Below are 144,179 nucleotides of genomic sequence, written 5' to 3'. Positions count from 1 at the left end.
GCCACATACCCCATTTACAAGCCCATCCATCACATCCACATTCTTAGTTAACATCACATGTGCATTTACCCCAAGTAGCAGTCTTTCAGGTAAAGATGTATTATACACTTTATTGTGATGTCAAACCATTAACTCAAGTTTGCCTGTCCTCTTATTATGTCCAAAATCTTGAGCATTAATTTCAACATAATCTGGACATGATTTAAATAATTGCTCAAGATTATGAGCACTAACTTGAACATTGGTGGGAAAAGTGTAAAGACATGAACTTTCTTCACCTGTTTCGCAACTCTTTAATAATTGCAAGTCACTTTCCAACAGTAGTGTTCCTTTTCAGCGTGACCTTATTCTATTCAATAACTGTGCAAACACATGATCTTTCTGCCTAACAATTGTATTCAATTGAACCACTTCAAAAAGGTTAGACCATAGATTGACACCTACATCCTCAACATACAATGGTTTGCCTTTGACAGGAGGCAGTTGAACGAAATGACCAACAGCAACCACACTGACATTACCAAATGGGGAAAAGTCACCAAATTGTTTGATCTGCCTTAATCTGCCATGAATATATGCCATCAGTTTATGGTCAACCATGGATATTTAATTAATGAGGAGAAGCTGCAGATGAGAGTATTTACTGCACAAACTATTTATCTTTTCCTCACCCAGTGGTGTGTATGATAATTTTACATCAATGCCAATATTGAAAGTATTGTGTGTGGTGGAAGCTTGGAGATTGTATGCTGCTATACCTGTAGGAGCTGTTAACAGCACATAAATGTCATCTGGATGATAACACACAGTTAATAGTAACCTCGTAGCTTCATACTGTATAGCCCTAATTAAATGTCTCTTTCCTGTACCTGCACCACCTGTGATAAAAACATGGAGTGGTTGTGGATTTGTCCCCTGAATCTTCTGTAAACACCACTTTCTAATTTGATAAAAAAAAAAAAACACTGACATCTGAGTGTCATTTAAGGAATGGAGTAATTGCAACCCTTCATTTCTCCTCAACAAGTTATTTGTCTTTTCTAAATGGTCAACTTCTTAATGACAAAGGCTCAAATCTGGGATTATATCTGTGTGTTCTTCCTCTGGCTTCTTTGCGTTCTTGTTTGCATTGCAGATGTTCTAACTCCTGTTCTGGACACAGCTCACACCATGCCTCTTCTACTCCACCATGATGGTCAATGGAGTCTTGTGCAGTATCTAGTGCTTCAGCATCATGTTCAAATCTACTGCGATTCATGTCAACAACATCTTTTACCAACGCCCTTGTTCCATTATAACAAGTTACATGCCCTGACATGTAAAAGTCTTCATAAGACTGGCAGGTTGGTGGTTTTAACTGTGCATTGTTTTGATATGGAAGAAAGAGTTGCAAAATATTTTTATAATATTGTTCAGGATCTTTGGTTACAGAGAAACGGGTATACCGCTCAACTGCAGGTTGCGTACGTGTTCTTCTAACTACAAAGCCCAAATTATTTTGCAGTTGTATGCTATTTTTTTTTGTGTATGTATTGCATCTTTGACATGCTTAAGTACTCTACAGCAAATGAGTAGTCACGTCTTAAAGTGTTTCTATAATGTGTAGCATTATTTTTCAGGTGTTTAACAATTGCGTGTCTAATTTTTAAGTGTTTTTTTTGTACACTACTTACAGCATGAGAGATAGCTTTAAAAAAAACAGTTGCCATCCGCAGCAATACGTTCATATTTGCATGGTATCCCTATCACACCACTTGTAGATGCTGGTGCCTCTATATACTCTCTGTACATCAGCACACCAACAGTTATACTCCATTGGCTGTCAAACACATTGTGTTGCTCAATCATCCGACACAAATTCAGTTTAGCATGGCTGGACTGTTTTACCTTTGCTAAATACTGGAGCAATGCTTTTCCTTCGGCTCGTATGTCATCCACATCACCGTCTTGCCATTCACACACAGGAAGAATCTTGTGTTTAATTGCTGCTGCAACGCTACACACTACAGATTCATTCCTATCAGTGATCACTGAATGCATTCTAACTTTGTGCCAACAACAACAGATGGTCTTGGGAGTTGCACAAGCAGAATCCTCATCACTGCTCTTTCTTTTACTGGTCTTGGGCGTGTGACACATACAGAAAACCTTTCTTCCTTGGCATCTACAAAAAACACAAAAAACAGACATAATTTTTTCTGAGGACATCTTTCTTAATATTCTAAACCAACATCCTATCCCACCCAAACTGTGTCTACCATAAAGTACTGACATTTATTTCAACTACACACATCTGTACACACAGACCTCACCATAATTTTGTTTCAACAATGACAGAAACATAAATCAAAGTCTTGTCTTTCATAACACCGAGACACATTTTGTGATAAACTTCAATCACTGGCTGGTTACCCCATAACATCGTATAATACTCTGCAAACATACATATCTAAGTCATTTTCATACCTTTATACACAGAGAAACCAAATTTCATCCAATATTGTAACTACTGTCAGCATTTACTTACACAACACTTTTTCATTCAAAACATTTACATTTACCAAAACTCACCTTGGTTTCTCACCAAACACTGTAGTATTTGTAAAGATGTGATGGAAAACAGGACCTTTCTTTTCCTTACACCGATCTTCAAAGGACCTTCAAGAAAAAAGTACTCATTGAAATCTGTTCCTTTCCCAGCATGAAATACATTTTCATGCACATACTGTTGCCTGAATAACATGCATGCAACACACCTAAACATATACTTATATATACATATATATGTGTGCGTGTGTGTGTGAATTGTAGCTGATATACCAGTTATTCCACTCCATTCACATAGCACTACAAATAACCACTAACTACAACACCAGCTTCACAGTTACTTCTACACAACTCAACATATACACCTACCTTGTTTTCCTGCAATGCAACTTTTCTGACACGTAGTGCTGACTTGGTAGCAAGTCTCCTCTTGATGTAGTCAATGTCAAATCCAAAACTCCTTGGAGCTGAAGTATGTGAGTCTCTCCTGCAAATTCTCTGAAAATATACTGCTCAAGAGGTGCATCTAACTTTTTTGCTGATTTCTTTGGGCGTCACCAAAATCTGTGACCCAACGATTTCCTCTGCAATCTGTGATTGGTTCACACTAACAAACAAATAAAAAAAAACAACATCTATCTGTCATGGACCTGCTGTCTGTTTCCTCCTACCTGCTGTCAGTAATTTTCCACACACACACACACACCCTCCCTCTGCTCCGCTCTACCTGCTGACCACGCCCACTGCTGCAGCCTGCTCTCCCCTCAGCTGCAGCTCATCATCAATCAGTGCAGTATATAAGACACTCCAGGACACACACACACTGCCAGATTGTTCCTCTGCGTTATGCATGTCTTTCCAGCGTTTCTCCGTCAGATCACCCGTTGCCGACTCTGCCTGTTCCTGACCTGCCCTCCTCGCCTGACTCCCCCCGGACCTACCTGCTCTTTGTTCTCGACCACGTTTCCAGTTTCGGCGTTCCGGAAAACTGACGGCTCCACTGGTAAAGACTCCTTCGCTCGGCTAAGACGATCCTCCTGCCTGACCCCTGTCGGTACTGTTGTTCCCGCGGACGGACTTCCCGGTTACCGAATCCCTGCTTGTCCCAGACCATCCCTCTGCTCGATCCCAGTCGGCGTTCCAGCACGTGGAGACGGCTCGTGGAGCTACGGGGTTTCCTCCCCGCCAGCCACTGTGGGTACAAGCTTCGTTTCTTCACTCAGTGACAAACCCAGAGACACTGCTAGTGCTCCCTGCACGAAGAACGAACTCTTTGTCTGTAAGCTGAGCCATTTCTGTGTTGGTTACAATAAAAGTTATTACCAACTTCAAGAGCCTATTGTTGTACTGCATCTGGGTCCTACCACCACCCGTTTCACAAATTAAACGTCAATAAATTGAATCAGAACAAAATCTGTAAGTTAAAACAATAAAATCTGTGATGGAGGTCAGTTTGTATGATCAACACGACACAAACCGCATAAACCAATCAAGTCTACCGAGTTAAACAGAGTTAAACAGAGTTAAACTGAGTTACACTCAATTAAACTGAGTTAAACTGAATTACACTCAGTTAAACTGAGTTAAATCGAGTTAAACTGAGTTAAACTGACTTCCGGTCTGGGCGGAGCCATGTGAAGACGTGTCTGAGTCAAGCTCTTCGGTAAACCATTAAAATTTCAAGAATAACGCTTTAACTTCAGTGCACATCTGACCTGGACTGAGGCAATTTGTATCTCTGTCTGACGGAGAGTGTAAATAGCGGTGTATCAGCGAACTACTTCCAAGAATGCCTAAACACGCTAAGAACGTCGAAGCCCAAGAAGCTAACGACAATGCTAATGCTAGCGCGCAACAAGCAATACTAGCAGCCATCAGTGAACTTCGAGAAGAAGTTATGGGAAAAATTTCAAGTACGGCGGCAGTACCTTATCTACCACTGTATTTCTTTACTCCACCACCCATATAATACATTCCTTTCAAAACTCTGTCAATCATAACAATTGCTGATATCCAGGACACACCAAAACAGCAGTACTTTAACATCATTATATGTTCTATGATATGGAACACATGCAAATAACACATCAACATGCTCATTTGAAAACTACTGTGACACATATATAACGCTATTTCACTAGCAAGGACCACACCTCAATCGGAATTAATTTTAACAATTTATTGACGTGAATGTAGATTTGGTATAAACATTGATGTTGGATTATTGGAATGGATGGTTGAGTGCGGTGTGGGGAAGCTTCGGTGGGAATCCGCCGTGGCTCCCGGGCACGACAGATCCCCTAGGACCCTACGGACAGACGGAGGAAAAGGAAAGAGATTGAGGGAGGGAGGGAGGGGTGCAGAATAACGAGAACGAAAGGGGGAGATCGGGTTAGGAGGATATTTAAGCCGGAAGAGGCGCGGTTGAGGTGCGGTAGAGGTGTGGTCCCCCTCCTGAAACTCTGCTATAAGCTTCACTTCACTAGCAAGGACCACACCTCAATCGGAATTAATTTTAACAATTTATTGACGTGAATGTAGATTTGGTATAAACATTGATGTTGGATTATTGGAATGGATGGTTGAGTGCAGTGTGGGGAAGCTTCGGTGGGAATCCGCCGTGGCTCCCGGGCACGACAGATCCCCAAAAGCGTGCATTATATGAGAGAGGAAAAAGCCGATTTGAGATCTCTTAGGTCGGAACGGACGTAACGGTGATAAGCTTGGGAGGACCATCTGCCCATGATCTGAATAAAGTGTTCCGGTATACCGCTGCAGGAAGCCGAGGTGGCAGCGCCGATTCTGAAAGAATGTCCGGAGTAATTCATGGGAGAGATGCCTGACAATGACGGGACCTGACGGAAGTGTTGGCCGGTAACCACCTGGCCGGATTCAGATGCAAACAGAGGGTCATCTTGGGATTTGCTTTGTGATGTCCGGAAATGTAAATAATTGGAGAGAATAAGGAAGGCATTTAGAACTGATTGAATGTAGTAGAAGTAGAAGACGGGAGTGGGTTGGCTAGATTAGTTGGTTTTGGTTCTTTTTAAAAATAACTATGGTGTTGTTAGAGAAAAAAGGTCCGAGAGGCAGGCGTGCCGACGTGGATCGTATCGAAGGGTCGAAGCAGTGAATTCTGAGCATCTGAGGAAACGGAAGAAGGCGAGAATGAACATTGCTTCTTGAGTTTGGTTGACGTGAGGTATGCTATATCTGGAGCAGATGGTGTGGATACAGCCTGACAGCAGATCCGTGGTTAATGGGAGTCTACGAGGATTTTGGGCTGGTTCTTAGCGTGAGAGGCCTCTGAGTAGTGAGGTGATCTGGGGATGACCATTAGCTGGCCATGACTACTGGTTAGGAGTTTAGAGATGAACGAAATGCCGCTGAGGTAGACTTTGATTGTCTGGGTTTTAATTTCCCAAGACAGAATGGCCGTGGGTGATGAAGCAGGTTAAGGTGATGAGATCAAATGACGGAAAAGTGATGTTATGCATGTCGTGAAAGTTGTGGAAACAATTCCAAGCCGACCGATATGGAGAGAAAGTTGCATGGGGACAGGCTATTGATGATGGTGTTCTGAGATTCCAGATCAGGGGCATGAAAGCTGGGTTTAGATGTTGAAAGACAAGGTCGAATATGGAGGAACTGGAGTCGGGTGTGCATCTACATGAGGAGCCAAGCTTCTGAACTTCTTTATTTATGATGTCAAACTACTGCGAGATTGTCTGAGTAGATGAGGACAGAGATAGGCGACTCCATTCACGGCCCCATAAGGTGGTGGCGACGATGATGGGGTAGATCTCAAAGAGAGCAGATAAAGTGACCTGGCAGTCTCCTTCCAACTCTTGGGGCCATTTGCCTACGAACCAACTTTCATCGTAAAAAAAAACCCAAAACCGGCAGACAGAGCCGCGTCATCGAAAAAGTTGACGTCCTGAGGATGAGACAGGTGATCGTCATAAAGAAGGAGAATCGTTCCAATCGCCGAGCAGACGGAGCCAGAACTCTGGTTCCGAGCTCTCCGAGCTCTGGTTCTCTAGAACCAGAGCTCTCCGAGCTCTGGTTCTAGAGCTCGGCGCGGCTGGGCGCAACGAGAGAGACGGAGGCCATGAGCGACGGGACGGAAGAAGCGACAGACAACGGATGAGAAAGGAAGCGTCCCCCGGGGAACAATGCGGATGCAGGCTTCGAGGGTAAGCAGTAGAGGGCACTGGCAGCCCGGTGCCAAAAGCCCCAAGGAGAGTGAACCGTTGCAGTAGCCGATGTCGTACGTCTGGGGGCCCCCGACATCTCGGTGCCAGATGCCCCAAGGAGAGCGAACTGTCAAAGTCACTGGACGTAGAACTGGGGGCAGCACACCCCGGTGCCAGATGCCCCAGCGAGAGTTAAGTGGTACGGTTGCCGGGCGTGCACGGCCAGGGGCAATGGCATCCCAATGCTAGACTCCCCAGCAAAAGCGAACCGCTGCAGGCGTCGATGTTAAGCAGCAGAGGGCACCGGCAGCCCGGTGCCAGATGCCTCAAGAAGAGTGAAACGGCGCAGTAGGAGAGGTCATACGTCCGGGGCACAGCATCTCGGTGCCAGAAGCTCCAACGAGAGCGAACTGTCGAAGTCACTGTGAACGTACGACTGGGGGCAGCGGCACCCCGGTGCCAGATGCCCCAGCGAGAGCGAAGTGGTTTGGTTGCCAGACGTGCACAGCCGGAGGCAATAGTATCCCAATGCCAGACTCCCCAGCAAAAGCGAACCGCTGCAAGCATCGATGTTAAGCAGTGGAGGGCACTGGCAGCCTGGTGCCAGATGCCTCAAGAAGAGGGAAACGGTGCAGTGAGCGAGGTCGTACGACCGGGGGCGCGGCATCTCGGTGCCAGAAGCTCCAACGAGAGCGAACTGTCAAAGTCACTGTGAACGTACAACTGGGGGCAGCGGCACCCCGGTGTCAGAAGCCCCAGCGAGAGCGAAGTGGATTGGTTGCCAGGCGTGCACAGCTGGGGGCAATGGCATCCCAAAGCCAGACTCCCAAGCAAAAGCGAACCGCTGCACCGGCAGCCCGGTGCCAGATGCCTCAAGAAGAGAGAAAAGGTGCAGTAGGCGAGGTCGGACGGCCAGGGGCACGGCCTCTCGATGCCAGGAGCTCCAACAAGAGCGAACTGTCGAAGTCACTGTGGATGTACGACTGGGGGCAGTGGCACCCCGGTGCCAGATGGAACCAGCAAAAGCGAACTGCTGCAGGCGTCGATGTCAAGCAGTAGAGGGCACTGGTAGCGCGGTACCAGATGCCTCAAGAAGAGAGAAACGGTGCAGCAGGTGAGGTCGTACGGCCAGGGGCACGGCATCTGGTGCCAGAAGCTCCAACGAGAGCGAACTGTCGAAGTCACTGTGAACGTACAACTGGGGGCAGCGCGGCACCCCGGTGCCAGATGCCCCAGCGAGAGCGAAGTGGTGCGGCTGCCAAGCGTGTACAGCCGGGGGCAATGGCATCCCAATGCCGGACTCCCCAGCAAACCAATCCGCTGCAGGCGTCGATGTTAAGCAGTAGAGGGCACTGGCGGCCCGGTGCCAGTGCCTTCTACTACGGGGTCAGCATCTCGGTGCCAGATGAGCCAACACGAGTGGGCCACTCAAATGGAGGTGGGAGAGCGGTCGAGGGCGCGGGCATCCTGGTGCCGAGGTTGCAGGGTGATGCAAGCTGGTGGGAGTGGGAGGGCGCCGCAACATCACTGGCAACCCCGGGCAAACCTGACGACCGTGGCTGACGGGACCTAGGAGAAATGGCCGCCGGAAACATGGTGCAGTCAAGAATCTGGGTACGAAGATCGGAGGGAACCGGAGATGGACAAGAGACGAAAGCGCCAGGAGGACGGAAGGGAGGATCGGCTGTGGCCAGGGTGAAAGTAGGCAAAGGCCCGCCGCAACGGAAAATGATTGGAAAGGAGACCAGAACCGTGGACGAAACGACATGGTGCACAGGATGAGAGGGAAAATTTGGTGGTAGCCCGGTGCCAACAACCCCGGCCCAGACAGGTTGGGAGGCGTAGGCGGGAGTCTCAACCAAGGCCGGCTGCTGCGGGTCGTGTGGAGGCACGGTGAGGGGCACTGACAACCCGGTGCCAGATGCCCCAGCAAGAGCGAACTGGTGCCGTGGCTGGGATTGCACGGCTGGGGGCGCCGACAACAACAGACCAGGAAGCTGTGGGTGTATGACTGGGGACAACAGCATCCCGGTGCAGGGTGCCCCAGCAAGAGCGAAGTGGTGCGATTGTCGAGTATATGCGGCCAAGGGCACCGATACCCCGGTGCCAGAAATTCCATCAAGAAACAAATGCTGCAATTGCTGAGGTTGAGCAGTAGAGGGCACCGGCAGCCCGGTGCCAGGAGCCCCAAGGGGACAGAGCTGCTGTGGATGGCCAGGAAGAGCAGGAAGTGGCGCTGACATCCCAGTGCCAGGCGGTCCAACATGAGCGGGCTGCTCAAATTGAGGATGGAGAACAGTCAAGGCAGCACAGCGTCGAGAATCCCAGGTCAGGTGAGCTGGCGGGAGTGGGAGGGCGCCACGACACATCAGACGCCTCAGGCAAACTGACCTCCGCGGCCGGTGGGACCGAGGTAAAGCGACTTTTTTTTTTTTTTTTTTTTTTTTTTGTTTGTTTGTTTTCGGGTTATTCCTTGGGTGATGTGAGGGTCTAAGGGCAGAGGGATGTCGTAAACTGTACAGCCCACTGAGGCGAACCATGTTTTGTAATAATGGGCTCAACAAATAAAGTTTACTTGACTAGACTTGACTTGACTCGCCCGAGGCAGCATGTCCCCACTTCCTATTCGGCACGGGCCGCCGGAAGTGGTTGAAGACGAACCGGCCCTTTCACCGAGGTGCTGACATCATGGCGCACGAAGGGAGCCGCCGCGATGAGGTCACCCGGAAGAGCGCCGATGTTGACAGAGCAGCACTCAGATGTCAGGATATCGAAAAGCTTGTTTGTCAGTTCTGCGAAACGGTATTCCCCGGTCTGCAAAGGCGGCCGGCAATCGGGACCTCGCTGGAGCGTGGTGACGCCGCGCTCCACACGGCGCTCCAGCGCTCGTCGCTCGACATCGGGCCGCCGAGCCGGCAGAGTCGAGACAACGGCGGGAGGCCATCACCATCCTCCGCTGCAATGGAGTAGGAGAACCGCAGCGGCGCAGGGCTGCACGGGGGCGACCACGTCCTCTTCTTTCCACTGAGGGTGGCGGACCAGGAGATGCAGAGGAACCATTGGCCGAGCCGTACATCTGGATGGTGAGCAGAGAGGAGCCGGGTGGAACATGGACCATGGAGGCAACCGAGGGACCGGCGGCCGGTTGCACTGCCGAAGTCGGCGTCTCCGGCACGGATGCTACAGAGAAGTTGTCGGCGTCGGACCCTGAGGACGCCTCCAGCCTTAGCACTACATAGAGGAAGTACTAATTCATTGCTGCACCCAGGTGGAATTCTGACACCTGCAGTGCAATTTTGAATCACAGTCATAGCGCCACCTAGAGGTCACAGGGGAACTTTGATGTTTCCCCGAGAGCAGGTTAACCCCAGCGACCTCATATTCAGTCATAATACTGCAAAGTCTTTTTGATGATACACCGAAAAAAATACTTTTGTGATTTCATCACACACTGTTGCCATGGTAACACACCATTCGCCATAAAACAGATAGCACTTTTTGAGGGGCAAGGCATGCACAAAAACGCACCGAAAGTTTTTATTTACATCAGAAATTTTAAATTGTGATATCTGATATGATTTTTTTGCATTCATGTGCCAAAATGGCTCTTGAGCGCCCCAGAGAAAATTTCAACAAAGCAGCCCCCGTGGACCGTTTAACCTAGAGCTATGAAACTTGTGAAATGTGAAAAATTGAAAGCACTTTTTGAGGGGCAAGGCATGCAGGAATACTTACCAAATCGAAAACAGACATCAAAAGTCCTAAATTGTGATATCTGATATGAATTTTTTGAATTGATGTACCAAAATGGCTCTCCAGCGCCCCCTACAAAAATTTCAACGAAGCCGTCCCTGCGGACTGTTAAACCACAAAAACCATTAGACCACTTAGAAATGGATTTCATTGACCTGACACCTAGCGAGGAAAAGAAATACTGTTTGGTTCTTGTTGACATGTTTTCAAAGTGGGTGGAGTATTTCCCCACCTCTAAATAAGATGCAGCAGCAGTAGCAAAAGCTTTAGGTAAGATCTCATCTGACAATGGCACACCTTTTATAAGCACAGCCTTAAAGAGTGTGGGTGAGTATTTTGGCAATGAGATGAGACAACATTGTGCCTACCACCCAGCCAGTGGGAGGGCAGTTTAAAGAGCAAATGGTACACTGAAAAAAGTTGGCTAAATGTTGTGAGGAAACTGGTTTGACTTGGACAAAAGTACTGCCGATTGTTTTGATGCACGTGAGAGCTAGGGTCAGAAGCCGAAATGGCCTTAGCCCATTAGAGATCCTCTTCGCACAGCCAATGAATACGAAAATTTGACCTGTTAAAAGGCAACTCCCCAGTGTGAAGATGAAATGTTGTGTTATTGTGCAAACCTGTCCTCTGTGCTTTTTGATATCCACAAACAGGCAAAAGACGCCCTGCCAAAAGCCACAGAGCGATAACTGCACGACATGGAATCAGGCGATTGGGTTGTGGTAAAGGATCTAAGAAGGAAGAATTGGAAAGCATGCAGCTGGAACGGACCCTTACAGCTCCTTCTCAGCACAGAGACAGCAGTGACGATTGCAGAAAGGGCAACCTGGGTACACGCCAGTCACTGCAAACAAGTTTCTGAGCCCGCCAAGGACATCCCATCAAGCGTGCATTAGCATCAGTAGGTGAGCCGACGCTCTCCCCCGCCTCGTGTTTGCGAGGGAGAGAGGGGTGTGAATAATGCTAGGACCACACGTTTCTCAAACTCACAAACTGGCAGCACATTGAATATGAGGGTAGGCTGAGGTGATCCTGCTGATACAATGACGCAGACGACCATACAGTAGTGCTGGAGGGGTGGCACTTGCAGAGGAGTTTGCAGCATGCTCCTGCTCACTGCTATCATTGTCCTGCTACTGCTCTGGCAACAAGACACACCTCAGCCAGATAAACCACAAGGTCATAAGAACTCAAGCAGCAACTGCAGAGCATCTAACAACAGAATGAGAAGATAACTGCTGCCTGAGTTTACTCGCACCCCATTGAAGCCTGAGGAAAATTCCTGGTACACTTTAGTACTGTCCACGACCAGAAGGATTACAAATGTGACAGCTGCCATGTCTGCACACAACTTCCCCACGGGGTGGGGGCCGCAATACCCGTGACGCCCTACAGAACAGAACTGTTACAGACATGACCGAGAATATCAATATGTGCAACATCAGCATAATCAGTTACAGGGGTTCAAATGCTAGATTCTGGAACATGACACACGTGACACAACCAGGAGTTCACCAATCTGTCATGACAACAAACCCCACCCAACAACGAGGAACTATCCTGGCACTACAAAATAGGTTGGCGATGGATATGATGTTTGCCAGCCAGGGAGGAGTTTGCCATATTATTTGAACTGAGTGCTGCACTACATTCCAGATATTGTGGACAATAGGACTCATGTTTTCTCACACCTCAATGACCTGTTTCATGAGAAGAGGACCAAAGACTCTGACTCTGGAAGCTGGAGTCCGTGGTCCTGGCTAACTGAGGGGGATTGGAGAGTGACTTGAAAGTGCTGACACCTTTGTTAGGTTTCCTGATGGTGATTGTGATCTGTTGTGCAATACCTTCCATTAAAGCTTTGATCACTTCACTAGTCAGATCTTCTGTGGGGCAATTCACCATTCAGTCTGAAGATCATTTCTCCCATGAGCCTCTTGACTGGGCTCTGCCCACAATGTCATTTAATCTAGAGGTTATGTTCTTTTCTTTGATCAGTTGGGAAAAAAAAGAATAAAACGTATGTATTAGTAGTTTTAATCATCAGCCTTGATTTTCACAGTCATGATTGAAAATTGATTTTGCAGATGATTCTGCATTTCTGTAAATTTCTTTTTCTCCCCAATGATTAATGTTAAAATTATTAGCATAAAATGCTCAAATGGGGGAATGTAATGGGAGTTCCCATTTCTCATCATCATCTCTCTCTCTTTATCATATCATAATGAGTAGCTCTCTTGGTTTAATCATATTGTTAGCCTCTTGTGACGAACCACTGTGTGTTGATGATGACGTATACTGTATGATAAATCATGTCATTGTTTGTCTTTGTCCTGTTTGAAGGACAAACTGTAACCAGGTCAAGATAATGCATTTTATTTTATTCCTGCATCTCCTCTGCTTTGGGCCCTTCCTTTTTGCGTCGTATCATGCTGGGGAGAGCAGGGGTCCGTTTGCAAACACTGGAATTAAACTATCAGAACTGTTGGCTCAGTGTTGTACTTGACAACAAATTTCCAGAAAAGATGCTAACTAACATCAGATAACCCTAGCTTTGTGTGCTTAGCTAACACTAGCTTTGTGTGCTAGAGTTAGATAACTTCGGCAAACATAGATGGCTGAATAATAATATCAATAGTCAGCTGTCTTTACGACAGAGATGCACTTATCAACATTGGGAAAAGTTGTGTGGGGTTTGGACTGAATGCAGCAGACCAGAGGATCTCCACCAATGGCATACGCTGAGTGGCCAGTCAGACAGAGGGGAGAAACAAAACTGAAAGCACTAGACAAAGAGAGGGAGGAGAGCCAGTATCGGGGCAAGGATGACCCTACTTGGACCGGAAGATACTCCTCTACCAGGCCATCCTCTGGCTGGTGTCCGGTCATGGCTGGCCCCTGGCATTCTGGATCAAGCTATTGCACTTGTAGTCTATGAGCCAGACCACCAATTGCAATTGAAAAGGTGGGCAATTTATTGCTATTTTCTTCCTCCTATATATGACCACATTATTTACTGGTATGACAACCTTTGAGGAGTAGCTTATCGATACTTATCATGCGCCCACTGTTTGGTTGGTTGCTTCTCTGCAGAGGTTACATATGTGAACATATGTAAGGAAAAGAAAATAGCAACAAGAATTTGCCCACCCTTTCAATAGAAATCGGTGGTCTGGCTCATGGACTCAGTATGTTGTGATTTACATCAAATTTGGAAATACGCATATCATATTCCAAACTGTTAACTAGAGATGTCTCGCAAGTCAATAAAACAAACTAGAAATTGCCCACCTGTTTGATTGTCGTAGGTCAATTTTGGGGTTTTTGACTCATGGACTATGGATGGGCAGACCTTGTTAGGAGCAATAAGAACACAAAACTGATGCAAATTCAAAAAATGCACTGCAAGAATTGAATTTTTTTTTTGAATTTATAGGAATCTACAAAAAAAAATCGCCTGGCAGAGATCAACCAATCAGAGCTGCGGGGAGGCTCTATGCGGTGTCATTCATTGCCGTACACTCACTGCGCAGTCACCCTCCCTCGTGCACGCTCAGCCAAGCTCACAAATGTCAGCTCATGGCCTCGTGGAATAATTACGGATACTATGGCTGAGTAAACCACCACCAGCAATGAAAAACAGCTCATTCTGCTGACAGCCACATGCACGGTAAAGACAGAGTCACAGAAGCAGACCGAAGACGAAAAATGAGTTTAAAGGAAAGAATTCCATCGAGCCCAAGATAAAACAACAGTGAACACCGGAGCTGCTTTTCCGGAGTGGCAACAGCTAACTGGAGCTGAAAGCTCTCTAAACTGGTGAGTGAGCCTCATTTCTGCTTTACAGCTAAAAAATGTTTTTAATGAATGTACTGTAACACTTTAGACTGTATGTTACTGTGATGTTGCTGTGGAGCTAACGTTAGGTTGTTTCCAATGCTAAGACTGGTTAGTATTTATTTACTGCAGAGTGAATAAAAATATCTTCATGAAGTTACCAAACAGTCTTGTCAGATTGGGTTTATTGCTGATATTTATGTATGCTGTTACATTATAATATTGTCATCACCACTGATCTACCACATAGTTAGCTCTCTGTTTACCACAGTTTCTGTTATCAACACCTATATTGCTAAAACCACATGCTGACATGTTTTTGTTTTGCAAAATAGAAAAGCAAAATGTCCTCCTGTATCTGGAGGGTCGGCTACAGACCCCCCAGTCAGGCGCGAGGCTCCCTCCAGCAAAGGCCAAGGTCCTCGGTGTTTGGTCCACAGGACGTCCCGGCTCCCTCCTCTCCCCGCCTGTCTGCTCGTAGTATCAGTTGTGGGGGTGATTTCTTCAGTGGAGACATGTGTCGCGCTCTCAAAATACCTGAATCATCACAGACAACATGTCAGTGAGCTTACATAGTGACAAATGTAAATAAGCTGCTGATTTACGAGCGATCCTTCTACCTGACTGTAGAAGCTAATGTGCTAACTAACGTTAGCTAAACAGTTCACTGTAGCGCTAATGCTAACATAGAAACACTGTAATGTTACCAGCATCACACAGACTGTTTATAAATACACAAGTAACGGAATGAAGATCACCTCTCAGTACTCGGGCCCTAATAAAAAAGTTACGAAAATATACATACATTGCACATTTTAAATAAAATAAACATCCAAGATATACCTCAAAGTCTATGAAATGCAAATCCAATACGTCTTTGTCATATGTGCAGCAGCACAATGAAAAAAATATATAAAAGAAAAAAGATACCTCACTAACTAATGTCCCAGTCATGAGCCCTCCAAAAAAGTTAAGTATCTGCCACACTTTCTTAAATATACTTTTAATCTTCCCATCTGCTTATAGGACATCTTTTCAAATGCTGCTACTCGGGCCATTCCAACAATCCATTCTTGGAATGAGGGCACCAACCCAGTCTTCCAGCCTCTAAGAAAAAGGCCCAAGTTCAATTCTTGGGCCTATCCTCTTTCCTGTTTACTTGGCCCCCTTAGGGGCAATTATAAAAAAATATGGCATTTCCTTCCATTTTTATGTCGACGACTCCCAACATCTACCTGCCCCCAAATCCAAACAATCCAAATTGCCTACACCCCTTACTAGAGTGTCTAAAGGACATCAAGGCTTGGATGACTCTGAACCTCTTAAACTTCAGTGACAGCAAAACTGAAGTTATCATGTTTGGACCCAGTGGTAGGGCCCCAATGCTCCCCTGGACCTGGGTTCCCGTGCTCCCTATGTCAATCCTGTTGTAATTAATCTGGGGGTAAAAATTTACAATGGTCTTAAATTGGTTCAACAGATTAATTCTGTTGTTAAATCCAGCCTTTTTCAGTTAAGGATTTTACCTAGAGTGAAGCCTTTCCTTTCTTTCCTTCTTCCTGACCTCCTCTTATTTTATATCTGAATCAAGAAATTCCCTTTGTTCTTCAGACAGCTTAGGCAGCCCTAGTGGCTCTATAAAAGAACATATTTCCTTATCAGTAGAGATAGATACTGAGCAGGTCCTGTTAATATCTACAGTTGCAGTAAGAACTTCACCAGACAGGGACCTTACTGCAGGGATGGCAGAAGCCAATTCTTTCTATTACAAATGGCAAAAAGCTTTCCTGCCTTGTCCCTCTATCCCTTGTCATTCATTTATGTATATGGCTTTGCAATCCCCCCTTTTATAATATTATTATTTGGATTGTATTATATGGAGAACTACATTTTCCACCTATCATTTATCAAGAATAGTCACCCATATATATCCTCCAGTTAACATGTCAAAGTATTCTTGGGCAAGATACTGAACTGAGTCATTGGAGTGTGAGTGTGTATGAATGGTTAATGAGTAGCAGGGGCGCCATGTACCCTTGGCCACAAGTATGTGTAAATGGGTGAATGTGACATGTCCAAGAATCCCACCATTCTCTATCCTCATTTGTTTGTTTGTCCGCTGCCTGTCATCTGGGCCAGTCCCCCTGTGGCTTCTTCATCTATGCCCACACACACACACACACACACACACACACACACCCACACACAAACACAAGCACACGTACGAAGCAACCCTATGCAACTGACTCTCCCTGCTAAATCGATTCCCTCTGTTTTATATCTTCCTTTTCCTTTCTTCCTATGTTGCTCTTGTTTGTTTATCTGTTCGCCCATTTACAAACCTGTGAATGGGTGTGTATGGGTGAATGTGACATGTAGTGTCAAAGTGCTTTGAGTGGTCAAAAAGACTAGAAAAGTGCCATACAAGTACAGTCTACTTATCCCACCATTGTCTATCCTTATTTGTTTGTTTGTCCGCTTCCTTTCATCTGGGCCAGTCCCCCTTTGTCTTCTTCATCTATGTATGTATGTCGATGTGATATCTGTGGAATAGGATGGCAAACTGTCCTCTTACCTAATGCATGCTGGGATATACTCCAGTCCACTGTGACTGTGAACTTTGGATAGATATAAAATGATCTGACACTTCAAAACCAATTTGGTTTTAATATATGTTTATAATACATGGTGAATAAAACATCCTGGATTTTGTACACAATTAAAAAAAGACTGACATTAGTCTAGCCAACACTGGAATCTGTACTAAATAATGACATGTTCATTTAAACAAACTAATACTGTACATCACATTATAGTGTGTTGCAGGATATTTTATGTTGACACTTTAGGATCGGTGTTGTTGTTCCTTTCAGTGCTTATTTTGGTGTGATATTTCTACCTCACTTTCCTAAAAATCTCACGTTAATACTAAGAAGTTCAAATCATCAGAAGTGGTTTGTTTTCATCTCCCTGGGTTAAATACATTTTTTAAATTATTATAACTATTATCACTGCTGCTAAGACAAACATGAGCAGAAAATACCTTGTATGTGTGTGTGTGTGTGTGTGTGGGGGGGGAAGTGAGGAGGGGTATGAGGCCAATACAATTATGGAATCTTTAAAAAAAAAAAAAATTACTAAGACTTAAGCAGACTTAAGGAGTTTTTTTTGTCATGTGCTCCACCCCCTTCAGACAGGGATTTGTGGGGTGTCTACCCATGCTAATATTGGATTAACTAAACACACTGTCAATTTAAGAGGACCATGGGATTCATCATTATAAAGAATACAGATGCAACCAATTCTGTGGTTTAGAACTTGTCATTAATCAGATGTAGACTCATTTTAAGTTGCTGTACATTTCCTGGTTAGTTAGGTGCATTTTTGTGACAGAACTGCTCCAAACATTGGATTGTCAGTGGCAAATACTGCTTTTAGTAGGGAGATGATTTAATAATTGAGGCCAATCTATATGACATATTTTTAGCCTGGATTTTCCCCCAGCTGTCATTTTTGTTGGAGCCTCAGTCTGCTTTCACATCACAGAAGTACAAAATTGTGCATAGCAATGTGTTACGGGCGCTGGCATTGTTTTTGGTCGTTGTGTGTATTGGGGTTGTGGCAGTCTCATTTCTCAGGCAACGTGACTGATGACATCCTCGGAGGTTTACCACATCATCGGGGAGTCCCTCCTTCTGTATCCTGGGGTGTTCCTCTGCCTGTGGCTCATTTCTCCTCCTCCTGCTCTATTTAAGTCCGCCGTACCTTTACCAGGGGGCGGCTGTGCTTACCCATGAGCAGTTCGCCTCGGTATTGTGCTGGCCTGATTGATGTAAACTCGTGATTGTTAACTCGGAGCTTCATGTTAACTGGTGTATGAGGGAGTTCGACTCTAGATAAGCTTTTGTTGTATTTCATGTTTAACACATGTTGTCATTGTCACACCGATGACAACATGTAGTAAGCTGTGGGGTGGGTTCGGCAGGCATAAGGTGTTTTATTTGGTTTATTGATTTGCCGCCACCCGCCGTCCTCTCCCTTTGTTTGTTTGTTTGTGTGTGGGCTGCTCGCTTGGTGCTGGGCCAGTTCAGTCATTCATACATGTGTTGAACAATAAACGGCTTCCCGCCTGTTTAACACCACATCGCTGTGTTGCTTCCCTTTGTCCCTAGACTTAACATCTGTGGGTTATAACACAAGGGCATTATTGTCAGTAGAGAGCTGTGCTCATATCTAACTAGGGTTTGAAGAGACAAAATTCAGCTAAATTGAACACTGAACAAGATGTGCATCCAATGGCATTCCAGCATTGACAGAAGGCATTATTTAAATTTGAACATAAAGGGTTCATTGATGACAAACAGATGGCAGAGCTAATTCTGCAGTTATCAAACATTTGCTATAGAAGTGGGCATAACAGGATGATGATAATAAATTAAGAGATCTTCAGTTAAATTTCAAACTAAAAACCACACAGAAAACTGATACAGGAAGGTTACGGTCTCATTGCCCCGTCCTGATGTGATGGTTTCATCTCCTCAGTTGAAGCTTCCATGGCATTCAAGTTTTTTGTTTTTTGTGCACAAATTAAATCTATGTACCTCTATTTAAACTGCCATATCTTGTCATAATAACCACTGAGATCTTCATTATAAGTAAAACTGGAAACAATACTTTTCTGATCACTCCAGTTAAGTCAGAGTTTGCTTGAGGGTAGCATTTTGTGGTCAATACAGCAATTGCAGCAACAGCCCTGTGTATTGGCTGGAGTGTGCTGGATGCTGCTAGGGCCCCTAACATGTAATGAGGATGCTTCTTAAGAATGCAGTCCAGTACCCAGCAGCATCACAGGTGTACCATGATCCTTATACAATGAAAAAAATTAAATGAAAATAGCATATTCCACAGTTTGTGTGCTTGTGGCGGTTGACTTTCATGATCCCAAGATTTTCGAAACAAAGTCCTTCAGTGCACTAGTTAGGTATTTAAAAAAAGGTCAAGGCCCTGCCACTGACAAATTACTATGTGCAAAATTACACAGTACTAGGACATGGGGCTATTTCCTCAGATGTTTTTAATAAATGACATAACTTACAGCGCAATAGCACAGGGTCAGGACCAGATCACAACCACAAGGGGTTGTTTCCTACACCATATGCAACTCAGTATAGCCCAAGTATTCAGATAATCCATGAGTCTCACAGTGAGCCCTGTGCACCTGCCTGTGAGTCTCTCTCATCTTGAACACCCTTCTTTCCTCATCCTTTGTGTTAGATGAGTCTTTCCTCAGGTGGGACCTTGAGCATGCTGTCCATCTCCAGCCGAGCTCCAGCCACCTCCTGAGCACTTGGGCTGTATGCGCCCTCTGACTGGCGTTTCTTCCTTGCCATGAGCACCATGAAGGTCAAGCTGATGATCAGTATCAACACACATAAGCAGAGGAGCGGGATGGCTACCACCAGCCAGGGGATTCCTTGTTTCTGGGCTTGTTTCTGCAAAGGTACAGAGGGCGGAGACTGTGAAAATGTCATGCTTTAGTTTTCTGAAAACAGGTGGAGATTTGTCGACCATTCTTATCTGCTTCAGTATTTCATAAATACAAAATAAAATATATGTTTTAATGGTTTCTGAACTTCTATAAGCCATTGGATGTTTACTTGATACTGCTTGGCAAAAATCTAAAAGTCAACATTTTGACCTGTATTTATAAAACCAACAAAGAAAAATGTAACAAACATACGTTAGTGTCACAGATTGGACCACTGTAGCCAGGTGGGCATTCACAAACAAACATGTTGAATCGATCCAAACAGGAACCACCATTTCGACAGGGGTTGGACTCACACTCATCTATCTCCAATTCACACCTACAAGACACAAATGAATGTGCTTGAAAAGAGAGAACATTTTAGACCACTCTGAACATTTCCAAAAACATTTATGTGAGAATAAATATTTTATTACCATCGATGTCAACTTTGCAACAGATAGTATTGTTGTCATTGGTATTTGTGTGTGTGTGTGTGTGTGTGTGTGTGTGTCATCATTGTAAAATGCACCCCTGGGGACACCTATTGAAAACACCCCATCATTGTGATGTATCCTGGTCACAAAATCTGTCCATACAGATTTTGAGACCAGGATACATCACAATGATGCAAGATGCTGTTACGAAAAATGTACAGTTCTGTAGGAAAAGTCACAGTGAAGGCTTAATTGGTGTGGTCTAAAAAACAAGGGGGTAGGAACTATATTCCCTGGCCCACATTAGTTCTATGTTGTGGATTGCTTGTAACGGGTGGTTGTAGGACCCAGATGCAGTACGCCAAAACGCTCGTTCAGTTGGTAATAACTTTTATTTAAACCAACACAGTCAAAGCTCAGCTTACAGGTAAAGAGTTCGTTCTTTCGGGCAGGAAGCCCTAGCAAAGTCTCTGGGTATCACACGAAGTGAAGAAACGAAGCTTCTACCCACAGTGGCTGGCGAGGAGGAAACCCCGTAGCTCCGCGAGCCTTCTCCACGTGCTGGAACGCCGACAGGGATCGAGCAGAGGAATGGTCTGGGACAGGCAGGGGTTCGATAACCAGGAAGTCCGTCCGCGGAGGTAACAGCACCGACAGGGATCAGGCAGAAGGAGCGTCTTAGCCGTGCGAAGGAGTCTTTACCAGGAGAGCCGTCGTGGTCGAGGACAAAGAGCAGGTAGGTTCACGGGGAGTCAGGCGAGTAGAGCAGGTCAGGAACAGGCAGAGTCGGCAACGGGAGATCTGATAGAGAAACGCTGGAAAGACATGCATAGTGCAGAGGAACAATCTGGCAATGAGTGAGTGAACTGGAGTGTCTTATATACTGCACTGATTGGAGATGAGCTGCAGTTGAGGGGAGAGCAGGCTGCAGCAGTAGGCGTGGCTAGCAGGTAGAGCAGAGCAGAGGGAGGGTGAGTGGAAAAGTACTGGCAGCAGGTAAGGAGGAGAAACAGCAGGTCCATGACAGAACCCCCCCCTCAAGGGACGGCCCATGACGTCCCAACACAGGGCCACAGAAGCCGGGCAGGCGGAGGGGGCCAGGAGGAGGGTCAGAATTCCTCCGACACGCCGGAACCCGTGTCGTCATCACCAGAGGGAGGACCATCCACCAGCTGCGACGCAGAAGCCTCCAAGCAGGAACCCAGGCCGGATGTCCCAGGAACAGGAGAAGGGGGAGCCGGGACAGAGGCGGAGGAACACCGTCTCCGGACCGCACGGGAGGGCTGATCAGGATTCAGGCGGTGGAACTACGGTGGAAGCCATAACCCTCCCAGTCCACCAGATACTGCAGACCCCTACCTCGTCGACGGGAGCGAAGCAAGCGACACACCGTGTAAGCCGGAGCCCCATCAATGAGACGGGGAGGCGGCGGTGGTCGAGAGGTGGGCTGCAGAGGACACTCCCTGGCCGGCTTGACCTTGGAGACGTGGAACATGGGATGGATGCGCATGGAGCGGGGCAGTTTGAGGCGGACCGCCACCGGGTTGACGACCTGTTCCACAGGAAACGGACCAACATACTTGGGAGCCAGCTTGCGGGATTCCACCCTCTCAGGGGAAGGTCCTTGGTGGACAGCCAAACTCTTTGTCCGACCCGGTACGGAGGAGCCTGGGAGCGGCGACGGTTGGCTGAGGAGGCGTAGCGAGCGGCGGTCCGCAGGAGTGCAGACCGAGCTCGGGACCAGGTGCGCTTACAGCGGCGGATGAAAGTCTCTACCGACGGATAAGCAGTCTCTTTTTCCTGGTCAGGAAACAGGGGAGGCTGGAAGCCGTATGCACACTGAAATGGTGAGAGCCCGGTGGCAGAACTGACCAGGGTGTTGTGTGCGTATTCCACCCACAAAAGCTGTGGTGACCAGGAGGCGGGCTGATTGGAGGCCATACACCGCAGCGCCGTCTCCATCTCCTGGTTAAGCCGCTCCGACTGACCGTTCGACTGTGGGTGGTATCCAGAAGACAGACTGGTGGATGCCCCCAAGAGCCGACAGAATTCTTTCCAGAACGCCGAGGTAAACTGAGGACCCCGGTCGGAAACCACATCCGTAGGGAAGCCGTGTAGTTGGAAGACATGCAGGAGCATTAGTTCAGCAGTTTCTTTGGCAGAGGGCAGCTTCGGTAATGGCACAAAGTGCGCCATCTTGCTGAACCGGTCTACCACTGTCAGGATGGTAGTGTTTCCTTCCGACAGTGGCAGACCGGTAACAAAGTCCAGAGAAATGTGAGACCAGGGACGATGGACAGTGTGTTTAGTTAATCCATTATTAGCGTAAGGGGGGTATGGGGGCAATTCAATTATGGAGGTCTTTAAATCTTTAAAAAAAAAAATTACTAAGACTTAAGCAGACTTAAGGAGTTTTTTTTGTCATGTGCTCCACCCCCTTCAGACAGGGGATTTGTGGGGTGTCTACCCATGCTAATATTGGATTAACTAAACACACTGTCAATTTAAGAGGACCATGGGATTCATCATTATAAGAATACAGATGCAACCAATTCTGTGGTTTAGAACTTGTCATTAATCAGATGTAGACTCATTTTAAGTTGCTGTACATTTCCTGGTTAGTTAGGTGCATTTTTGTGACAGAACTGCTCCAAACATTGGATTGTCAGTGGCAAATACTGCTTTTAGTAGGGAGATGATTTAATAATTGAGGCCAATCTATATGACATATTTTTAGCCTGGATTTTCCCCCAGCTGTCATTTTTGTTGGAGCCTCAGTCTGCTTTCACATCACAGAAGTACAAAATTGTGCATAGCAATGTGTTACGGGCGCTGGCATTGTTTTTGGTCGTTGTGTGTATTGGGGTTGTGGCAGTCTCATTTCTCAGGCAACGTGACTGATGACATCCTCGGAGGTTTACCACATCATCGGGGAGTCCCTCCTTCTGTATCCTGGGGTGTTCCTCTGCCTGTGGCTCATTTCTCCTCCTCCTGCTCTATTTAAGTCCGCCGTACCTTTACCAGGGGGCGGCTGTGCTTACCCATGAGCAGTTCGCCTCGGTATTGTGCTGGCCTGATTGATGTAAACTCGTGATTGTTAACTCGGAGCTTCATGTTAACTGGTGTATGAGGGAGTTCGACTCTAGATAAGCTTTTGTTGTATTTCATGTTTAACACATGTTGTCATTGTCACACCGATGACAACATGTAGTAAGCTGTGGGGTGGGTTCGGCAGGCATAAGGTGTTTTATTTGGTTTATTGATTTGCCGCCACCCGCCGTCCTCTCCCTTTGTTTGTTTGTTTGTGTGTGGGCTGCTCGCTTGGTGCTGGGCCAGTTCAGTCATTCATACATGTGTTGAACAATAAACGGCTTTCCCGCCTGTTTAACACCACATCGCTGTGTTGCTTCCCTTTGTCCCTAGACTTAACATCTGTGGGTTATAACACAAGGGCATTATTGTCAGTAGAGAGCTGTGCTCATATCTAACTAGGGTTTGAAGAGACAAAATTCAGCTAAATTGAACACTGAACAAGATGTGCATCCAATGGCATTCCAGCATTGACAGAAGGCATTATTTAAATTTGAACATAAAGGGTTCATTGATGACAAACAGATGGCAGAGCTAATTCTGCAGTTATCAAACATTTGCTATAGAAGTGGGCATAACAGGATGATGATAATAAATTAAGAGATCTTCAGTTAAATTTCAAACTAAAAACCACACAGAAAACTGATACAGGAAGGTTACGGTCTCATTGCCCCGTCCTGATGTGATGGTTTCATCTCCTCAGTTGAAGCTTCCATGGCATTCAAGTTTTTTGTTTTTTGTGCACAAATTAAATCTATGTACCTCTATTTAAACTGCCATATCTTGTCATAATAACCACTGAGATCTTCATTATAAGTAAAACTGGAAACAATACTTTTCTGATCACTCCAGTTAAGTCAGAGTTTGCTTGAGGGTAGCATTTTGTGGTCAATACAGCAATTGCAGCAACAGCCCTGTGTATTGGCTGGAGTGTGCTGGATGCTGCTAGGGCCCCTAACATGTAATGAGGATGCTTCTTAAGAATGCAGTCCAGTACCCAGCAGCATCACAGGTGTACCATGATCCTTATACAATGAAAAAAATTAAATGAAAATAGCATATTCCACAGTTTGTGTGCTTGTGGCGGTTGACTTTCATGATCCCAAGATTTTCGAAACAAAGTCCTTCAGTGCACTAGTTAGGTATTTAAAAAAAGGTCAAGGCCCTGCCACTGACAAATTACTATGTGCAAAATTACACAGTACTAGGACATGGGGCTATTTCCTCAGATGTTTTTAATAAATGACATAACTTACAGCGCAATAGCACAGGGTCAGGACCAGATCACAACCACAAGGGGGTTGTTTCCTACACCATATGCAACTCAGTATAGCCCAAGTATTCAGATAATCCATGAGTCTCACAGTGAGCCCTGTGCACCTGCCTGTGAGTCTCTCTCATCTTGAACACCCTTCTTTCCTCATCCTTTGTGTTAGATGAGTCTTTCCTCAGGTGGGACCTTGAGCATGCTGTCCATCTCCAGCCGAGCTCCAGCCACCTCCTGAGCACTTGGGCTGTATGCGCCCTCTGACTGGCGTTTCTTCCTTGCCATGAGCACCATGAAGGTCAAGCTGATGATCAGTATCAACACACATAAGCAGAGGAGCGGGATGGCTACCACCAGCCAGGGGATTCCTTGTTTCTGGGCTTGTTTCTGCAAAGGTACAGAGGGCGGAGACTGTGAAAATGTCATGCTTTAGTTTTCTGAAAACAGGTGGAGATTTGTCGACCATTCTTATCTGCTTCAGTATTTCATAAATACAAAATAAAATATGTTTTAATGGTTTCTGAACTTCTATAAGCCATTGGATGTTTACTTGATACTGCTTGGCAAAAATCTAAAAGTCAACATTTTGACCTGTATTTATAAAACCAACAAAGAAAAATGTAACAAACATACGTTAGTGTCACAGATTGGACCACTGTAGCCAGGTGGGCATTCACAAACAAACATGTTGAATCGATCCAAACAGGAACCACCATTTCGACAGGGGTTGGACTCACACTCATCTATCTCCAATTCACACCTACAAGACACAAATGAATGTGCTTGAAAAGAGAGAACATTTTAGACCACTCTGAACATTTCCAAAAACATTTATGTGAGAATAAATATTTTATTACCATCGATGTCAACTTTGCAACAGATAGTATTGTTGTCATTGGTATTTGTGTGTGTGTGTGTGTGTGTGTGTGTGTGTGTGTCATCATTGTAAAATGCACCCCTGGGGACACCTATTGAAAACACCCCATCATTGTGATGTATCCTGGTCACAAAATCTGTCCATACAGATTTTGAGACCAGGATACATCACAATGATGCAAGATGCTGTTACGAAAAATGTACAGTTCTGTAGGAAAAGTCACAGTGAAGGCTTAATTGGTGTGGTCTAAAAAACAAGGGGGTAGGAACTATATTCCCTGGCCCACATTAGTTCTATGTTGTGGATTGCTTGTAACGGGTGGTTGTAGGACCCAGATGCAGTACGCCAAAACGCTCGTTCAGTTGGTAATAACTTTTATTTAAACCAACACAGTCAAAGCTCAGCTTACAGGTAAAGAGTTCGTTCTTCGGGCAGGAAGCCCTAGCAAAGTCTCTGGGTATCACACGAAGTGAAGAAACGAAGCTTCTACCCACAGTGGCTGGCGAGGAGGAAACCCCGTAGCTCCGCGAGCCTTCTCCACGTGCTGGAACGCCGACAGGGATCGAGCAGAGGAATGGTCTGGGACAGGCAGGGGTTCGATAACCAGGAAGTCCGTCCGCGGAGGTAACAGCACCGACAGGGATCAGGCAGAAGGAGCGTCTTAGCCGTGCGAAGGAGTCTTTACCAGGAGAGCCGTCGTGGTCGAGGACAAAGAGCAGGTAGGTTCACGGGGAGTCAGGCGAGTAGAGCAGGTCAGGAACAGGCAGAGTCGGCAACGGGAGATCTGATAGAGAAACGCTGGAAAGACATGCATAGTGCAGAGGAACAATCTGGCAATGAGTGAGTGAACTGGAGTGTCTTATATACTGCACTGATTGGAGATGAGCTGCAGTTGAGGGGAGAGCAGGCTGCAGCAGTAGGCGTGGCTAGCAGGTAGAGCAGAGCAGAGGGAGGGTGAGTGGAAAAGTACTGGCAGCAGGTAAGGAGGAGAAACAGCAGGTCCATGACATTGCTGTGTTGTGGTTGGAGAGGTCCCATTGTGAGATTATCTCTATAGTTGGTATTGAAACAATGCAGGTAAATGTAAAATGTCCAAAAGCAACATATCAGTCTAAAAGCAGTGTCCATCTGCAGACCTCTCTGTGAGCAGTTTTCACAGTGACTAAATTTCCAAAAATTAAAATGGAAATCCTGGTTGTAGTACCTGTGGGGAAAGATAATTCAAATGTGTCTTTGTGTGTGTGTGCTTAATAATTTGGGTGTTAAAAATCCGTAATTAGTGTAAGAGTGAAAGTGGGATATGTTTATAGTATAGTGTAAGCATAGGTTAATACAGCTAGTTGGTGCTGTTCACGTAATTGTCAGTTGGTCAGGTTGAGGGCGGAGAGAAGAGAGAGGAGAGAGAGAGGAGTGGGTGGTGAGCAAGAAAGGACGGGAATTTTGAAGTGTGGCTTGAGCTAACTGTACATGCAATGGAGTTACTAAAAGTTTTGAGGAAGTCCAGGAGGGGGTAGCTGTGATGGACAGGTTTTGGTAAAACCTGAGATCACGTAGTGGACACACGCTGGAGTGACAAACTGATCAAAGTAACTAATCTGAATCTTACAGTCCGAAAAAGTGTCTGATAACAGACTCTTATTTCACTGAAAACACAGAGATAAATGTTCATGATACTAAGCAGCTGGTCTGTACATAACATGAAGACCAAGCTTTCACAGATTAGCAAGCAGCGTGCACGAAAATGTTTATGCATTGCCAGGCAACAGCTGTCACTTCCAGCGGTTGCAGACCTAGTTGTGTCGGAGGAGCCTGAAAATCATTAATTAAACAAACAAATCATAATTTGTTGTCATTTATGACTGTGAACTAATAAAAGATGCATGTATGACTGTTGTACAACAGCAATATCACACCGGAGGTCATGATGTTGTACTGTATATCATCACAGCTGTGATTATCTTGCGACTTAATCACGGCCGTGATACAGTACAACATCACTCCCTCTTGTGTGATATTGCTTAAATATATAACTAATAACCTATATAATCTAGGTTTCTTTCACACCTGTAGTTTGTTTGCTTTGTTCCAATTCAGGTCAAAGCACACACCAGCAATTTGGACTTTTGAATATTAGATCCCTATCATCTAAGGCTCTTTTAGTCACTGATTTAATATTGGATAACTATATTGATTTATTTTGCCTCACAGTGACCTGGCTGTGGGGGCCAGAGGAGGGAGAGTCGCTGCTATTTTTGATTCAAGCTTAGCAATTCACCCTAAAGCTAAGCTAAATTATAGTTCATTTGAAAACCTTTTTCTTAGTCTTTCTCACCCATCATGGAAAACTCTACAGCCCATTCTATTTGTTTTAGTTTACTGCAACTCAGCCCATACTCTGAATCTTTATCCAAATTCTCTGAGTTTATATCAGGTTTAGTGGTTAAATCAAACAAAGAAATTATTGTAGAGGATTTTAACATTCATGTGGATAATAATAATGATAGCCTTAGTGCTGCATTCTCCACACTTTTGGATTCAATTGGCTTCAGTCAGTGTGTTCATAGATCCACCCACCGCTACAACCACAACTTGAATCTTCTTCTTGCATACGGCACCAAAACTGAAGATTTAATAGTCTTCCCCGAGAATCCTGCTCTGTCAGACCATTATTTAATAACCTCTGATTTTTCATTACTTGATTACACACCTCTCAGCAAAAGTTACTATTCTAGATGTCTGTCTGATAGTGTAGTAGCTAAATTTAAGGAATTGATTACCTCTGCATTGACCTCATTACCATTTCTCACAGTGACTGAGAAAGCTACTTCTAATTTAAGTAATTTGCTAAATTGAATGTCTTGTTGATAGTGCTACTTGCTCATTGCAATCAGCTCTCGACTGTGTTGCACCTCTCAAGAAGAAAATAATGAAACAAAAAAAATTAGCTCCATGGTTTAACCCCGAGATCCACAAATTAAAACAAAGATTGCAAAAATTTGAAAGAAATTGGCATTAAACCAACGTGGAAGAGTCCCGTTTAGTCTGGCAGGACAATCTTAAAACGTATAGAAAGGCCCCCCGCCATGCCAAAGCAAACTATTACTCATCATTAATTGAGGAAAATAAAAATAATCCCAGGTTTCTTTTCAACACCATAGATAGGTAGACTCAGAGTCACAGCTCTATAGAGCCTTGTATTCCTTTGGCTTTTAGCAGTGATGAATTATGAGTTACATGAGAAACAAATGCATGTCATATTACAATAATGATAGGTTTAAAATTACTAAATGCACACACTATGATAATATTGTGGGTGTCTATAAGAGTCCTATCTGTATATTGATATTGGAGGCATGGCTCATAATAATGGCAGTAAAAGGTTGCATCAAGCACGATCATGGCATTGGCGCAACCAGGACCCACAACACAGGCGTAGCTTCAGACAGGATCACAGAAATGGCAAAACCAAGACCACATTCAGGGCGAACCGGAGGTACGATATCAGTGCAGCCACAGCACAAGCACGACCAAAGGCAGGGTCACAGAACCAGCATCAGGTATCACCACAATCAGGCGCAGCCAAGATTGCAGCCAAGATTGCAGCCAAGATCCGAGAAACTAGGAAACAAGGGAGCAGGAATACTCCGGAGAGGCAACAGAGTTAGCATAATGCAGTAACCAGACATGAGATTTGGAGGGAGCAAGAGAAAGAAAAAGGAGCTCAGTGTATCTTAGACAGTCACCCAGCAGATTAAACCTATGTCATCCTATCTAGGGGCTGGTCCAGGCAACCTAAGTCAGCCCTAATTATAAGCTTTTTCAAAGAGGAAGGTCTTAAGTCTACCCTTAAAAGTGGAAATGTTGTGTGCCTCCCTGACCGAAACTGGAAGATGGTTCCATAAAAGAGGAGCGTGGTAGCTGAAGGCTCTGGCTCCCATCCTACTTTTGGAGACTTTGGGAACCACAAGTAATCCTGCGTTTTGAGAGTGCAGTGATCTTGAGGGTTGGTAAGGAACTATGAGCTGTGACAGATAGGATGGAGCCTGACCATTTAGAACCTTGTAAGTAAGGAAGAGGATTTTAAATTCAACCCTGGATTTTACAGGGAGCCAGTGCAAAGAAGCTAAAACAGGAGAAATGTGGTTCCTTTTCTTGGTTCCCCTTAGAACACGTGCAGCAGACCTAAGAGATTTGTTGGGACAACCAAATAATAGGGAGTTACTGTAATCCAGCCTAGAAGTAACAAATGCGTGTACTAATTTTTCAGCATCTGTTTAGGACAGGATATGCCTAATTTTTGCAATGTTACATAAGTGAAAGAAAGCCCAAAGTCCTAGAAGTTTGTTTTATATAGGAGGCAAAAGATAGATCTTGATCGAATAAAACTCTGAGGTTCCTTACAGTTGTGCTGGAGATCCACGTAATGCCACCTAGAGAAATTACATTCTTAGAAAAGAAGTTTCTGAGGTGTTTGGGGCCAAGAAAAATAACTTCAGTTTTGTCTGAATTCAACATAATGAAATTATGGCTCATCCAGGCTTTTATGTCCTTAAGACGTCTTGAAGTCTAGACAACTGATTAGTTTCATCTGGTTTCATAGATAGATACAGTTGTGTATCATGAGCATAACAATGAAAATTTACAAAGTGATTTCTAATTATGTTGCCTAGCAGAAGCATATATAAAGTATAAAGGATTGGTCCAAGCACAGAAACTTGTGGCACTCCGAAGCAGACCTTAGTATGCACAGATTGATTGATTGATTGATCATTGATGTGAACAAACTGGGTGAACGATCTGATAAGTATGATTTAAACCAGCTTAGTGCTGTTCCTTAAAGACCCATTAAGTGTTCTAGTCTGTGCAATAAGATTCAATGGTCAGTGGTGTCAAATGGGGCACTGAGATCTAATTAGATTAAGACAGAGACCAGACCTTTATCAGAGGCAATCCATAAGTCATTAGTAATATTTACTAGTGCCGTCTCTACTACTACTTCGTACTATGATGAACTCTGAAACCTGACTGAAAGTCCTCGAATAAACTATTATCTTGGAGAAAGTCACAAAGTTGATGAGCAACCACTTTCTCAAGGATTTTAGAAATGAAGGGGAGATTAGATATTGGTCTATAGTTAGCTAAAACCTCTGGATCGAGAGTGGGCTTTTTTAGAAGGGGTTTAATGACAACTACTTTAAAGGACTGTGGTACATAGCCCATTAATAAAGACACAATAATTATATCTAATAAATAATTGTCTATTAAGGGTAAAACTTCCTTAAGTAGCCTAGTTGGGATTGGGTCTAACAGGCATGTTGATGGCTTGGATCAAATTAGAGAGTCGGTGAAGGTCAGTCCTGGAAAACCTAATAAATTCCAGGCCATGTTGCCTTATCCAAGCTACCTGTATCCGAGGTCAGGTCAGTTAAGGGCAAGATGTGATGGATTTTATCTCGAATAGTTACAATTTTATCATTAAAGAAACTCATAAAGTCATCACAGCTGAGGGCCAAAGAAATACAAGGCTCTATAGAGCTGTGACTCTGAGTCAGCCTAGCTGCAGTGTTGAAAAGAAACCTGAGTTTGATTTTATTTTCCTCAATTTTCCTCAAATGATGAGTAATAGTTTGATCTTGCATTATGAAGGGCCTTTCTATACATTTCAAGACTGTCCTGCCAGACTAAACAGGACTCTTCCAGGTTGGTTGAACGCCAATTTCTTTCAAATTTTAATGATGTTTGTTTAAATTTGCGTATCTCGGGGTTAAACCATGGTGCTAATTTTCTTTGTGTCATTATTTTCTTCTTGAAAGGTGCAACGGAGTCGAGAGCTGATTGCAGTAAACCAGTAGCACTATCAATGAGACAATCAGGATAGGACTGCTTTCTTTCACTTGCATAACATTGCAAAAATTAAACATATCCTATCCCAAACAGATGCCATGCCGAAAAATTAGTACATGCATTTCTTACTTCCTTTGTTACTTTCCATTTGTAACTGCCAGTGGACTTTCTATGATACATTAAGCTCCTTTTTCATTCTCTTGCTCCCTCCATCTGCAAATGCTCATGTCTGTTTAATGCATTCCACTAACTCCGTTTCTTTCTGGAGCATTCCTGCTCCCTTGTTTCCTGGATTCTGCCTGCAATCTTGGCTGCACCTGATCACGGGGATAGCTGTGCTGGTGCTATACGCCCCGCTTACCCTGATCATGGTCTTAGTTTTGCCCTTGCTGTGGTCCTGTCTGAAGCTATGCCTGTGTTGTGTGTCCTGGTTGTGCCGATGCAGTGATCCTGCTTGATGCACCCTTCGACTGCTATTAGTATGAGTCACGCCTCCACTGTCAATATACGCATGGGACTTTTATCGACACCCAAAATATTTGCACATAACATAACATGATATCATAGAATACATTTAGTAATTTTACAACAATCATTATTGTAATAAGACATGCGTTTGTTACCATTAGTGCTGTGCATCTCTCCCTCTCTCTTCCCCTCTTTCTTTCTCTTTCCTTTTAGTCATTATTGTAATTCAACTGTTATTTACAACATCTATTGCATGTCTGTCCGTCCTGGAAGAGGGATCCCTCATCATCCTCTGCCGCTCTTCGTGAGGTTTCTTCCATTTTTTCCCCATTTCAGGGGTTCTTTTTGGGGCCTTTATCCTTGGGCGATGTGAGGGTCTAAGGGCAGAGGGATGTCCTATGCAATGTCCTAAGCAAATCTGAAAATTAAAATGCATTAACAAAATTCAATCTTCAAGAATCATATTCTTTGACATAATTGAAATGAAGAAGTAATGGACATTTGCTTTTTAATTTTCAAAAAAAGCCCTTAGAAATTGTTATCATTATTGAAATGATAAGTCAAATTTTAAAATTAAAATGCATGTACTTATTTTTCATAATAAACACGCATTGTTTGACTCAAAAATAATATTAAAATATGAGTTTATCATATAATATGCATTTTAATTTCATCTTTAAGTTGTATATTCTATGACACAATTAAAAAGAAAACAAAAAGGACATGGATTTTTTTTCATTTTCAAATCTGACAACTCAAACCAACTCAAAAATGAAATGGCAAAGTAGATGGTGCAGGAAGGTGATATTACACCTTAGGGTAACAGCAGCAAAAGTATGTCCAAGTCCATTGTGGAGTTGCTTAGCGAAAAAACAATTAAACTGATTTTCTATAATTTGCTTATAAATGAAAATCTGGAATTGAAATGTGTGCATGGAAAACTTAATTATTATATTTAAGCTGCTACCCAGTGGTTCCTCTCTGCCTCACTCCTGGCTTGTGAGACAACTTTTACTGTGAGAGTGGCCTGCACCTCTGGAGAGGAGATGCTGTGGCAGCCGGAATTCTGCCAGAGCAAACCCACTAACCCAGCGAGGGCTGTCACTGCAGCGCTGGGCCTAACCTGAGGAATTGCGCTAGCTGTATTCGAGCTATTCCTGCTGTTAACTGAGGGAATGTCTCAACAGCTGCTGTCTCCTCTCCTCCTAGCTGAGGAGTCTCACAGTGAGGCAACGGGAGCACAGGCTGCAGTACAGGAGATGCACTAGAGCAAAGCCTGGGTCACTGTGGCTTGTATGGAGCTGCTGACGGTGACTGTCCCCCAGTGTCCACACACGTGGAGCCTGTTGTGTTAAAGACTGTTTTCCCGTTGATGTGTTATCCCTGCCTAAACATCACCCAAACCCTCAAACTGACTGACTTTATTTATCAGAGGAGGATGGTTGCTGGGGTATGAATTGTTTCCCCAGCTTTCATCAGACAAGGTTTTTATAGTGGGAAATGAGAACTAACTTGGCAGTCTCTTTGGCTGAGGAGAGTTTGGGCAGGGGCACAACAACAGTAAGGATGGTTGTGTTGCTGTCAGATGGGGGAAGGCCTGTGACAAAGTCCAAAGAGATGTGTGACTAAGGGCAATGAGGCACAGGGAGGTGTGCAGGAAGCCAGCGGAAGCCTGGTGCGATGGCTTGTGCTGGTTGCAGAAAGGGCAGGTGTTGACAAACTCCCATATGTCTTCTTCAAGTGAGCTTGCAGGCATAGACCCACTGAAGCACATCAGACCTCAGAGGTGGAGGGACAAACAGGCGGTCTGGGGGGCAAGCAGTGGGCCCAGGCTGACCCTTGGTAGCGGACTTCACCCTCTCCTCAATTTTCCAGGTCAAGGTAGCGACCATGCAGGGGGCAAGGAGGATGGAGTTGGACCCTTATTTGGTACACTTATTTGTCATTTTTCTAAAATGTGGTCTAAGAAGAAATGAAATAAAAGTTGATCGTAAACCCTACTACATCTTTTTGGCGTCGAAGGAGGGGTTGAGGAGTCCGCAGCCTAGTTGAGGAGACTCACAGGTTTGATGTTTAAGAACCCAGGGCGGTAGTGGAGGGCAAAGTTGAAGCGGGTGAAGGACAGGGACCACTGGGACTGCCGTCAGTTCAGTCTCTTAGCTGTTTGGATTTATTTTAGGTTCTTGTGGTCAGTCTATACCAAAAAGGGTTGTTTGGTCCCCTAAAGCCAGTGCCGCTACTCCTCCAGTGCCAGACCAGCTTCTGGCCTGTGGCCGCACTTTGGAACAAGACAGCCCCCTCTCCCACATCGGAGGCATCCACCTCCACGGTGAACTGACGATCAGGATCTGGTACTTGGAGGATGGGAGCAGAGGTGGACCGGGCCCTGAAAGGGGCAGCAATGGAGCTGTCAGTGCAGTCAGTGCAGGGCCTCAAAGTCTTATCCTTCTTCTCCACAAAGAAAAATATTGCCCCTACAGAAGAGGAGGAAGGGCGGATGATCCTGTCCAAAGAGTCCTTCATGTAGGTCTCCATGGCCTCTCTCTCTGGGGTGGACTAGGAGTGCAGGTGTCCGTTGGGGAGGGACGTTCCGGGCTGCAGGTCGATGGCAGCCCGGACGATGAAGACGATGAGGGGCCAAACAAGAAAGTAGCAACACAGTTCAGTGTGTCTGTAGCCTTGAGAGGAGATTGGAGACCAGGACTGGGGAGGCCTGACTGATGCGTTGGTAAGTGGAGTAAGGTTGGCTGAGGCATTTACTGAGAGAACGACAAGGCAGGTTTGTGAGAAGCAGGCAGGGTCGGCAATGGGTGATCAATCTAACGAAGAGTGCTGGAGAGTCTTGCATGTGAGAGCAAAGAACAATCTGGTAATGTGTGCTCAGGCAGGGGATGTTTAAATACTGGTTAGATTACAGATGAGTTACAGCCGAGTGTCCAGGTGAAAGAGATGAGCTCATGAGGTGGGAGTGGTACTGGCAGAGTGGAGCAGGGGTGAGTTGAAAACATGGAGTGGAGCAGACTGTGACACAGTCAGCAGCAGTCTCTAGATGACAGCACCATGGACCTATGTCTGAAGCTGGACACCCCAGACCCACCCTCTGCTCAGTGTTGGCATCAGAATCTGCAAATGACCAAGTGTGACCAAGTGTTCAAGGCTTGTCTCAAAGTGCACTAAATCCAGAATCAGAATCAGAATCAGAATGCTCTTTATTGTCATTATACAGTGTATAACGAGATGCTGATGCTGAGCAGGTATGAGTGTGCCTTATCATAACTTTGCATGCATTTGATATAGCCCCAATTTCAAAAAAAAAGTTGGGATGCTATGTAAAACATAAATAAAAACAGAAAGTAATGATCTGCAAATCTTTTTTTATATTATATTATATTATATTCATTTGCATAAAGTACAAGGCAAGATATTTAATGTTCAAACTAATGAACTTCTTTGTTTTTTGTACAGTATCAGTATGCTATATGCATCAGTATCAGTATGTATATACTGATTACGAATTTGATGCCCGCAACAAATTACTGGGAAAGTTGTGGAATGCTCATAAAACACCTGTTTGGAACATTCCACAGGTAAACAGATGACAGGATCATGATATGGTGTAAAATGGGCATTCTTGAAAGGCTCAGTCGTTCACAAGCAATGATGGCACAAGACTCACCACTCTGTGAAAAAGCACATTTGCAAGGAGTTTAGGAATTTCACCATTTATAATCCACATATCATCAACAAATTCAGAGCATTTTGAGAAATCCCTGCACATAGGGGGTAAGGCCTAAAAAGCAATATTGAACACCCATGACCTTTGATCCTCAGGCTGCCAAAAACTGCAAATGACTGACTGTCCATTTGATGCTGGCTCTGAGAATAAGTCAATCCCCATGGATATCCACTTTAAAATACCCAGTTTTACAGCAGAAACAAACATGTTTCAAGCCTGGTACAAAAACAGTTTTGGTCTCTATTTCAGCATTCATGACAACTATACAAGGGGCCAGTTTCGTTATAACTCACCTATTTACATTTTATTAACACCCAAAGTTATGCATATTTAAGGGTGTGGCTGCATTAGAGACAGACTGTGTGCAAGTCATTGTTACAGTCTATGAGACAGATCCACACCTTGCTCCTCCACAGCTCACAGACCAAATATGGTCACATCTGGCTCCAAAACATCAAGATGGCAACAGTAATTTGAGCTAATTTGAGCTAATTCTACTGAAAGATCAATTAATTCCCCCTATAATTAACCACTCAGCCTCTTGGCTGTAATTTTACTGTGTAATTTACCAGTAATTCCCAAGTTAATCTACTCCTATGACGTGTCAATATAGGTATTTTACTGTAAATTACTGTTACTCAATATTTTTTATATTTTATATTTCTTATATTTATTACTATGTAATAACCGCTTAATTATGGGCCTGGAAAATAAAGTGTTACCCAATATGCTAACATACAGCTGTGGAAGAAATGCTCAGACCTATCATTCAAATAAAAGTACAAAAGTATTAGAATTAAAGTATACTTGAGATAGCCTACCAGATGTAAAAGTATTTATTATGCAAAACTGCCCATTTTAGAAAGCCTACTATATATTAGAATTATTGATGCATTAATGTGTCCATCACTTTAATATAGCAGCTGGTAAAGGTGGAACTCATTTTAAATAAGGGCCTACTGCTGAGTAGAATAATCTATAATAATACATCTTAATTTATTAGTTGATTTATGTTTTGTATTTATAATCTGAATTTTTAAAGTTACTAAAGCTGGTGAACATTATGTAGCGCAGTAAAAAGTACAAGCTTTACCTCTGAAATGTAGAGGAGTAGAATTAGCCCACATATTTGCATAAAATGAAAATGCTCAAGTAAATGAACCTTAAAACTGTACTTAGATACTTGAGTAAGCCTCATTCCCACTGCACAAAAAAGTCTGTTAACACCCGCTAACATCTAGCTTTTCAATACAATGGGAATGTGTACAATCGGCATTCACACCCGTGTGAAATGACTCCTCAGTAGACACAGTTTTTATCACCTACGATCAATATTGATGGGAATACAATAAATAAGAGATAAGAGAGAAGAGAGAGGAAACCACTGATAAGTTTTCACAGACCTCTGTTACTGCTGCCGTCTAGTGTTTACCTGCTCTTCTGCCTGTCTGTGACATCACATGGACACACCATCAAAAAACCCACACACACGTACACACAACAGCTGACAGAAAGTAAAACTAGTGCAGTGTTCACTGGCAGTGGGAATGGAGACTTAAAAGGGTTTACCTGTGTTTGAAAAACCCCTGTGCAAGCACTAATTTTGGTGGGAAAGCGGTATGAGTTACATTCAAACCCTGTTAATATAAATACAACTCTAGTTAATACATATTTAATAAAAGCAGTTTTTAAGTACCTCCAGTTTTGACACTCTTTGAGGAACACATTTCAACTTTCCAGTGATTAAGATGTGTATTTTGAATGTAAATAAGATGCCAGAGTGCATAAAAAAGCACCAAATGAGAGCTGGTTTATCAATTTTTTTTCCCTGTTGGGGATCCCCCCAGACCTCACTACTGAGGTTAGGTCTAAGCCTTAAATATCCTTAAACCCTAAAAAAACAATGCCCATTAGTTTTGAATAAAAAAAGCATCAATAGTAGGTCATAGCAATAAGTCCTAAAGATTAACTCATGTTACTCACCAACATTTCTCACTAGCCCCTCAACCCCCCGCCCCATTCAAAGCTGTCTTTGAACCAGGCTTGGCAACAAGGCAAAATCTTTACTAGACACCATTAGGGCCCTAAAAAAACAGTAAAAGAAAAAAAAAACAGTTCAGTACATGCAAATCTATTTCTCCTGCAAGACTAGAGAAACACTCCCTAGTTCAGGACAACTGCTCTAAATGATCCAGGTGTGAAAGCACCCTTATTTTGCCATTGAGGCCAATTAATGACCATGGTGAACTTATATTGGACAATACTTGGGTCCAAATGCTGACACGCGTAAATAATAGGAAGCCATTATCTTATGCTCTTACAGCTGTTACATGTCAAATAGCCTTCTATGAAAAGGTCTCAAGTAAGTAGTAGGTACTTATGTACTGCAATCCATGTCACAGGTGTTTCTCTGCAAAAAAATTCCAGTAAGCGCATTGTACTGAGTCAGAAATTGCAGAGAGATTAATAAAAACCTGGAAAACCACAGCTGAAAGTCATGCAATAATTGATATTCCCTGAGACATCAGCATGAGGATTGCCAGACACCACTAAATTAAAGTTAAACAATTTAGTTATTTAGGACAAAGTATAAGACGTTTTTGTCGAGGCATTATGAGAATCAAAACTATCATAAGTGAGCTCACCTGCTGCCTGTAAATCCTGGTACACATGTACAGTTAGCTCCCCACAGCCCATCATTGCAGATACCATCATTTTCACACTGGACATCTTCACCGCACTGTACAGGAGGATAGTCCCACCTGGTAAAAAAGATTTGAAACTCTGCTTTAGTTAATGGAGTGTGGGCACTGTCTGCTAAAGCTACAGATACCACTACCTATTCAAACCAATAAACAGATGGATGAGTGAGTACTCACTGGCAGAGAGGGCCAATATAGCCCTTGGGACACATACAGGTGTACATGTTGGGTCCATCTTGGCAGGTGCCTCCATGTTCACAGGCATGATGCTCACACTCATCAAGATCGTCATCACAGAGTGTGCCAGAATATCCAGGATGACAATGGCACTCAAAACCAGCTAGATAATCCTGACAACTTCCATGAACACAGGACTGAGACACACAGTCATCAGTGTCTGTCTCACACAGTTCTCCTTCCCAACCAATGTCACAGACACAAATGAATTTATTAAAGAGGTCTTCACAAGTGGCTCCATTTAGACAAGGATCTGAATTACAAACAGGGGCGCTGGTACAACCCAGGTGAATTTTTGGTTTTCCAACTAAGTGGAACTGAGATGGCTGTGGGGCTTTATAGTCATCTACAAAAGGAAGATAGACTTTGCCGACTCTCACTGCACCCAAGCAGCCAGTGAAGCTCTCTGCGATAGCCAACACAGCCCCCTTTTCATTTAGAAAGTGAAGGCTTGTTGTTAGCTCTGGCAAGCTGCTGGCATCTGTGATTCCATCCACAGTGATAACCCATGGAGAGGCTTTGCGCTCCTTCTCAGCCATTGAGATGTTTACACGATGCCAGTTCCCATCAGCCACCCGACGAATTCCTGTAAAGGTCAGTGCCTCAACACTGTTGCCAATGTGGATCTCCACCTGCACTGAGGAGTCCAGTAGACCCACCATCAGCAGGTCAGAGCCTCTTGAGGCCCTCAGGATCACAGCATTCTCTGAACGAGTGCGCAGCTCCATGTATATGCTAGAGACAGGTTCAGCCAGGGAGCCTCCAGCACTGTAGTGCACAGGGTTGTTCTCAAAGGTGGCATTGTACACACCTAATGGTAAACATAGAGAAATATTTGTGTTATTATTTTGTTGTTTTGATTTAATTTATTGTAAGAAACACACCAACAATTTGTATTTGCATTTTTTGTTGCAGTATGCATCAATTACCTAAAATCAGGGTATATGTGTATTACCCCCTGAGTAATAAACATATACCAACTCAGAATATGACATTAACAAGAATTTTTGACAAAATTAACTCTTTTTTTCTGACAAAAATAGCTATGAGAAAATTGAGATTTTCATCTTGTCTTTGTTACTGTATTTGTGTGTTTGGGCACACAGATACAGGCACTTTCTCCAAAGTTTATTAGAGCCTCTTAAAATTCAGTTAAAATGGTTATTTAATAGCATCAACTTTTCAGTTAAGGTAGTTTCTACCTGTAACATTTAGGCTAAAAAATAGTGAACATAGGTAGAAGCATTGAATGCAAAAACATCCTATAAGTACTAAGTGTTTAAGACAATATACTCAAACCATCAAAACAAGACCCTGAAATAGGTATTTGCACTATAGATAACACAGATAAGATAACACTCCCGCATAACCAATGTTATTACAATGGACACAAGGTTGACAGTGTTATTTTTTTTCTCAGAGGGAGAGTACTTGTGAGAAAAACTGATTATCTACTAAAATACCACCAAATAATCAAAAACATACATAAGATTAAGTAAGCATTTTAAAATGATGGGAAAACATTTAACCCAAAGTGTATATATATGCCTAAAATGTCAATCTCCTCTCATATTATTTCTACTGATAATTATTATTATATGCATGATGCTTGTATAGAAACAAAATATTTACAAAAAATTCAACAAAGTACTCTAAAGTAATTACATGCATAAAAGGGCACATTATAGTGTTTCCCACAGAATATGACAGATTTCTGACAAACCACTTATGGAATCATTGAGAACTTCTCACATTCATATCCATCAGGAAGGTCCACACAATGGCCACCATTGACACAAGGATCACTAACACACCATACACGTGTTTGACAGGTCTTTCCAGTGTATTCCTCTGGGCAAGAACATGTAAAATCGTTGAATGTGATGGTGCATTCTCCTCCATTTTGACACGGCATCATCTGAAGAGGGAAGCATTGAGATATTTATGACCCAGACACAAGGAACTCAGACAGTACATGTTCTTCACAGCAGTTTTTAAACCGTAAAGCTTGTTACTGATAGCTATGGTATGTTATGATGGGCATCCAAAAGTGTTAATGCACTTTTGGATGCCCATGCCCATGCCCATGGGGATTTTCTTAACAAATTATTCCCATATCATTTTCCTGGTGTGGGACTAATTATGTTTAGCGTACACCTTCAGATAGAGCAGTGCTTCCTTTAAAACTGCTTTTGCATTTCTAATTAACATCTGCTGCTTTACCTGGCTCATTTACAAGCTTACAACTAACATCCAGTCCTACAGTTGTACAGCACACCAATTTAGCAGCCATTTTGCCACGAGCTGGTTCAGATATCTGTAATTTCTTTGATCATGTAATAGTAATCCTAGCTGTAAAAACTTTTCTTTTCTATGACTCGGAAGGATAACTGCAAGGCTCTTATAATTTCAGTCCAATTAAAGGACTGTAGTGCACTGTCTAGTGTGAGGACAGGAGGCCAATTCTATATTTCATTTAAAAAAAAGGAAGTCCCTTCCGAGCATTATTTATATTTTTTTGGGACCCCACCATGACTTAGATAAAATTCTTAATGACTGAACAGTCTTTCCAGAGAATGCTTTTTTAAAAAAATTTTTTAACAACCTACAGCAAATCCTATCATCAGATTATGTAATATAACAGAAAGCTGTAAAATATATTGTTATATCCATGTGTGTTTTTCTACCAGTAACTGCATCTAGACTGGAGACAGGCAGTCATTCTTAGTGATATAAGTATTTCCAATGGTAGAGGTAAATAATCAAATTTGCTGACATTACTGTAACAAAGCCATATTTTGGGTACTTGTACTTTTTGAATACTTATAAAGTCTGCAATTTTACTTGCACCTGAAGCCTAATCCCAGCTATCGTGACAGTTGTGTAAGCGTAGGGACCGTGCTGCCTCATCTGACCTATGTGCATTTGTTGATATCACGGTAACAGGCTGCTTCACCCCATCATGACGTCATCCCATTATATGCATTTGTTGAACTCACTGTAACGGCATAACAGTGCATAAACAGCTGACACACAAGGATACCTAAAACATCATAGGTTGATGCAGAAGGTCCTGACAGAGCAGCACAGTGTGACAAGCTTGGCATGAGAACGTGTTGCCTCTGCTGACACATGTTGTAAATGTTTACATTCACCAGCTGAGTTGAAAGGGGTGTGAGTGCAGAATGGTTGTCACACCTGAAATGGAATACTGGGTCTAGTATTTAGTAAAGATTACAAATGTAAAACAATGCAATGAAGTTAAGTTTGTGTCCTTATGGTTTATCGAGAGCATTATTGTATCTTGGTATAATGACTCATTTAATGTTTCACTCACTGAGCATGCCAGTGACATAATCCAAACACATCTATGATGTTGTATGATACAGGAGCAGACTATGTTTGGATGCTAGATTGTTCACATCTATGACTTTCTGCAGTTTTTTTGATAACAGTTTCTGAGTAGGACAGAGATACCAAGTAGACTGGTTATTGCAGGACAGAGAGACTAAAGGGTGTATGTCGTGAGACAGAGAGACTAATGGACTGGTTATACCAACCATTGCATTGCCAGGCAATTTTGTGTGTGCACACGTAATCTGTGCAATTTGTGCAATCGCTTCTTTGCAACAACATGTGTTAGCTGCTGTGCAGTTTACTTTTCAGACAGTTGAATGTCATGATTTCATCCTGCTGTTGATTCCTCAAGAAGTATCAGGTTGTTCAATTTGTGTAGCTCAATATTGCTTTTAACACCCACTGCCAGTGTCATCACTTTTTCGCAAAATACAGCTTGTAACAAGGTGCAAAAGGAACCCAGCACAGGGTTTCCTCATGGTTACCTGGAGGTTATTTGTTTTAAACCTTTAGCAAATGTCCTCTTAATTTCCTTTAAAGGTTTTGAGAAAAAGATACAGCACAGGGTGATTTAGGCACCATTGTTTCTGCTTAAATAACAATTTAGGTACGTTTTGTGAGGGATTAATGTAGCCATAGTTCGTCTGTTTTTTGTCTGCCTATAGACACAGAGCACAACATCTAACACTACGCCCGACTATCACAATACGCACCTTACGCTTACTTTAAAAATTAGATATCAGCATATCAAAGGGTTATTTCAGCACCCTATGTCTACCAGAGAGGAAAAGTAACACTGACAAACTCAATATTGAATGATGCCATTGAATGGCCAACAGGGACATAATGTGATATTCTACTATTTTACTGAAACTTTTGCCTAACCATGAGGGATGTCATTGTTCTTGTGAATATTTGAGCTTTAAAGCGACCGTAGCTTTTATAGAAAAACTGTCACATTCATTCACAACACTAAATGAAACAGATAATATGACAGTCATATATCTTACTCTACCCTATTCTATTGCCTTTTAGCACTTTTAATGGCCTTACTGCATGTGCAAATGAACCAAAACAATCAGCGCTAATGAGTCTCTAACAAAGCTGTTAAACACTGCTCATGAGCTGCGTTCAAACTAAGCCACCCTTATCATTCGATAAGGGCGGCTTAGTTTGAATCAAGATTCTGTTGTTGCATTGACTATTTCTTGCTTCAAATGTTATTTAGAAACACAGTTTAGTGTACTGTACAGCTGTAAAATGAGAGTTTGCGACCCACTCGCTATGTTGGATACAGTTAAATGGAGTACCAAGCACCACTCATTAGCTAGAATAACTTTTTCTTTTAACAGATGAATGAATAACTGAAATATGTTTCTGAGGAGAGAAACAGGCAATGCAGTTACATAACCTTGATTCATATTTATTATTTACTGCCTTGTTGCTGCCTTGTCTGGGGTTGATTCTTACAAATTAGAGGCAGTAGGAGAGAAGGAGGGACATATTTTCACAGATTATCTAAACCATACTTCTTTTAAATGTATTGACACTTTCAGAAAATATTACACGAAATTATTTTCATAAAAGTTATAAACTGCAACTTTAAAATGAGTCATAGCTTTACTCTGTTTTCAAAAGCAGTAAATGGAGGTTGCCTGCCTGTCTCAAAGAGTGTGAAGACTTCACAAGATTATTTTCCACCTTGCATAGCAGCCAAGATTGACCAGATGAATGTATGGAGTCTTATCATATGCCTTTTAATGTCCTTGTCTCTGTTTCAACAGCAAAGAAGAACTGAGATACATTCTCATTAGCCAACTATGAGTCCTTACTACAGTTGATTGTTGATGTGTGTATAGGTGAGTACTGGTATTTGTAATGCATTATAAGCCCTATCATTCCACTGCTAGTGTATAACTAGTCAAAAGCACCCATAAGACACTTGCGACTTATAAATCATTATAAGTCACATCTACAATGTTTTATGCCTGTTGATATATAATGCATTTATGAGTGTAGTTATAAAGCATTATGAATGCATTAAAATTCACTATGAATGTCTACATAATGCATTATAGATGGTGGTCTTCATAAAAAAGTGTTACTGTTAAGTGTTTTTTGAGGCTGCATAATATTTCTTACTTAATATTTCTTACTTTCTTATTTCTTACTTATCAATATGTGAGTTGCATGCTATGTACAGTGAAATGTTAAACTACACGAACTGTGAAGCGGTGTAAATATCTCACACTGGGTTAGTATGAGCAACTTCAGCCAAAATAGCCCACTTTTCATATCAGCTCCACAGGAAGAAATGTGAGACACACACACATGCTCGCCCCCTTTCACACACTCTCATGCCACACCCCCTATTTCTCACACCGTCAAATTCAAAACAAGAAAAAAACGTTTTAGGACTTCTTTCAGAATTTTACAGAATGAGAGTTCTCAAGGCAGCTCTGCCTATCAAATCTGTCTGACTAGTAGAGTTGGGAAGCGAAACTCAGTTCCAAATTAGAACCGAATACATAATGCCAAGAACCAGGTACCCATGAAAAAAAAAATTTGGTTCCGCCTGTCAGTTCCTAAACGTGAGATAAAAATTAATCAGTGCAAACGAAGGCTGTATACAGTCATGGCCAACAATATCAGCACCCCTGCAATTCTGTCAGAAAATATACCACTTCTTATGGTAAGAAAGAAAGAAACGCAAGAAAACAGAGAAGAAAAGTCAAACTTGATCAAATTTCACACAGAACTTAAACAATGGACTGGAAAAACTTATTGGCACCTTGTCAAAATTGTTAGAAATAATTGCATTTCAAGCATGTGATGCTCCTGTAATTTGTATTTAGATCCACCTGTGGCAAGTAACAGGTGTGGGCAATATAGTAATCACACTTGCAACCAGTTAAAATGGAGAAAAGTTGATTCAGCCTTTGTGTTGTGTGTCACACCGAGCATGGAGAGAAGAAAGAAGAGTAAAGAGTTGTCTGTGGATTTGAGAGCCAAAATTGTGTAGAAAAAATGGACAATCTCAACGCTACAAGTCCATCTCCAAAGACCTTAATGTTCCGGTGTCCACTGTGCGCAATGTCATCAAGAAGTGCATAGCTGATGGCACTATAGCTAACCTCCCTGGACGTGGACAGAAGAGCAAAATTGATGTAAGATTACAACAAAGGATTGTTCAAATGGTGAATAAAGAACCTTGATTAACTTCCGAACAAATTCAAGCTGACCTGCAGACACAGGGTACAACAGTGTTAGCTTGCACTGTCGCTATCTGAATGAAAAGGGACGCTATGGTAGGAGACCCAGGAAGACACCATCACCAGGGCCGGTTGTAGGCAGGCATATATGAGGGGGCAGTCAGAAATGTGAAGGGGGCATCATATGTACACATCATGCTCCAGCACTTTTTTTCCCCCTGTGCTTATAACAACAGTGTTTTCTTCATTGAATTGGGTTGTTAGCTATGTGTCCAACCCCAACCTAGAGAAGTGGATTGCACTTAGTCAGTCCTTAGTCAGTACTTCAGACCTGTCCAACTTGGGTGTCCCACCTGAAGACTAAGCTCCTGCTGGTATAGCTCTTAAGGTCACTGAGGCACGCAAACCCCCGGACCACAATAAGGTGGCAATCCCTCAAGGGGGGAAACTGAAAAATAAAAATAAAATAAAATATCCTTCATCCAGATTTTATCAACCAACAACATATATATCTTAACTAGATGGCCTCAATTCTCAAATAAATTTTAACCTAAAGTAAGACTTCAAAAACTGTAATCAATATTTACAAAACTGAAAGGTAGTCTTATGAATAATAATTAAAAAAAACTTCTCAAACTAATTTATAAAACACAACAGATATAGAACAGAACATTTTATGTTTTCTTTCTTTTTTAAAATTTTTTTTGGCTTGTTTTTTTTGTTAGCAACCGAACAGTTCAAAAATCTTTCTCTCCACTCCTCTCTTTTCTCTCCACTCCACTCTACAACAACAGTCTCCTATTTCCCTTTGCAAAAACTCTCACAAATTCATCCATGTCCAAGTTATTTGTTATGGACTTCTCATGGGCCAAGATCACCAAATTCCTCTTTCTCTTGTGTAACATGGTGCGACGATAGGGGGTTAGAACCCGTGACAATGTGGAGAAGGAACTCTCACACGCTGCTGAAGACACACCAACCACCAGGGCTGTTACATACAATTTATGCAACTCAGGAAAGGCTTCCTTGTACTCCTGCAGGTGTTTATACACAGTGGACAGGTCTGTTTCATTTGGACATTTCTTGAGCAACATCTGTTTTGCCACAAGGATTTCATTTTTCAGACTTGCATTGTCTGCCATCGTGCCAGCCAGCACAGCCAGAGGATGCAACTGGGTTGAATCTAGAAATGCACTAGATTTGGGTGCAAGACTAGATATGGCTTTCATCAGGTCAACATTCCTCTGGGAAAATCTAGTTTCAATTTCTGAAATGGCCCTGTCAAGGATGTTGAGCAGAGATCTTTTCAGAGACTGATGGGGATTAAGGGTAGGATCATCAGAGTCTGTATGGCCCACAGTTGAGAGCACAACACTTTGACCAAGGTGTTTGCTCATTGTTCTCCTTCTCTTTGGAGGATGAGAATCATCTCCAGCAGCCGCCTGAGATAACTCTGCCCAATACTCATCTTCACGAATGTTTTTTAGGGACTCTAGTGCTGCACCAACAACCTCAGAAGCACTGCACATATCCACAGACTGAGACTGTAGAATTGCATTTGCTGGTTTCAAGACACCAAGCACCCGCACTAGAAACTTTCCAGTCTCAAAGAAGTGATGCCTCTTAATTTGACATAGCAGGCCTGATGCCTCAGTGCACAGGTCAACTGCAGCATCATCATCCTCTGTCATCTCAGATAGGATACTGAGAATATGGTCTTGATTTTCAACAATGCACTTTGTCACCTCATAGTGGCTTGTCCATCGGATTTCAAGCAGCCTTTTAAGATTTGGTGCATCATATTTCTCAGACACATGGTGGTGCTGAAAAAACTTGTAGAGTGAACTAGAGAGGTCAAAAAATCTTTTTGCACATGGTTCACTCTGCATGGCATGCACAACTACTAGGTGCAGCTGGTGGTTGTAGCAGTGGATGTATGGGACATATCTAGCAAGCTTCTTTTGGAGCAGAGCTTGTACACCACCTCTTACCCCACTCATCACAGAAGCCCCATCATAACACTGGCTAAGTATGTTGTCAGCACTGTAGCCAGCATCAGAAAGGTGTGTCAATATCTCAGAGGTGATGTACTCTGCATCAAGTTGATGCAAGTCAAGCAACCCAATAAGATGCTCCTCTGGCATGGAATTGCTGACAAAGCGAATTATCACAGACAAATTTTCCACATTGCACCTGTCCCTGGTCCCATCACTTTTGAGGACCCCGCAGAATCAGCATTTTCATATTTTTTCCTGACCTCTCCCAGCACCATGTTTGCCAGTGTTTCAATAATTTCATTTTGGATATCCTTAGATGTGTATTTAGCATTCTTTGGGATACCTTTAGCAATGCTTGCTAGCTTCTCATCCTTCTCTAAGGTATACTCCATCAGTTTTAGAAAGAGACCTGAAGGGATGTCATCATTACCAGCTTCATCGTGCCTCAGAGTTTCTGCAGTCCCACGGAGCCCCAACTCATTCACACAAAGAAACTTAACAGCACTGCCCACACTCTTGACATAGTAATGGTTTTTTTCAAATTGTGTTTTACCAACCAACAGGGGGTCAACAGTTCCCCCTGTAGCCTCTCTGCTTTTGTGCTGAGTCCATACAGTTGAAGCATGCACATGGTTGTGGCTGGACACATGCCTCTGTAGCCCCTTGTCTCAATCAAGTGCTGCTTTCCAGTTGTTAAAACCAGTTAAGGTAAAAACAACATCCCTCTCATTAACAGTGCTGCCATATTTCCGACAGGGGAAACAGAAGCAGGCATCCCAGACAACAGAATACTCTAGCCATGGTCGTGTGCGGTACCAGGCAGGATTGAATGATCTTAATGTTGTACCAAATGCACACTTTGGGTAGCTACCCAGTATTGGCTGAGATGGTGCATTGCCATTTAAGTCACTGGGTAGCTGAGCAGGCTGCTTTGGGGCAGCTCTTGTTGGTGGAGGTACAGCAGAAGCAGTGCTTACTGATGCTAAAGTAGTAGTTATGCTAGCTGCTGTCTCTGATGTACTAGCAGGAGCAGGAGCATCATTGCTACTACTGTTAGTACAGGCAGGAGCAGCACTACAGTTTTTAAAAGCTCTGAAAAACGGATGCATCACGCAGCATTAACTTTCTCTTTGTGAGCTGCAGGAAGCTAGAGTGATAAATAAGTAAGCTGGCTTTGTAAAAACCGCTGTGATTAAATTAAACAAAGCAGTGCAGAACTACAGCGTGGGGCGGTGCTTTACGAAGGGGTCTGTCAAACACCGGTCATTTGTCTTCAGTCTGTCACATGCAGTGGACGTGGACTCATTTCTGTGCTTGTTGTAACTGAGAAAACGCAGCTGCTTCTTCAAAGTTTTACCGCTCGTGGCGGCACTGAAACCTGACACCACACTGTCCGGCTACGTCTTGGCTCATTTGCATACTAACAGTGATTGGATGTTTACTGAGGGCTGAGGGGAGGTGTGTGTGTGTGCGCTGACCAGCCTGTGAATACACACACAGCGGAGGGACAGATAGATGAGAGGAAGCTGATACTATATCGTCTTCGTGTCTCCTTTTCGGCGGATTTTTCCGCTACTGCAGATAATTTTGTCAACTTGTAATGTATTAATTTTGTGAGTATATTAAAAATGTGCTTTCTCAACTTCTAAAATTTTGATTTGAGGGGGCAAGACATTTATTTGAGGGGGCGCTGCCCCCTCTTGCCCCTGTGTAGAGCCGGCCTCGACCATCACTGACACAAAGGCATAAAAAAGCCAGACAACAATGTGCCAAAACGTATGTGACAAAGTCACAATCCTTCTGGGAGAACGTACTGTGGACAGATGAGACTAAAGTAGAGCTTTTCGGTAAAGCACATTACGGAAAACGAAATGAGGCCTTCAAAGAGAAGAACACAGTCCCTTCAGTAAACATGGTAGAGGTTCAAAGATGTTTGGGGTTGCTTTGCTGCTACTGGCACTGGATGCCTGTGAATGTGTGAATTGCATCATGAAATCTGATAATTATCAAAGAATTTTGGGGCGCAACGTAGTGCCCACTGTCAGAAAGCTCCGTCTCCACCAGAGGGCATGGGCCTTCCAGCAGGAAAATGACCCAAAACACACTTCAAAAAGCACTCAGAAATGGTTACAAACAAAGCGCTGGAGAGTTCTGAAATGGCCAGGAATAAGTCAAGCTCTGAATCCCATAGAACACCTGTTAAGAGATCTCAAAACAGCAGTTTGGAGAAGGCATCCTTCAAATCTGAAAGACCTGGAGCAGTTCGCAAAAGATGAGTGGTCCAAAATTCCAGTAGAGAGGTGTAAGACTCATAGTTATAGGAAGCAATTGATTTCAGTTATTTTTTCCAAAGGGTGTGCTACCAAATATTAAGTTCAGGGTGCCAATAATTTCGTCCAGTGCCTTTTTTGAATTCTGTATGGAATTGTATTAGGTTTGACTTTTTTTCTCTGTTGTTTTGTGTTGTTCCCATGCAAACAAAATAAATAAACATGTGATAACCGAAACATTTGTCATTTCAACTATTTTCTGGGAGAAGTGGTGTATTATCTGACAGAACTGCAAGGGTGCCAATATTTTGGGCCATGACTGTATATCTGCAAGGCTGTGGCTCTCTTACTGGTCCTTTTCTCATCTGTCAGCAGGTCCTGTTACTTTACACATCAACACCACAATGAGCTGGAGAGCTAGCGTGCATGACCAGTGTGTCGCAGCCATACCGCAAACCCTCCTAAACTCACAGGAAATTCCTGTTCCATGCAGCCCTCTCTCGGTGTCCTCCTGGCGTCACATTTCTCCCGTATTTCTCCTGATGTAGAGCCCTCTACCATGTGCATAGTCTCCACAGGGAACCAGTGGTGACATCAGCCCCAATATATCAAAGAGGGAAATTTGACCGCTCCAAAAATTTCACTTTTTGTCCTGTGTTTTACTGAATATCCAACATGCAGCAGCTGATTAGAAAGCTAATACTGAAAATGCACAGAAATAACTTTGTTTTTATGAAACATGCCTGAATACAGACTGTGTGCCAGGTGTGCGCGCATTTGGATACTAGAGTGTGAATCAGGCCGCACAATCCTGTCTGAACCAAAGTAACTAAGCCCAAGAGATTAATTTAACTATTTTCAACCACAGACAAAAAACTTAAAAGCACTAATGAAAACAATATGCCTTACACATTTTGCTGATCACACAGCTTATCGATAGACAGCATCAGACTGACAGAGCGGCGCAGTAACAGAGACAGACAGTTTTTCCTCAGCGTCTGAACAGTTAAGTGTTTAGCGGGGGAAAGTGACTTCTTCAGATTTCAACAGAAGACTTCACTGTCTTCACTGTCACTTCCAGTCAGACTTTTGATGGAATTCTTTCTAAATACGACAACACATCGCTCCATCCCTCGTCCACCTGTGCTCTGTTGCTTCCATTTTTATCAGGGGCGGATTTAGTGATTTGGGAGTCTGGTGCCCCAGTCTATCTGCCTTGCTTTGATTTCACCATTCTCTAACTGGGAGTGATGGTGGGCTGTAGAATAAGCTCTGTTGTTTTCACACTCACCATACCTGGCTGCCCCATGTAACATAAAGTAAGCCTACAGTTATTGCACTTTGGTCAAAGCATAATTTACTTTTAGGTCAATAAGTGCAGTTTGACATTCACACTAATGTTTTTTAATGCACATCTGTGTGTGAATCATACATTTTTATTTGTTGTTGTAACACTTCAAAGAATAAAGTTTTTTTTTTCATCAAAACTTCTTTTACACAGATTAAGCCAGGCTATGCAATGCTTTGTTTAAGGAAAAAATTGCTGCGCAGCACATTTGCGCATGCAGCGCCACCACCAAAAAAAAGTTTTACCTCCTTCTAAATCTCTCTCCAAACTTATCTGAAAAGCTGGCAGCCCTGGTGTTAGTATTTATTGATTCACTGATTTTACTTCCCAGCCTAACGTAGTGCATGATGGGAATCTACTGCTCACAGACAGAGTGGAAGCTGATCATTCAATCTAGATATGGTCAATGAGATAAAAACACATATATTGCAGGATATTTGTGTGGTTTACACAGTTGTCTGTATGCTTCACTAAGCACGGCAGTAATACTTTTGCTGAAGCATAAATTGAGTGCCTTGCCATAAATGAGGTTTAATGTTGTGGTATTTTTTAGTACTGGAATTATTTATCAATGACATTTTTACGCTGTAAACATATGACTGACAAGATGTCCAGTGATAAGTGTCTGAATGCATTACAGCCTATTAGGGGTGTCAAACTTTTTAGTTCATTGGGCTGCATACAGCCCCATTTGATCTCAGCTGGACCAGACCTGTATAACCATTGCACAATAACCTCTAAATGACACATCCGAATGTTTCCCTTTTTGTTAGAGTAAAGAAATGAAAGAACATTCTGAAAATGATTGTCCTTTTACAAAACAGATGCCCTTTAGCAGACAATACAGAGTTCCCTACTGCAAACTCAACCGATTTAAAAACTAATTTGTATCAATCCCCATCAAATTCAACAGTGTTGCTTAAGGGTGCAGGGGTTGTGCAATAGTTCCATGATGTTTGAACAACAGGGTAATAGCAAAATGCATTCTGTGCAATATATTTGCATTATTTTGTGTGTCATGTGTCATTTGGATTATGTGCGATTTATAGCTGTGATTTGATACAGCTAGTGCTGTTTTGTTTATGTGTGGTCTGATTTATTGTGACTGTGAAGCCATTTATGGGTGCAGCATCTGAGTCCAAGACAAATATCCCTACAGGGACAAAAGTATATGGTATGGTATGATACAGTATGGTAGGGTACGCCAGGGTAACGTAGGGTATGGTATACTATGATACGTTATGGTACGGTGCGGTATGGTATGATATGAGTATGGTATTGAATCTCAGCCTTAGAGTCTCAAGAAAAGTAAGTACAATTTCAAAAATATCTGTTTTTCCACATTCAGTGAGTCTATACCCACAAGTGCATGCATTTCCACTGCTGTGTAGTAATGCTGGCATGAGTAAAGCTATCAAGTAAGGTGGATGAGTTATATCCTGCCATTCAGGCCATTGACAAATCAAACATTTTAACAATGCCTAAACAATAGGATTCCACCAATGATATTTTAAGGGAGGAGTTTGATACAGCCCCGATACACAATGTACAAGGTAGAATTTTTTTGTCATTTTTCTTAAACGTGATTTAAGAAGAAATGAAATTAAAGTTTGCATAGTGTTAAATATCTTTAAATATGACCATTATTGTTGTTTTGTATTCTGGTCAGGGTGGAAAAGCCTCCCTGAGCTACCACCTTATCGTGGTGTCCCAGTGATCCTAGAAGCTCAATTGTCTGGGGCTTTATGCCCCTGGTCGGATCACCCATGGCAAACAGGTCCTAGGGAAGGGACTAGACAAAGTGTAGCTCATTGGACCCCTTCTGATGAATGCGACAAATGGTTCAAAGTTTCCCTCGCCCAGTGCCTGGTCCCTGCTTTTTGCAGACGATGTGGTCCTGTTGGCGTCATCAGGCCGTGACCTTCAGCTCTCACTGGATCGGTTCACAGCCAAGTGTGAAGCGGCCAGGATGAGAATAACCACCTCAGAATCCGAGGCCATGGTTCTCAGATGGAAAAGGATGGAGTGCCCTCTCCAGATCGGGGATGAGATCCTGCCCCAAGTGGAGGAGTTTAAGTACCTCGGGGTCTTGTTCACGAGTGAGGGAAGGATGGAGTGGGAGATCGACAGGGACATTGGTGCAGCATCAGCTGTATTGCAGACTCTGCACCGATCTGTCATGGTGAAGAGGGAGCTGAGCCAAAAGGCAAAGCTCTCAATTTACTGGTCAATCTTCGTTCCTACCCTCACCTATGGTCACGAGCTTTGGGTAGTGAAAGAACAAGATTGCGGGAACAAGCTGCAGAAATGAGTTTCCTCCGTAGGGTGGCTGGGCTCTCCCTTAGAGATAGGATGAGAAGCTCTGTCATCCGGGAGGGGTTCAGAGTAGAGCCACTGCTCCTCCACACTGAGAAGAGCCAGATGAGGTGGCTTGGGCATCTAATTAGGATACCTCCCGGATGCCTCCCTGGTGAGGTGTTCAGGGCACGTCCCACTGGTAGGATCCCCCGGGGAAGACCCAGGACACGCTGGAGAGACTATGTCTCTCAGCTGGCCTGGGAACGCCTCGGGATCCCCTGGGAAGAGCTGGACAAAGTGGCCAGGGAGAGGGAAGTCTGGGCTTCGCTGCTTAGGCTGCTTGCCCCGCGACCCGACTCCGGATAAGCGGAGGAAAATGGATGGATGGATGGATATGCTAAGTTAGCCAGTGGGTCAGATTGGACCCTCTGGTGGATCTGGTCCGGCCCATGGCCCTTATGTTTGATGCCCCTGACTTTCATTCTGTGGGCTGTCTGTTTATAACACCCCTGGCTTTAAGGTTTTAATTGATGTGGCCTGTGACTGCAAGTCTGCCTGAGCACTGGCCATAAATCAGTCAATTCTCTGCAGCTTTGTGTGGGAGCCAGGAAAGCTTAAGAGAAGGAAACATTTTGTTTCCCAGGATGTTCTGTGAAAGTCAGAAAAAAAGGTCTTGCAAATGTTACAGATGGTTTTGTGAACTGCATTAACCAAATATACATGTAAGACATTTGTTATGAAAACTTTCTCATGTAACCACAAGGGAACATTCTCCAGGCAAATTTTACGGAACATTCTGTAAACATCAGCAAAAAAAACCCCAACCTCCTGTGAACATTTGCAGACTGTTCAGTGAAATGTATTCACACCAAAAACATTCCATGAACCGTTCTTGCAAACCTTATTTCAAACCAAAAATGCACATAACCAATCCGTTAAGAAAACTTTCCTAAACGCATTGGAGTGCTTGCTGCAGGGGTCCAGCAAACTTACCTCCAACCCCTATGTCACATTCACAGAATGTTCCCCGAGCATAAAATTGTTTACTGGAAACTCACTAATGATGTAAACTATAAACACAAAAATGACAACAACCAGAATAAAACACTAAGTTCTCAATAAATACATTGTAAACAATAACAAAAGGTGACATTTGCATTTTGGAACATGAAATAGCAAACTTCACTATGAACTACCAGCCCTAAGCATGGTGGGAAATGTGACCGCTGCTACAATAGATTGGCATCTGGCTGGAGGGAGATCACAAGGAATATTAATGTTTCAGTAAGTTTTGTGTGGGTTGCGAGAAAGTTGGCTTGTTTTTAAAAAATGGGAAGGAACTACAATATATCTTACCTTGCAGGTATCATCACTGATGCAGCCTTTCTTGACATGTGCAACATCATTTGGTAAATACATTTCCTCCTTATCCAACCTGTTCCAGGTATCCACATCTAGATGCACTGAATCTAAACGAAGGTCCTGCAGACAACCTTTGAAATGCCCCCCCCACACATCAGAGTCCCAGTTTCTTGGAAGTCCTCCAACATAAGCCTGATCCCCACTGTAAACATTCACTTCAGGGATCTTTCCTATTCCATAGCGAAGGCCTGCATGCTCAAAGATCACCTGTCTGTTTTGGACCTCCACTTGAAGAAGCTGCTTCTCGCCAGTAGTCACAAATATCGGAGCTGTCAGTGGGGTACTGTTGGGCAGAGAGCTGACAAAAACCCTCCCCATCCCCAGGTAGATGGTGAAGTAGACCTCTCCTCCCTCTTCCTCTGTAGGTCTTCTCAGCTGAAATAGCAGCCCGTCTGGCTTCAGTGACCTCAAGAAGAAGGACACATTGAAGTTGCTGCTGTGGCTTTTACCTACATCATATGCACTAAAACTCATTGTGTCCTCATGCCTGTATGTCCATGAAGGGAATTCTGACAGGAAAAAATTGGAAGTTTGAATTAATTACACAAACACACACACATTTAAATATACACGCACACATTCACACAGACACATACACATACACACACACACACACACACACACACACACGCTCACACTAAAACACTAGAAGCACTTTATAATACAGCCCACAACTTATAGTGTAATTACATAGAACTTACAAGATACTTTAGAGGAGAGATGTTTAAAGTTATCCCCTAAGGGGTTCTTAAGTACTGGGTACCTACAGGGTACTTTAGAAGGGTACTTTAGAGGAAGGATGTAGGAATTAGTATTTAGTGAGTACTGGCATGTATGCAAGATACATGATACTGGTGCTTTTATTCAGACTATGATATTAAAGGAAACACACATCAGTTTCATTATTAAAATGTTCAGTAATTTTTATAATTAAAAAGGATTGATTGATATAAAAAGGGATGGAATATTTCACACAAGAGTTACTGTATAGCTAAAAAAAATAATTTATTTGACCACTATTGTGTTATAGTAGTGTTTGAGAATTTTGATGTAATATTCAGTATTGCCATAGAAGATTTGTGACTCCAAGGAGTAATTGTGCCTTGTTCTTGTTCTGTTTTGAGATACCCTGGAAACATTGTTAGATTTTGGAATTTGAACTCTTCTTGATGAAGGAGATGGCGAGCCACTGTTGAACGTGATCAATTCCTTACCCAGAGGAGCTGGATATCATCTTTTCCTGGAGGAGGGAACCAACCATCCCTCCCCCTGGCAGGACTGTTGAAGCCCACATTTGATATTTTGACTAAAAATTGAGATGACTGAAACTGAAACTGACTGGACACTACCCTTTCTGACTGAAGGTTGCTGAACTGACTGCAATAAAGGACCAGAGATGAACAGAAAGGGAAAGAAACAGGAATCCTGAACTCTACAGCACTCAGAGACAATTTTCTTTCCTTGCAATTTAGTTTTGTCAAACAACCAGCTTAATGGGGATTTATGTTTTGTGTGCAGGTTGTGAAGCACTGTTATAGCAGTTATTGATGTACTGAATGCATTTATATGGTATCCACTGCTTTATTGATACTAGAAAACTGGTTTGAGAGAGACCCTTTAATTTTTCGCTTTTTTTCTTGGTTAAAGAGGGACCCTTTGATTTTTATTTTCTGCCTACATTTTAATATAGTTCAAAGTGAAACACACCCTGTGGCTCCAGTTGCTTACTGTATGCTCTTTCAACCCCTCCTATGAATCTACACACTGGTCCTAACATATATAAGTACTCTAGTGACCCCTAGGTGGGTTACACAACACAATAAGATTCTTGAGATTCAGTATTCTCCAGGGAAAGTACTTTGTAAGTACAAAGAAAACACTGTATAATTATAGGTTAAGACAAGGGCACAGAGGATACTCTATAATCCAGCTCGCACTCCACTTTGTAAATACAGAGAAGGTATTATTTAAGTGCTGGGTAATAAAGAACAGTGTGACACTCTACAATCCAGCCAACATCCATGTAAGTACTTGGTGAGTACAAGGATAAAGGGGAGGTGATTGTCTATAATCTAGTCTGCACCCCAGTAAATACTGTGTAAATACAGGGTAAGTGCTTTGTAAGTATAAGGTAAGTACTGTGTAAGAATAGGGTACGAAAGGGGAACAGTAGATATTCCATAATCCGGTCTGAACCCCTGTAAATACTGTGTAAATACAAAGTAATAAGGGAACAGTGGATATCTATGTTTCTCAGAATAATAATAGTATGTATTTAGAAGTAGCCAATCTGATGGTCTCGTTTACTTCAGGATGAAACTGAGACATTTTCATAAGGGTTAAACTTTCATGACATTGCATTTAAAATTGTGGAGAAATAAGTCTTACTAGCATTTCATACAGCAAAGCCACATTCAATCCACCTTCATATTTGTCTGTGACATTGAGTATGTCACAGTAGTACATTAGAGTACTATATTATGTTACGTTTTCATTCTCAGATGACAACACAAGCCTTATGTGGAGCTGAAGAAAGATAACTTTGTTTACTACTCCAGCCTGCCCCTTTTGTGTTGCTGCAGAGATGCATAAATGAAGGGTCTATTCCATGTCCACCAGCTGAATGCCTGTATGATTATTATGGTCAATAAAGAGAAAAGTAAAGAATGAGTGGATAACACAAAAGGCATTAAAAAGCCCCAATAATTCTCATAATAACAGAGAAATGTGTAATTAACAAGATCCCAACATCCCTGATTGCAGCAGTTCTATTTTGCATAATACTTCTGTACTTAAATAATATTTTGAATGTGGGCTGTGCTCCATGAGGACTTTTAGTTGTGACAGAGTATGTTTACACTGAGATGAAGGCTTTTAAAAGCTGCTGCTGGTAGTAAAAGTGCTTACCTTCAGAGCAGCTTTCACTATAGAAGGGGCGGTAGCAGTTGCACTGATAGCTGGTCCACAGGTCCACACAATGTCCATGTCCATTGCAGGGGTCAGGCTTACACCATTCGGTCTTAATGCATCCCAGCTCATGTCCATGGTCCTCTGGGAGTGTTTGAGGTAGAATAGGCTTAGAGTCAATCATCAGGTCTTCTATACACCCAATGTAGCCTGCGCCACTTATAGAGTGCTCTAAAAGCTCCTCTGGTGCTCCACCTATATAAATATGAGTGAAGGCTTCAGAGGGCTGGAAAGGTGGTTCATCAGGACCACCATCTGTAACTCTGCATTCATCCCTGTCACAGCCCGGGCCTTTTACAATCAAAATCAGGCCTTCATTATCTACAAACACGTGTGCACTCCACCAATCTCCATCAGTAACCAAACCAGGATATGTTACTTCCAGTTCAGACTCCTCTGAAAATGCATTTGCATGAAGACCACTGTTCACAATTTCCAAAATGAGGTGATTGTCCACATCCCCTCTGTAGAAAAGCAGCATATTGGGTATAGTTGTCCGAAAGCGTAGCTGTACCCCAAAACCTGGGTGAACATGGTGCTCAACCTCCCTCCGAGTCCTTTCTTCTACAACAATCTGGAGGTGAATAAATCCAGGAGTGGAGAAGGAGAATGTTGTTCTCGTGGAGCACTGCTCATCATAGAAGCCATGAGGGCACAAGCATGTGTGACCGTGTTCTCCATTCTCTAGCCATGCATGACAGGTGGCTCCATTCTGGCATTCATGGTCCACACAGCCATAGAGTTCCACATCACAGTGATCACCTCCCCAAGGAAGTTCACTTAACCCCATGTCAGGACAGTGGCAGGTGTATGATGCCCTGCCGTCTTCACACCAGCCACCATTCTGACAGGGCTGGCTCTCACATTCATCAATGTTCACTTCACACAGTTCACCTGGAAGGAAACAGTATATGGGTTAGATGTGATAGTGGCAGACTGTTATAGAAGGTGTCAGAGATGTGTTGGAAAACAAGGGAAGGATAATCTTGAACTTTTTCCTGATTGTCAAACAGTCCCATGCCAATATCTCTCAGTGCTTTCTGACTTCCCTACACTGTCTGAGGCTCTTGGTTCCAAGCTCAGTGGTTCCTACTCAAGAAGTAAATCTTTAAAATAAACTTTTAAAAAGCCTAGTGAATAAAGTTTCATAAGTTTCATTAAAAAAAGGTTTAGTATTTTCCTAAAACACTGCAGTTTTTATCAAAAATTATAAAACAGAAGAAAATAGTGAATTTATTGAGGACTATTTTAAGCTATGGATCACAATATATATTTAATGCTCTTGTGAATGTACTTCTCTGTCTTTTTCTGTGCATCTTGATTACATTTCTTTTAAACATGACAGGCCCTGACACACCAAGCCGACGGTTGGCTGTCAGTCACTGTCGGACTGTCAATAAGCATCCGTGACCCTTGTCTCTGCGATGTGTCACACACAGTTAGTCGGTCCTTGTCAACCCTTGTTGACTTTCTTCCAGTTGATTCAGGATGTGTAATCAACATTGACAACAGCAGAGCCCATTGGCAAGTGAAATATCTCTGATTGGCAGTTTAGCTCAGTGCAAGAGAAGACAATTGCAGGTGAGGAATGTAAACAAAGGGCTAAATTCAATGAGGTCAAAACAAAATTGTTACATGGGTCATTTTTTTTTATTTGTTTGTTTTTAATTTGATTTTATTTTAAATTTGACCCACCAAACAGAAAAGACAAGTGAATATCAAGAAAACATGAACAGAAAACTATTGTCTGTGCAGAAAGTAAATAGTTTTGGGGCAGCAGTGTGGTATGTGGGACTGCTCGGCGACCTAGGTGATAGTAGGAGGAATCCTGCACAGTAATGCATTTGATGAGTGTAGAGAGAAAATAGTTCCTACATGAAGCTGCTTATAAGCTGGGGCATGTTGAATAATAATAATAATAATGATAATAATAATAATAATAATAATAATAAGAAGAAGAAGAAGAAGAAGAAGAAGAAGAATTTAAAAAATAATATTGTTATTAGGGAAATCCTGTATCAAACAGACACCGAAAAGTTAGTGCTTGCATTTGTTACTTCTAGGCTGGATTATTGTAACTTCCTATTATCGGGTTGCCCCAACAAGTCTCTAAATGCTCTCCAACTGGTCCATAATGCTGCTGCATATGTAATAACAGGAACCAAGAAAAGAGATCATATTTCTCTTGTTTTAGCTTCTTTGCACTGGCTCCCTCTAAAATCCAGAATTGAATTTAAAATCCTTCTCCTACTTACAAAGTTTAAATATTCACAGCTCATAGTTCCCTATCAACCCTCAAGAGCAGTGCACTCTGAAAACTCACAGTTAATACAGTGGCGAATGCAGATGTAGCAGCCAGTGGCTCCTAAAAGTCTTGCTACTTTTGCTATATTTTGCTATATTTTTTCAACTCCATGGCCCCCTCTGCTGAAACACGACTTTCCTAGGATAGAGAAACACTCATGAACATTGTGAAAACTTGTATGGGGCTTGGACTGAGTTCAGCAAATGTGAGAGGATCTGCACAAATGTCATATGCCATGCTGCCAGTCAAAGCAGAGGGGAGAAATGAAACTGAAAGCGCCAGACGAAGAGAGCTGTTAGAAGGGTGAGGCTGACCTGCCTTGGACCGAAAGCTGTTCCTCTGCCAAGCCTTCTCCTGGCTAATGTCCATTCACAGGAGAATAAAATGGATGGGAGGCAATTGAGGCTCACTCAGCAATGGGAGATCAGAGAATGCTCTGTGCAAATCTTCACAGAGACATGGTTAACCCCTGACATCCCGGATCAAGCTGTTGCACTGGGTGGACAGACTTTATTCAGAGCAGACAGGTCACAAGACTTCGGTAAGAGGAGAGGAGGAGGGCTTTGTGTTTATATAAATTATGCTTGGTGCTGAAACGCAGTTAAAGTGGATGGACTGTGCTCACCCAGAGAATTCCCCAGCATTTATATTGTTGCTGTATACATACTCCCAGATGCAAATTCAAAAAATGCATTGCAGGAATTGTGTGATGCCATCAGCAGCAACATCATCAAGCAACTGGAGGGAATCTTCATAGTAGCTGGTGATTTTAATCAAACAGACCTCAAATCTGTCTTACCTAAATTCTACCAGCATGTTGAGATCCCCACCAGAGGAAGAAATATCCTGGACCACATGTATACAAATATTCCTGAAAGCTACAAAGCCCTCCCATGCCCTCACTTTGGGCCCATCAGATCATATTTCTCTGCTCCTTCTGCCAAGATATTGTCAGCTGATAAAAAGGCTCAAACCAACAGTTAAAACTGTTAAAGTGTGGACAGATGAAGCCACAGCAGTGATACAGGACTGTTTTGATAACAGGCTGGCAAATGTTCAAAGATGCTGCCACTCAAGATAACAAGATCAATTTGATCAATCTGATGACGTGGTGATCACAAAGACGGTGAGATCATTCCCCAACCATTCCCCAATCCAAAGCCTGGATGAATGGACAGGTGAAGGCTCTTCTTAGAGCTAAAAAAGCTGCCTTTCAGTCAGGCATCAAAGAGGCGTACATCATTGCCAGCGCATGACTAAGAGCTGGCAATGGCTAAGAGGAGGCAGCAGCAGAGAGTGGAGAGAGACCTCAGCAGCAACAGCACTAAAGATATCTTGTAGGTGATTCAAATTGTCACAGGCTACAGAAGCAGGAGTGCCCCCATTATATGTGACGCCATGCTGCCGGATGAGCTGAACACATTTTAAGCTCGCTTTTACATCCTTAATAAGGACTTAGCTGTAAAGTCGGCTCCGCCTCCAGAGGACCGACCACTCTCAGTGACCACAGGAGGTGTGAGAAAACAAGGCCACAGGCCTAGACAGCATCCCAGGACGAGTACTAAAAACTTGTGCTGATCAGCTTGTTAATGTTAGAACTGACATTTTTAACATCTCACTCTCACAAGAGACTGTTCCCTCCTGTCTCAAGACAGCCATCAATTGTTCCTGTACCTAAAACGTCTGCTGTGTCTAGTCTTAATGACTACCGCCCTGTGGCTCTTACCCCCATCCTGATAAAGTGCTATTAGAAATTGGTTCTCCAGCACATCCAAGACAACATCCCTGCCAGCCTGGACCCTCACCAGTATGCTTTCAGAATCAACAGATCCACAGAGGACGCCGTATCTATTGCTCTTCACTCAGTCTTCACTCACCTGGAGAATAAGAACTACATCAATGCTTTTTGTTGCCTTCAGCTCAGCATTGAACACAATGTCACCCATGAAGCTGATTGGAAAAATGAACACTCTGGGCTTCAGTTCAGCACTCTGCAACTGGTTACTGGACTTCCTTACTTGCAGAGCCCAGAGAGTTAGGATTGGTGGTTTCACCCCCAGGGCTATGTGCCAAGCCCCCTCCTGCTCACACTCTACAACCATGACTGCACTCCGAGACATCACGAGAACTCGATGTTTGCATACGTGTGAAGTATGCAAACAACACTGCCATCATCGGCCGTATTACAAACAACGTTAATACCGGGAGGAAATCGACGATCTTGCTGGGTGGTGCACGGAAAACAATCTACCGCTCAACGTCAGTAAAATCAAGGAGCTGATTTTCAATTTTAGAAAGAAGGAAGCAAAGACAGACACCTCTGTCTACATCAGTGGAGCTGAGGTGGAGTGGGTGAATATCAAAGATGTTTGATTTTTCAGAGCGAACTCTGGACGCTGTCACCTAGTGTACACTGGTCATCAACCCAACAAGGGAATGCATACCGTCAATAGCCAATGAATGTTCTGTCATTACCCCTGCTTGGATCCAGTGTGTAACGTTACCAAAGGTACTTCATTCATGCTGCATCATGTGATGTCAGGATAATCGGAATAATGACTTTCCTACTTGGAAAATTAACATGAATGGCTTCTCATGTCAGAAAAACAAATCAGAGGTAATTTCATAACGCAAGTTGCAAACATGACATCAAAAATGCATAAACATGGTGGGCATAAGTCAATAGGTCAATAGTGAGAAGCGTTTTTGGTAACATTTTCTACGAAGCCCATGTCTATATTTCATTATAACGCATTATGAACACTCTTATTGTGCATTATAATGCCTCTTTAGGGCTGTATAATCATAGTTATAAGCACTCTGTTATTTATAATGCTTTATAAAAATTATCATAACTCATTATGATGCCAATTTCTATGATGAATTATGAACATACTTATAATGTTTTATAGTGTGCATATAATTATAAGTCACTATAAGTAGTCTTTTTTTGCCTTAAGTAAAGTGATAAAGAATAAGATTGAGTCAATGCAACAACAGCACATAATATGTTGGTAATTGTATTGTTTTGAACAGGAACTAACATACACTACAAACTTTGTGATGATGAACATTCGATTGTTTTATTGTTTCAATTTGGAGATAATCCAGATATGAGTATGAAGATGGAAGATTGTCTCCTGAATTATTCAACTATGATGCAGACATAACTCCTGCTCAGTTCAACAAGGGAGATAGAGAGACACATCAAGAGATCAGAATGAATGAAAAGAGCGAATGGGGGTAATGTCAATTAAGCAGTTATTAGAGAACCAAAACAAAAAGTTTTCTGGTTGTGTCACAACCATAAAATTTTAAAGCACAAAAACAATCCTGCATGAAGATGCGTCACTGCTAGATTTAGAGTTGTGAGCTGGGGTTTAAAGTCACCACCCAGAAACCCTGCACCATTTCACATTGGAAAGAGTTTTCATAATAAAACTTTTGATTTTTTTGATTTGGAGACATAAAAAACACTACTTTTAAGCTACAGAATGATGACTGTTGTTATAAAGTATTCTGAATATTTATAAATGCTTATAACTATATGCACACTGTAAAACATTATATATATTTTTCACAATTCATTGTGGACATTGGCATCATAATGAGTAATGATTCTTTTTTTTTTTATAAAGCATTATAAATAACCATGGGTGCTTATAAGTACTATAGCACTATAGATGCATTATAATGTATTTAAAGTATATTATAATATATTATAGACATAGAAAGTGTTACCTTTTTTATTAATTCACGTATGAAATATACATTTTGATTATATGTGAAGTGTAATATGGTATTAATGTTAACTACTGTCCATGTAGAGTTACCTGAATTAGTTGGAAACATTAATTTTAGCATAAACCTTGATAACAAGTCAGGTAAGGCTATTTTTAAGCTATGGGAACACAATATCAGTCTCTTGTTTAAACGCTCTTAAAGTGCAACCCATTTCCTTTGTAACTTCCATGTTGTTCCCACTTTACGACCTCAACGCACATGAATATTTCAGAGAAACGATTTCCCAACTCAGAAACTCCAACCCTTCTACATCACATCAACACAGCATTACTCACCTCAAGCTCCCTCTACAGTATGTAGAGCCCACATTCCCCATGTCTACACCACCATGATGACACCCAATGCGATTTTTCTTTCTCAACACAGATGGTGGCATATAAAACCGCTACTGCCTGCATTGTATCCATGTTTGATTGTTTCTCTTTGTTTTCTTTTTGAAAGTTGTGTGTTTATGTGGCACCAGGTCTAAACACCATGGAGGTAATTATGACACAAGGCAGAATATTTTAGTTGTGGTTTTTTTTTTCGAATGTGTGGTAAATGATTTGTGCTTTAAATATTGATCTAATCTGTTTGCATGTTGCTGTGACTTAATTATAAATTGTATTTTATATGTATATTTATTTTCCTTTAATTACCTTTATTTTGCCTTACCAGTGTAGGATGGATTTGGATTGCTTTTATGGAACTGCATAGTTGTGTGTCCCAGTTCTGCTGCAGTGTGCACCATGATTGGCAGTTGACCTACTTTTAATTTAGAGACTGACAATAGAAAAATGTTGATCCCCAGCCGGGGCGGGACGCCCAGGAAACCAATCATCATCTGGGATGTGGCATCTCAGGTGAATGGAGGAGCTTTTAATCAGGTGAGAGGCCACGCAGGTAGGTAGAGAAAGAAACTGCTGCTGCTGCTGGCTTGCTGCTACTGTTGCTACCTTTTTCTTAAACAATATATTTATGGAGTTTCTAGGCCCGCCAAACCCAGGTGGCGTTGTTAGGCAACAATTATAAAATAGAAATCTTTAGTAGTTTCAAAAATATTTTATATTAAAATTATCTTCAAGCTGGAAAAACCAGGTTGGTTGGTAAACAACAACACAGTATGTCACACCTTCCCCCAGTGGGTTAACAAGCAGAGAAAAACTTCAGCCCACTGCAGGAGCAACCCTTGGATGCTCAGGGTTGCCAAGGTGGGCAAAGCCAGATCAAAACTAACTACAGAACTTAAAAACTAAAAACTTTTATAAATTGAAAATACAATAGGTAGTTGTGTCCATTTATTACAAGGTCCAAGACTCACCTAGAAATCCAACGGAGCATATACAGATATAGCCATTGATCTTATCCTCACAAGTGCCTCCATTCTGACAGGGTTCAGACTCGCACTCATTTATGTTGACAGAGCAGTTCTCTCCTGTAATGTGAAAGAAATGAAATGATTTGCCACCGATCATCACTGCAAGGAGTTCATTATCAGAATCAGAGTGAGAATCAGAATCAGAATCGGGTTTTATTGCCAAGTACATTTACTCATACAAAGAATTTGTCATGGTGTTTTTGATGGAAAACAATTAGCGTGGGGAAGAACAAAAAAAATATGATAACTTTAAATATTTTAAGATATGAAATAAAAAAAAATATATATAGAACCAATACTATTTATTATTTATAAGGGCCTGTGCACGATGTGAGAACCTCTTGGAATGCAAGAAATTATTATTATTTCTCTACCAAATGAATCGCTTTTTTGTAGGTTGCAACATGCCCAAAAACTCAGGAAACTTGGTACACGTCTGGCCGAAAAATGTCTTATTTTGGAGGTTTTGATAATGGGCTTGGTAAAATGGCTCCCTAAAATGCAGCCCCAATGGCCAGTTTCACCTACAATTATGAAATTCGGTACACTCATGTATCATGCCCAGATGCACAAAAAAGCCCCCAAGACCTAACACAAAGTCAGCCATTTTTACTTTTGCAAACTGGTCCTACAGGATTAATCCAAATGACCTCAAATTTGGTGTGTCCAAACTTAACCCCTTAGTGATGAAAAGTTAGCAAAGGTTGGTGCATAATTATTATTATTATTATTATATATATATATATATATATATATATATATATATAACTGAAACTGTTGAGTCACAGAGGGTGATGGGGACAGGGGCAGCAGCGATCTTTCTGAAATCCACAACCATCTCCACTGTCTTCAGAGAATTAAGCTCTAAGTTGTTCTCACCATACCAGGTCACCAGATGGTCCCAATCCCATCTGTAGGCGGACTCATTCCCACCAGAGATGAGTCCAATGAAGGTTGTGTCATCTGCAAGCTTGAGGAGCTTGATGGACTGGTGACCTGAGATGCAGCTGTTTTTTGGGGGGACAGGGATGATGGTGGAGGCCTTGAGGCAGTTTGGCACATGGCATGCAGCTGGGTGGAGGGGGAGACAGAGTCCGGTCAGGCTGCTTTGCTGAGGTTCTGTCCCCTGACGAACATATTAGCTGTTGACATGGTGTCTGTGGAGGTTCCACCATGAGGGGGTGAGCTAGACCTGGACTCAGTTTAAAAAAAGCAGAAGGTTTGTTTGGCAGCCGATGCAACACCCACTGCCCACTACGGTTCTCCATGACACCACAAGATGTTCGGTAGTTCGGTGGTGACTGCAGTGGGGCCTTTTTGAAACCAAAATCCCTCCTTTGTTCCCAAGTACATAAGGACTTTGTTCAGGTCGAGTTGGATTGTTTCTTGTCCTCTACCCAGTGAGGGGAACAGGGAAGCAAAATTGCATCTGTTCTTTCCAGTTTGTGCATTGGCATGGTATGCTGAATGCACTGCCCCCATCAGTCACATTGAACAGCTGAATGTGTGTATTAGTGATGGTATGGCTGTTAAAGCCTTATCCAAGTTACTACTTGCAAGATGGCTTTGTGAGTGCTTCTCCCAAGCCTACAGGAAGGCTGGCAGGGACCCTCCCACTGTTGTCCACACACATGTGGTGTGGCAGTGTCGGTGGTCTTGCTCAGCAGGGTGAGTGCTGTGTTCTATTCTCTGCCCATTCATATGGACAGGTTGTTCTCCCTTTCAGGCTCTGTTCTTGCTGCAATGAATGTGGTGTGCAGGGTGGTTTCTTTCAACCCCTGCAAAGTTAGGCTAAAGCTCCACCTAGTTTGGCTGCTTACCACCTCAGTTGGCTGGGCCTCCACCTTCTCTGAAGAAGTCGGCAGGACATGATGACTAAACCTTCGCCGGTCAGGATCAGTGTTGCTGTGTTGATGATATGTTCTGAAAGAGTGCTCATCCATTGGTGGAGTTTGTGTGAGACAGAACAATGGTTATGTCATTGTAGTCCTAGTTTTAGTGGCACAGGCAGAGCCCTCTACCTGGAGGCCTGGTCACTCCTACATCACTCACTGAAGAGGCCGTAGGATGTCTCCCTATATACTATGGGGTCTGCACATAATCGGGTGGGCACGTAGTTATTGGCTGACTAAGTTTATGTTTTTCTCAGTGTGCAAATTTGGGCTCATTATTATTAATAATAATAATACATTTTATTTATCAGCACCTTTCTCAACACTCAAGGACACTTGAGTATAATAAAACAACAGATAAAAGCTAAACACAGTATAAAACAGAACAATGCAATTACAGACAGTATGCAATCTTGAACAGGTGAGTTTTTTTGAGTTTTTCATTGACCAGAGTTCAAGGGTAAACCAGGGTGCAGTCTGAGAAAAAGCAACATACAGAGTTTTCACTTGAGCAAGAGAGTTGACAATGTTGTTTAAACCATTATTATATTGAGCAACCAGATCATCAGATCAGATTATTAGAGAAGTAATACCCAAAAAGCCCAGTAGAGGGCTCTGAATGTACTGATAGAACTTGGATTACAATATTGTAACCATCATTACTAACTCTGCCTCTTCCCTGGAGTCTTCATGTTCCCTTGTCTAGTCGGTTGCCACGGATTGATGATTGTGGATTGAGGGCTACAGTTGCACTGCTGCCGTGTTCCTGCCAAATTTTTCCTCTGTTTTTCCCTAGGTTTTTCATTATTTGCCAAGGGACTGATGACAGAGGGATGTTGTATGTTGTTAAGCCCTCTGAGGCACAGTGTGATTTGTGATATTTGGCTATGTAAATACAAATTTAATTGAAATTATTAAATTTGAGTTTTACTGACCTGCAAACCCTGGCTTACACTGGCAGATATATCCAGCTGCATCTGCAAAGCTGAGCTCCCAGTCAAGCACCCAGTGAGATGGATCTGAACGCTCGAAACACTCCCCACTGTTCTCACAGGGCTGCTCGGCACACTCATCTATATCAGTCTCACAGTTTGGTCCTTCATAACCTGGAGAAAACAAAAAAGGAAATGTCATTTTACTTGTTTTATTCACAGTGACTACAAGACCAAATAAAGTGTTACATGTAGGTCTTTTTAGATCACTCACATGCGCTATCATTCACAAATTTTCTAAATTGAGGCACATTGCCAATACCAATATACTGCACTTCCTGCCCCTCTCTGCAAAAATGTTTGGGAATACTGAAAGCTGAAATTAATTCTTATTTTTTAAAAATGCAAAAATGTTAACAAGTTGCCTGCAAGATCTGAAAAACTAGAAAAAATGGAAGATGAAATGCATTACCCAAAGAAGGTAAGAGATGAAATGCATTGCTAGAAAAGCTGAAAGATTTAGCTTTGTCAGAGATGGAACCTGAAATCAACTAAAAAGGCTGGAAAAAAAGAAATGTTTCATACAAAAAACAAACAAATAAAAAAAAAACACAAAAATGAGAAAGACAAGAATAAATACATAATCGTTCTTAAGGAACATCATTTTTTAACATATTAATCGTTTGTGTATCTGAAAGTATGTCGATAGTCAATAAAAAAAGTCAAGTCACTGAGTGTAATTACTTAGTGACTTGTTTAAAATTTAAATGATTCCTTAGCTGCTGTGAGAGTCCAAGAACAGAGTGATGTTGTACTCTGATTTTGATATTGGGTTTAATGAAAAAAAATGAAAAATAAAAAATTTCAAAAACAATAATAAATAATGTGACTAAATATACATTAAATCACCTCTTGCAGTCTCATAAAATACACTAAACTATCAATTTGAAACTCCGATTAATATTTAAATTAATAACAGCAACCAAAATGACCATATTTATAGTAAAGGTTTAAAGGAATTTGGAGCTCTTGCTGCATTAGTTGGTGACTCATTCACTCTTGTGCAATATTTAGTGTGATTCCAACTACACCTTTACACAAACACAAAGTATCCTTACTACTAATATATACAAATAAATATACAAGTGTAGGTGTGTAAATATGTGTGTGTGTGTGTGTGTGTGTGTGTGTGTGTGTGAACACACCAAGACACAAAGGTAAATTGGCAAACAACATATGCTACAACTACATGCCAGATCCAAGATGGTCATAGAGCAGGGAAGGCCTTAGCTTACCACATGGCTGGTCACACAAGGCTCGAATTTTAAGTACCTTCTCTGTGTGCTTATGTTAAGAGCCAAATTTTGAGTAAATGTGTACGTGACCTAAGATGACTTGGTTAGTAAAAAAGACGTTTATCTGCATGCAAGACTCTGTCTATGAAAAGCATTAGCAAACTCAACTTACAATAACTGATAACCTAATTAGAAACCAATCGCATCAATTACTCATTCAGTGGCATTACATCAACACATGATTTACATGAAATGACAAAATCATAGCAAACAGTCTAGCCTAGCCTGTACTTATGTTGTAATTCTATGCCCAGTTGTAACTTGCCAAGCTGGGAATGGATGTAAGAGTTCTTGCGCTGTAGGTGGTTTCGGTTCAGTCCTTGCTGTGCTGTTCCAAGGATACAGGAGGAGGCTGGCCGGTCCTGGTGTCCTTACAGAGATAGCAGTTCAGTGCTAACTTACTTCTGTTCTCCTTGTGATTTGAGATGTTTGTTTGCAGGCTCTCTAACTTCTCTAAGATCTCTTCGGGTTTGGAGCATTGTGCTAAGGCAAAGCTGCAGCTCCTGCTGCGACTTAAGTGTGTGTGTGTGTGTGTGTGTGTGTATTTCGGTGGAAGGGGTAGCAGGTCCTCGGGGACCCACAATCTTCCTCTGCAGAGGCTTAGGAGCATGAGTCACAAGATCAGCAGAAGCTTCTCTTCTTGGCTTGATGATGTCCTTGGTGGCCACAGTAGTGAACCAATCATGTTTGAAGATGGGTCCATTGGAAGGGACTCACACTACAGTGCAAAAGGAAAGGCACCCAGGGGGTTGAGGGCACATGGCTGTCCTTTTGTTCCAGAAAACAGAGAACATGCAGTCTCAGCCACAATTTCCAATGGAGCTGAACTTAGAGATGTCTTCACATGTCCAGTTAAAGTGGCACAAATGAACAAATCATCTATGCAGTCCCATGCATGGTGATAAACAGCTGCGAGCATGGCTCTAGAATCATAAATCTTGTTGATCTGTACTGACAACATATTACCGTAAACAACCAGCAAAAGTATTGCTTTTTTCATGTCAGTAATGCAGAGATTATACCGTTTAAATTAACTTAGAAAAATACCAGTTTCTTAACACTTCAGTAAATGAATGCAGTTCCACATGTGATCCTTGATTATAACAGAACATGATTTCAAATTCAAACAAATGGCTTTAGAAATAAATTAAAATATTGTGTACACTTGATATATGTATGTGCTCTGAGCTCAGATTCACATGGACAATTAGCCTATTTCACAAACCTTGCACATTGCTTTGTTAGAACAGGAATGTTTGATGTAGTATTTCAGTACCTGGCCAGCAAAAGCAAGTGTAACCTTTGATTCCCTCTAAACACGAGGCACCGTGGTGACAGGGATCAGAGGCACACTCAGGGATGTCCACCTCACAGTAGTCACCCCAGAATCCTGTATCACTACAGTCACATTCATAGCTGCAAGAGACAAAAACAAATACAGACAATGAGCAATAATTGGACAAAAAGCCTGCATGGAGATTTCTCAAAGCACTAGTGGGACTGCTGTTTCTTCTGTTCCACTGCTATGTAGTGGAAACGTCCCAATATCACACAGATGTACAAAACTTTCAAAATCTGCTGCGTTTGAGGGCAAAATCAAACTCTAGTAAGTACTTATTCCAAGTTTTATGTTGATGCTCTACATTTAAGGCAATCATGGCCTTCAAGTTTAGGTCTACTCTTTTGATAAGATTTTCCCATGAATGTTAAATTGTAGTTTTCCTTTGTGTCAAGTTTCATTTTTTTTTTTTTTTTTGAGGTTTCTGGTGACATAGAAAAGAAGAGCTGTGAACTGATTTAGCCATTGCCCAACACAGAGGTGACCACTGTACCCAGCTTGCATTGTGATCTACAAAGGTGAGTAGGTCAATGTTGCCAGCTGAAAGCCTCCTTAATGGTCCCATAATATCTTTGCCCACAATTTTCCATGGGTGGCTGACTTTGGTCTGTTGTAATCCACTGAGGGGTCTTCAGTTCTAGTGTTTTGTTATTGTTTTTTAATTTGGCAGGTCAACAGTATAAGACCTTTTCTTTTTTTTTAAGATTATTTTTTTGCATTTTTGCCTTTATTAGATAGGACAGATCAACAGTGTGAAGGGGGGAGAGAGAGGGGAGGACATGCAGCAAAGGGCCGTGAGCGAGGCTTGAACCTGTGGCCGCTGAGGCAAGGACAGTGCCATTATTCATGGGGCGCCTGCTTTATCCACTAAGCCACCAGATGCCCCAGACCTTTCCTTTTTTAAAACCTCCAAATTAATTTTGGGCCAGTATGCTAATGTTTGCTATCTTTTATATGTTTTGTTTCTTCCTAGGTGACCTGCTAATGGGTGGTCATGGAAAAGATTTGGCTGCTGTTAGCTGCTGCATAGTGAGGTGTGCAGACTTATTAAAGGATTTTATAAGAAAGCCGTATAACCCTGTACACTATGCAATAATAATACATGGAGATGAGACTGTGTGTAACCATCGAACCTTTAGTGGCGCGCATAGCAACGACAACAGACATGAGCAATCGAGCCCTGATCACAAGATCACAAAAGACCTAGTATACAGAGCAATGAGTGCTCGATCAAAGTATATCATAACCTGTCTACTAAAGATTGGCATGTTCACTGTACAAATAGACACATTGGCCTCATGTGTCATAAAATACCCACAGTTATCAATTCATATTAAATTAAGCTGATTGCAGTAAAATGCAATCAAATATTTGTCAAAGGGAAATTACGAATGGGTAGTTTGTGTGAGAGAGAGATTGTTCAATTATTGTTCAATCGTTCAAAATGTTTGTTTTTTTTTAATGAACTGATGTCACTAGGCTATATGGACGGAATTTACATCCCATTTTGACAAAAAAAAAAACAATAGCTAATGTAAATAAGATAACGTTGATTGAATCGTCATACTATATGTTGCTACACTGGCATAAACACCCAAGTTACGTTCTATGCAAACAGAATAGGCAAAATCAAAATGTAAAATCAATATCTATACTTGAGGAATAATGGTTTTCATGTTACATGTTGACTAATTAAGTAAAGATTAATCAAAGACAGCATCACTTCCACTCATAGGCGGTGCCAGGGGAGGGCTGGGGGGTGCTGAAGCTACTCCTGCGATAGCCAAAACACCCCCATAGCACCCCCAAGAATTTTCTTTTTTTAGAATGTTTTTTTCTATACATTATATACCCTGAGCTACCACCTTATCACGGTGGAGTGGTTTGAGTATCCCAGTGATCCTAGGAGCTCAGCTGTCAGGGGCTTTATGCCCCTGGTAGGGTTACCCATGGCAAACAGGTCCTAGGGGAGGGACCAGACAAAGTGTAGCTCACCGGACCCCTTATGAGGAAAATAAGGGGGGGTGGGGCTCAATGGTGAGCACCTGGTGGCTGGGCCTTTACCCAAGGGGCCCGGCCTGTCACAGCTGGAAGAGGCGAGGTGGGACCTCCTTACCGTGGGTGCACCACCCGTAGTAGGGGCCAAAGGGGTCGGGTACCGTGTGAATTGGGTGGCAGCCGAAGGCAGGGACCTTGGCAGTCCGATCCTTGGCTGCAGAAGCTAGCTCTGGGGACATGGAATGTCACTGCTCTGGTGGGGAAGGAGCCTGAGCTGGTGCACGAGGTTGAGAAGTTCCGACTAGATGTAGTCGGCCTCACCTTGACACATAGCATGGGCTCCGGAACCAATCTTCTTGAGAGGGGTTGGACTCTCTTCCACTCTGGAGTTGCCACTGGTGAGAGGGGCAGGGGTGGCAGCACTTAATGCCCCCTGGCTCGGTGCCTGTATGTAGGAGTTTACCCTGGTGAACGAGAGGGTAGCCTCCCTCTGCCTTGGGGGATGGAGGGATGTATCCTGACTGTTGATTGTGCCTATGGTCCAGACAGCAGTTCAGAGTATCCACCCTCTTTTGGAGTCCTTAGAGGGGGTGCTGGAGAGTGCTCCTTCTGGGGACTCCCTCGTTCTGCTGTGGGACTTGGAGACCTGGAGGGGCATGATGGGGGAGGAAAGCCCCCCCCCCGACGATCTGAACCCGAGTGGTGTTTTGTTATTGGACTTCTGTGCTGCCATGTTCAAGCAAAAGGGTGTCCATATGCGCACTTGGCATCAGGACACCCGAGGCCACAGTTAAATGATCGACTTTGTAGTCATATCATCAGACTTGTGACCGCATGTTTTGGACACTCAGGTGAAGAGAGGCGTGGAGCTGTCAACCGATCACCACCTGGTGGTGAGTTGGCCCTGATGGTGGGGGAGGACTACTTCGAAGACCTCCTCAATCCCACCGACACGCCTTTCGGTGAGGAAGCAGGGCCTGGGGACTTGGGGGTGGGCTCTTCCATCTCTGGGGCTGAGGTTGCCAAGGTGGTCAAAAAACTCTTCGGTGGCAGGGCACCGGGGGTGGATGAGGTCCGCCCAGAGTTCCTTAGGGCCCTGGATGTAGTGGGGCTGTCGTGGTTGACACGACTCTGCAACACTGTGTGGACATTCGGGGGCAGTGTCGCTGGACTGGCAGAACGGGGAGGTGGCCCCTCTTTTTAAGAAGGGGGACCGGAGGGTGTGTTCCAACTACAGGGGGATCACACTCCTCAGCCTCCCTGGTAAGGTCTTTTCAGGGTACTAGAGAGGAGGGTTCGCCGGGCAGTCAAACTCCAGATTCAGGAGGAGCAATGCAGTTTTCGCCCCTGGTCGTGGAACTGTGGACAAGCTCTGGACCCTTGGCATGGTCCTTGAGGGTGCATGGGAGTTTGCATAACCAGTCAAAATGTGGTTTGTGGACTTGGAGAAGGCATTCAACCATGTCCCTCGGGTAGTCCTGTGGGGGATACTCCGGGAATATGGGGTGGTTCGCAGCCGAGTGTGAAGCGGCTGGGATAAGAATCAGCACCTCCAAATCAGAGGCCATGGTTCTCAGCTGGAAAAGGGTGGAGTGCCCCCTCCAGATCGGGGATGAGATCCTGCCCCAAGTGGAGGAGTTTAAGTACCTCGGGGTCTTGTTCACGAGTGTGGGAAGGATGGAGCAAGAAATTGACAGGCGGATTGCTGTAGCATCTGCAGTAATGCGGACTCTGCACCAATCTGTTGTGGTGAAGAGGAGCTGAGCTGAAAGGCAAAGCTCTCAATTTACCGGTCGATCTTTGTTCCTACCCTCATCTATGGTCATGAGCTTTGGGTAGTGACCGGAAGAACAAGATCGCGTGTACAAGTGGCCGAAATGAGCCTTCTCCGTAGGGTGGCTGGGTCCTCCCTTAGAGATAGGGTGAGAAGCTCGGTCATCCGGAAGGAGCTCGGAGTAGAGCCGCTGCTCCCACGCATTGAGAAGAGCCAGAAGAGGTGGCTTGGGCATCTAATTAGGATGCCCCTTGGACGCCTCCCTGGTGAGGTGTTCAGGGCACGTCCCACCGGTAGGAGGCCCCGGGGTAGACCCAGGACACACTGGAGAGACTATGTCTCTCAGCTGACCTGGAAACACCTCGGGATCCCGGGAAGACCTGGACGAATTGGTCAGGGAGAGGGAAGTCTGGGCTTCCCTGCTTAGACTGCTGCCCCCGCGACCCGACCCTGGATAAGTGGAAGAAAATGGATGGATGGATGAATTACAATTTAAATGATTAAAACAATAAAGTAACAAATATTTTTAAAATAAAAAAAATACATAAATAGCTAAAATATGCCTGTGATAAATTACAGCTAATAGTGCAACACGCATTGAAATTTTGACCCTATGTACAATTCCTTACTGCCACAGTGCAAAATTTAGCTAGTTTAGCATCAGTGAGGAGAGTGCATCATTTTGTCATACACAAACGTCCCTGCTGGATACGACTGTTGAAAGTGGCGAAGCTAGTCAGAGTTGTGTTGTTTTTATTGCTGAGGAAAATTTGGAGACACAAGAAACAGACCAGGACCACGCAAAACCAGAGAGCGTGGGATGAAGAAGGGCAGCCACCCATGCTTTCCTCTGACAATAGGCACATGGTTTCCTGGAGGAGTTTGTTGTGGAGGCCCCTTTAGAAACAGCATGCTACGAAAGTTTGGAGGACCTGAAAACACGCTCTTTCTACCCTGTTATAGACAGGTTAATGATAGAGATGAAGCAGCGCTTTTCTTCAGAGTCAAATGATGTTTTGAGCAGGGTGCCAGCCTTGAGCCCCAAGTATTCCTCATTCATGACAAGGATCGCATCCTGCCGATGGCTGGACATTATGGAGTCGGAGAGGGAAATCTATGTGCAGAGCTATATCAAGTCCACCAGCTTCTTAAGAGCAAAGAAGAACAGAGACATAAGATCAGCACCACATAGGAGTTTTTATGCCTTATGAGACCATACAGAGATGCCTTCACAGACTTGTACAAACTCCTATCCATATCTTTGACACTGCCCATCATGTCCTTGAGCTGTGAGCGCAGCTTCTCATGCCGTTTAAAGACCTACTTGAGGAACAGCAGTGGGGACTCTCGAACCAGCAACCTGGCACTGTTAGCAATCAACACAGATAGAACAAGGGCCCTGGACCACAAAAAAATCATTGATGCCTTCGCCCTCAACCATAAAAACAGACAAATTGCTCTGTTATGAAGACATCAAAGGGTAAGTGCATGTTTTTTCCCCTACTGCTGTGTTTTAATGTGATACAGGTGATTGAGGCACACAGGATGAATTCTTGCTCTTATTTCTATTTTTTAGTCATTTAAGTTGTGAATATGATTTGGTATTAGCCCGCTGTTGATTTTTAAGTCATGGTGTTGATGTCTAGCAGCTGAGTTTTTTTGATCTTTTTGTCAGTTGTGCGTTATTTCATTCAGTATTCAGTATGTTTTTTTGACTTGCTAGACATCTCTAGTTCACAGTTTGGCATGATAACCATTGCAGATTGGTAGCTTAGTGGTAGTTATCATGCATTTTAACCCAAGCATGGAAACCTGCATAATGCCTGTTGGGTATTATGGGGCTTGTTGACCACTCTGGGTGCCTACATCAATCCAATGTAATGTTTTTCTTGTATCAAGATCCCTACTGTGATATTAATAATTGATTCAACTCAGAAATATGATATGTGTTTTTCTGAATTTGATGAAAATCACAACATACTTGGTCCATGAGCCAGACCCCTCATCGCTATCGAAAGGGTGGGCAAATTATTGTTGCAATTTTTTTTTCCTTACATATGTTCACATAATTTGTTGGTATCATAACCTTTGCAGCGGCGGAATATAAAAATATTTCTCATGCATTCACTATTTTGACTATAAAAATGCCATACGCATTCTATGATGTTGGGCATTCTCCGATGTTACAACTTTTCATAGTTTGTGTGCCAGTACAAATGATTTAGATAACCTTTGCAGTTGCAGAAAGGCCCTGCAAATAGTATTTGTTTGTGACACTGGATGGAGCAAATCCTTCTGGTTATGTGAGTTATGCATACGGAGAAGTAAGGGAGGAAATCTGCTTTGGACATTCCATTCCTTTTCTTGAAACCATGAAAAAATGTTTTCAATAAATTGCTGATTAGTGATTGCATATGCTCTAAAGAACTTTACCTCCTCATAATTTAATTATGGCATGCAATTGAAAATGTACTTCTTTGAATTGCCTAGTTATGCTTGTAGCTAGCTAGTAACAGATTACTGCTGTCGGTCCTGTCATATCTAGCTAGCTAGCTAGTTTAATCATGGCATGGTAAGAACAAAGACCCGCATGAGGTATTATTCCAATATTACGGCCCTTGTCTATGGAACAGCCTGCTGGAGGACCTGAGGGCTGCTGAGAGCATTGATATTTTTAAACGCAGGCTCAAGACCCACTCTTTTAATCTAGCTTTTAACTAATCTTTATTATTTATTTATTTACTTGTTTATCTACCTATTTATTTACTGTTATTTAGATTCTTTGGTTATTATACTGTTGCTGTTATTTCATATTTAATTTTACTCTCTAAATATTGACCTTTTAGTCTTAAATAGATAATTTATTGTTTATTTTGTTTTTAGTTATTTGTTCAACCTCTGGTGTTTCCTTGGCTCTGGCTGTGGGGATGCTGTCATGGGGGTTGTCCTGTCGCAGTTGGACTGGGGGTGGTGATTTCTCTGGTGGTGTCTCGGTGAACTATGATCAGCTCCTGGTCCGAACAGCCCTCCATGATGGCATTTCCTCATTTTAGTCCTCCGTGCTCAGCCATGTGTTTTTTTGGCCCTCCATGGCCCTTGCCCATTGTGTTTCATGGTGTTTGGGCAGAGGGTTGTGGTGGGGCTGGGAGAAGAAGGGTGGGTAGGGTTGGAAGGGTTGTTGTTCATGTTGTTTTACATTTTTAATGTGTGAAGCACTTTGTGCTACATTCTTTGTATGAAAAGTGCTCTATAAATAAAATTTGATTGACTGCCTGACGATGGTGAAAATGAACTGCTTTAAATTAGCTACTTATGCTCATAGCTACCGGTGCCGGTCCTGTTTTAGCTAACTAGCTACTGTAGCTAGATAATTAAAATACAAGCCCAGACTTTTTATAGACATTACAGAAACCTGAGGACCTGAAATCACTTCAGAAAAAATTGCTGGTAAAAAATCAAACCTCCTGAGGAGGAGTGGCCTCAGGTTTGATACCACAGGAAATACAGGAGTGTCTACCAATAAATAATGTGGACATATATAGAAAGAAGAAAATACCAAAAAGAATTTGCCCACCCTGTCGCTTGCGATTGATGGTCTGGCTCATGGACTAGATGGTCTGCACAACTCTGTAGAAAAGCCAGCCACCCTTAGCCTGTCCTTCTCAGGAGCCAAGCCTGAAGCGGTTGACCCAGAGCAACACACCTACTGAACCTTCAAGTGGCAACTCAAGTGGCTACCCTTTTGACTGACAATGGCTCCTGACTCTCTCCAACAAAGTATGGATGAGACAGAGACATGAGATGTGCACCCCATTTTCCAGTCTCTGAATTTGAAGAGCCCTCAGAGACAGCAAGTGTTCTCAGGCCAACAAGCACAGGCTTTGCACCAGGCTCAACAGGACAGCGGACCAGACTCAGCCCTGCCTGTTGGTGTGGGCCAGCTGTTGGTCTTTACCAAAACATGCTGTTTTACCCCTGTGTCAGGGGCCTGAAGTGTTGGAGTACACACCACCACTCTGACACTCATAGCAGACCAGTTATTGATCTGTCTTCACTCAGGTATGAAAGTGCAGCGTGCCACTGAGGGGGGCATGTCGGCCGACAAAAGACTTTCCTGAAGGCTGCTCTCGTGTGCCCTCGCACATCACTCCTCAGAGATCCCTCCCCGATACTCAGTCCTCCATCCTCAATTCTCTGTGCCCAATATTTGCTTATCGCTTCTCAGAACTCAAATAAGAGCATTTAAGATGTCCCTCAAGATGAGAGAAACAAAAGTCTACAGAGGGTGGAGCACCGGACAACTTCTGTTCTGGACTGGAGGTTCGCCTTAAAAAAGTGAATGTCAATTGAGTTGTCATATTTAGTAGCATCAGGAGATACATGAGATGAAAAATACTTCTTACAAGCAAACTATGCATCATAGTAGCGCAGTTATCAGGACTGAGGACAAAGACGAGCACTGTGGCTCTGTCCAATCTTTGCATGCAAAGGTTCAAAGTAGAGAGTGGGGGAGAGAAGGTGAATGGCCCATGATATTTTCTAGCCTGATCAATCACTAATTAGGCCTATTGGATGGCATGGTTCCCATTAAGAAAACTGAAGTGCAAATGTTGTGTATATAAAACAATGAACAGTCAAAAGACACAATATCCATTTTTTCTGCAATAACAGCACAAAATGTGCATAAGAGTGCTCTTTTTTGTGCATAGATTAAGTAAAGGTAGCTTTGATGAAGACATTTCCTCCTAAGAATGGTTAGAGATTGAGGACTTTGAAAATGCTCATGTCTGTTTATTGACATTATGCCAACTCCGTTGCCTCTCCGGAGCATTCCTGCTCCCTTGTTTCCTAGTTTTCCTGGATCCTGGCTGCAATCTTGGCTGCGTCTGATCATGGTGATAGCTGTGATGTGCTGTGACCCTGCCTTTGGTCGTGCCCGTGCTGTGGCTGCACTGATACCGTAACCCCGGCTTGCCCTGATCGTGGTCTTGGTTTTGCCATTGCTGTGGTCCTGTCTGAAGCGTCGCCTGTGTTGTTGGTCCTGGTCATCACATAGCATCTGACATTACACTACAATTACAAAACTGAAAACTTACTGTTTATTTAAAAATGATTATGAATGTGAAAAATATCCATCCATCCATTTTCTTCCGCTTATCCGGGGTCGGGTCGCGGAGGCAGCAGCCTAAGCAGGGAAACCCAGACTTCCCTCTCCCCGGCCACTTCATCCAGCTCTTCCCGGGGGACCCCGAGGCGTTCCCAGGCCAGCTGAGAGACGTAGTCTCTCCAGCGTGTCCTGGGTCTTCCCCGGGGCCTCCTACCGGTGGGACGTGCCCTGAACACCTCACCAGGGAGGCGTCCTGGAGGCATCCTAATTAGATGCCCGAGCCACCTCATCTGGCTCTTCTCAATGCGGAGGAGCAGCGGCTCTACTCCGAGCTCCTCCCGGATGACCGAGCTTCTCACCCTATCTCTAAGGGAGAGCCCAGCCACCCTACGGAGGAAACTCATTTCGGCCGCTTGTACCCGCGATCTAGTTCTTTCGGTCACTACCCAAAGCTCGTGACCATAGGTGAGGGTAGGAACGAAGATCGACTGGTAAATCGAGAGCTTTGCCTTTCGGCTCAGCTCCCTCTTCACCAAGACAGACCGGTGCAGAGTCCGCATTACTGCAGACGCCGCACCGATCCGCCTGTCGATCTCCCGTTCCATCCTTCCCTCACTCGTGAACAAGACTCCGAGGTACTTAAACTCCTCCACTTGGGGCAGGACTTCATCCCCGATCCGGAGGGGGCACGCCACCCTTTTCCGGCTGAGAACCATGGTCTCGGATTTGGAGGTGCTGATTTTCATTCCAGCCGCTTCACACTCGGCTGCGAACCGATCCAGTGAGAGCTGAAGGTCGCGGCCCGATGAAGCCAACAGGACCACATCATCTGCAAAGAGCAGAGACCTAATCCTGAGGTCACCAAACCGGACCCCCTCAACACCCTGGCTGCGCCTAGAAATTCTGTCCATAAAAGTTATGAACAGAATCGGTGACAAAGGGCAGCCCTGGCGGAGTCCAACCCTCACCGGAAACGAGTTCGACTTACCGCCGGCAATGCGGACCAAGCTCCGGCACCGGTCATACAGGGAACGGAAAGCCCGTATCAGGGAGTCCGAAACCCCATATTCCCGGAGAACCCCCCAGAGGACTCCCCGAAGGACACGGTCGAATGCCTTCTCCAAGTCCACAAAGCACATGTGGACTGGTTGGGCAAACTCCCAAGCACCCTCAAGGATCCTGCCAAGGGTCCAGAGCTGGTCCACAGTTCCACGACCGGGGCGAAAACCGCATTGCTCCTCCTGAATCCGGGGTTCGACTATCCGGCGGACCCTCCTCTCTAGTACCCCCGAATAGACCTTACCAGGGAGGCTGAGGAGTGTGATCCCCCTGTAGTTGGAACACACCCTCCGGTCCCCCTTCTTGAAAAGAGGGACCACCACCCCAGTCTGCCAGTCCAAGGGCACTGCCCCCGATGTCCACGCAATGTTGCAGAGTCGTGTCAGCCACGACAGCCCCACAACATCCAGGGCCTTGAGGAACTCTGGGCGGACCTCGTCCACCCCCGGGGCCCTGCCACCGAGGAGCTTTTTGACCACCTCGGTAACCTCAGCCCCAGAGATAGAGGAGCCCACCCCCGGGTCCCCAGGCCCTGCTTCCCCAACGGAAGGCGTGTCGGTGGGATTGAGGAGGTCTTCGAAGTATTCCTTCCACCGATCCACAACGTCCCGAGTCGAGGTCAGCAGTGCCCCGTCGCCACCATACACAGTGTTGACGGAGCACTGCTTCCCCCTCCTGAGACGCCGGATGGTGGTCCAGAACCTCTTCGAAGCCGTCCGGAAGTCGTTTTCCATGGCCTCGCCGAACTCCTCCCATGCCCGGGTTTTCGCCTCGGCGACCGCCGCCGCCGAACTCCGCTTGGCCTGTCGGTACCTGTCTGCTGCCTCCGGAGTCCCACAGGCCAAGAAGGCCCGATAGGACTCCTTCTTCAGCTTGACGGCACCCCTTACCGCCGGTGTCCACCAGCGGGTTCGGGTGTTGCCGCCCCGACAGGCACCAACCACCTTACGGCCACAGCACCGGTCGGCCGCCTCAGCAATGGAGGCACGGAACACGGCCCACTCGGACTCAATGTCCCCAGCCTCCCCCGGGACATGGTCGAAGCTCTTCCGGAGGTGGGAGTTGAAGCTCCTTCTGACGGGAGACTCTGCCAGACGTTCCCAGCAGACCCTCACTATGCGTTTGGGTCTGCCAGGTCTGACCGGCGTCCTCCCCCACCATCGGAGCCAACTCACCACCAGATGGTGATCGGTTGACAGCTCCGCCCCTCTCTTCACCCGAGTGTCCAAGACATACGGCCGCAAGTCCAACGATACGACTACAAAGTCGATCATTGAACTGCGGCCTAGGGTGTCCTGATGCCAAGTGCGCATATGGACACCCTTATGCTTGAACATGGTGTTCGTTATGGACAATCCGTGGCGAGCACAGAAGTCCAATAACGAAAACACCACTCAGGTTCAGATCGGGGGGGCCATTCCTCCCGATCACGCCCCTCCAGGTCTCACTGTCGTTGCCAACGTGAGCGTTGAAGTCCCCCAGCAGAACGAGGGAGTCCCCAGAAGGAGCACACTCTCCAGCACCCCCTCTAAGGACTCCAAAAAGGGTGGATACTCTGAACTGCTGTTTGGACCATAGGCACAAACAACAGTCAGGATCCGTCCCCCAACCCGAAGGCGGAGGGAGGCTACCCTGTCATTCACCGGCGTAAACTCCAATGTGCAGGCACCGAGCCGGGGGGCAATAAGTATTGCCACCCCTGCCCGGCGCCTCTCACCAGTGGCAACTCCAGAGTGGAAGAGAGTCCATCCCCTCTCAAGAAGACTGGTTCCGGAGCCCAGGCCATGCGTCGAGGTGAGGCCGACTATATCTAGTCGGAACTTCTCAACCTCGCGCACCAGCTCAGGCTCCTTCCCCACCAGAGAGGTGACATTCCACGTCCCCAGAGCTAGCTTCTGCAGCCGAGGATCGGACCGCCAAGGTCCCCGCCTTCGGCTGCCGCCCAGCTCACATTGCACCCGACCCCTACGGCCCCTCCTATGGGTGGTGAGCCCACGGAAGGAGGTCCCATGTCACCTCTTCGGGCTGTGCCCGGCCGGGCCCCATGGGTAAAGGCCCGGCCACCAGGCGCTCGCCATCGAGCCCCACCCCCAGGCCTGGCTCCAGGGGGGGGCCCCGGTGACCCGCGTCCGGGCGAGGGGAACTCTGGACCATCGGTTGATGTCATCATAGGGGTCTTGTGAGCTACGCTTTGTCTGGTCCCTCCCCTAGGACCTGTTTGCCATGGGTGACCCTACCAGGGGCATGAAGCCCCCGACAACTGAGCTCCTAGGATCACTGGGACACGCAAACCCCTCCACCACGATAAGGTGGTAGCTCAGGGAGGGGAAAAATATGTTAAGTATAATTTGCCCAAAAGCCGCAGATCATTGTTTGCACAGCTAAGATGCGGAATACTACCACTAGTTAAACGAAGTGGAAAATGAAATTCATTTTATTTTAAACTGTCCTATATATTATGATTTACAGGAAGGAAGTGTCTCAGTGATAATGTTTTTGCCTTGTCTGACTCTTTTTAAATCTTTTGAAAGCATAAGAAAGTAGGAGAATGGTAACTTATAACTGAATTTATCACTCTGTTCATCAGAAAAGTTATTGGGTTATGATCTGGATTTACATACACTCTTTGGAAGAGATGTATTAAGATTAGTTTATCTATTTTGTTTTGTCTGAATCTGAGTTTTGAGTTTAATAGGCTGTGTTGGTATGTATGCATGTGTGCATGGGTGCATGCATGCATGCAAGTATGCGTATGTGTGTGTGCGTGCATGTGTGTATGCATGTATGCATGTATGTATATATATTTGGTCAACATATATTTTGTTGTGTCTTACCTCCCGGAGTATTTTATCTGGAGGTGGTTTATGTTTACGTGATCATGTTATGGTACTGTGATGTCTGATGCAGGAATATTTACTGTATTTCAGTTAATGTGTCTGAATAATCCCATGCGGGATGGGTCATACAAATGACCAGACACGTAAATAAAATATTTACTCATTCATTCAATATTCATTCATACAGCTACAACAGGACATGCTTTAAGCCGAAACCATAGAGGGAAGCACTAAATAACATTAATATAGCCCTATATTAATGTCTCATGTATTAGCAACATTCGAGTCACAACTCAGCATACATTTTACTGAAAAAATGAGAAATGATTTTTGGAAAGCTCAGAGGGTAGTTTAACAGCAATGATGGTGTTTTCAGAAAAACTCTGGATGAAGAAATATCCTGATGATAGAATATCTATTTCCTTATCCAAACAAAGATGCCAGCTACAAATGGTATTTGTCTCCATCCAAAGCTCAATACTGGTAAAATTCATTGACATTAATGTAACTTCTATTCTTCTATATTTTTCAGAAAAAAATACATATAGCGAGGCACAAACAAGGGCTAGGCACATCATCATAAGAGAAACATCTAATGGAGCAGCACAAGGCCACCCTAACCCCACCATACACAAGCTTCACAGTAATTCCTATATTTCATAGTAACAATCTTCACTGTAATAGCCCCTACAGAAAGTAAATTCAGCATGTTGATTGGCCTACCTGTTCACCATGTCATGACAGAAAGCTCCATTCTGACAGGGCTTACTGGCACACTCATCAACATCAACCTCACAGTCAATGCCATTGAAACCGGGCAGGCACACACAGGAGTACATGCCGATCAGGTCATGGCAGGTGGCTCCATTGAGGCAAGGGCTGGACTCGCACTCATCTATTTCAGTCTCACAGTTTACTCCTGGTGGAGAGGGAACATGAAAAAAATAATTATGATGATGTTAGTAATGATGAAATTAAGTTGGAATATCTGGTAAATGTAGCTATTGTTTATAGTCAAATGCAGTGATGTAATGTAACAAAGCATTAATACTTCATTACAGTAAGTAAGTACTGTTTGGGAGTGTCTGTATGTCACTTGAGTTTTTGTATTTCTGTCAACTTTCAATTTTATTCCTCCGTGTTTCCTAAATAAAATGTGTACTTTTACGAAACTACATTTTCCCTAAGTATTGTAGTTTCTTACTACTAATTAGGGAAGGAAGGGAGGAGGGGACAGACAATGATTAAAGCAATGGGAGGAAAGGTAAAAACTGAATTTTGTTCTTTAAATCCTTTCAGTTTAAAAAAAAAAAAGACCTTGTTTTTTGTGTGATATACGCTCCATTTTGCAGGTGGTTTATGTTACGAAGAAATAAAGTTATAATATAATGAAATTCCTTTTAATACTTAAGTACAGTAAATATCAGAGACTTTAAAACTTTTACTCAAGTAATATTCTAACAGGTGACTTTAACTTCTACCGAAGTCATTTACTGTAGTTTTACTCAGGCATAGCTTTCACGTACTTAATCCATCACTAGAGATAAGATGCCCACACAAATGCTTTCTGTGCACTTAAAATACTCCTTGTGCCCAGGAACAAACAAAACACTTTGGAATTAACAAATTATGGTGACGAACAAGAGGCAGAAAAACCTCTACATGAACAAGTAAATGCTGTCAGCCAGCAGAAAGTCCTTATCTCACTGTGTGCACTGTATTCTTTCCGGAGATGATTAAATATGGCATAATAACCATGTGAGCACATGGGCAGTAAGTTGGGGATGCAGTAATTTTCTATGGGGCCCAAGGACAAAAATGAGTTGTGGGCCAGGTTTGCTTCGTTCTATTACTATTTGTGCATTGTGCAAGTATCTCGTTTAGATACTTAAAAGGTACAGTTCATATGGCTGTCAAGTCAATTGGATTTACATAGCTCAACTACAAATTTGCATATCTGTATAGCATACAACACACTGGGACTCTTTGCATGAACAAATTTTCTCCTGTATTTGTTCATGTCCACAGTTTGTTCATATATTGTCAGTACCCAGTGATTAATGGGATTTTCTGATGTTTTCTAGGTAAGAGAAAATTTTACAGTACTGTGTTTTTAACAGACATAGTTAAAATCTCCTACATATCTATTTCATTCATAATTAATTATTCATCTATGTACTTATTAGGATGGATATGTTTTCAACTAATGCACAGCCACAAATCTTCAATCTCTTCCAGGTATAACTGGATGTTCTTATACTGATCCGTATAGTTATCAAGATGAGTATGTTTGTTGACTGAAACACGGCCAAAATTCTTTGATCTACTTTATTCTTGCTAGGACTGAACAGCTGCAGCACAAAGTGGATAAGAATATCAATGAAAGAATTTAAACAGGCAGAAAAGATAAAGCATTTATATATGTAGCCTATTCACCCACGGAAGAATCACAAAAAATCAAGGAAAAGTGATGAAATAAGAACAATGTCAGCAAGTATGCAGCTGGCAGGACGCTCCGCTTTTGGAACACTCATAGACGCTCCCAATGGAATAGAAAGCTGCGTGGAGCGCTGTAGATGTTACATCATCGACACACGTTCGGTGGAATCAAGGGTGAGTATGTTGTGCACTGATTTAAGACAGTAACACTTGACCAATAACACTGTATATTTGTAATTTCAATGCTGATAAGCAAGTATTGTACTTTACAAATGTGTATGTGTGTGTAGGTGTGTGTAGGTGTGTGTGTGTGTGTGTGTGTGTGTGTCTGTCTTTTTGACGTACCTGCAAAGCCCACCAAACACTCACACTCATAGTGGTCCTTCTCATTGATGCAGGTGGCGTTGTTCTCACAGGGTCGTGAAGCACACTCGTTAATGTCAATCTCACAGTTATATCCTTGAAAACCAGGCACACAGAAGCAGTGGAACTCTGCCATTCCGTCTATGCAGATAGCTCCATTCTGACAGGGCTCTGATGAACACTCATTCACATCTTCTTCACAGGTCTTTCCCTCAAACCCTGGTGCACACCGGCATTCAAAGCCCTCTGGTCTTAAAACACAAGTCCCATTGTTCCTGCAGGGTTCATCAATACAGTCAGTCACATGTGTCCTGCAGTCCCATCCTCCGTACCCAGCAGCACATCTGCAGAAGTATCCGTTTAGCTGGTCTACACACAGAGAGCGAGGTTCGGAACATGGGTTGCTTTGACACTCATCCACCTCCTCTGTGCAGTTATCACCTGTTAGTCCATCTGGGCAGATGCAGTAGTATTCTGTGGTACCAGGGGTGGTGGTGCAGTCTTCACATGGAGCAAAGGAGCAGGCGTCATAGAGTTCGTCACAGTTTTTGCCCATGTATCGAACTTGCTCTCTGGCACAGATACAGGCATAATCGTCCATGGTGTCCACACAGGTAGCTCCATTCTGGCATGGTGCAGACAAACATTTGTCTGAAGTGGCTGTGCAGAGTATTCCTGAAAAACAAAGGAAATGTTATGCTAAGGATTATTAAATGCATATGAAGATCATATCTACCGCAGAAAAGTGTTTCTCAGTCAAAGGGCCAGGTCTCCTTGAGGTGTCCCAAAAAAAAATATGTGAAGTTTTCATTGTTAGTGAGGTGCATCATTCCTGCACGAGTCGAAGATGAGTTTCACAAGCAACAATACTTAGACTTAGACTTAGACACGTTTATTTATCCCACTTGTGGGAAATTAGCTTGTCACAGCAGCCATGTGTACATAAGAAATAAATAAAAATATCAATATATACAAAATATAAAATATACAAAAGTGCACAAATAGGCATGTATCAAAGAAGAAGAAAAATTGTACAGGTTTGAAAATACAAAAATCAAAGATATACCAGAAAAAAAATCAAAGATATACAGATTAAAACAAGATGCAGGTAAGAATGTGGGAGAATGAGGGAGCACTGTTGTTGTATTGTAATAAATAGTAATAAGGATGCATGCACATACTCCGTCATAACTGGTCATAATTCCATTTTATCTACAGATCACCCTTCTATTTCTGTATGGTGCTGAATCTCCTGTATCAAGCCACTGCTAAATGTCATGGTTCCTGCATTCTCCTCCTCCCCTTCTCTGCCAGTATTTTTCCACTCACCTCACTCTGACCTGCTCTACCTGCCAGCCACGCCCACTGCTGCAGCCTGCTCTCCCACAGCTGCAGCTCATCATCAATCAGCCCAGTATTTAAGACACTCCAAAACGTTCACTCACTGCCAGATTGTTCCTCTGCTATGCACGACTCTCCAGCGTTCTATTGCCAGACCTCCTGTTGCCGACCCAGCCCGTTCCTGACCAGCTCTCTGTGCCTGCCATCCCGTGTACCTACCTGCCTTCTGTCCCCGACCACGTGCTTCGCTTCGGCGTTCAGGAAACCTGACGGCTCCACTGGCAAAGACCTCCCCGCTCGACCACGACGATCCTCCAGCCTGCTCCTCGACGGTACCGTTGATTTCTCGGACTGTTTTCCCGGCTACGGATCCTCTGCCTGTCCCCGACCACGACTCAGCGCTATCCCCGACAACGTTCCCACACGTGTTGTCGGCCCTTCGAGCTACGGGGTTTCCTGCTCCCCAGCCACAGTTGGTTCCAGTGTCGTGTCTACACTTCGTTGGATTCCCAGAGACATTGTTTGGGTAAACCACCCGAAGACCGAACTGACTATCTGTGAGCTGGTCTTTGATTGTGTTGGTTCTAATAAAGGATATTACGAACTGACTTTAAGTGTTGGCGTACTGCATCTGGGTTCATACACACCCCGTTTCACTAAAGCAATCTTAACACTTCCTACAGCTGCTTCACATTGAAATGTTTACCCCCAATGAACCACAAAGTGGTTTTATGTTGTAAAGCAGCCATGGGAAATGCAACAAAGTTGTACCAAAGGTTACACCTCAAAAATAATTTAGCTTTTAGCTTAAAAGATCTCTTGTGAAATCACTTGATATGCAAGTTTGGGGAATCTCATCTCATCTCATTTCATGTAGTGATGTCTTTTTGCTACACCAAAATGTATTTTAAAAACAGATTGCATCATGGGGCTTTGGCTCATGTCGGGTAACTCACATAACGAACAATGGGCCTCATTCAGAAACAATGCATACACACAAATCTGTGCTTAAACCGTGCGTATGATTGTTTTTAGTAGAATTTGAGACTCATTAATATTTTCTGCCCTGAATATTTTCCCGCTCTGCAAATAAATATATAACTGTCTCAGACCATGTGAACGCACAAATGATATGTCCAGTCCAGCTGTCTTGTGTAAAATGTAAGCCTAATTAAATGCAGAGCGTATTAAAACCACAATTATTTAAAAAAAAAAAGGCTCTAATAGATAATATAACAATATTTAAGACCATTAATTTGCTAGACTATTTGCTGGAGCCTTTCCCAGCTGTCATCCGGCAGAAGGCGGGGTACACCCTGGACAGGTCGCCAGACCATCGCAGGGCCGACACATACAGACAGACAACCATACACACTCACAGTCACACCTAAGGGCAATTTAGAGTCACCAATCAACCTGACCTGCATGTCTTTGGACTGTGGGAGGAAGACACAGGGAGTGCATGCAAACTCCGTACAGAAGGGCCTCGCCAGGGATGAACCAGGGACCCTCTTGCTGTGAGGCAACAGTGCTAACCATGACGCCACCGTGCCGCCCATGAAATTGTAAAGCTAAATTTTAATATTTATTTAGCAGATTGTAATATTGTGTGTCACTATACCGGTAATATGAAGGTTGTAGAGCGTGTGTGCGTTTATGAGTGTAGCTGCATATATTGAGACATGAAATGCACTCAAGATGGGTTTTTTTTTTTTTTGTGTGTGTGTGTGTGTGTGTGTAGTTGACCGTGGAGTCACGCAGTTGCCGTTTTGAGGCTTCAGCTCTCTTACATGTTCCCTTTGATAAGAGACTACCCTTATCAATGTAGTGTTTTGTTTAATAGATGTTTGAGTTCACTTATAATGATTAATGATTGTGCACTGTTAAAATATCATCGAAATCTACTTGTGTGATGTATCAAGGAAAGATACAGAAGGTGGATGTAGATTTTTGAATGTCAATCTGACTGTGTTGTACAGGTTGGGTTTTTGATTTATGATTCAAGAAACTATCCAGTCCAAAGATGGCGAGCCACCATACAAGGATCCACTGTGATGATGACTGATGTTCATAGGGTTAGGAACCAAAACTTGGCTCCAAATTAGAACCGAGTACTTATGCCAAGTACCGGATACCCATGAAAAAAAAATAAATAAATATTGGTTCTCCTTATTGGTTCATAGAGGTGACAAAAATTTATTGGGATAAGCAAAGGCTATATATATTTGCAAAGCTGTGGCTCATATTGCTACCTTCTAGGACCTTTTTTAATCTGCCAGGAGTCAGGACCTGTTACGTCATGCGTCAACGCAAGAGCGAGCTGGAGAGTGTGCATGACAAGCATGTCACAGCCATATTGCAACCCTCTCGAATTCCCGGGAGATTCCTGTTTTTCATTGCCCTCTCCCAGTGTCCTCAAGGCTACGTCCTTGGGGGTCACGTCCACCAAAATATATACAAGGGAAATTTGAATGCCCCAAAAATTGTTACTGTGTGTCCTGTGTTTTGGACTGAACATCCAACATGCAGCAGTTGTTTGAAAATGCACAGAAATAGTTTTTACATAATGTGTGTCTATACAGACTGTGTGCCAGGTGTGTGCGCATTTAGATACTAGAGTGCAACTCGGGCTGCACTTTGCTGTCCGAACCAAAGTAACCGAGCCCTAGAGATTAATTTCACTATTTTATTGACAAATGAGACATTTTGCTGATTGCGATAGATCACAGCAGACTGTCAGTGGGGAGAGGCAGAGGCAGAAAACCAGCAGTTTTTCCTTTCACCGCCACAGCGTCTTAACAGTTAAATGTTTGGCGGTGGAAAGTGACTTCCTCAGACTTCTGCAGAAGACTTTGTTTTAGTCTCAGTTTGAGTCAGTCATAAGATAAGATGTAATTCTTTAAAAATATGATGACACATCCCTCTGTCTCTCAAACAACTGCTCTCTGCTACTTTTGTTATTAACAAGGGCAGACTTAGTGACTTGGGGGTCTGTGGCCCCAGCCCCACTGCCTTGCTTTGATTTCACCCATTCTCTAACTGGGAATGATGGTGAGCTGTAGAAGAAGTTATGCTGTTTTCTACATCCTCAATGTAACCTGCCAAGTTGGTCGGCACAACAGTGGATTAATGTGACTTGGTGGTGGCCCTGGACTAACACCTAATAACAGCCCAGGATTAATGTGACTTGGTGGTGGTCCTGGACTAACACCTTACGATGGCCCATGATTAATGTGACGTGGTGGTGGTCCTGGACCAACACATAATGACATGAACAGTGTCTGGATCCTGTCTTTTTTCAGGTTACATGCATAAGCCAAGCCTGTGTCTTGTGGTATTTTTCTGAAAAAACATTACATTACTGATTATACTTGCACCTCGTCAATGTGGATTTTCACCCTTCTTATCATCACAATCAATAGCATAAGCAACTTTATTACTATTATTATATTAACTTATTTCCTAATAAATACAACTCACAGAGGTTAAACACATATAATAATTCCCCAGCCCCAAAACAGTTTGTAGAGGAAGCTGCCTATTAGCTGGCTTAGCTTAGAGTAGCTTAGTTTAGCAGGTAAAGCTAGCAGCAAGATGCCTTTTTGCCTGCTTAGCTTTGTGAAGTTTAGCTTAGCAGGTAGAGCTAATGTTACTACAAGTCCTGTAACATCTGGTTTTCCACACATATTTATTTCCCATTAAATACAGTCCACAAAGTTTATACACATATAAAAATTTCCCAACCTCAAAACAGTTTGTTGCCTAAATGAAGCTGCATTTTAGCCTGCGTAACTTCGCTTAGCTTAACAGGTAGAGCTAATGTTACCAGTCCTGAAACATCTTTTTTTCCACACATATTACTTGACCATTAAATAGATCCAACAGAGGTATATATATTTGGTAATAAAAATGTGCTGGAAATCTGAGCAAATCTCTGCATGTGGTTGCTGCTAGAATGGCTTTGAAATGGGCAGTTTCTTTTTTCTTCACAGGCGGGTATCTCCATGGCGCACTCAAGAATAGCTGCTGATTGGTTGGTTGCAATGTGAATCCTGGATTATCTATTATTCACTGATCCAGGGACAACACTTCCTTGGGGATATTAGATCATGCAACAGCGCTATGTGTGTTTTGCAACAGTGGTGTTGCAGTCAGAGACCTTCCATGAGCGCCAAAGCACATGTAACCCAATTGCTACTTAATGTGGCTGTAAATCTCTCTCAGACCCCTGGCATTAAGAGTAACAACTGATGAGACAGTGAAATGAGTGTTGTAATCAGAGTCAACAATTGCATCCCCACCAAAAGCTAAGTTGAACCTAGCCACGAACAGCAAAGCTATTCCCCTTAGCACTAGTTCTTTAAACGAGACCATACTTACGAATGGTGTGTTTGCACAAGATGAAAGATATATTGGTCCATCACTGAGGTCTTGAAGTGTCCATCAGAGCAGATGTAAGTTGTCCTTTAAGTGGAGACAATGGTGGATGTATCTCCCCTTTATTATTATGCGAATCCCAGCAAAGTGAGCTTTCTTTCCTTTTTTTGACAGCATCTACGAATGGCCAGAGTTTCGCCTGAAGTGCCTTGTCAGCAGGGGTAAGACCCTACATAAATCTCAGGTTGTTCTTTTGTGAGTAAACTCGAGCCCTTGCCTTTCTCCACACCAGATAAGACTTTGATTTGTTTGAAAAGCAGATGATGGTAGCCTTGGCCTTCTCTGCTTGTCGTTATTAGCAACCTGGCTCTGAACCATGTCAACATCTCCTCTAGTTTTTGCTTGGGTCTCTTCTTTGGGAATACCGTGGATCTTGAGGTTCCATCTGCACTTGTATTTGTATGCTTGTATGCTGTTTTTCATTTCAACTGCTGACCGTCTTTGGACATTATTCTGCAACCAATTTTGTGTGTGTTTCTAAGTGTTCTATCTCCAAAAATGCAAAGTAATGCAAATGCAAATCAATGGATTTTTTTCAAAGTGCTGATGATGACAGTGTTGTGGTGAATGTGCTCTAGATTATCTACATGCATGTTGAATATGGCAGCAATGTTGCCTTGCAAATCAGTAAGCGTTTCTGTCTCTTTATATGTTTTTTGGCTAGAGTGTAAGGATCAGACTGGCAGAGGTGACAACTCTGGGCTCTGTCTACAATAGGTGTGGCAGTTCCCTTTGTACCTTTGGGTGAAACTTTCATCTTCTTTTTCTTGTTGGAGAGCATTTTCTTTTCACCTTAATGCTTGACACTGTGGTCAGATTGTAATGTTGTGGTGGCAGCAGTTCAGCTTTGTGGACCACTACAGACTTAGGTGAAACATACAGTTTTGATGAAGCACCTTCTTTGTTAAGATAAACAGGGTGATACCAAGTTGTATTAAAAGGTAATCTTGATTTAAATTCTTTTCAAAAAAAAGATAAAGAGGGGTGAAAACTGGAAAGTTCTGACTCGGCCATGAATCCTTGCATCTTCACTGGCCAATATCTTCTTGCCCCCTTATCTTAACTTTTCTATTCTGAGCTGCAGGGATGAATCAGACTGTAAAATCAGCCACACTGTCAGATATCCCTGTAGGAATAAAATAAACTTTGAATAATCAAAACGCAGCTAAAATTATCATCATGTGTTAAGTGTTGTAAACATTCTCTCTGAAAATTAGAAGCCCAGTTTTAAAGAGAGAGTGGGAATAGAAAACCTGAAACAATGATATTGTTCTACTGGCAAAAAGATCTTCTTTGTAACCTGTCACTCCAGACTTTTGTACATGTTGGTATATTTTTTCTTCCAGTGATCTGACGTGTGTTAGGGCACTGACAGGTTGTGGTCCTCTGAAGTGTGAACCTGCTATGGAGCTGTTCAGCACAAGTTACCGCTGTGATTTATCCCAGTAAAAAGTGAACCAGCTTCGTAATACTGAAAACCCAGAGTTAAGTTACCTCGCGAACCCCACATCCTGCTTCATGGAACAGGTTTCTGGTAAGGTGAGCAAAATTCATATCATATCAGCAAGCCAGAAAAGTGTTTGTGATTCACCAAGCTCCTTTTAGCCAGACATTACTGTGAATAACCTACCAAATTTAATTCAGAGATCTGATACCTATGGGCTACTTATAATCAACTATTGTTAGGTGACAGTTTCCATAACAATGTATTTATATGCAAATGAAAGACAGGAGATCAACTCTGAAACAGCATGTAATTATTGAGTCAACAAAGATTTACAAACATTGCAAAATCTACTTGGTTACAATGGCTGACCATAGCAGCAACCAAAATGCTTTTTGCCCCCTGGATATGTGTGCACCCGATATGGTTTATACAGATCAACCCTGTCTATATGACCACTGCAGATCAGACATAACATGACTGACACTGCACCTCTGAAGCATGCTGTTTGTATCCCTTTGTGCCACAGATAGCCGACGTGAACTTCAGGCAAGAACACGGCCCCCTCCATGCAAGCAGGCATGAGTATAGGGCAGAAATTTCCATTACCAATTAGACAGTTAAACTGATTAAATACAGTTAAAGCATAGTGGACCAAGATAATAAAGTAGATATTGATCCAGAGTGCACAGCAGATTTTAAAAACCAGAAGTTGTTGATCTTGAATTATAGGTCTATAGTGGATCTTTTATATGTAAAGTTTGCTACACAAATATGAAATAGTACAATACATACGCTGTCTTTCCCCAACAGCCAATGCCATGAGGTCTTTGGGGGATCGGTCCACATTCCCCGTCCTAAATACCCACAGCCACTACTCCCAGCTTCCCAGCCCCTCACACTTTGATCATTGTCCTGTTCCCAAATTTTCACTGAAGTGGAAGATATTAAGAGCGAAGGGAGTTATGGAGGTGGAGAAACGGGGCAGAAAGAGAGTATTTAATGAGATAAACTAGTAGTGAGAAAGTAACATTTATAATTTGCTACAATACTTGGCATCATTGCACTTTTTGTAAATGAGAGATTGAGATTGAACATATTTTTACCATTTTTCTTTGACCCTGTCAGTAAATGTATGGCCCTCCTATTGCATCATTACTGGCAGAGGAATTCAGAACCAATACAAGCACATAATCATCACATAATGCCTTTGAACTCCCCTTAGTGGAGTGTGGTCAAGACAACCAAGTCTAAGACAAAGCATATTTCAAAGTCAATCAGTCAATTTCAAATAAAGACAAATAGTTCAGGTATTATCTAAAAATGAAGCTCACTTTTTCATTAAAGCATGAAACTTGGTATGCTTTTGCAGTTCAGGAGCCTAAACATTTGCAGAAATGGAGCCATGGCAAAATGCCTTGTAATGTCCTGAGCCAAACATGACAACGCTGAAAAGGCAATGTCTACCCCCGTGTTTAATGGTCAAAGATTACAGTGATACCATGTACAACATAATGAACTGTTCAGATGAATGGTGAATCTCGTGACTTGAGATGGAAAACAAGTATTGGGAATCTAGGCTAGACTTGATATTATTATGCCTGTTGCATGCATGTTGTGTGGTTTTAAAAACATACTCCTTAACTTAATCCAGAGGTTCTTAGATTCAGCATTGACTGTTCACCTGGAGTTGATGTTGGAAAAACTATCAATGTAATCCTTGACCATTTATTCAAATGATATGATGCAAAATACATTTTATACGGTTATGGCGCAAAGGAAAATGGCCACCAAGGCATTTTTGCAATGGCTCCATTTCTGAAGAGCGCACCACATTTCATGCTTTTCTGAAAAAGTGAGCATATAGCCTAAAATTTGGCACATATCATCTAGACTGAAAACTGAGTTCAAACTATGGCCTCCATACATCTAGTTCTCTCTCGTGACAAACTTTAAAGAGGACCTCATTAACAGGTGTCCAACTTTTTTATTCAATTATTTAAGTGTCAGTCTTGTTATACAATAGATCATTTCAAGCCTTTTACTATGAGAGATGGAGTCCTACTCAACACACTGATTTCTGTCATGTTTACATCAATTCTGGTCCATTTTTTCTTTTCATTTAAAGTCTAAAAAGTCTTAAAGTCTTAAAGCAGTTGTGGGGTTGTTTGTCCATGTTGCCAGCACTGTCAATTAAATCTGATCGAACCACACTCCTCACATTATTGATAAAACAGATTAGCTGACTTTCAGCATCAGCATCAGCATTTCTGCATCAGTCAGGTGATATTCTATATTTTTTATTCTTGCCAACAAATCTCATATACAGACCAGCAGTGAATGTGTCTACAAGCAAGTGCCATCGAGCCTCATTGTTGTTATAAACATATCAGTGAGCCATACTGTTGCACTGGGTGACATATTCCTTTATTACCATGGAGTTTATTTTGACTCATACACCTTCCTGCTGCCACAAATAAATAAATAATATTTGAGGAAGTACTGGGGGGTCATGTGAATCTGACTGTGGTATAAAATATTATTTCAAGTTTTGCTGAGTTACATTATTGATTAATTAATAATTAATTAGTTTGTGAGAGTCATTACAGGTATGATGACTCCCCTGCTGATGATCCCATTGGTCATTCTTGTTTTAACAAAAAATATGAGAGGACGTATTCCTCATGGTGAAAAATCTATAAAAAAGAAAATAGATTTCTCATTAAAACAACAATGAAAATATGACATAAAGCAAACTGAAAACCAGTGCACCATATTGCACCAATGGATGAGAACTGACCTGTGTCATTGGTTTAGTTTGTTTATCCATAATCAGTAGTCTACATACTGTAAATGGTAAATGGACTATACTTGCATAGTGCTTTTCTAGTCTCACTGACCACTCAAAGCACTTTAACACTACATGTCACATTCACCCATATCTTGCCCAAGGATACAACGACATGTTGCCTGGAAGAGCTGGGGATTGAACCGCTGACCCTCTGATTGGAGAATGACCCACTCTACCTCTGAGCCACAGCCGCCCCAAGTAAGGAGACAATGGATTATGATAGAAGATGATTGGATAGAGAGCACCTGTTTAAAGAGTTTAACTAGCAACTAAAAATAATTGCTGTTTAAAACATTAAATGCAAATGACAGTGTATATTTATATTTGATGTGCTCTTCGGCAGCTTTTTTCAGGTCTGCCTGGTAAAGGCAACTATGGCCTAGTGTTGCCCTTTGAAGCAGAAGGTTGTTTTCATTTCCAATTCTTGTTGAGGTGCATCCTCCTCTCAATCTATGGTGTAGACACAAACTGTGTTTGAACTTTAGAGATTGCAGTGGGCTGCTACTGAGTGTTAGCCACCTGTAGACTAAAAGAGTCCCAGGTGGCTGTCAAGGGTTTCAAGATTAGGCTCAAGTCTCCTTGATGTAAGGAGACCAGGATAAACATGTTAATTGATTGAGAATGTGATCCTTTGCTTACTTGATAAGAAACTTAAGTGCTCTTGGGTTAAACACTGGTAGAGAAACACTGTCCAATCATGTGTCAGGAAGGGCCAAATGTAGTTAAACCTTTATTTAAACCCTAAAAAATGTATTTATTTTGATGATTTATCCCTATCTTTAAAAAAAAAAAAGTATATTTATATATAGCTTGTCATGTGATTCTGCATTCATGGGGCCATTTCTATGTTTCAGTGCTACATTCAGCACTTTACACCAGTCTTAATCTGGAGAGGTTTAGAATGTGAGTGGGCATATAGTTCATATATTTGATTTCATGATGTCTGTTAGAAAACTGTGATCATCATGTTTCAGCTCACGTTTTCTTATATGGTATGCCTCAAAGGTCAATTGATGGTCCACTCCTTTCTTTTCCCACCATGCTTAAGCTTTGTCACATAATTCTCTTCTTCAACAATATGATTTAACCATCATTATTAAATGAGTGGTTAAATGGTTGGTTGATGATGGTTAAATAAAGTGGATTATGTTTAATGACATAATTTTCAAAATCCTCACATCTTACTACCTTTGCAGAGAAAATATGGTCAGTAAGTTAAAGAAAGATCATGGTTATGGCAAATACACTTTGATCAAAATAGTATTTGGCCATTAAAGGCTCAAGGGGGGTTAAGGAAAGACCATAATTACAGTTTATAAAAAATCAAACATACATGGCAAATCTCTGATAGGAGGCTACATTTAAGGTCACACTACCTGTAGCACTGGTACTGAATGCATATTGTGAGGTGTGTAATCAGAAAATATGGAGCAAATTGCTATGTACTGTTGCTCATTCAATTTTAATAATTCTATAACAGTTAGGACTTAACACTGCCTTACGATATGGTCAACATCAAGAAATTTTAAATCAAAATCAGTTTGCTTCCCCCGAATCACCACGATAAGATGGAAAAATAACCCAGACTCCATGTGTAACCCCAATCTAAATTTTGAACATGAGATTCTATTTTTCAAAATAGAATTAAATAAATGAAAAATGAAATAATTACAAAATAAAATAAGATAGATTATAAATAAAATCCCCCAAATCCTGCTTTTTCATTTCCTGAAGTAAAAGTAATTTTCTGTTTTTAGGTATTTAGATGTGTAAAAAGATATGTATTTTTTATCACTTACTTTTTCTCTCTTCTTTGTCACTGTACTGGTTTTCATTGTGAACACCATTTTCAAACCCTGTCTCTACCATAGACTGTGTGGTAAATGGTAAAAGGACTGCACTTGTGTAGTGCTTTTCTAGTCTTTTTGACCACTCAAAGTGCTTTCACACTACATGTCACATTCACCCACTCACACACACATTCACACACTGGTGGCCAAGGTTATCATATATGGTACCACCTGCTACTCAGTAACCACTCACATGCACTCACACACAGAGGTTGCAGCATCAGGAGCAATTTGGGGTTCAGTATCGTGCCCACGGATAAAACAACATGTTGCCTGGAGGACCTGGGAATTGAACCGCTGACCTTCCAATAGGAGGACAACCCGCTCTACCTCTGAGCCACAGCCGTCCTGTAAAATAATAGACATAGCTCCTGTGATGCCACCCATTGGTATGTGGACTATTTTGAAGCCTTAAATTTGGCATTTCGGCATTTTGGTTTTTTGGAGCCAGATGCGACTATACTTGGACCAGAGGGTGGAGCTGTGGAGGATCGAGGAGGGGACCTGACTCATAGGCAGTGGTGATGTCTGTGATATCTCAGCCTGTGACTTAAGCTTACATATGTGTAACTTTAAGTCTTTATTAAATGTAAATAGGTGAGTTATTTAAAAATGTCTACCCTGTACATTTGCTATGAACCCTTAAGTGGCTGCTTATGGAACTATCAGCTCTTTCATTTATAAGCCCTGGCGGTAGCTGGTTGGTCTCCACCACCTTTTAATGCAGATGTGAAGTTCTGCATTGGCTCTACACAGAGCCTTCGCTGTAAGCTACACTGGCCTACACTGTTGTGAGCATATATACTTGTGCTGTAGTGTGTTTGTGTCGCTCTGCTATTACACCTCTAAAACTCTAGTTGGCACTGGGCTGTCTGGGAAGAGCTAAAAGTGTAATTGATTCAAAACACACATAAAACACATTAAACATGGCTTAATAGTCCATCCATCCATTTTCGTCCGCTTATCTTAGGCTGGGTCACGGGGACAACAGGCTAAGCAGAGCACTTTAGGCATCCCTCTCCCCAGCAACACTTTCTAGTTTCTCCTGGGGGACCCCAAGGCGTTCCAAGGCCAGACGAGATATGTAATCCCTCCAGCATGTTCTGGGTCTGCTCCGGGGCCTCTTACCAGTAGGACGGGAACACCTCCAGCAGGAGGTGCCCTGGAGGCATCCTGATCAGATGCCCAAACCACCTCAACTGGCCCCTTTCGACACGAAGGAGCAGCGGCTCTACTACAAGCTCCTCCCGGAGCTCACCCTATCTCTAAGGCTAACCCAAGCCACCCCCAGGAGAAAGCTTGCTTATATCAGCGATTTCATGCTTTCTGTCACTACCCACAGCTTATGACCATAGGTGAGGTTTGGAAAATAGATGGACTGGTAAATCGAGAGCTATTCCTTCCGGCTCAGCTCCTTCTTTACCACAACAATCCGATGCAACTCCCACACCACTGCGGATCCAGCACCAAAACGTCTGTTCATCTCACGCTCCATTCTACCCTCACTTGTGAACGAGACCCTGAGATACTAGAACTCCTTCGCTTGGGGCAGCAACTCACTCCCCACCCAGAGAGAACAGTTCACCGTTTTCTGGCAGAGAACCATGGCCTCAGATTTAAAGGTGCTGACTCTCATCGCGACCGCTTCACACTTGGCTGCAAACTGCCCTACTGCATGCTTGGAGGTCACGGTTCGATGGAGCCAACAGAACCACATCATCTGCAAATAGCAGAGACGCAATTCTGATGTCTCCAAACCGGACCCCTTCCTCCCCCGGCTGCACCATGAGATTCTGTCCATGAAAACCACAAACAGGTTCAAGACAAGGGACAACTCTGGCGGAGGCTTAATAGTGACATTATCACAAACAAGTAGGCTACACTTCATAACAGTTACCCCGTAAAACATACTAATGTTATAAGCATAAGCTTATGACATTTTACATTTCATAATTTAGCCAGCAGCTATAGTGGAGTTTTCCTCTACTTTTATGAAGCCAGGCATAACAGCAACGGTTACCAAAGGTAAAATCACAAAATTTAGCTCAAAATTGCTCATTGTTGGTGAGCCTCTCACAAGGTTCACCAACATACCAGTTGTTTTAAACTACACACCATCACCGTTTTCCCCACACATTCACCAGAGCATAAGTCTATGACACTTAACATTGCATAGGCCTAGTGGTTACCAGACTTTCCCCTTCTCATATTAAATAGAACAAATCACACAAGACTTAACATGCTATTTTTTGGGGGCGTTTCTGTTTTCGCAATTTATTTTTTCTCATATAAGCTTTGTTACCACTGAGTGCTATGATTTTCAACTTACAAAAATTAACAGGAGATCTCTGTCACAATGACGTGCAGCATACATTTGTAGCTTTGCACCAGGCAATGACAAGTACGGCATCGATTCGACACAGGAGTATAAATCCCACTTAATAATTCCCTCACCCAACACTTGTAGTATTCATCCTACTTTTTTGCCCTGTCTTTTACCAGAGCAGGTTTGATGGCCTCCTTGACCTCCAGAGCCTTTCCATGCAGTAATCCCTCTGGCCTCTTCAAGCCAATCCCCTAGCTCCTCTAATCTCTATGTGCACAGATTACAGCTTCGGGCTTCAGCCTCCAGCAAGAGTCCAGCTTTGTCACCATATTCTCTCTCTCACTCCTCTTCTCCACTTTGACCATGCTTTTCAGCAGCAGCCCATACTCAAACCCTCATGTGGCACAATTATTAGGACTCCCAAGATTTTGATAACAGTGGAATAATACATTTCACAGTTTTTATTTATCAATTTATTCCATTGTCACTATTTCATATTGATTCACAAAACCTTATGCAAAATTGCTTGTGTTAGAGAGTTTTCATATTGACAAGTTTATGATTTTATTGCCCTGATGAACTTTTTTTGTTTATTTGTTTGTTAGTTTTGCAGAATTAGATGAGAAGATTGATCAGTGTTTCATTTTGGAACAGTGTTTACTACTGACTCTAGTGTTTATGCTCAGCCAGGCTAACCACTTCCTGACTCTAACTCCGTGCTAAATATAAAAACATGAAATTGATGTTGATCTCTTTATCTTACATATATTTCCCAAAGTGTTGGAACTCAGGAGGTAGAAAAGGTTTAATCAGTAATTGGACGAGGAAGGTGTTTTTCAAATCCAAGTCCATTCATTTACCAATATTACACACATTGCTTTAGATATAACTTTGTTACAAATTATAGTATTGTAATCAACTGTTTGACATAAGATGAATTCTCCATCTATTATTTATCCAGTGAATACTGTAGGCACGATCTGATATCACAAGGAAGTGTTGGCACTTACGTTACCATAAGTCCTGTAACATCTATTTTTACATGCTTCTTTCCCATTAAATAGACCCAACAGAGGTTCAATTTATATTTAGTAATTCCCACACCCCAAAAATGTGCTTGAAATCCAGGCAAATCTCTGCATGTGTTTGCTGCTTGAATGGCTTTGAAATGGGCAGTTTCTTTTTTTTTTTCAATTGGCGGTTATCTGCACAATGGACTATGAATAACATCACTATGGAAAAGTGCTGCTGACTGGTTGGCTGTAATGTGAATCCTGGACAAACAATGCATGTATTATGGTGAAGTCAAGGAACAAACACGTTAGTCATTGATCCAGGGACAACACTTGATGATATCAGTTAGTGCAATACTGTGGCAAGACTGGTTATCTTACAACAAACAAGAAGCAGAGATGAACTTGAACCAGGAAGTACTCTTTAGTTGGGATCTGCACACCTTTCCATTCAACAATCAAAATTAAACAAGCAAGAGGTTTCCAACCACGACACTGACCCAACCCATGGTGCAACAAAAAAGTGTAACATGACCAAACAATGATTCAACAAGATCACATACAAAGAACACTAACAAAACACAAAAAACATGATACGCCTGGATGACCCTGAACGTATCAAAATACACCTCAAAACACATTTACCATAAGAATGCTAGGAAAACCTAGCAACATATTCCCAAGTTACAATACTGTATTCTTAAGTATGTATTTTTCCTTTGGCTTTAGACAGGAATTTAGCCACTTTAAAAATGGAAATAATAATAATAATAATAATGATGATGAAATGTGTTCATCCTTAAATTAGCAGAACCTTGTAAGCTGCTTTTCTTCAATAAAAGCAAGTTTATTAATACTGCCAGCCCAACCAAAATGACTTCAGAGAACTAGTGGCAACAAAAGGCCCCTTGCACTGTCTCGTGTTGCTGTGTCTCGGCTAAAAAGTTGCACATGAATGCAACTAACCGATGGTCAACCTGTAAGTTCTCCACCCGCCAGACTTGAAATTTCCCTCCATACCAGCGGGCATAAGTCGTCTGTAGCCTCCATCTTATTTAGGCTCCATCTTATCTGTCTCAGCTCATAGTTCCCTACCAACTCTCAAGATCACTGCACTTTGAAAACACAGGGTAACTTGTGGTTTCCAAAGTCTCCAAAAGTAGGATGGGAGCCATAGCACTTCAGTTACCATGCTCCTCTTTTATGGAACCATCTTCCAGTTTTGGTCAGGGAGGCAGACATCATTTCCACTCAGGTTGCCTGGACCAGCCCCTAGTTAGGCTGACATAGGTTTAATCTGCTGAGGGACTTACTAAAATACACTGAGCTCCTTTTTCCTTCTCTTGCTCCCTCCATCTCCATATGTCTGTTTACTGCATTACGTTAACACCGTTGCCTCTCCGGAGCATTTGTGCTCCCTTGTTTCCTGGCTGCAATTTTGGCTGCTCTTGATTGTGGTGATGGCTGTGCTGATGCTGTGATCCTGCCGTTGGTCGTGTTTGTGCTGTGGCTGCACTGATACTGTACCTTCGGCTCGCCTTGATCGTGGTCTTGGTTTTGCTGTTGCTGTGGTCCTACAGCAGCATGTCCATCATATGACAGAGGAAAGAAGTATGCTGCAAAGCCCTCTGAGGCATACTGCCTTTTGTGATAATGGGCTTTATAAATAAAATTCAATTGAAATTGAATTAATTGTATTCATCACTCATAAAAGGAAACAGGAAAAACTGAGAGAGGGGAGAGAGAGAGGGGAATGACATGCAGCAAGGCCTGAGGCTGCAATAGAACCCACAGCTGCTGCGGTAAGGACAAAGCCTTTGTACATGGGGCCATAAGCGACGGCAGGGTAGGACAGGGTAGGGCAGGGTAGAGCTTGGTTGGGCTAAAGTCCCACCAGAAATTGTCTTAGTCCCACCTTAGCCCTATCACTTAAACAACCAAGTGCCATATCAGCTCCTTTTTCATATATGTTTGCCTGTACACCATGCTCTCTTGTTGGCAAGGTACAACAGTGCCTCAGCATCCTAACAACGTAATGCAGTGTCGTGCAATGATGGCGACAGCTTCACACATAAAACTGATTCGGGTTCAGAAGTAGAATCGCCCTTTATTCATTAAATTTTCTAGCTGGTACTCAATGTAAGGTTATCACTGTCTTGAGATCAGTGGGAAAGCTCTGACAAATTGCGTCACTGACATCACTCATGTGCGGCCGCGCCTTTACCAGCTAACACTTACCATTTACAACCGTCAACACTAGCTAGGAGCTAACCAGTACAGCGCCCCTGGACAGAAAATGAGCCGGGCATGTTGGACAATTTTTCATTCACTCCTGAACAGGACAGGGAGGAGTCCGCTTTCTCCACCTGCCAGAACGAGTGAGTTTAAATATATTTAAAGTCTTTATAAATCTCTCTCTCTCTCTCTCATGTTGTGTGTGTGTGTGTGTGTGTGTGTGTGTGTGTGTGAAGTGTACAGAATGACACATGACTTAAAATGTGCAAGGTTTAGGGGCTGATGTGTGCATAATTGCCCACAGAATAGACCGTCTGCATTTGTTCCGTGTGGTGTTGCGTGTGAAAAAGTCAGTGCAATCATCTCAACTCATGTATTATTTCTGGTTGTTGAATGAGTGGTATTACTTTGCATGCATTCATATCGAAATTTTGATATTGATTTGAGCCCCACCGGTGTATGGATTATCCCCACCTTTATATAGCCAAAAAAATCTGCCACTGCTACTGCATGGGGTGCATGCTCTAAAAGGTGAGCTACTGGGCACCCCAGCCCGCTACTTTTATCACTCAAGATAAGCTGTCATCAGTTAAAGATACACTGTCAAACCAGTGGCCCAGTTGGAATGGAGGTGCAAAACCCTGCTGCACTTGGTGGATGTGCAGAGTCAAACCAAACAGAGCCAAGCCAGCATGAGTGTAAACCAAGAAAAACTCAAACTAGCTATTGAGAGTAAAAGAATGTATTTGAAAAAAAAGAGAACCTTTTGCACCCTGACTTAAACTGGAGCATTAGCCTAGACACAGAGACAGTATAGGGACAAATGCAACATAATGACCTGTCTATTATTGGTGGTAATCCAAACATGCACAAGACTGATCCTGACTGTTCAGACACCTGTACCAATCAGACGTGACGCAGAGGACACAGATTAGACAGATGTCTCGTTCCCTCTTACACAGCTCTAGTTAATACAGCCTCACCTGGAGCACCCTTGTTGCTTGTTGTTGAAGATGCATGCCATTTACCCCTCTCTCTCCTCTTGTATCCTCTCTGTCTGCCTGGCAACCATCAACTCTCCAATTCGGGAGAAATTGCTCTAAACAGTTAAAAAAAAAAAAGTCACAGCCTTGTTCTCCCTCACACACAGCTCACCTCCTTTTGAGGTCCACAGCTCAGCTACCACAAACAAAGTACTTTGTCTGTTAGACACACTCCTACTCTCTGTGACATCATCCCTTAAACTGAAATAATCACTCTTTTGTCTGTGACCTCCCTCTGAGACTGATAAGAGGCTAATTTAATTTTCTTTTCTGTAACCGGAAAAAACAAACATGAAGTAACAAAAAGAGAGTCTACACTTTGCAGTAATAAAAGAGTCACTGAGTTTCATAAATACAAGCATGACATATTCAAACGCTGGAGTTGAAACACACATAAGAGGGAGTGATGTTGTGCTTGTTTATCATCATAGCTGTGATGATGTACAAGCACTACACACGACCCCAAGTGTGATATTGCTTTTATACAACATTTCTTCAAGCGTCTTTTATTTGTTAATAGTGACAAGCGACGACAGATTATAATTTGTTTGTTTAATTAATGATTTTTTTGGCTCTGCCAATACAAATAGTTCCTCAGCCGTTGGATGTGACAGCTGTTGCCTAGCAACATTTTACTGCACACTCCTTGCTAATCTGTGTTAGCTGGGTCTTCATGTTATGCATAGACCCAATGGTTAGTATCATCAGGGCTGCCAACTTTTCAGAAAAGTTTGGAGTGAAATTTGGAAGGAGGTGAAAACAAATTTTTGGGTGGTGGTGCTGCGCAAGCGAATGTGCCATGCAGCAATTTTTTTCTTAAACAAAGAAAAAAATTGCTGCAATTGCTTCTTAGCCTGGCTCATTTTGTGTAAAAGAAGATTTGATGAAATCTTTTAAGCGACAACAAATAAAAATTTTCTTTCACCTAGGTGGCCTAACGTCCAACTCCTGACTTATCTCTCCTAATGGAGGCATATCAGGTGGAAGACCTCCACTCCTATTTTCCTGTAAGTCTAAATATGTCTTTCTCAAATATTCTTCAACCTCTAGCCTTGTTGCCTTAAGTTGCCCCCCTTTTTCCTGATTAAACAAACCTTTCGCAAATTTAAAGGGGTTCCTAAAAAAAGCTGTCCTTGCATATTCTTTCTTTCTCCTCTTTTTCCTAAGATGCTCTGCCCTTCTAAGTGCTGCTAGCCTGCCTCTCAACTCCTCTTGCAAAACATTGACTCCCTCCCTCTCTTCGCCTGTAGCCTTTTTCCACTGTTTTCTTCACTGTCTCCTTTCCTTAACTACCTTCTCTATTTCTCTTTGCCTTCTAGACTTGCCTACTTGTGCTCTCTTTCCCCTCTTTTTGTCATGCACCCTGAATCTCTCTGCGCCATATGAGTAAATCACCTCTCCCATCTTTTCTAACCTCTCAACCACATTTCCTCTAAGCCCAATTAAGATTACCAGCAAGTCACCATCTCCCACATTTTACTATCATTTGCCCTTAGCCATCTAACTCTAGCCTTCTGCTCCATGGTTCTCTCTTTGGCTGGCCTGCTGACCTCAGTGTCAACTGCATCCCCTCTCACTACCTCTTCCTCCTCAGGCACAGTGTTAGTGATATCCTGTGCTTTTCTACCTGCCGCTGGACATCACCCAACTGACTCAACTGACTTCTTAAAAAGTACTGATACACCATTACACCATACTATAAACATATCCACTTATATATACACTTTCACTCTTAAACTAATTTACTGATTTTTAACAGCCGTGAAGTGGAGTCATACATGCAGAGTTAAAAGTTAACAGTCCCAGTGATGTTGTATTCAGAGCCCTTTGAGAGAGTTGCATCATCTCCATTCACTCCAATGGACTGTTTTTTTTACAGCAATGGTGGAATGTGGAGCATCTCAACAGTTCCCGGAAGTAGCATTAATTGCTAGCGGCGCAATGGAGTTACAGCAGAGAAGACCAACTTTTAACAGGGTAAGACGTCTAAAGAATCATTCTTTATATTATCAGCATATCTTAGCTAAATTAACATGTGCATTAAAGCATGATATTGGATTATCTGCTGTTAAATTAGTAGATTTACGGAGCAATAACAGATATGCTAACAGAGTAACGTTAGTACAATGTAGTATATATACTGAACACATTTCATTAGCCGTTAATTTAAAATGCCCTGCTCTTGAGTAATTTCATCTAACATTAAGAAGTTAAAGGGGAGAAAAGGCTTGTGTGATTTATTTTACAGGTCAGTGTGCGTTACATGTCAGCTTTGTTAGAGATAACATGGCGCTTGATAGCAGAGTGCTATTTTATGGTACATAAGTAATGATATGGATTAAGAGTGCATATTTGAGACATCTAAACAGAATGTAAAAAAAAAAAAAAAAAAAAACATTACTGTAAACAGAAACGTAATTTAAGATTTAAGGGTGAATGTTTTTAGCTTTGTGATTCTGTTGACTCCATTTGTCTATTATGTTTCAGCTCAGCTGATTTTCCATTGGTGGCAAAGGGAGGGAAGCTGAAAGACCTGAATGAGATCACAGGGTAAATCATTTAGAAAAACGAAACACACTAGGCTTAATGGGGAATTATTCTAAACACTGACATTGTTACACTACTGTATTATAGTATTTTTGTTATGGTGTTATATATGTAATCTTGTTATTGTATATTGGTAACCTACAATAGGAGTACTGGGTGCTGGAAGAACTATTTCGAAGCAGGTTATAAAAACGGAGAAGGCTCTAGTTTAATGCTGTTTATTAACATATAAATCCAGTAGAGGGCAAGATTACACAGCTTAATGAAGGCTCTCCTCTGGAGCACAGATCTGACTAATTCATGCATTCACGTGCAGTGGTTTACACTTTGTATTGAAATCACTCTCTTATATTAACAGTAGTGTGATGACATAGAACAGACAAGTAGCCTAGACCTTTTTAAATTTTTAAAAAAGGATCAATATTTGTAGGCCTTTCATATGACACACTATAGACAAATGCTGAGGTTAGCACAGGCAAACCTAATTTCAAAGCGATTAATTCACTATAATAAGAACAAATTTAACACAACTAACAAAGTTCCATAACTAAAGCTGGGGCACAAACACACCTCATCTCCCAAAGCGGTTTCCCACCCAGGCCTATTAAGGTATGTTTAACCCTCTCTCCTGTCCTTTTCCCCTCCCTCTTTCAGCAAAAGAGCTACACAGGATTCAATGGAGCCTGGAGATTCCCTGCACTAAGACCGCACCCTCATCCTGAGTGTCAGCTCCCTGTCCTCTGCAAACCTTTCCCTGCTTCTTATTTTTATTAAACCATATACAAGGCTTTCCAATAGTGTGCGCTTTCTTAGAGTAAAAGTTGCATGCAGTTTTTGAAAATGATAACCTCACATACTTTTTGTAGTTGTCATCCGTGGTGAGTGTAAGACTACTTCTGCTGGCATTACTCAACAACATTTTCCTCATCCTCACTTCTCCTCATATCCACCACTGGAATGGACAGAAAAAGTGGACACTACAGGATATGTTGGATCCTTTAATGGATATTTGTTAATACCTTAATGCCTTTTTCTACACGCCTGGTTCATCCCCGTGCTGCATAGCATAGCATGGTGGAGACTATCTGAGAGGACACCGAAAGAGAAGGACATAAACCAACTGCTTGATGTGCTATTTATGGTTCTGAGTTTATTATATATTAATGAAATTAATTAATTGCAGTAAGTTAGTCAGTAGAAAGACAAAGATAAATAAAATACATGTTTATATATATAAGCAATAAACAGCAACCTGCTGCTTTACCATGGTAAGGTAAGTCTAAAATATGTCAGCATAACTTTATATGTCATATGTACAATTACATAGTCTGTGTGTGCGTGTGGTGTGTGTATATAGATTTTATATATTTTGCATATAAAATATATTTTATTTTTTGTATTTTAATCATATTTAACCCTTATTGAGCACTCAGTCGCCTTTTTCTATTGCCTCTGACTCTTAAGCTGCTGAAATGTGTGAATCTCCCGAGTGTGAGATTAATCAGTCTAATCTAACCCTGGCTGTGAACATTAGACTTGAAATTTAAGCATGTTTTACTTTAAAAACTACATACGATGCGCTTCATGTATATTCATGTATATTGTAAATCAATTCGGTTATTGCTATTTAGCAAAAATCGGAGTTTTGTCTAACCATATAATGTATTCAAATAGCCCCAACTATTCGAAGCCTCCATGAGTCACGCGACACCCGAGTATTTTGAACTTCCGTACTGACAAGTACTCTGTTTGTTCTAGTGCACTAGTTGTACTCCTATATCAGCACTCATGGAATGCCTCTCAACCAATCAGTTTGCTTGGTCGGAACTAACTGTTGTATAAACTGTTCATGCAAGGTCAGAGCACAGCATTCCATCATCAGATGCCTTATGGGCAAATTTCTTGTGCACTCATGTTCTACTGAGTACATGGGCCTGATTAAAAGAATGAAATTTTGAAAGAATTTTTCCAAAATGTGTCAGTATCAACAGAAAGATTCCTTTTATGTGTAAATGCATATAGTTGCAGTTTTGAGGCATGATCACTCAAGTTAATTATGCAACTGATTATTTCAGCACCATGTTTTACACACACACACACACACATATATAGGTATATACACGCACACACACACACACTATATTTTTGTGAGATCAGTCCAAATGGTGAACTCACAGTAACTGAACCACTGCCATATCAGTCAAGTAACAGCCGCATATTAAAAGAAGTAACATCCGCATATTAAAGAGCTCTGCCTTTTTGTGTCTAAAAATATATTTCTAACTGTGATGAAATTGATACAAACTATAGCAATATACAGTTATTAAGTATAATGTTCTTTCCATGACATTCAATAGAAAAACTATGTTTGGACATAAGGCAAATAGTTCACACCACACAAAATTTCTTTACCACTTTCAAATAAAATCTGAACAGTCACCATGAGAGTAGGCAAAGTTTGCTGTCTGACGTTTCTTTGGCTTTCAAAATCAAACTGAAGGCATTTCAGATTAAAAAGCAATATTTAAACAATTCTGGACATTATGTGACCTCATTCTGCACCTTCATGAGTGTGCAGAGGGATTTGAATTATATTATTTTTATTGATCTTATCCCTGTTTTTTCTGTTTGAGTGTGCATGATTTGGAAGCACTGATTCCGTCCATAGACTATATAAAAAAGGAACGACATGCCCCCCACTTACCCCCCACTATGCTTAAGTGAGGTTAAAATATCCAATATACGGGCATTGCCATCTTGCAAGGGTGATGTCATTGTGAGCCTGCATATGCGCAGTAACAGTATCCCCGGTGGGGTAGTTCCCGCCATACCAACCATCTGACCAATTGTGAGCAGCTTTATTGAATGCATTATTTGGCATGTACTTTGAGTTTTTAGTTTGACCTATGACCATTCACTAACATGGAGGGGCGGCCTTGAGACCTGTACTGCAGTCAGACACCAAGGAGCGATCAAGATTGAATATCCTCATTTTGGCAGAGCTGTCATGTTGTCCATTTTTATGTACAGTATATGGTCACATCTGATAGAAAGAGGTAGTACAAAACTGAAACAAATTTTCATTTAAGCCTTACCTTCTATAATCAATGATTTAATCATACAGCAGCTACTCATGTTTGACAATCCAGTTATTTGTCTAAAGCCTTACATAGCATCATTAATTACAGTAATTACACTCCACGTGCTTGAGGTTTCTTAATATTGTGAAAATTCACTGGTATTTTACTAATGTCCTCATCATTGTTATGAGCAACAAAGGACAAACCAAACCCTAACTTGTGTGTCTCCCAATATGGGGGGAGCACAAAACAGCCCAATAACCACCTTTGAAAACCACTTCACCATTCACAGAAAAGCACCTCTGAGGGCACTGGTAACATTCCTTGGGCCTCCTCCTGCTAACTGTTAAACTGAGGGGAGTGAGTATGATAAAAATGATAGCACTGATATGTATTGTGTTAGTCAATAATCATGCAGCAGCTACTCGTGTTACAATCCAAGTATATGTGATGTAAAATAGTTCTTGTGGATATTTACATCCTTGTAATGACTCTTTAAATGTAACCTGTTGCTTTTACTGGAAACAGATTACATTGCAACTTCAGACAATAACCATGTAGACAGAGAATCTCCCTTGGGATTAACATATTTTTCTACAGCACTCTATTACAATTACAAAAAACTGATCCATCCAAAATCCCTCAAACTGTCCTTGAATACAGGAGAAAAATATCCAAACTATTGTCTCTACTCACCCCATTTGAACATCATCATCGTCAGCAGTACTGTCTTTAGATTCAGATGAACTTTCCCCAACTCCATGGTAAAAACAATGACCTGGATTTGTACACCACAAGCTAGCATCTAGAAATAAAAGTGAGAAGTCTTAAAGTAGTGACATGCTGCTGTGTGGTGAAGAAGCTCCTCACTGTGTTGCCCTGTGTTTAGAAGCTGGCAAGCTACACGCTGCACATGCTTGGCTCCTAATGAATACAGCACTGGACTTGAACAGACAACCCTCCCTGCTCTGGACTCAGAGTGTAATCAGCCATGAGAGCCGAGAGACAACAGGAAAACATGAGCTGGATTAACACTTTACCGGTGCTCATTCAGAAGAGGTTATGTAAGGAAAGGGGTAAAAGAAGAGAAACTTCAAAAGGAGAAAAAGGGACACAATAAAAAGAAGGCATGCTAAAAAAAACACAAGTTCCACTTTGCAATAACTGCAGCTACGCACACATCCAGGCATTAATACCTAACCTTCTCATCCAAAGATGTCTCCCTGTGACTGCCACAACTCATAAAACACGAGTTATAAAAGGGGACATGGCAAAATGTTGTGTGTGCATGTATTTATATATATGTGTGTCTGTGTGTGTGTGTGTGTGTGTGTGTGTGTGCGTGCGGCAGTTAGTGCTGCAATAACTGCAGCTACGCACACATCCAGGCATTAACAACAAGGGGGGGTGAGCGGGGTGCGGGGGGGGTGCGGTGTGGGCGCGGGGGTGGGAGGGGTTCGCTAAGGGTGGGATATCTTGGTCGGGAGAGGGGGAGGATAGTCGGGGGGACGTGGGAGGGTGGGGAGTTGAAGCGGGAGGGGGGGAGGGGGGGGGTGCGAAGGGGGCGGCTGGGTTGGAATGGAAAGGGGGTGGTGGAGTACGGTAGGGGGGGGGGGGCCTGGTTTGGAGAAAGAGCGGGGTGGGTAGTATTGGGCATGGGGGACGGGGGTCCAGGGTAGCGGGGGAGTGGCGGGTGGGCGGAGGTTGGAGGAAGGGGTGTGGGAGTGTGAGAGGAGGGGGAGGTGGGAGTAGGGGGGGGGGGTTGGGAGGGGGCGTAGGTGAGGGCCCCGAACGAGGGGATAGCGGGGGGGGAGGGTGGGGGGGGTGGTACTCGGAGAGTGGGCGGCGAGGGCGCGTGGAGGTTGGAGCAGGTATGGGGGGGTGGGTAGGGATGGGGAGCGGGGGTGGTCGGGTTGGGGGTGTCGGAAGGGGGGCCTAGTGGGGGGTTCGGGGGGGGAGGGGCGGGTCGGGTGGGGGCGGGGTGGTGGGGGGGGGGGAGGTGGGGGGTGGATGGTGGGGGAGGGGGGCCTAGTTGGGTTAGAGGGGTGGGGTGTCCGGGTGGAGTGTGTGTGTGTGTGTGTGTGTGTGCGTGCGTGCGTGCGTGCGTGCGTGCGTGTGTGGGTGGGTGGGTGGGTTTAAACAACAACTTGTTGAAACTCAGTTTCCCTTTTACCTTAAAAGTGTTCCCTTGCTGTAATAGTATTGCAATAGGATCTTATGAATTACTGCAATTTCAGGTGTGATTGTGGGTTCAGTTTCTGTCTTCATGTGTGTAAGTTGGGGTATTGGCTCTAGCCCCCCATAGTCATTGATAGAAAATAAAAGGGTTAGAAAATGGTTTGTGGATTGGCTACAATTTTGAATTATATAAAATATAAAGAAGGGAAAGATAAATAAAATCCCTTCTGTACTGCCCAAAAAAACCCCACAAACAATTCTATGTGAAAGAGGCACCAAATTTGAATGTGAGAAAAAAAATATATATATATATAAAAGTAACCATAAAATTTTCACTGGCCTCCATACTGCTTTATACTGTTTACTAACCTGTTTTCTGACCTGTCCATAACATCAAAGGTGACAACCCAGAAAAAAAACACACACACACACAAACACAGAGAGAGACATAAAGGTATAATTGTCTGTTGGTACTGGCAATGGGAATGGCATGTATTGCCTTTATTAGCAGGTTTTGCTGCACAACCTACAATATAATAATTTAGATGGAAAAGGGGTGTAAGACTATTAAAGCAGTCTTGTATTTATAAATAAGCTCAGTTGTCATGATTCCTTAACTTTTCACTTTTCTAAAACCAGTTCTCTACACTCAACAGTGTTGACATATATCAAAAATGTGTAAGATTTGAACAACAAATTGTTATTACATTTGCACATAACCCTTTGATTGAAGGCATGTTGGCCTTAATCCACCAGACGTCCTTTTGTGAACCATCAGCCTTTGTGTTGACCTGTACAGTCCTGTGAATCCATGCCAGGTTTTAGTCACTGGCTAATTAGTCTCTTCAGCAGCTTTAGTGACTCCTTTGTAGCATGGAGCTTAGCAGTCAGATGTCCATCACTTAGCCTGTTAGAGGCTTGTTAGCCTTCTTTACTCCCTCCATCCCCCACCCCTCCCTAAACACCAGCTTTAAACACCCCACAGTCTACAAGACAGACTTGCACCCATGAACCTTGTGTCACTGACAGTAACTGGCACATGATTAGGATATTCTGCATTGTGAATTTGGGGACATTTAGTATCAAGACTTAAAGGTTAACTTTGTCAACATTAACTTCATCTATTGAAATTTTGAGGAAAGTGTGACATAAAACTACATGTCTTTACAGTGCTTTATTTGTCTCTGGGTGCTGATTCAAAACCTGCTGCTCTTCCATGTACCAGTGATGTCAGAGGTGCTTAGAAGAACTACAAGCTTTTTCAGCTTATATTTCTTGTGTCTTGTGCCCACCTTTGGGCATCTAGGGGGCAAGCTCTACATGCATCCAAAACAAATCTTTCTTCTTGTCTTGCATTGTAAACTAGCTATGTGTGTGAAAATGGCATCATTAGTTGCATTTCTACCAAATGCTTTCGGTATAGTATCTTTGGAATCAAAAGTTTCACCTACGACCAGGTATTTAGACCCAAGATCTATTTAGCGTTTCCACCGCAGACAGTATTCTTAAAAATGGACAGTGATGTTACTCACTGCTCCATCCAGCAGCACCCGCTGTATTTCCGTGGTCACTAGTGATAAAGAGTGAAGACTGCACCCCATTTATTGTCCACAGAATGGGGCTTACAGGCTGCAGTGAGAGTCTATTTCAGTGGGATATTTATAAATAGTGGGTTGTGCATTGAAACCTTGAGCGGCATGAGCAGGAAGTGAAGAAACTCTGACACATTTTTCTCCGAGTGAGGATGCAATTCTGTTTCTCTTTTCTCACTGGAAACATTTTTTAATTAAATATTTTTGAAAAAGAAGAAAAGAAAAAATTGCAGAATTTTTATTATCTGCCGATACCAATATTATGCAGATAATATTGTACACCCCTAAAAAGTTCAACAAGCTGTTCCTCACCTTAATGCCAAAGCGTGTTGCACAGTCAGTAGTGAGCCATCCTGGAACAAGGAGGTTTGTATCTTCCTCCATCATGTACCTCCATTTTCCTGAATTTTCCCCCTCATCCACTGAAGTGCAACCTAAGTACCTTGCATTCTCTGCCTGGTCAGCCCGCCGGTCAATGGTACAAAGTAGGTACACATGCCTTGTTATTTCCTTAGCTGACTCAACTGAACACTCCTTGGCCCTCCCAAACACTCTCAACCTAGTCAGAATGCCGCAGCCATTTGCGACCACGTCTTGCTTGTGAGTGACAGTAGTTGTATATCCACTGTTCAGCAGCATTGGTCAGCACTGTTGGAAAAGGAATGCTGACAAGATTCCTCTAAAAAGAACAATAAATAATTAAAGCTGCAAGCAGCGATAAATAAGCCCTCGCACCATTGCGCACTAATTCACTGCATGCAGCAGTAAATATAGTGTCATGGGAAAAATGACACTATATTTCTCCTTTTTCCCCGATGATCTACATAAGTCCCTAAATGTGTCTCTTGTTGCTGCTTGAATATAAAGCCACTGAGAGGGTCCGAAAAATTGCTAAATACAATAAAGTCAGCACGTTGGGAGTCCTCTCCTCCTGTACCCTGGGACCTTAAACCATCTTGTTTGTTTGCAGAAAGATGAACCCATTATTTATTAACGTAACCATATGTATTTCAATGTTGCTTACCGTGAAAACACTCTGACTGACTGTAGCACAGTCCACTGTTCTGCAGCACTCTGTCACAATGTGCTTGAGTGCTGAGAGTAGTTTAACAATGGAGTAAGAGCACACTCTGCTGGACAAGCTGTAGAATAACACCATTTCTTATCAGTGCACATTGGAAAAAATATGCTCTGAGGTTGATTTGCTCCATTATGTCTGTAAAAGGCAAATATCGGCTGATAATATAGGTAAATTGAATAATCGGTCTGGCTCTAATAAAAATGGAAAAAAACTGCCCCAATATTTAAATAAAATTTAAATTGGTGGACTTTCTGTTGGGTTTAGGGCATGAGTCCAAGAGCCTTTTTTGTAAGTCATGGGGTGTTACACATGCCTCCCAAGTTTTGAAGCTCTAGGTTAAATGGTCCATGGGGGCTGCTTTTTTAAAATTTTGTATTGGGTGCTACTGAGTACATTTTGGCACATCAATGCAAAAAAATCATATCAGATATCACAATTCAAGGCTTCTGATTTCTCTTGCCACGTTTGGTGAGCTTTTAAGCATCCTTAGCCCCTCAAACACAACTTCCTGTTTTATGGCGAAGAATGCGCCACAACAGCAACAGCATCGATGAAATCTAAAATGGCTCGCAATATAACATCACCAACTTTAGGAAATACTCGGGTACGGATGTGAAGTCGATCAAATGAAATCTGTAGGACAAGTACGTTACAATACAAAGGCTAAAATAAAAAAAAGGAGAATGAAAACAGCAGACTTCCTGTTTGGTTTAAGGCATGGCTTCAAGATGCTTCTTTGTAGGTCTTGGGGTTTTACATGTCACCCAGGTTTCGTAGCTCTAGCTTAAATGGTCCACGGGGGCTACTTTGTTGAAAATTTCTAGGGGGAGCTAAAGAGCCATTTTAACACATCAATGCAAAAAAATCATATCAGATATCACAATTTAGTTCTTTTAATGTCTGTGCCACCTTTGGTAAGTCTTGGTGCATGCCTTGCCCCTCAAAATGTGTCCTCTGTTTTATGGCAAATGCATTACCATGACAACAGCATTTGATGAAAAGTTTTTTTTTCTGTGTATCACGAAGGTCTTTGTAGTATTCAGAGTGAATTTGAGTTTGCTCAAGATAACTTAGCTACAGGCTACAGGGGAATAAGAAATGTTAAAAAAAAAAAACTTCCTGTTACCACCATGACTGTGATTCAAAATTGTACTGCAGATGTCTTCAGGCCTAGACTCTCATCAAATGTGTGAAATTTTGTTAAGATTTGACCATCTGGGGTCATGTTATGACTGTTTTTGACACCACTCATGGAAAACTGACAATATTCATTTTTAAGCATCATCACCTTCTAAAAGATTTTTTGACACAATTTTGAGATCAATCAAGCCAACCTGCTGGGAGCTGGACCTCTTAGTGTAAAACTTTGTCTTTCCTGTATCAATAGGTGAAGCTCTCACTACTGCTTAAAACTGTCATATAGGTGTGTTCAGGGCAGAACTCTCATCACACATGTGAAGTTTGATGCAGATTGGCTCATGTACAACTGAATTAGAAACTACTTCCTGTTTGGTGGCAAAACATGTAACTTATTGGCCTCATAATGTCCCCACTGTTAAACAAATGGGTCGCATTCTTGGGTCGGTGGGATTTGCTAAATTTGAAGTCAATCTGTTAAAATCTGTAGGACTAGTTCGTTAAATTCCAACACCACGAAATCGCAAAAAAAAAAGAAATTTCAATTCAAAATGGCAGACTTCCTGTTGGGTTTAGAGTATGGCTCCAAGAGGCTTTCTTGTCTTGGGATGTTCTTTGTACCCAATTTTCATCCCTCTACAGGAAATGGTTTGCTGGGGCTGGCATTTAGTGGGCGCTACTGAGCTCATTTTTTGACACCTATACATAAGACATATAAAATACAAAAATTCTCATCAGTCCTGATAAGCGTGCAAAGTTTCATAAGTTTTTGAGTATAATAAAGCCCTCAGAAAAACGATTAATTCAGTGAAATAATAATAATAATTAAAGCTGCAAGCAGCGATGAAGTCGAGGCTACTGACAGGACTCTGAGTGATGCAATCATCCATTTCAGTGAAAGTCTGAAAAAGTATACCGAGCGTTTGGACCCTTTAGTGAGCTATTTCACATGGTGAATTACTTCCTTTGGACACAAAAAATCTACGCCATCTTGGTCTACATCATTTGTAGACCAAAACATGTAGATTTCATTAAAATCAAAAGATAGATGTGGTACGGGGCGTACTTCCTGTTGCCAGCAGGTGGCTCAGTGAGTATCATAGTTTAATGACTTGTTGATGTGATAAGGGCTGCAGCCTGACTACTACTGTGAAATCTGGGGCCAATTGGTCGATCCAAAGTGAAGTTACAACAACTTCCTCTTTGGTGGCAACCACTGGGTCTCCATGGCAACAGCATTCATGGTACACCTAAACTTCAGAGGGAGGCATCATTAAGGTCTTAAAGGTTTTATCACCAGATTTGAAGTCAATCTGTCACCAGATTTGAATCTGTAGGAGCATACCATCAAAGAAGAAAGCATGTAATTTCCATGACATATCATGTTGGCAGTCGAGGGCGCTAAAAGTAATGGTAATGGTTGTCATGTCATGTTCAGGGCATGACAGTCATCAAACGTGAAGTTTGGTGAAGATTGGACCATGTCCCTTAGAGTTATAAACTACACCCTGGTTAATGGTGAGACATGGAAATGATTGGCCCAGTAACAACAACACGATGTGACGAAAACTCACAAATGTATTAACTTTTAATGTCCCAGGCCTTCTGAGAGGATTTTTAAATTTTGAAGTTAATCGGATGAAATCTGAAGGAGAAGATAGTTGCCAAAAATACACCAAAATTACAACTTCAAATCAAAATGGCCGACTTCCTGTTGGTTTTACGATATGGCCTCAAGAGACTTTTTTGTAGGTATTGGGGTGTTGCACAGGCGTCCCGAGTTTTGTAGCTCTAGGTGAAATGTACCACAGGGGCTGCTTCATTGAAATCTGTTGGGAGTGCTAGAGAGCCATTTTGGCACATCAGTGCAAAAAGAATTACATCAGATCACATTTTAGTACTTCTGATGTGTGTGCCACGTTTGGTTAGTTTTGGTGCATACTTTGCCCCTCACAAAGTGCTTCCAATTTAATGGCGATTAATGTGTTTCAAAGCTCTAGGTCAAACGTGTTGCGCCCCCTACTGAAAATCAGTAGGGGGCGCAACTGATACATTTCCTCCCACCCATGCACAAGACCATTAAAATATCAAATTTTTCACCAGACCTGATAATTCTGCAAAGTTTCATGACTTTGAATATGTTAAAGCCCTAAAAAGGCAATTCATTTGAGAGAAAAAATATTAAATAAATAATAATAATAAAATAATAATAATAATAAAAATAATCCCTTCAGTTTCAAGAGGGTCCTCGCACCGTTCAGTGCTTGGGCCCTAATAATTACAGCAGCAGCAATTAACAGGCCCTCGGACCCCCACGCAAGTCAGGGCTACTGGCGTGACTCCAGCTGTGTTTAATTTTATTGAAAGTCGGAAAATGCATGCAGAGCTATTTCACACAGGGTAGTACCAACCACGACCACTAGGTGGTGCTTGAGACAACACAAAATGTAAGTCATCCTGGTCTGCATGATTTGTAGACCAAACCATTTAAATTTCCTGTATGTCAAAGGATAATTGTGTTACAAGGTATACTTCCTTTTACCAGGAGGTGGTGCATTGAATATCACATGTTGATGTGCTCAGGGCTGCAACCTGATCACATCCGTCAAATTTAGGGCCAATCGGTTATTGCAAACGTTACAGCAGCTTCTGCTTTGGTGGCGAATACTGCATTGCCACAGCAACCACAGTCACTAAAAACATATGATCTTCAGAAGGAGGCATCATGAAGGTTAGCTTTTGTTAACAAATTTGAGCTGAATGTGGTCAACCTGATAGGGGATGCACCTAAAAATATAAATCATGTAACTTCCTATTTCCAGATGTGATCAGGTCGGAACTCGCATCAAGCTTGAGAAGTTTGGGGCAGATTGGACAGTGTGTGACTGAGTTACTACAACTTCCTGTTTCATGGTGAAACATTGAAGTTAAAAACCTAGTCACATCCACACGGTATGACAAAAACTGTCCCATGATCTCTCATTTCAGTGAAAGTCGGAACAAGCAGGCAGAGAGTTTCGATCCTTCAGTTAGATATTTAATGTGGGGTAATACTTCCTGTGGCCACCAGGTGGCGCTAGAGACCACGTAAAATGTACATCATCTTGGTCTACATAATTTGTAGACAAAACCATGCTAATGTCATGAAAATCAAAATATAGTTGTGTTAAGAGGCTTATATTCCTTTTCCATTTGGTGGCGCTGTGATCATCATACTTAATTGACATGTTGATGTGTTCAGGGCTGCACCTAGATCACACCTGTCAAATTTGGGTTGGATCGATTGATGCAATATTGTTATTCAGATGTGTTCAGAGTGGGACCCATAAGAAACCAATGAAGTTTTATCCAGATTGGACAATGTACACCAAAGTTACAACAATTATCTATTCTAAATGGGCTTTTTGTGTGTCTTGGCATGATGGCAAGTGTATGGAATTTCGTACCGTTCGTTGCTCGGGCCTCAAAAATCCTAGCAATTTCAATAGGGCCTTTTCCGGCCTGCGGTCGGTTCTGTGCTCGGGCCCTAATAATTCCTTCAGTTACAAGAGGGTCCTCACACTGTTCACTGCTTGGGCCCTAACATTGCCTGCATTCCAACAGGGTCTTCGCACCGTTTGGTGCTCGGGCCCTAATCATTCCTTGCGCTCCAGAGGGACCTCCCACTGGTCGGTGCTTGGGCCCTAATAATTCCTTGGAGGGTCCTCGCACTGTTCGGTGCTTGAGCCCTAAAAATCCCCAAGAACCCCTGTAACGGGGAAAAAAAAGAGGAAGAAACCTCAGGAAGAGCGGTAGAGGATAGTGAGGGATCCCTCTTCCAGGACGGACAGACGAGCAATAGATGTCGTAAATAGCAAATGAAATACAATCATGGCAAAAAAGGAAAGAGAAAGAGAGAGGGGGAGAGAGGGGAAGAGAGGCACAGCAATAATAGAAACAGATGCATGTCATATTACAATAATGGTAGGTGTGAAATTAGTAATTGCACTCTATGATGATGTTGAGGGAGATGATAACAGTCTCATGCATATGTTGAAAGGGAGGTGTCCAAAGGCAAGATCACAGCATCGGCGCAACCAGGACCAGACCATGATCAGGGCGAGCGGGGGGCACAGAATCAGTACAGCCACAGCACGAGCACAACCAAAGGCAGGGTCGCGGCATCAGCACAGCTATCACCACGGTCAGGCACAGTCAAGGTTACGGCCAGGATCCAGGGAAACTAGGAAACAAGGGAGCAGGAATGCTCCTGAGAGGCAACAGGATTAGCGTAGTGCAGTTCAACAGACCCAGGCTCTGTAATCGCGAGCCCCAGGCAGTGAGAGTACCACATAGCTATCACAGAGCTAAGCTAAGCTTGCACATGGCAATGCAGTTAACAGACATGCATGATTTCTGATGGCGGCATTGAGAGAAGGAAAGGAGCTCAGCGTATCAGAGGAAGTCCCCCGGCAGGTTAAACCTATGTCAGCCTAACTATGGGCTGGTCCAGGCAGCCTGAGCCAGCCCTAATTATAAGCCTTATCAAAGAGGAAGGTCTTAAGTCTACCCTTAAAAGTTGAAACGGTGTCTGCCTCCCTGACCGAAAATGGAAGATGGTTCCATAGGAGAGGAGCATGGTAACTGAAGGCTCTGGTTCCTAACCTACTTTTGGAAATTTTGGGAACCACAAGTAACCCTGCGTTTTCAGAGTGCAGTGATTTTGAGGGTTGGTAAGGAACTATGAGCTGTGACAGATAGGATGGAGCCTGACCATTTAGAGCTTTGTAAGTAAGGAGGAGGATTTTAAATTCAATCCTGGATTTCACAGGGAGCCAGTGCAGAGAAGCTAAAACAGGAGAAATATGGTCCCTTTTCTTGCTTCCCGTTAAAACACGAGCAGCAGCGTTCTGCACCAGTTGGAGAGACCTAAGAGATTTGTTGGGGCAACCAAATAATAGGGAATTACAGTAATCCAGCCTAGAGGTGACAAATGCATGTACTAATTTTTCAGCAGCTGTTTGGGATAGGATATGTCTAATTTTTGCGATGTTACGCAAGTGAAAGAAAGCCGTCCTTGAAGTTTGTTTTATATGGGAGGCAAAGGATAAATCCTGGTCAAATAAAACTCCGAGGTTCCTTACAGTTGTGCTAGAGGCCAAGGTAATGCCATCTAGAGAAATTAAATTGTTGGAAAAGGAGCTTCTGAGGTGTTTTGGGCCAAGAACAATAACTTCAGTTTTGTCTGAATTCAACATCAGGAAATTACGGCTCATCCAGGCTTTTACATCCTTAAGACATGTTTGAAGTCTAGATAGCTGATCAGTTTCATCTGGTTTCATAGATAGATATAATTGCGTATCATCAGCATAACAATGGAAATTTAAGGAATGTTTTCTAATTATGTTGCCTAGAGGAAGCATATATAAAGTGAAAAGGATTGGTCCAAGCACCGAACCTTGTGGCACTCCAAAGCAGACCTTTGTATGTGCGGAGGGTTGATCATTGATGTGAACAAATTGGGAACGATCTGATAAGTATGACTTAAACCAGGCTAGTGACGTTCCTTTAAGGCCAATTGAGGTTTCAAGTCTGTGCAGTAAGATTTGATGGTCAATGGTGTCAAATGCAGCACTGAGATCTAATAGGATTAAAACAGAGACCAGACCTGTGTCAGAAGCGATAAATAAGTCGTTATTAATTTTTACTCGTGCTGTCTCTGTGCTATGATGAACTCTAAAGCCTGACTGAAAGTCCTCGAATAAACTGTTGTCTCGGAGAAAGTCACAGAGCTGATGAGCAACCACTCTCTCAAGGATTTTAGAAATAAAGGGGAGATTAGATATCGGTCTATAGTTAGCTAAAATCTCAGGATCGAGAGTGGGCTTCTTTAGAAGAGGTTTAATGACAGCTACTTTAAAAGACTGGGGTACATAACCTGTTAATAAAGACGCATTGATTATATCTAATAAAAAGTTGTCTAATAAAGGTAAAACTTCCTTAAGGAGCTTAGTTGGGATGGGGTCTAGCAGGCATGTTGATGGCTTAGATGCAGAAACCAAAGTATAGAGTTGATGAAGGTCAATGGGGGAGAAATGGTCTAGATAAATTTCGGGCCTTGCTGCCATAATCAGGCTATCTGAGTTCGGGGTCAGGTCAGTTGAGGGTAAGAGGTGATGGATTTTATCTCGAATAGTTATGATTTTATTATTAAAGAAATTCATAAAGTCGTCACTGCTTAGGGCCGAAGGAATACAGGGCTCTATAGAGCTGTGACTCTGAGTCAACCTGGCTACAATGTTGAAAAGAAACCTGGGATTGTTTTTGTTTTCCTCAATTAGTGATGAATAATAGTTTGCCCTGGCATGGCGGAGGGCCTTCTTATAGACTTTAAGACTGTCCAGCCAGACTAAACGGGACTCTTCCAGTTTGGTCGAACGCCAATGTCTTTCAAATTTTCGCGATGTTTGTTTCAATTTGCGAATCTGGAGGTTAAACCATGGGGCTAATTTTTTTTTGTTTCATTATTTTCTTCTTGAAGGGTGCAACAGTGTCGAGAGCTGATCGCAGTGAGCCAGTAGCATTATCGATGAGACAGTCAATTTGGGAATGACTTAAGTTAGTAGTAGTGTGCTCAGGAGTTGTAAGACATGGTAATGATGTCAAAGCAGAGGGAATTAGTTTCTTAAATTTAGCCACTGCTGAATCAGATAGACATCTAGAAAAGTAGCTCTTACTGAGAGGCTTGTAGTCAAGTAATAAAAAATTAAAAGTTATCAAATAATGGTCTGACAGAGCAGGAATCTCAGGAAAGACTAATAAATCTGCAATATCAATGCCGTATGCAAGGACTAAATCGAGGGTGTGATTGTAGCGGTGGGTGGGTTTATGTACACACTGACTGAAGCCTATTGAATCCAAATGTGTGGAGAAAGCAGAACTAAGGCTATCACTATTAACATCCATGTGAATGTTAAAATCCCCTACGATAATAATTTTGTCTGATTTGAGCACTAAACTTGATATAAGCTCAGAGAACTCAGATAGAAATTCAGAGTATGGGCTGGGGGCGCGGTACACTATGACAAATAGAATTGGCTGTAAAGTTTTCCAGGATGGGTGAGAAAGACTAAGAAAAAGGCTTTCAAATGAATTATAGTTTAACTTGGCCTTAGTGTGAATTGCTAAGCTTGAATCAAAAATAGCAGCGACTCCCCCTCCTCGGCCAGTGTCCCGCACAACGTGACTATTTATATGACCAGGAGGAGTGGATTCATTCAGGCTAACGTACTCTTCAGGACAGAGCCAGGTCTCAGTGAGGCATAATAAATCAATATGGTTATCCAATATTAAATCAGTGACTAAATGAGCCTTGGTTGATAAGGATCTAACGTTCAAGAGTCCGCATTTAATTCTCCTGTTATGATGCTGTATGACAGGAGATGAGTTAATTTTTATGAGATTTTCATGTACAACTCCCCTTTTGTTTATTTTAGTATTAAACAAATGAAGTGGTCGGGGGACAGACACTGTTTTTATAACATTTACATTATGGGTGTGTGACTGTGCTAGAGGAAGCTCAGAGAAGCGTGTAAGACTGCGACTCTGAAACCTGGTCCCAACTCTGGTTTGTCATGGCTTTGGGCCTCTAATAAAATAAAATCGGCCAGATTCTTAGAGAGGAGAGCGGCTCCATCCAAAGTGGGATGGATGCCGTCCCTCCGGATAAGACCAGGTTTACCCCAAAAGGAGCACCAATTATTAACGATGCCCACATCATTTGCTGGACACCACCACGACAACCAGCGGTTGAGTGCTGACATGCGGCTAAACATGTCATCACTGGTCACATTGGGGAGGGGTCCAGAGAAGATTACGGTGTCCGACATCGTCTTGGCGTACTCACACACCGACTCTATGTTAATTTTAGTGACTTCTGATTGACGTAACCGGGTGTCATTGCCGCCAACGTGAATAACAATCTTACTGTATTTACGTTTAGCCTTAGCCAGCAGCTTCAAATTTGACTCGACGTCGCCCGCTCTGGCCCCAGGGATACATTTGACTATGGCCGCTGGTGTCACTAACTTCACGTTTCGCAAAATAGAGCTACCAATGACCAGGGTTGTGTCCTCGGTCGGTGTGTGGTTGAGAGGGGCATACTTATTTGAAACGTGAAGGGGGGGTGGGTGGTGTACCGCGGGCTTCGGCTTACTATGCTTCGCTCGGACAGTCACCCAGCCTCCCGGCTGCACGGGGGCTGCCGGGGGACGGCTAGCAGAGGCTACGCTATGTCGGTCCGCACCGGCTACAGGGGGCTCGCTAGCTATCGCAGCTACAGAGGGATTATCCACGGTGCGGAGCCGCGCTTCCAGATCGCTAAGCCTCGCCTCCAGCACAGCAAATAAACTACACTTGTTACAGGTACCACTATCACTGAAGGAGGCAGAGGAGTATCTAAACATCTGACACACTGAGCAGGAGAGAGCAGAAGAGGGAGAGGAGCAGAGAGAAGACATCGCTAACCAGAGCTAATGCTAACGAAGCTAACCGGCTAACAGTGAGAGAGCGGCTGTGAATACACAGGAAAAACCGCTGAGAGGAGGAGACAGCTGTGAGTGATTAAGTAAAACTTATGTGAGTTTTCAGTCACAGATAGATAGAGCAGCCGAAGTAAGGAACAAGTTAGAAGATTAGCTGAGGATCGCTCGTAGGAGCAGCTCAGAGACGCTACCAGAGACACATACAAGATAACACGCTTACCCGCAGTACGTCAGCACGTAGACGATCTCTGGCATTGCGTCCAATGTGGAAGAAGAGGCGTTCAGCACTTATAGCAGCAGGCAGCAAACCCTCCTCACTCCCAATCTGTTGCAGTGTCCTGATGTACGGCATCGAAAATGAAGACTTAGTAGTCTTCCCTAAGAATCCCACTCTGTCAGACCATTATTTAATAACTTTTACATGTCACTCAGCAAGAGTTACCATGGAAGGTGTCTGTCCGATAGCACAGTAGCTAAATTTAAGGAAATGATTCTGATCTGCATTGAACTCACTCTACGAGTTTCTTTAATGATAAAATTCTAACTATAAGAGATAAAATCCATCACTTCCTGCCCTCAACTGACTGCACCTCAGACACAGGTAATTTGGATATGGCAGTAAGGCCTGAAATTTATTTAGACGTTTTTTTCCCCATTGACCTTCACCAACTCTCTTCATTGATTTCCACATCCAAGCCATCAACTTGCCCGTTAGACCCCATCCCATCTAGGCTACTTAATTAAGTTTTACCCATAACTGACAATTCCTTGTCAGATATAATCAGTATGTCTTTATTAACAGGCTATGTACTAAGTCCTTTAAAGTAGCTGTCATTAAACGTCTTACAAAGAAGCCCACTCTCGATCCAGAGGTTTTAGCAAACTACTGTATATACTGATATCTAATCTCCCCAGTATTTGTAAAATCCTTTAGAAAGTAGTTTCTAAACAGCGTAGTGACTTTCTCCAAAATAATAGTTTATTCGAGGATTTTCAGTTAGGATTTAGAGTGCATCATAGTACACAGATGGCACTTGTAATTAATTATTAATCCTATTAGATCTCGTTGCCGCATTGGACTGCTTTGGAGTAGCACAAGGTTCTATGCTTGGACCAATCCTTTTCACTTTATATATGCTTCCCATAGGCAACATTATTAGGAATCACTCTGTAAATTTCCATTGTTATGTGGATGATATGCAACTGTATCTATCTACGACGCCAGATTACACCGATCAGTTATCTAGACTACAAGCATGTCTTAAGGACATAAAAGTCTGGATGAGCCGCAATTTCCTGATGTTAAATTCAGACTAAACTGAAGTTATTCTTCTAGGCCCCAAACACCTCAGAAACTCTCTATCTGAGGATATAATTTCTCTAGATGGCATTGCCTTGGCCTCTAGCACAACTGTAAGGAACCTTGGAGTTATATTCAATCAAGATTTATCTTTTGCCTCGAATATAAAACAAATTTAAATGACAGCTTTCTTTCACTTGCGTAACATTGCAAAAATTAGGCATATCCTGTCTCAAACAGACAAAATTAGTGCACGTATTTGTTACTTCTAGGCTGGATGACTGCAACTCCCTATTATTGGGTTGAATGATCTTATCTTATCTGTCTTATCTTTCACAGATCATAGCTCCCTATCAACCCAAAAGAGCACTGCGCTGTTGCTGTGGTTCTGTCTAACCTTGCCAACTTTTGCAATCTCTCCTCTCAGGCACCTCCACACTAAGGCAAACAGAAGAAAAGAGTATGCTCCCAAGATATTGGCACTGTTCCCCTCCCTCAAGGATCCATATACCAAGGAAGGCTATGTAAGTCAGATTTATTGTTGGTATAATGCTTTTAGTATTACAGTGAACCCTCGTTTATCGCGGGAGTTGCGTTCCAAAAATAACCCGCGATAGGTGAAATCCGTGAAGTAGTCAGCTTTATTTTTTACTATTATTTTACTATGCAATACTGTACTGTAGAATGAAACCAAAAATCAAAACCTGTTTTCAGGCCCAAAATTTGTTTAAGAAATAAAAATATTAACATTTTCTTACAAATAACTATGATAGTTTAAAGAACGGTATTGTAAAACAATAATTTGAATACAGTACAGTATAGTAATGAATACAAGGTTGGAAACATTGTCACTCACGTGTATTTCACAGTCCCTCCAGCTGTGCCTCTCCATCCTCACTCCGCTGCGCTGTAGCGTCTGTTTCAACTGCAGGCTGCGCAGGAGTCTTTCTCCGAGAGAAGAACATCGTTATAAATGCACTGTAAAAAAAATCCGCAAAGCAGCGAAGCCGCGAAAGGTAAACAGCGTTATAGCGAGGGTTCACTGTACTAGTATTAATTAACTATTGTGACTTGAGCTTTCAGCATGACATTGATTGATTTGAATTCTCTTAGATGTTTTATGATTTTAGTATGTCAAAGCATTTTTTTAATTTTTGGAACACTTGTATGATGCTGCAAACAGGACAGGATACATTTCTTGGCATCTGAAAACAGTCCAGAGGAGGATCAGCATCCCCATCTTGCACTGGCTGGTAAAAATATGTTTGAGTTATCACTTCTTTAATTTAGTTTTCTCTTACTGCATATTGCTTGTGTCAAATTTGAGTTTCCTTATCTCAACTCTAATCATGCTGCAGTTTGGAGGAGCACCTCCACAACCAGCCTTGTCGGCAGCCATATCTTCTCACTGTTGGGTGTCACAAGAGCAAGACTGACAACTTCTACATCACCATGGATAAGTATCTCATCCCATGCTAGGCAAAGCTCATATAGTGTTTCAGATAAAAGTGTGCACAGTATACCTTAACTCAAAATGTTTTGTTATCTGTATAAATGACTGTAAGTTTGAAAATTAAAAATAAATGCTATTTTGGAAAATTGTTTTGTTTGTTGGAATTAATTGTTCTGTAATTTGTTAATTAATTATAACATTTTTTCAGCGAAGATCTGGACACTTTAGGGAGTGACTAACTAACACTGCTCAAATACACTGTTGCCCATAAAGTTAGAATAATTTTGTTTTCAGATACAATCCTCTGTTTATTCCTATTTAAATGCATCAGTAATCACTTTTGTCCAGGTGCAATGATTACATTATGTGTCCCAATTACCCAAGTGAAATGAATTCATGTAACATTTGTTTGGTGCTATGAAAGACAAGACATTTGCTGTGTTGTCTGTTTCCTACTTAAAGCCTGTATGCAATAGGTCCACGTTTTTACAATTGTCAGAAATAATTTTCAACCAAATTTGGCACAGAATGTCCCTAGGCTATGCCGCGTCCAACGCCACCGGCAATACACCAAAGAGTGCTTGCACTCCGACACAATGGACACAAACAAGTGGATATTGCTGATTTGCTTGGAATATCCCAAGGTGCAATCTGTAAAATCCTCGAAGTTCATCAAGAGGAGGGTCATCTGAGGCCGCAAAAATCTCTAGGACCTCTAGATCTCTAGACCACAACTGACTATCAGATGAGATGATTGGCAACTGCTTAATCTGTGCCGTAGAAACCGGAAAATGCCAGCGAGCCGCCTTTGTTGTTTGTGGAGAAGACACCATGGAATCAACTTTTCCCACCAAACTGTAAGACGAAGGTTGCTTCACCATGGTTACCGAGCAAGACGAATGACCAAGTGTCCATGTCTAACTGTTCAACACAGAGTTGCTCAGCTTCGCTGGGCTAGTGAACGCAAAAGATTACAGCTTGGGCACTGGCGACACATTATCTTTATGGAAGAGAGCCGCTTTATTCTTAACCATACAGATGGAAGACAACGGGTTCAGCGATTATGTGGCGAAAACCTTCGCAATGACTGCATCCAGGAAACCACACAAGCAATGAACCCTACTGAGCATGCCTGGGGTGCTTAGGCCAAGCCATCAATGAGAATGACAATATTCCTCAAACTCATCAGGAGTTAGCCCAGGCTCTAACCCAGCGGTCGGCAACCTTTACCACTCAAAGAGCCATTTGGACCCGTTTCCCCCAGAAAAGAACACACTGGGAGCCACAAAACCCTTTTTGACATTTAAAATGAAATAACACTGCATATAACGTTTTTTGTTTTGTTTTTTGCCTTTATGCTATGTATAAACAAACTATGTGTTGCATGTATGAAATCACTGAACTCCTGCAGAGAAAAAACGAAATTACATTTCGGCATGCAACAAAAACATTTTGAACTTCGAAAAAAAGACGTTGGGTTGAAGGTTACTTTCAAGTAAAATACTCAATGTCTAAACAAGTCCTTGTATTTATGAAAAAAAACGCCGAACTTAAATTACCCACCAGCAGCAAACCGAAAATGCTGTCCTCTTCTGTGTGCCGTCATCCTTTTACTGGCGCGTACAATCAGCTGTCCACCTGAATAATAAAATGACTATTTCATTTAACAATGAAAAAATATAAATATATGCAAAATAATAGGCAATGGAAATATTGATCATACTTGGTTAATGTGATTTCTGCTCCTGGACCTCAGCGCACAGCGTCTGGACGTCAGGGCTGTATGACGTCACCTTCATCTTTACACAGGATCGTAAGCTGTCATCTCTGAGGCGTGTGTGGTGTTTGTCATTAATAAAGTTCATGTTGGAGAACACCTGCTCACATACATATGTGGATCCAAAGATCGACAGGACTCCAAGCGCATTCTTTTTCATGTTTACATAAATGTCGGGGATAGCGTTCCATGTTTCGAACACAAGTTTGTCTGGTTTGGGGAGGTTTTCAATATCGCTCCATTTGTGATTCTGAGCAAGAGCGGCCTTCTGACGAGCAACATCTTCAAGATCAGCTGTCAAGCGTTTAAACTTGGACACCCATATGTCTTTGTCGGCTATGTCAGCCAGTTCCATCTCAAGATCAGGTTGACTCACACCTGCCAATGCAGTCGTATTCAGTTGGGATGGATCAGTGCTTAGGGGAATGACAGGGAAGGATAATGTGGTTTTTTTCCTCTCTGAACTCACAGAACCATTTCCCAAATGATGTTTGCATTGCGATGATTGCAGAGTGTAAATACTCCCAATTTATCATGTTGTGAGCTTGTTTGAACTCCCTCAAATTGGGGAAGTGAGACAGTGTACCTCTCTGTAAATCTCTGGCAAGCACTGTCAACTTGCACTCTAAAGCCAAAACATCCTCCAGCATGTGCAGGGCTGTGTGTCCTTTCCCCTGAAGAGCTGTGGTCAGCATGTTCAGGTGCCCTGTCATGTCTACCATAAAGTGTAGCCTTTCCAGCCACTCTGGCTGTTACAGTTCAGGAAAGGTGAGCCCTTTGCTGCCCAGGAAAGTTTTCACTTCTTCCAGACACGTGGCAAAGCGTTTCAGCACCTCACCTCTGGACAGCCACCGGACTTTGTTGTACAGCAGGAGATCAGAATACGTGCTTTCCACCTCGTCCAGGAACAAACGGAACTGACGGTGATTTAAACCTTTTGCCATTATTTTATTAACAACCTGAATGACGGGCGGCACGGTGGTGTCGTGGTTAGCCCTGTTGCCTCACAGCAAGAGGGTCCCTGGTTCGAAACTTGGTTGGAATGGGGTTCGGTCCGGGCGGGGACCCTTCTGTGTGGAGTTTGCATGTTCTCCCCGTGTCTGCGTGGGTTCTCTCCGGGGTCTCCAGCTTCCTCCCACAGTCCAAAGACATGCAGCTCAGGTTGATTGGTGACTCTAAATTGCCCTCAGGTGTGACTGTGAGTGTGACTGGTTGTCTGTCTACGTATATGTGTCAGCCCTGTGATAGTCTGGCGACCTGTCCAGGCTGTACCCCTCCTTCCGCCCGATGACAGCTGGGATTGGCTCCAGCCCCCCCGCGACCCTTACGAGGACAAGCGGCTACAGAAAATGACTGACTGAATCTGAATGACAACATTTATTACTTCTGTGCATTCTGGAGGAATGGAACTCAATATTCAGTGTTCAATATTCATTAATTATTTTCCAAAGCCAGAGTGAGCTGAAGCAGAGGGATGAAAGAGCCGCATGCGGCTGTGAAGCTGTGGGTTGCCAACCCCTGCTCTAACCGAAGAGTGGGACGCCCTGCCCACTGACAACATCAAAAGTGTTAATTTAACACTGAAAAGTGTGGAACTGTATATACCCTGAAAAGGTGTTGAAATAAACTCTATAGGAGTTAATTCAACACTGGACTTTTTGCTGTGAGGATTCTGAGCAAGGCAGAAAGCAATTACGCACAGATTGAGCATGAAGCACTGTCTATTGTGTTTGTAGTGAAGAAATTCCATCAGTTTCTCTACGGCAGAAGATTCATGCTACTGAAAGACTACTGTCCTCTCACCTCCATCTTTGGTCCATATTCTGGCATCCCCTCTCTTGCAGCCAGTAGGATGCAGCGATGGGCTTTGTTATTACCACCATGACATCAAGTATAGGAAGTCGGATGAACACAGGAATGCTGATGGGTTCTCACATCTCCCATTGCCTGTCACACACACTGAGCCAACACAAGCTGAGATCTTCTACTTCAGGGAAGTGACTGCTGCTCTAGTAGGTGAGACTAAATGAGCTTTCCAGTTCTGTTGTGGGGTTCGCATGTCATTATTCCACCGCCACTGAGAAAGAAAGTGCTTGCCGAGCTACTCTCTGGACAATGCGGTTTGGTGCAAATGAAGGAGATTGTACACAGTTATTTCTGTTGGTCAGGTCTGGATGCAGCTATTGAGGAGAAAGCTAAGTTATGCTCTGCGTGCCAGAAACTGAGAAATTTCCCACAGCTGGCACCATTAAATCTGTGGGACTGGCCTAAAGATCCATGGCAAAGAATCCACATAGACTTTGCAGGACCGCTGGAAAACCACATGTTCTTAGTGGTAGTCAACACTCATAGCAAATGGCTGGAGAAGAAGAACACGTCCTCGGAGAAAACTATCGAGGAGCTAAGATCCATCTTCAGCCACTTTGGTCTGCCACAACAGCTTGTAAGTGATAATGGCCCACAACTGGTGACTGAAGAGTCTGAAGAGTTCAAAACATTCATGAAAGAGAATGGTATTCAGCACATCAGATCTGCGCCTTACCACCCAGCAACCAAAAGGCTCGCTGAAAGATTTGTTCAGACAATGAAGCAGGCTCTAGCATCATCTCAAAGCATACAGTCTCTTAACAGGCGCCATAGTCCTCCTTTCTTGTCATACAGGAATACCCCTCATACCACCAAGGTGTTACCCACCTCAGCTATGCTCAAAAGACAACTGCACACTTGACTCGACCTCTTGTGATCTAAACAGACAAAAGATGTTGTAAACCATCAAAAGAGAGCTCAAGTTGAACGACAAGCAAAAGCAAAGTTTCTGAGTTTCACAGCTGGAGACAGTGTCTACGCCAGAAACTTCACTAAAGATGAAGTGGATGTCTGCAACAATAGTTGCAAAGACAGGTCCTGTGTCCTACACAGTTGAGACCAGGGATCATGGTATCTGGGGAAAACACATCAATCAGCTGCTCCACGATTCACAAGATGACACACCTCAGCAAACATGCCTTGTTCCATAGCGGGAGATCCTGTTAAAGAATGACTAAGGAACACAGGACCCAAATGCAATAGACAAAGTTCAAGTGATTTAATGTGAATGTAGAATATATACAGTGCAAAAGTGCTAAGGGTAAGGGGTGACGTGTCGGGGGTTCCAGTGGTGAGTGGTGAGTGGTGGTGAGCTCTCTCGAGCGTGCCCAGTGAGTCAGAGTTCTGATCCGGAAATGTGGCGCCCTCCACGTGGTAATGGCGTTCTCAGTACGAATAAACAATTCACTCAAACCAGGGGTAGGTCAGCAAGCAGCAAGCAGACAGGCAGGTGGTGGGAAATGAGGCGTGGAAGCAGGAGCAAGCAAGGCTATCTGCAGCAATGTAAACACAAGGGAGCATTAGCTACACAAGCTAAGAACACAAGGAAAAGCACCAACCAACAGGGAGCCAGAATCAGCAAATGATTTACCACACGAGTAGACGGAACGATTTGGAGACTCAAGCCGGTCTTCTTAAACTGGACTGGAGGGTTGATTGCTGGATGAGTTTCACCTGACACAGCCTGCCGGAAAAGGCCACATCCACTAAGCTCACAGACACTGAACACAGAGCAGGGGGAGAAACATGAACGATCACACACAGGGGAAATCAAACAACAACCACATAAGGGGAGAGGATGGCTGTCATGACGCCATCATGACAGATCCAACAGGAAGATCATCTTCAGGAATGGACATTGTTTCTGGTACACCAGCGCCTGCTCTGGTGCAGACACCAGACATCACATCTCCAAGACCAGGACTCTTGCAGTCCCCACCAAGAGGCAAAATGACTGACATGCAAAGAGGTTGTGTTTACCCCAGGAGAAACAGACGACCTCCTTACTTTACTTATTTTACTCCTTACAGACTTACATTATAGTCTGTAGACAGACCCAGTGTTGGGGTTTTTAAGATATGTCCCCTTGTTCTATAAAAAAAAGTGCTCAGTATCCCAAAATATCTTTGTTAACTGTTTAGAAGGAAAATCAGGTAATAAGGACTGTGACACTTAAAAGAGACAAAAGAGTTTCTTTGTTACAGAGACTTCAAGTAAGATTCTGCAACAATAAAATATTTCCTTATGTTTAATGTTTATTGTTGTAAGGGGACATCAAAAGTAAAGGGGGAGGGATATGTTATATATTGACAGCCTAAGTTGAAGTTTGCCCCTTTTGAGTTGCTGTTGTGTCACCCTGTGTCTGTGTGCTTATGTCACTGTAACTGAATGAACAGGCTCACGTGAAATCCTCTTCCTGTCTATTGCTCATTATTATTAATTGTATTATCCACAAGTTTAGGGAGTATACAACAATAACCATGGAGAAAAATAAAGTATATACATAAAGTTTAATCCAACTTTATGTTCTTCATTGGTATTTGCAGCACTTATATTTGATCTGATTGTGTTGCTGTTATTTACCTTAATGAATATCATCCTTTTGTAATTCCTTCAATTCAATTCATTCAATAAATTAAAAAGTAAACTGATATTTTTTTAAACTAATAAATAAATAGAAATAAAAGTAACTCCTTAACTGTTTGGTGGAATTTCTTTTCTTTTCTTATGTAAACATGTTTTCATTTGTCATTTAATGTTCATTAACTGCTTGCTTTTTGCAACAGTTTCTGTAAATATACAATAAAGAACATTTTACAATCAAATGAGCATGACCGTTTTTACTAGGGAAGGTGAAAAGTGAAAAGTGAAATGAATACACATGTTGACCATTTTTTTCACCCTGTAGTCACTGTCGTGATTTTGCTTCAACACGGAGCACCAAAATATGTAGCGATTTGGCTTTAACATGGTGCAACCCTGTCTGTGATAAAGCCTCACGCAAGGGTCATCAATTGTTTAAGTATGACTATCAGAAATAATTAATGATTATTGAAAATAATTCTTATCATTATCACAATCATTTAATAAAAACAGTCTCATAAAGATTAAGAAAGATCAAGAAAAGAAAAGTTGCTGTTAGGACATTTTTCTAGAAATGGAAATGGTTGGCTACCAGGGTGGTGCAGAACAGATCACCCAGGCAGGGCCAACACGCCCCTCTCCCCATCCCTCCGACCCCACCCGAACGACAATCCAATCTCAGTCCAATAGAAGATAATGGCGCCCTGGCATACCAGATAGCCACCAGGGAGAAGGGGGGGTCTACAGTCCCCCGGCACATAGTGTATGTAGTTGTGGGAGTATGTATAAGAATAATAATAATAGTAATAATAATTATGATGGAAACAATGATATTAATAATTAAAAATAATAATAATAAAAGGCATAATGATAATAATAATAATTTTGTGTTATCAAAAGGCAGTTGAGTACATAAAAAAGAGGAAAGCTGAAAAGAGGGAAAGGGAGAAAAGAGAGAGAAGAATATTCAAAGAGTGATTGTTTTCAAGGATTATGTGTACTGCATTTAAAGGATAATTGGATTCTAAATAATTAAATGTTGTAACTGAAGAAAGAGAAAGAAAAGTAAATAAATAAATAAATCAGAGAGTGATAATAACAGTAATAATGATAAGAATAATACTGTAAATTACTTTAGCAACAGTAATGTAATAACATATAATATAACAGAAAATGGCGATGATAACAACAACAACAGAAATAATAACAATGTTGGGTGGTTGTTTCATTGATAAACATGTGTCTAATGCTTAATGGTTGTCAGGTAACAAAGGGGGAAAAAGAAGAGAAAGAAAAAGAAAAAATAATAATAATAAAATAAGATAAATGAATAAATAAAATAAATAAAATCATAAGTAGTGATTATGGGAAGTGGGAATAAAGTTGTCAAAATATTAAAGTGCTTGTTGTGATAACAGTTTGTTGTAGGTCATGATTGTTAAAAAGTGATGAATGATTGCCAGATAGAGTTGTGATTATTGTCAGAGGAGTTTGTATTTTCTAAGGAGATGTAGTCAGTGATCAGGTTTTTCCAGTGTGTGATGTGTATGGAGCTCCATGATTTCCAGTTCATGAGGATCGTTTTCCTGGCAATAATTAGTGCCACGAGAAGTAAACACCTGTGTGTGTTGTCCATTTTTAATCAAGATAGGTCTCCTAACAAACACAGGGTGGGGAAGAATGGGATGTGGTGGCTCATGATTTGGGATAAAATGTGTGTGATGTTTTTCAAGAAGTGTTGGACAGGTGTGCAGTTCCAGGTTGCATGAATGTAACTATCTAAACAGTTTTGTGAGCAGTATGAACAGTTTCCAGATGAGAAGCCCATTTTTTGCATTTTTTGTCCAATTAGATGAGTTCTATGGATGATTTTGTACTGTATTAGCTGCAAGTTGCCGTTTTTTGTCATGAAGTAAATGTTTTGGCAGATTTGGGACCAGAAGTCGGCATCAAAAGCAATAGAGAGATCTGTTTCCTTTTTTTTGAGGGTATGGAGAGTGTTGTGTTGGCCTGTAATATTAATTTGTAAATTTTTGAAAGAAGTTTTTTGTGGAGGGGATGTTAATGCATGTAGAAGCTGAAGGGGGAAGGTCTAAGGTTATATTCTTAATTTAGAATGAATTGACGTTGAAACCTTCAAATACTGTAGAAACTGATGGCTCCTGATGCCGAAATTCTGGACCAGGACAGGAAGTAGAACCAGAATGCTATTTTGAATGATGTGTTTAAGGTGAGTGATCCCTTTCTCTATCCATGTGCTTAAGTTTAATGGTTGTTTATTACAAAGGAAGTCGGGATTGTGCTAGATCGGGGTGAAGAGAGAGGGTGCCAAAGTGGAACTAGTAATGTCGTAGAATTTCCACCAGGCTGTCAGAGTAGATGATATTGTGGGGCTTTGGAAACAGGGGTGTTTTTTTAACAGTCTGACTAAGAAATGGCAAATCTGAGATATGGATGTCTTTACTGATTGCTTGTTCTATAGCTAACCATGTATTATCTGAATGAGTGGGATCGGTCCATTTATACATGTATTGAAATTGATTTGCCAGTGAATAGTGGTGGAAATTTGGTGCATTAAGTCCGCCTAATATTTTTGTTTTCTGAAGTGTGGCCAGTTTGATTCTTAGGGGTTTATTTTTCCAGCAATATTTGTTGATGGATGAATTGAGAGAGTTAAACCAGGTGAGAGGTGGGTGGTGGTTGATTTTGGGAATGATTGTCATCTTAACTGTTGCTATTCTGCCTAAAATGGATAGTGGGAGGTTTATCCATCGTTGGAGATCATCGTTTATGGTTTTGAGGAGTGGAGTGAAGTTAAAATTGATCAGCTCTGACAATCTGGAGGAAATGTGGATGCCTAAAAGAGTGATGTGATTTGTGCAGAAGGGGATCGGTGTTGTAAGGGCTGTCACATCCAGACTGTTCATGTTTAGTGGGAGTATGGAGAATATGTTCCAGTTTATTGAGTAGTCTGAGATATGGGAATATGAGTTGATGATTTTAATAACCTCTTGAAGTGATGGTTGTGGATTCTGAATAAATCAGAATCAGAATCAGAAATACTTTTTTGATCCCCAAGGGGACATTGCCTAAAAAAAGTCTTGTACTGAATGTACTCCTGTAACTGACCAGCCCGTCATGGAGTGGGTGGGACACATTGTCCAGAATGACATGCAGCTTGGACAGCATCCTCCTCTCAGACACCTCCGTCAAGGAGTCCAGCTTCACTCCCACAATGTCACTGGCTCTACGGGGGCAGCCAGCAGTGGTATTGATAGGGGTGTCAGCATGTGGGGCAGGGGCCACAGTGTCAAATCTGTTGAAAAACAGGTTAAGTTTTTTGGCCCTGTCCACGCTGCCTTCAACTCCTCTGTTGCCAGCTGACCTGAAACCAGTGATGGTCCTCATCCCTCTCCAGACCTCTCTGGTGTTGTTCTGCTGAAGCTTCGACTCCAGTTTCCTCCTGTTATCCTCCTTAGTCCCTCTGATCCTGACCTTCAGCTGTCTCTATACTGATGTCACCTCCTCCCTGTTGCCATCTCTGAAGGCCCTCTTCTTCTCGTTCAGGATGGCTTTGATGTCCTTTGTTACCCACGGCTTGTTGTTTGGGTAACAATGAACAGTCTCAGTTGGGACAATTGAGTCCACACAGAAGTTTATGTAGTCTGTGATGCACTCTGTGAGCTCATCGATGTCCTCTCTGTTTGGCTCACAGAGTGTCTGCCAGTCCGTGGTCTCAAACATCCCTGCAGTGTCTCATCATCTGACCATCTCCTCACTGTCCTCGTGGTCGCAGGCTGGTTCTTCACCAGGGGCACATAACAGGGGCAGAGATGCACCAGATTGTGATCTGACCTTCCCAGTGGGGGAAGGAGGGAAGAGCTGTATGCATCCTTCACATTAGCATAGAGCAAGGCCAGGGTCCTCTCCTCTCTGGTGGGACAGCTCACATACTGAGTGAATTTGGGCAGTACTTTGTCTAAGGTGACGTGGCCAGGTTAGCAGAGGGGGGGATGTAAACAGTCACCATTAAAACATGGGAAAGCTCGCGGGGGAAGTAAAATGGTCGGAGTCCAACGGCCAAAAGTTCAATGTCCAGGCAACAAATACGCTCCTTGATAGTAATATGAGCAGGATTGCACCGCCCGTTGTTCACAAAAACGGCAAGCCCCCCTCCTTTCCGCTTACCGCTCCCGGTGCAGTCCCTGTCGGCCCAGACAGTCTGGTATCCCTCGATGGAAACATTGTCATCAGGAATGTCCTGGTGCAGCCATATCTCTGTAAAGCACATCAAACTACACTCCTGGTACTGCCTCTGACTCCGGGCTAGCGCCCTTAGCTCCTCCATCTTGTTAGCCAGCGACCTCACGTTGCCCATGGTAACGGAGGGGAGACACGGTTTATATCTCCTCTTCTCCATAAGCCTGCGTTTTCTCAGCCTGACTTCTTTCCTCCACTTCTTATTTCCTCCTCTACAACCTTGGTGCGTCCTCCTCCAGATCTGTTCTTTTTGTAGATCTGGTCGCCACGCCGACCGGCTTCAGAGCGATCAGCTGATCTCTCATTTAAACAAAGCGGCACAGCGGCTGTTGTGCACGGCATAGCAAAGACAGTATTATTAGGGTGAAAAAACAGACCAAAACTCTCTCCACCAGCATGTTTGGACAGGGAACTGCTTAAAAAACTACTAATAACAAATAGTAAACAAATACGTTAAATAAGAAGATAAAAATAGTTTAAATGTAGGAAAACGAGCAGGAGCGATCGCAACAGGCTGCATGCACAGCTGGCGCATGCGCACACTTGTGCACATAAAGAGCAATATATCATCTGCATAGAGACTGATTTTATGGTGCATGTTGGGGGTTTGGATTCCAGTTATGAGTGGGTTCTGGCAGGTAGCTGCTGGGTTCCAAGGGTTCGATGAAGATGGTGAACAGAGAGGGAGACATTGGACATCCTTGCCTGGTCCCCCTGTGCAGAGTGAAGCTTTGTGAGGTTTGTCCATTAGCAATGACCGTTGCTGTGGGTGAGGTGTATAGTGTTTTAACCCAGTTAATAAATGATTCCCCAAAGCCAAATCTGTGGATGGTGTTGATGAGCAATGACCAGTTTACTCTGTCGAAGGCTTTTTCTGCATCTAAGGTGACTATGATGAATTTAAGATGATGTGTACCTGAGTGGTGATTAGATTGAACAGTCTGTGTGTGTTATTTGATGAGTTTCTCCCTTTAATGAATGAATGAATTAATCTTTTCTAATCTATGGGAGAGTGCTTTGGTGATGATTTTTAAGTCGACATCGAGAAGTGAAATGGGATGGTAACTTGAAGGCAGGGTGGGGTCTTTATTAGGTTTGAGGAGGAGTGAGATGGATGCTATGTTCATGTTGGGTGGAAATCTGGAGTTCTGTTGTATTTCAGTTATCATTCTATTGAAGAGTGTGACTAAGATGGACCAGATGTGTTTGTAGAACTCAGCAGGGACGCCATCAGGTTGAGATGCTTTATTGTTGGGCATTCTATTGAGGGCAGAGTGGATTTCTTCATTTGTTAGGGGAATGTCTAATGTGTTCTTTTGTTCTGTGGAGAGCTGGGTTAAATCTAGCCTGGTGAGAAATTATCTGATGTCTTCTTCCTTTAGGCTGTTATCTGAGGAGTAAAGGTTGGCATAGAATTCTCTGAATATTTGATTTATTTCATCAGGTGAGTTTGTTGGCTTCCCTGCTGAGTTCTTGATGGTGGAGATGGTTGATTTTGCCTTATTTCGTTTGATTTGGTTTGCGAGGTGTTTACCGGATTTGTTATTGTGGTGAAAGATTTCTTGACAGCGTCTGCTGACTAGAAAGTTTGTTTTCTTATTCAAGATTTAATTTACCTGTAGTTTATATTGTCTTAACTTCCTGTCATTTTCTTTTGTTGGGATGGCTGCATTGGTGATTTCAAGCTGTTTGATTTTTTGTTCTAATTCAGATTCTTGTTTTTTTTCTTTCTTTTTTCTTATAAGTAGAGAATGATATGATTATTCCTCTCATTACGGCTTTCCCTGTTTCCCATAGAAGGGTCGGTGATGACTCTGGGGAATCATTTATTTCCAGAAAGCCCCAGGAAGGATGCCCACTCTTGTTTGATGAGATTATCAAATTCCGGGTCTTTCAGGAGGGATGTGTTGAAGCGCCATCTGGTGACTGGTTTGTGTGGGTTTGGTAGGTTCCATTTGAATGATACTGGGGCATGGTCCCTGATGATGATGGAATGGATTTGCTGAACAGGGGGATTTGGGATTATAGAGTTACTGGTGAGGAAGAAATCGATGCGTGAATATGAATGATGAACTGGTGAAAAAAAAACAAAACTCTCTTGCAGATGGATGGCGCCAACCATCCCCAAGACCAAAATCTCTCATGAACTGGATTATTTTTTCTGTGGATTTCCAGGTGCGATTATTGTTGGATATGTTGGATCTGTCTATTGATGGGTCTGTTACTGTGTTAAAGTCACCGCCAGTTATTATTGGCGAGTCAGAAAAATTTGATATGGATGAGAAAAAGTTACGAAAAAAGAAAGGGTCATCTGTGTTTGGGCCATATAAATTAGCAATTGTCAGTTGGCTATTGTTGATTGATATGTTAATAATGATAAAACATCCCTCTGGGTCTGTGATTGTTGTGTTACGGATGAATGATATTGATTTGCTGATTAAAATACAAACTCCTCTTTGTTTCTTATTGTAATGAGATGAAAATGAGTGAATAAACTGGGAAGATTTTAACTTAATATTGTCAGATTCTGAGAGGTGTGTTTCTTGTAGTAAACAAATATCTGCTTGAAGTGAGGTGAGGTGATTAAATAATTTACTTTTTTTGCCTGGGTACCCATACCACGGACATTCCATGTAACAAATCTGATAGCTGACATACTGGGGGATTGTTAACAGTGAAAGAGAAATCCATAACACTCAGTGAGTGTGTGTGTGAGTGAGTGTGGACATATGCAGGTGGGTGTGTGTGCGTGAGTATGTATGGGTCTGTGAAAGGGGGACTTGCATGGCTAAATATGTATAAACAAAACAAGACAAAACAAAAACAGAAAAGTTTACACACATAAAACCAGTAAAGCAAAACAAGAACTGAACAAAAAAAGGACCACACTTGGTGTGCCACATATCAGAGCGCATGCAATGCGGAGCAAGACGTAGGTGCATTGATGTTTATGATTGTCCTTATGGTAAACAATGGCAGGGTGAGAGGAAGATGTGTATGAGTATGTGTATGCAAGAGAGCGAGAGAGAGAAAAAGAGCAATGTTGTGTGCGTTTACATGAGGGGGGGGCTAGTATAACCAGGGGTGATGTCCTTGCTGCGATATAACTGTCCGTTTATGTAAAGTGTGTCCACTGGGATGACTGCTTTCTTTCCTTCTGAGATCAGTTGTTTACGGATTGGGGAGAGTTGTTTTCGTCTGACCATGATTTCTTTCGGGTATTGATTGTTTAGTCCGTAGTCCGTTCCTTTTTAGCTGTTTTCCTTGACGTTTGACCAGCTCTTTCTGTTTAAATTGTTTAAATCTGGCGACAATCATGTGGGGTCTGATGTTGTTGCTGTTTTTCTGTCCTAATCGGTGAACGCATTGAAAGTTGATGTTATTTACGGATTCTGTGGGAAGTTTGAGTTATTGTTTAATGAAGTCCTTAACTGCTTTCTCTGGGTCCTCAGTGGCGTGTTCGGGAATGCCGAAAAATACCAAATGGTCTGTCATGCTGCATGCTTGTCCAGGATTGTTTCTTTCATAACTTTGTTTTCGGTGGTAACATAAGTGAGCTTAATTATAACCAAAATTAACATATTGATAGTAAAGAGTGAAGGATTTCGGAGCTCTTGACACAGTAGTTGGCGATTTACTCTCTTTTGTACAACATTGAGCAGACAGCAAGTATGATTACAAAAACATTTATTCAAAAAGAAAATAAATGCTAAAAAAAAACACACAATTATGATTACAAAAACATTTATTCAAAAAGAAAATAAATGCTAAAAAAAACACACAATATATCCCAACTGCTAATACATACAAGTATATATACAAGTGTGGATGTGTAAATGTGGGTGTGTGTGTGAGAGAGATAGACAAAGAGAAGGTGTGTGTTGGTGTGAGTGTGAACATACCAAGAGGCAGCAGTAGACTGACTAACAACAGAAGCTACGATATGCCAGATTCAAGATGTTGGATCAAAGATGGCTGCTGAGCAAGGAAGGCCTTAGCTGACCATGGGGTTGGTCAGACAAAGGAGCAAAGAAAAGGCAGGAACTTTAATTTCCCTCTCTGTGTGTTTCTGTTGAGAGCCAATTTCTGAGTGCATGTATTTAGTTTAAATTCCAGACTAATCAATAACCCAAATACAAAGACATCAAAACAATGATTCATTCAATAGCATTAACATCAATGCATGTTACACATACTATGACGAAAGACAAATTAAACAGTCTTGCTCAGCTTGTACTTATGTTCTAATGCTATGCCCAGATGTTACTTGCCAATCTAGGAGTGGTAGAAGAGTTCTTTGGGTTGCCGGCTGAAGAAAAGATGTTCCGGTTGAATGTAACAATTAGGTTACAGAACATGAGGCATTCTGGGACATTGAGTTCAAATGGCTCTTCTTGATTTGAGGAACAAAGAAGTCAACGGTAGCCATTTTGAAGACAGAACTCACAGGACATTGTAGTTGTTTCCTAAGTAGCAATGATGTGTAGAAGATGAAGAAACCTCCGCTGATACCGACTTGGTTGCATAAGAATCAATTTATTACAACAAAGTTCAGCATCCACCAGGCACCATGGTCTGCCTGGGAGAGGATTCAGGATCAATGTGAATTGCTCTCTCTCACAGCTCATACAAGTCTCTTATATAGGTACAGGCATCAATACATTTGTCAGTAAAGCAACTTCTCACCTGCTGTGATCGATCATAATCATAATCAGATATCTCCTTTTTTGAAAGGAGCATCATTCCATGTTACTTTTAGCCTGGCACCAGTATTCTGCACACTTGGCTCCCAGGCCTAACCATCCCTAGTCCTTTGACCTCGAGGCCTCCTTGCCTAACCGAAATAAGAACCTTAAGAAACTGAGCATAATACACCTCATATTTTAGAAATATGAGGTGTATTATTGAGACTCCACAGAGTCTCGAAAAAGAGAAAGGTAATCCATTCACATAACATTCCCTTAGCAATATATGAAATTGGTGGAGTGTGAGAGCGAAAAACCTGCCGGCAGCTTTCTTTACCATTTGCCCATCAAACAATCTAGACAGGAAAATTCTCTCACAGTCCCTCTGCCTCAGGCAACCACATATAGTACTCCAAGCCAAGTTACTTAAGTTTTCCTGCAATTGTGTAAAATCAACATATGAGCAAATACATTCGGGAACCCCAGAAACAAATCAAAACAACGTCTAAAGTCAGGCTGGTCGAGCCCTCGAACCCTCCAATGGACCTTTCCCTGCCTACCATCAACTTCCCTAAGCATCAAAAATAAAAGAACCTGAGGTCCCAGTGCATTTACATCATAACAGAAAACATAATTTCTAAAACAGTTAAAATAAAGAATCATCATACAACAATATACATCAAGTTCAACAAAACAAAATTTAATATTGTAACTCTTGACGGGGCCTTCCATCCTTTTCACTGTCCATTTTGAGTGTCTGAGTCCATTTAGAAAGTAGGGGATTCCTGAATAACCAATAACCCCCATGTTGATCTCCCAGATACTGTCCTGGGAAGAAAGAACACATCACCCAGTATTTTGCAAAACATCAATACAAAAACACACAAAACACACTCAAATGTAAATTTTATTTATTTTTAATTTTTTTTTAAATTTTTACCAATCTTTCCATTTCCCCCCTTTCACCCCCATTTAGGGTCTCAACTGCTCAAGTATAAGTGACTCCACTATTACTAACACAGTGTAGCAAAATGTTATTCAAAACCAAAGAAATTACGTATGTGGAGAAGTATCAGTAAAATATTATAACAGAATAATTTTGAAAACAAACGTCCAAATTGCATTGTAAGCAAATAATCAAAATGGATATTTCTCAACCACTTCAACTTCTGCCACTATTTCTTCATCATCATTGTCTAAATCGGTCCTTTGTAACAATGGCATCTGGGCTCCATTTCCCGGCATCACAACTCCAACCCATCTCAATATCATGGCTTTTGCAAAGGTCAACAACAATGTACAAAAACAGAACATTATACATAATGATAAAAGAACTGCAACCAAAATCTGAACCAACACTGCCCCCATTGGCCCTAAATTTATCCTGCAACCAAGCATTCGCAGACCATCCAGCTGAATGTGAAGGCCCAAATGCATCCCTTATATGTTTTAACGCATCTATGACACTTGTCATATTATCAGAATTGTCAGGAACCAAAGTATAACAAGCATCCCCAGACAAATTCAACGCCATACATAAACCTCCTTGTTTGGCCAGAATATAATCAAGAGTCATGTCATGTTTAAGCAACGTTAGTCTATGACTTCTCTGAGTATTAGACAGA

General features: G+C 42.6%; 1 protein-coding gene and 1 long non-coding RNA gene across 2 annotated transcripts; both read right to left on the bottom strand.

Annotated features, from left to right (window-relative positions):
• Positions 1-6: 6 nt before the first annotated feature.
• Positions 7-3,005, bottom strand: LOC121960259. The gene is made up of 3 exons (XR_006106951.1): positions 2,917-3,005; positions 2,572-2,658; positions 7-2,164 (listed from the first exon to the last, which is right to left on the bottom strand). It is a non-coding gene; the product is annotated as an uncharacterized LOC121960259 (long non-coding RNA).
• Positions 3,006-24,822: 21,817 nt separating this feature from the next.
• Positions 24,823-110,883, bottom strand: crb2a (crumbs cell polarity complex component 2a). The gene is made up of 13 exons (XM_042509794.1): positions 110,817-110,883; positions 85,936-86,628; positions 83,875-84,070; positions 70,314-70,453; positions 67,686-67,856; positions 64,802-64,915; positions 57,333-58,286; positions 54,360-54,934; positions 40,274-40,439; positions 38,462-39,332; positions 38,228-38,344; positions 25,291-25,417; positions 24,823-25,044 (listed from the first exon to the last, which is right to left on the bottom strand). Exons 1-13 carry the CDS (start codon positions 110,881-110,883, stop codon positions 24,823-24,825), a joined length of 4,413 nt encoding a protein of 1,470 aa, XP_042365728.1.
• Between the last annotated feature and the right edge of the window lie 33,296 nt (positions 110,884-144,179).

The sequence above is a fragment of the Plectropomus leopardus genome, chromosome 20 (assembly GCF_008729295.1).
Source record: "Plectropomus leopardus isolate mb chromosome 20, YSFRI_Pleo_2.0, whole genome shotgun sequence".
Classification (NCBI taxonomy): domain Eukaryota; kingdom Metazoa; phylum Chordata; class Actinopteri; order Perciformes; family Serranidae; genus Plectropomus; species Plectropomus leopardus.
The sequence above is the reverse complement of the archived record's forward strand: the minus strand, read 5'-3'. Positions and strand labels throughout refer to the sequence as shown.

Excerpts from the sequence above, each read along its gene's own strand:
- crb2a (XM_042509794.1), bottom strand. The coding sequence starts at position 110,883 with ATGGAGTTGGGGAAAGTTCATCTGAATCTAAAGACAGTACTGCTGACG. Across the intron at positions 86,629-110,816 it reads GATGATGATGTTCAAATGGG|GAATACTCTGCACAGCCACT; the intron begins GTGAGTAGAGAC and ends TTTGTTTTTCAG. Across the intron at positions 84,071-85,935 it reads GTGTTTGGTGGGCTTTGCAG|GAGTAAACTGTGAGACTGAA; the intron begins GTACGTCAAAAA and ends CCTCTCCACCAG.